Here is a 102,117-nt window from a genome sequence, read left to right on the forward strand (position 1 = left end):
ACGTCCCTAAACATGGCTGTCTTCAGATGTCTTATAAATGTCAGGTAGCTGTTTATCTCTTTGACATCTAATGGGAGGACATTCCACAGGGCAGGCGCCACTATCGAAAAGGCCCTCTGCCTGGTTCCCTGTAGCTTTGCTCCTCGCAGTGAGGGAACCGCCAGAAGCCCCTTGGTGCTCAACATCAGTGTCTGGGCAGAACGATGGGGGTGGAGACGCTCCCTCAGGTCTACTGGGCCAAGTCCGTTTAGGGCTTTCAAGGTCAGCACCAACACTTTGAATTGTGCTTGGAAACGTACTGGGAGCCAATGTAGGTCTTTCAGGACATGTATTATATGGTCTCGGTGTCCACTCCTAGTCACCAGACTAGCTGCCGCATTCTGGATTAGTTGTAGTTTCCAGGTCACCTTCAAAGGTACCCCACGTAGAGCACATTGCAGTAGTCCAAGCGGCAGATAACTAGAGCATGCACCACTCTGGTGAAAGAGTCTCTGGGCATGTAGGGTCTCAGCCTGCGTACTAGATGGAGCTGCTAGACAGCTGCCCTGGATACAGAATTGACCTGTGCTTCCATGGACAGCTGTGAGTCCAAAATAACTCCCAGGCTGCGCACCTGGTCCTTCAGGGGCACAGTTACCCCATTCAGGACCAGGGAGTCCTTCACAACAGCCCACTCCCTGTCCCCCAAGAACAGAACTTCCATATTGTCAGGATTCAAACTCAATCCATTAGCTGCCATCCATCCTCCAACCGCCTCCAAGCACTCACACAGGACCTTCACCGCCTTCGCTGGTTCTGAGTTGAAAGAGAGGTAGAGCTGGGTATCATCCGCATATTGATGGACACCAAGCCCAAACCCCTGATGATCTCTCCCAGCTGCTTCGTGTAGATGTTAAAAAGCATGGAGGGGAGGACGGAACCCCGAGGCACCCCACAAGTAAGTCTGAACACTCATCCCCCACCACCACTTTCTGGACACAGCCCAGGAGGAAGGAGCAGAACCACTGTATAACAGTGCCCTCAGCTCCCAGCTCCTTTAGACGGTCCAGAAGGATGTTATGATCGATTGTATCAAAAGCCCCTGAGAGATCCAGCAGAACTAGGAAACAGCTCTCACCTTTGTCTCTAGGCCGCCGGGGATCAGCAACCACCCGCTCAATCACCTTGCCCAAGAATGGAAGATTTGAGACTGGGCGATAGTTGGCCCTACTGGCCGGGTCTAAAGATGTTTTTTTAAGAAGCGTTTTAATGACCACCTCTTTCAGCAGGTCTGGGAATGCCCCCTCACAGAGGGAAGCATTCACCACCCCACAGAGCCCATCGCCCAGCCCTTCCCAGCTTGCTTTTATTAGCCAGGATGGGCAAGGATCAAGGAGACAGGTGGTTGGTTTCACGTGTCCAAGCAGCCTGTCCACATCCTCGGGGGTAACGGATTGAAATTGATTCCATGCAACTTGACCAGACAGGGCTCTAGTACTCTCCCGCCCCAGCCCTGCTCCCACGGTGGTGTCTACCTCCTTCCGAATATGAGCAACTTAATCTACAAAAAAAATTGCAAAAGCATTGCAGGAGATCTTGGGGTCTTTACAAGGCCCCAGTGGTACAGGTGGTTCCGTTAAATTGCAAACCACCTGAAAGAGTCTCCTGCTACTATTTTCTACAGGTGCAATAGAGGCAGTGAAGAAAGTCTTCTTCGCTGTCGCTATCGCCACTTGGTAGGCTCGACGTTGAGCTCTAATCTGTGTCCAGTCAGATTCGGGGTGAGTTTTCTGCCACCGACACTCTAGCCGTCTCAGCGATTGTTTCATTGCCCTCAGCTCTGAAGAAAACCACGGGGCTGTCCGGGCTCCATGAGAGGGCGCTTCGGAGCCAGATAGTCGATAGCCCTGGTTAACTCCACATTGCAGCGGGCCACCAGGGAATCGGCTGAAAGGCCATCAACATGCATCCCCTGCCACTCTCTGGAAATCATTTGGATCCATTAAGTGGCGGGGGCGGACCATCTGAATTGGCCCCACCTCCTTGCAGATGGGAAGGGTCACGGAGAAGTCCAGTCACACCAGGAAGTGAGCTGACTTCTTTTGTTTCACTTTTACTTAGTGTTAGATCACCCACGTCACTAGAGGTGAACACCAGGTCTAAGGCACGTCTGTGACTATGAGTTGGGCCAAACCTATTCAGGGACAGCCCCATGGAGGCCATGCTTTCCATGAAGTCCCAAGCAGCCCTTGTAAGGTCGTGTTGGCATGGATGTTAAAATCCCCTAGGACAACCAAACTAGGTGTCTCCAGGAGAACATCCACCATGATCTGAAGCAGCTCGGCCAGGGAATCCTTGGTGCAGCGGGGAGGTCAGTACACCATAAGGAATCCTGTACTGCCCCTATTGCCCAACTTCCAGAACATGCACTCGGAAAACTGGGTCTTTCCAGTAGGACGCCTGGTGTAAGCTAGTGACTTCCTAAAAATCACTGCAACCCCCCCTCCCCGCCCACATGACCTGGGTTGCTGTGTGCAAGAGAAACCGGGTGGACAAGCAGCAGCTAGGACAGGACCATCTGCTTCATCCAACCAAGTCTCTTACACATGCAAGGTCAAGTCCTCCATCCACGATCAAGTCATGGATGGCAGTGGTCTTATGAATCATTGACCTAGCATTGCACAGCAGCACCTTCAGGTCATGTGGGTTTCCCTTGTTGAGCGCAAATATAACATTGAATCACAATGGTACAAAATAACTCAGCAAGCTGACATTATCAAGAGTTAAAACAAAAGTTAGTGTACTAAATATTATTTCCAATTCTAGGTAATTTGCTATTGGAGAAATGCCATATATGATTATGAAAATTTAAAGTAAGAATTGACTTTGGGGAGCCCCAATGTGAAAAGAGTGAGGATCCATGAGGATCCGTGCTTTGAAACCACGTTTTTGGGCCATTGAGTAGCCAGATAACCGTGGATCCGTGATTTTTGTGGTGCAGGTTGTGCTGGCTATGACGCATGATGTGACAGTGAGTTTGGGGTGGCCCAATGCAAAAAGCGTGAGGATCCATGAGGATCTGTGCTTCGAAACCATGTTTTTGGGCCACGGTATGGCAAGGAAGCCATGGATCCGAGTTTTTTGTGGGGCAGGCGGTGCCCCTGGCTATGATGTGTGATTTGACGGTGACTTTGGACTGATCTAGTGCAAAAAACATGAGGATCCGTGCTTCAAAACCACGTTTTTGGGCTATGGAGTTGCCAGGAAGCCGTGGATCTGTGATTTTTGTGTTGCATGCTGTGCCGCTGGCCATGATGTTTGATCTGATGGTGACTTTGGCCTGATCAAGTGCAAAAATCATGAGGATCCGTTCTTCAAAAAGACGTTTTTGGGACACAGGGTCGCCAGGAAGCTGTGGATCCGAGTTTTTTGTGGTGCAGCCTGTGCCCCTGGCTATGATGTGTGATTTGACAGTGACTTTGGGCTGATCTAATGCAAAAAGCATGAGGATCCGTGCTTCAAAACCATGTTTTTGGGCCATGGTATGGCCAGGCAGGCGTGGATCCAAGTTTTTTGTGGTGCAGGCTGTGCCCCTGGCCATGATGTGTAATTTCACGGTGAGTTTGGGCTGATCTAGTGCAAAAATCTTGAGGATCCGTGTTTTTTAACCATGTTTTGCGCCATTGCGGCACCACAAAAGAATGGATGCGTGATTTTTTTGGTTCTGCCTACAGACTAAGATGTGGTCTACAGTATCATGGTGTTTGTTTTTATTTTGTTTCAATATAAAAAGCATATGAATTCATGAGGATCCATGCCTCGGATCCATGTTTTTGTGGTGCTGCAACGCGGCAAAGTGTTGGATCCACGTTTTTTATAGTCCAGTTTGTAGGCGTGCCTTCCAGGTGTGATTTGACACTGCATTTGTTGGAGTTATTTATAAAAAAGTGGAGGATCCATGAGGATCCGTGTAGATCCGCCTTTTACCCAGACCCGATTGGTCTCAACTAGGGCCAGGGCCTTTTCAGTAGTGGCCCCGATCTGGTGGAACGCTCTGTCACAAGAGACCAGGGCCCTGCAGGACTTGACATCTTTCCGCAGGGCCTGCAAGAGGGAGCTGTTCCACCAGGCCTTTGGCCAAGGCCCCTTATGTTTTCCCTCCCCTTATGCTTTTGATCTATGACCCTGTTACGTTTTTACTGTAATTTTACTGGTATTAGCCACCCTGAGCCCGGCTCTGGCTGGGGAGGTGGGGTATAAATAAAATTTATTCTTATTGTTATTATTAAGGTGCAAGCTCGGAAGGTGATTGCTTCGGGGCATGCACAGAGTGCACACGACGTGCATGGATGGGTAAAATGAACCACAGACCGGCTTCACCATGTCCTTTCGGCTCCTGGCACACTCCTCACCCCGTTCCCAACCATATTTACGTCCCCACCAACGCAGAGCTTTTTCCCTTGCAAGACTTGACCTCACGCCACCCGTGACCCTGCAAGGAATATTCCCACAAACTCCACACCCAGAAAGGCTTCGTTTTAGTTGTGGCACAAAGGCAGGTGGAAACCAGTGTTCCATGTGCTTTATTACCCTGCGCCTTTCACACGGCAAATATCTAAACACCGTGCAGAAAGGAAAAGGTCAAATTGCTCTGACTTCTCCGGGGTTTCCTTTCTACGGAACAGCCTTAGGCGAAAGTATAAAGGTAGCAGAATTTGAGAGATGCTGTGAAACTACGTCGCTATAAAGACCCTGTTTAAACTTATTGCCTTAGAATATCGTTTTATAAGCAGACTCCAGTTTTATTTTTATTTTTTTTCCCTAACACAAGGTGTTTTTTTTAATAAATATTTATTAAAATTTTTAAGTTACAGTATAACAAACAGACAAAGTTGTAACATAACATAACATATTTTCTCATCTTCTTGTGACCTCCTCACATCCCCCGCTCCTACCTTCCATGTTAAGAAATTAATCCAGCAAATTATCACCTTACTTCCATCCTTACTGTCTGGTTATCAATTAAATTTAGCCAAATAGTTATCCAAAAGAAAAATTGTTTTTTCTTACATTTTAACTTATCTTCTTACTTTGCTTCATCTATTTTAATGGTGCCAAATTATTTATAATCAAGCATCCTGCTTAACATTCATACAGTTTACAATGTTTTTGCAAATAGATCTTAAATTTTTTCCAATCTTCTTCTATCGTCTCCTCTCCCAGATCTCGGATTCTGCCGGTCATCTCAGCCAGTTGCATATAGTCCATCAGTTGCATCTGCCATTCTTCCAGTGTGGGTAAATCTTGAGTTTTCCAATGCTTCGCGAGAAGTATCCTTGCTGCTGTTGTTGCGTACATAAAGAATGTTCGGTCCTTCTTTACCACCCCTTGGCCGACAATACCCAAAAGGAAGGCCTCTGGTTTCTTAGAGAAGGTATACTTAAATACCTTTTTCAGTTCATTATATATCATTTCCCAGAAAGCCTTCACTTTAGGGCAGGTCCACCAGAGGTGAAAGAATGTTCCTTCACTCTCTTTACATTTCCAACACTTATTATCAGACAAGTGGTATATTTTTGCAAGTTTGACTGGGGTCATGTACCATCTATATATCATTTTCATTACATTTTCTTTCAAAGCATTACATGCAGTGAAATTCAAACCAGTAGTCCACAACCTTTCCCAGTCCTCAAACATAATATTGTGCCCAATGTCTTGTGCCCACTTTATCATGGCCGATTTTACCGTTTCATCTTGTGTGTTCCATTTTAACAGCAAGTTGTACATTCTTGAAAGTACCTTAGTCTTAGGCTCTAACAATTCCGTTTCCAACTTTGATTTCTCCACCTGGAACCCTAACTTTTTGTCAAGTTTAAAAACTTCCTTAATCTGAGCGTAATGTAGCCAATCTCGCACTTTATCTCTCATTTTCTCCATACTCTGCAATTTCCAATTGTGCAGACTCCAGTTTTATGCCTTGACTTATATACTTTTGTGGACTCTCTGCATGCCAGTTAAGTAGATTGATTGATTGATTGATTGATTGATTGATTATTGGGAATGGTGTGTACAGACAGGGATGGGGGGAACAAAGACTCCTGCGTGTCTCCCCCCAACCACAACCTTGTGTCCCCTGATGCTGCTTTGGTCAAGTCTGGGTCCCTCTAGGTGATGAGGAGCTGCTGGGAGGCCGGGAGGCCGCAGGATTCTTTATGGGCGTCAAAGAGCTCCTTCAGGGCCTTGACGTAGAGAGCGTGGAAGCTGTTCACCTCATCCTCAGTGGGGTGCGGGCGGAGCGGGACCGGGATAGGCTTCCCCACTACAAGAGGGAGAAGAAGCATGAACATTTGGGGGGGGGCTGCTCTGCCCCTCCCCCCAGCAGCTTTGCACCCTGGCCTTGCGTTTCAGGGGTGGCTTAAGTGCAGGAATGGAGGGGACCCCAAGGGTCATCCAGTCCAACCCTCCAATGCAGGAATTTGTGATTAGTGGCCAACCAACCTTTGCTTAGAAACCTCCAAGGATGAGGAGAAGGAAGTGTGTGTGTGTGTGTGTGTGTGTGTGTGTGCAATCTCCGCTCCCTGCTGAGTACTTACCCACCACCGTGAGGGGGGCAGCCATGGGCAGGAGCCCCCAAGAGTGACTGGAGAAGAGGCCCCTCCCGCTGAAGAGGCAAGGGGCCAAGCGGGTCAGCTGCTTGAAACCGAGCTGGAAGCGGCGAGCGAAGCTGCCCTCGGGGAAGCGGATCTGTCGGTAAATGTCATTCTCCCCAAAGGTGTAAACGGGCACCAGGTCAGCCCTGCAAGGAGGAAGAGAAGGAAGAAGGTGTGAGGAGACCCAGAGCTTATAGGGTTAATAGCGTGGGAAGTTAAGTCCTATCACTAGGGGGGTGTTCAAATACGGGGTTTTACGCTTTGTTATGTGATCTGATTTACTTTCTGTTTTGAGAGAGGGAGAGACAGCATGTCACCGTGCTTTCCCGGGTCGTTGATTTATTTTGCTGCTGTACAATAATTCGCTTCTTAGATTAGAAGGAGCTGCGTACAAGGGTTTCTCCGCATGCCTCAGATTTCTACACTCACACACGCTATCTGTGATACTCTGCTGAAGCCAGTAGGAGCAGAGCAACGGAAGAGCATCGGAAGAGGCAGCCGCCCAGGCGATTTGACAGGCTCTTGAGAGGGTCCATCACAGAACCACAGCAGGAGCCAAAATCAATGTCGCCAGAAGTTTGTTTGAGCTGAGGCTACGTCCGGGAGACAGCATCAGAGAACATGTGACTAAATTGGTGGCTGTGTTTAACCGACTGAAACAGTTAAACGTGAATTTTCCAGAAGATTTGAAAGTTTACATTCTTCTGAGCTCACTAGACAAGAGTTATGACAATTTGTGCCTAAATCTAGAAGCCATGCCCCCTGCCAACCTAACATTGCAGTTTGTCTCGGGTCGCCTATGCGATGAGGAGGAACATCGGCGGGGGGGGGGCACGCTGGCCCAGGCAGTCCTGCTTGCAAGAGTGGGGGGGGCAGTGAAAGAGGACACCGTGAAGGCTTTTGCTACGAGACGTTATCGTTGTGGCTCAGAAACCCACCTGCGTAAACAGTCCCAAGGAAGCTGCACAGAATGCCTCCAAGGCCATTGCCCTGGGCAACCAGATTAGGGGAACGGCCTGGGTGGGAACGCAAGGAAAGGTCCCGGGGGAACTGACAGAGACGCAACGTCACATAATTTGGCGGTTTCCATGGCAACAGTGAAGGACAGCGACCAGAGCAATGTACAGCGCTGGGTGATCGACAGCGGAGCCAGTCATCATCTGCTGCCATCTGGTGGCCAAATGCGGAACTGCAGAGCTGTTTCCAAAGGAAAAACAGTCACTCTTGCCAATGGTTCCAAGAGACAGCTGACAACTGTTGGCTCTGTTTTTGTTCCTTTTTTGCAGGCTGAACTGGAAGCATTTGTGGTCCTAGGGATGAAATGCTGTCTATGATCTGTGTCTTCTCTAGTTAGAGATGGGTTTAAGGTTTGCTTTGAGAATAATGTATGCTCTAGTTCCAGGGGTGGGAACCAGTTGGTCAGTGTTGAATGTCAGAACAGGCTATTTGTTCTGGAAACGTCTCAAGCAGGTAGGGGTAACACTGGGTCAGCAAAGGCACAGTGTGCGAATGTTCCCACTCACTATATGTGTCATCATTTGTGGCACAGGAGGATGTCCCCCTGCAATTGGGGATATGTGAGAAAAATACCAGGGTGCACTGAGGGATGCAAAACGAAGTCATGTGCTAAATTCCTGGATTGCAGAGCATGCAAGAAGGCAAAGGTAAAAACGTGCAGTTATCCTAGGTCTGACAGGGTAACCAAGAAACCTTTTGAGTTGGTTCATGTAGATATTTGTGGCCCTATGCTCGTTGCCAAGTCTGGGCGGCGCTAAATATGTTTTAACCTTGACAGATGATTACTCCAGAAACAGCTGGGTGATACCTCTGAAGGACAAGGGTGAAGCTGCCACCATGCTGAGGGAGTGGGTCACTGCAGTGCAACTCCAATTCTCACTGAGGGTTTCCAGACCACGGTGGGGAGTTCCCTGGGTCTGCGTTGCAAAATTATTTTCGCCAGAAAAGGATACGTCACAGTTTGACGGTTCTGCACTCACCACAGGAAAATGGGGTGGCAGAAAGGCGGAACAGAACGCTCCAGGAAGCGGTGGAAGCGATGCTTTTTGACTCAGGCTTACCACACCGCTTCTGGGCAGAAGCTTGGGAAATGGCAAATTTCACTCTGAATCATTCCTACAACTGTTTCCTACACAAACACTATCTGTTATAGTCTGCTGAAGCCGGGAGGAGCAGAGTGGCACATCAGAAGAGTGCTGGATGCCAAAGCACTCAGCTGTTCACAGTCGAAACAGACATCCAGCAGAACAGGTTATGGCTCATAACTCACAGAAGGAATGTCAGGTCAGGGAGAGCACTTAATCCAACCAAGAACCTTGCAAGGTAGGCTAGGCTGTGGGAAGTCAGGGACCTTAGCATATGGAATTCATGGCCTGTTATACATTAAGAGAAAACTTAATTGGGAAAAAGCGAAGGTCCCAGCGAAGGAGGAGTGACTTTTGAAAGACGTGGACTAAGCAGAAATAGCAAAGCTCACAGCAAAATTAAGAGATCAGAGTAAAAACACTGTGTAGGTGGGAAGCCAACTTATGGAACAGTAGAATTATTTGTTATAAAGGTTACTGTGAAAATTATGAAAAATGTAATGAGAAATTATACAGCAAGGAAGGGCAGGGACCTTCTGTACTCGCAATTGCTTCATTGGGGCAAAATCCACCAGGAAGCACTGCCACGCTCACTAGGCCCAATACATTGCTGACCTACACCCAACACGCCCCCCCCGGACACCCCCTTTCCCCCTCGGTGCCCCTACCCGTGTTGCAGCGCTAGGCGCACGAAGCCCTTCCTCCCTTGAAGGCAGACACGATGCTCTCCGGGGGCGGTGTCCAGCATCTCGGACGCGCCCCCCACCACGATGGCCACCGCGTGCCCGGGGGGGCCACTTAGGAGGAAGTCCAGGGAACTTTTGTTGACTGGGACCATCCCTGGAAGTGGGAGAAAGCAAAGGTGCTTGTGGGTGTGAAACATCTCCAGGGGTTCCCTGCTTTGCAGAGGGTTGGACTAGAGGACCCTCGCGATTCTCCTCCAACTCTGAAATTCTGCGAGTCTATTCAAGGGCAAAAGGGTCACTGGCAAAGGATCAGCGTGTCTGGAAGTGGTTGGAGGAGAGACGGTGGCTAACATTGAGGTTGAATCCTGACAAGACAGAAGTATTGCTTTGGGGGGGAAAGGGGACGGGCAGGTGTGGGGGACTCCCTGGTCCTGAATGGGACAACTGTGCCCCAAAGGACCAGGTGCGCAGCCTGGGAGTCATTTTGGACTCACAGCTGTCCCTGGAGGCGCAGGTCAGTTCTGTGTCCAGGGCGGCTTTCTACCAGCTCCATGTGGTACACCGGCTGAGACCCTCCCTGCCCCTGGACTGTCTTGCCAGAGTGGTGCATGCTCTGGTTGTCTCCCGCTTGGACTACTGCAATGCGCTCTACGTGGGGCTACCTTTGAAGGTAACCTGGAAACTACAACTAATGGACTGTCTGGCCAGAGTGGTGCATGCTTTGGTTATCTCCCACCAGGACTACTGCAATGTGCTCTATGTGGGGCTACCTTTGAAAGTGACCTGGAAACTACAACTAATGCAGAATGCGGCAGCCAGACTGGTGACTGGGAGACCACATAAAACTGGTCCTGAAAGACCTACATTGGCTCCCAGTATTTTTCTGAGCACAATTCAAAGTGTTGGTGCTGACCTTGAAAGCCCTAAATGGCCTCAAATGCCCAGTAGACCTGAAGGAGCGTCTCCACCCCCATCGTTCAGCCTGGATACTGAGGTCCAGAGCCAAGGGCCTTCTGGCGGTTCCCTCCCTACGAGAAGTGAAGCTACAGGGCATAGGGCCTTCTCAGTAGTAGTGCCTGCCCTGTGGAACGACCTCCCATCAGATGTCAAAGAGAAAAACAATTAGCGTAGATTACGGCGTATTAGGCGACTGGGCAGCTGCCAATTTGGGGGGTTGACTTAATATGGCCAGTCTTATACGCGGCAACTTTGCTGGGCAGCAACAGTGGGCGGTGGGCTCCACTCCACACCAGGAGGAAGCCGCCCAGCAAAGCCAGTGTTAAAAAGTCGTCTTATATGCCAGAATCTACGGTATCTGACTTTTAGGAGACATCTGAAGGTTTAGGGAAGTTTTTAATGTTTGGTGTTTTATCATGTTTTTAATTTTCTGTTGGAAGCCACCCAGAGTGGCTGGGAAAACTCAGCCAGATGGGCGGGGTATAAATAATAATAATTATCATCATCATCATCATTTGCACAAACAAATGCCCCTTTTCTTTTGCACAGGAGCAAAGAATGGCAGGAAAAACAGGCATTCTTGCTGAGGAATTCTATTCCCAGGGGCGCTGGGAGGGCATTCCTGAGAGTGGGGTGGTTCCTCCATTGGATTGGCCAGGCAGGATTCTTGAAGATGGTCCTTAGGTGAGGGGCCACCCCACTTCTCCACCCCCCCAACCATTCCTCTCTCTGTTGGCCTCACCTGAGCTCATCATGTACTCCCGGTAGACGGGTATGCGGAACTGCCGTGCAAGGAGGGCCAGGCTTGGGCGGAGGCCAGGGAAGGTGCGGGAAAATCCCGTGGCCTCAGTACAGAAGACGGAAAAGGCCCCCGCGCAGATGATCCCGTGGGGGTGGGAGCCCAGGACGTAGTTCCGCGTCGGGGGCAGCTCGGCTGTCTTCACCAGCTGCAAGGCAAGAGGGGCGAGGCCTTTGGCATTTGGACCCCCACCCGAATGTCACATTCAGAGGCAGTGCGCAGATTCCATGGCCAGCAGCCTTTGATGGCCACCACCTCCTCCTTCTCCGTGATCTGGTCTCCGGGGGTTCCAGAGACCCTGCCAGCCCCCTCCTCATACCTTGATGGGGAAATAATCCCGGTGGAGCTCCCAGACTCTCCAGCGCCTCATCCAGTCACAGCGGCGCCCACCTGCGAAGACAAGGGTTCAGGCAGGGGACGGAGTCAGAGAACTGTGGGGTTGGAAGGGGACCCCCAGGGGTCATCCAGCCCAACCCCCTGCAATGCAGGAATCACAGCTGAGGAATCCCTGGCAGGTGACCACCCGACCTTTGCTTTAAATTAATTTATTTAATTATTACTTGCTGGTAATAATTTTAAATAAATAAATTTTAATAAATTTATTATTAAAGTAATAAATTTTAGTGTTTATTATTCGATTCTAATGGATTAGTGCATATTGCTTTACTTGGTATAAATTATTTTAACATTATTGTGACTGTTTATATAGGATCTGATTGTTACTGTTAATACTTGATGTTTTATTATTATTGTGTGTGTGTGTTGGAAGCCGCCCAGAGTGGCCGGGGCAGCCCAGCCAGATGGGCAGGGTATAAATAAAATTATAATCAATCAATAATGAGGAGCGAGATGATCCTTGGGGTCCCTTCCAACTCTGATTCTATCTTATATTTTGGGGAGGGTTCTTTTGATTCGTGTCAATTACAGGATTCCGTGTGTGTTTTTTATAGTAACATTTAATAATTATACATAAATAAATGCAGCTGATTTTTCTGTCCTCCATATACACAGAGAGAGATGTGGGAATGTTCAGGGGTGCAGGAGAGGATACATTGACTAATTATATCCTTATCCAACTTGTGCTAACAAGTTCCAAAAATATCAGCAGAGTAAAACATTCCCTTTTTAAGTTCGCAACGGTAACATGTGCTCAGGTTCGCTAGAACCTCTATAGCAATTACTCTGGTAATTTCCCCTTTGTTCCCTCTTAAAATACAAGACACGACACAGTCTTTCATAAAAGTATAAAAAGAGTTTACTCACATTCTGTTCACAATCACATCCAGAAGGCAGACAGGCTTAATAAAATAATATACATTTAGAATCTATCTTATAAGAAGATAGTCCCTTTCTCCTCTCTTGGCTGGGAACCAAGAGGGCATCTTTAGCAGATGTTACAAGAGCGATGGAAGAGAAGCAAGAGGGGCAAGAGAGAGATGGCTGGTCTGCCCTGTGCTTTTATCATTACCTGCACAGGTGAGGCCACACCCACCTCTGGTCACATGCGGAGGAAGTACATCCCAGGAAGTTTACCTGCTGGCTGGACAAACATCCCTCCCCATGCCTAAACATGTACACTCTAGGAATGTTGTAATTGACTGCTCCTGTGTTTTACATTCCACAAGAGAGAAAGAGAAAATGCTTCTGCCATTGTGTCTTTTATTGGGTATTTTTATTTGTTCATTTCTATATATAGGGTACCTACGATCAGCATCTGGGACGCGGGTGGCGCTGTGGGTTAAACCACAGAGCCTAGGACTTGCCGATCAGAAGGTCGGTGGTTTGAATCCCCGCGACGGGGTGAGCTCCCGTTGCTCGGTCTCTGCTCCTGCCAACCTAGCAGTTCGAAAGCACCTCAAAGTGCAAGTAGATAAATAGGTACCGCTCCAGTGGGAAGGTAAACGGCGCTTCCGTGCGCTGCTCTGGTTCGCCAGAAGCGGCTTAGTCATGCTATACACTGGGTCCCTTGGCCAATAAAGTGAGATGAGCACCACAACCCCAGAGTCAGCCACGACTGGACCTAATGGTCAGGGGTCCCTTGACCTTTACCTTACGATCTGCATGGACTGGTTGCATGGCTTGAGATACTTATGAGGTCCATCAATTACCATATAGCATATATTCAACACAAAAAACAGCAACAATTTGTTGTGGACAAAGGAGAGCTGGACATATAAAGGGCCCCATCACCTTCAGTAGCTTAGGGCCTCATCAAACCCCAATCCGGCCCTGGTTGGGGAGAATCGAACTCACCTCTCTGTGGCGTATCCCAGTCGTAGATCCACCAGGCGAAATACAAGACGCTGATAGGCCAGAAGGAGGTGAAGAGCAGGTAGACCAGGAGAACGGAGAAGAAGGCACCTAGGGGGGAGGAGGGAAGGAGATTCTGTGGAATCTTGTTTTTATGTTGTATGCTGGATATGTGATTGCCAAATTCTGATTTAAAAACCAAATAAATAAATTTATTTTTTTAAAAAACTAATATCACAATGTGGACTTCAAATCAGTTTTGGATGATATATCGATATATCGCCCAACTCTGAGCGCAAGAGCAGCACTCCCCCCTCACTGAGATTCAGAGGCCCTGCCTGGGACCACAACCCCAATTTCACGAGACCCCCGAGGATGTGATCTGAAGCCCCCCTAAACCCAGAAGAACATTTTAGGTTGGAAGGGGCACCCCAGGCTCATCTAGCCTAACCCCCTGTGGTGCTGACTCCCTAGTCCAGACTCACCTGGCCCAAATCTGCTTTGGAAAAAAGTAGGGGGTTTGGCTTTTAGGGGAGGGGGGTGAAATAAAAAAAAAAGGTCTTATATATATAATACATGTTCATAAATGTACCAAGCAAACACGTACATAGATATATAAACCACATGTCTGAAGCAGCACATGAAAACAGCCCGGAAACCATTTTGACCCCCAAACTGACCAAACAATTTCTCTGCAAGGTCGAAGGAAAATGGAAAAGCCTCCCCATTGTCTTTTCCTTCACAAATCCTGTCTTAAGGGTATGTCTGTGTGTGAATAGGGTGAGCCTGTGAGCTGGCTCAGGAACTACCGTATTTTTCGCTCTATAGGACGCACTTTTTCCCCTTCAAAAATGAAGGGGAAATGTGTGTGCGTCCTATGGAGCGAAGACACCATAGCCCCGCGACCCTCTCCCGGTTGGAGAGGTGACGCGCGGCTCAGGCAGGTGCCTCCATAACCGCGCGTCACCTCTCCAGCCGGGAGAGCTCGCGCGGAGCTAAAGCAGCCCCCCGCGACCCTCTCCCGGCTGGAGAGGTGACGCGCGGCTATGGCAGGAGCCTCCATAGCCGCGCAGAGCTAAAGCAGCCCCCCGCGACCCTCTCCCGGCTGGAGAGGTGACGCGCGGCTATGGCAGGAGCCTCAATAGCCGTGCGTCACCTCTCCAGCCGGGAGAGCGCGGACGGGGATAAAGAAGCCATAGCCCCGCGACCCTCTCCCAGCTGGAGAAGTGACGCGTGACTATGGCAGCAGCCTCTCAGCTGCGCCTTTCCGCTGCTCCCAGACCTGCTCTTTGGGGCTGGTGGTGGGCTTCCCCCCGCCAGCCCCAAAGAGCAGGTCGAAAGGAACCTGAAGCCAGGAGAGCGAGAGGGGTCGGTGCGCACTGACCCCTCTAGCTCTCCAGGCTTCCAAGGTAGCCACCTGAACGCACCTTAAATGGCAACTTGTTTTAGAGCGGGAAAACAAGAGGGGGAAAATTCTCCCACTCTCTGCGCAGCGCTTCCTGCCGCTTTGCTGAAGGGGCACTGGTCAGAGAGCGGAAGAATTTTTTTCCCTTGTTCTCCCCCCTCTAAAACAAGGTGCGTCCTATTGTCCGGTGCGTCCTATGGTGCGAAAAATACGGTAAGTGAGCGCTAACAGGTGACCTGCCAGACAGGAGGTAAACAAGGCACTCAGATTTCTGCTGTAGACCGCCCTTTCTGCGATGTAGGCATGATGTATCTGGGGGTGGTCTTGGACTCCAGGGCGGCCAATTAAAAATGTCTATATAAAGGTGGGCACACCTTGGTTCGGGGTCCTCCTCCTTTCCTGCATGAGAGGGGAGCACCCTGTTGCAACAGTTCAATATAGATCAGACTAGCTGCTTTCCTTCTCAATATTCTCTGCTTGGCCTCTGTTCTTTCCTCCGACTGATGGAGAACCTGCAAAGGACTCTCTAAGGGCTCTTGTGTCCCCCATAAGGGAATAAGGGCAGATTTCCTTTTATTACAGGGGCCTGGCCTGCCAGAGGACCTCCCAAGGCCCATGGCCCCAGGAAGAGGGGGAGGCCAAGCTGCCCCTCTTCCCTGAGCACCCCCTGCCCCTCCCTCCCACCCACCCAGATCCCAACTTACCAAAGAAGAGGAAGGTGAGGACCCACTGGAAGACGCTAAGAGCCTCCAGGTGCTTCTGCAGAGCCATCTTCTGACCCTGGGTCGCAGGAAGAGATCCGGGGGGGGGGGTCCACAGGGGGGTGGGGGGATGTGCAGCAGGACTCCAGCCAGGAGGGGCCCCTGCCTTGGCAGAAGGGAGAGCGTGAAGACGCAGGTGTGTTCAGCACAGGTGGCCTCTGACCTGCATCCCAAAGCCCAGCTGCTCCCCTTCAGCCGTGCCCTTAGGAAGGGGGCAGCATGTGGGGCAGGAGGAGGAGGAGGAGGAAAGAGGCTCACTTGTCCAGGAGAAGATGTTGTCTTGCCCGCGGCTGCAATGCACCCGTCTGTCTCTCTGCCACCTGCACTTTGGTCCCCAGGTGAGTTGGCAATAAGGATGCTCCTGTCACCCAGGTGAGGCAAAGGGGACCTGGCTGAGCTCTCCTCCTCCGAAAGGAGACAAGGTGTGTCATTTCATTCCTGACCTTAAAAAGGTCAAGCCCAGTGGCTCCCAAACTGGGCGTGCCCAGAGGACCTTCAGATCCGTTTCTTTTGACTCCCAGCCCTGCCTGGCACCTGCCTTGCTGGCCCTCGGCTCCCTCCCCTTGGCCCTCATCCCAGGGCCGCCCCGTCCTCTTGGCCCACAAGACAAAGGTTGGGTTGCCAGGATCCATGCCCCATCTGCCTGCCTCCCTTCTCCAAACCACGGAGGAAGCTGCACTTTAGGAGATCATCATCATCATCATCAAATTTTAATTATTTCCCACCCTCCCCGGCCAAAGCTGGGCTCAGAGCAGCATAAAATGCAATAAAAAGCAGGGAAGAGCCATTTTCAAAAGAACAGATGCATTTCAAAATCAGTGGGACTTATGGTGGAACCATAAAACGGTATAGTTGGAAGGGACCCTCAGGGGTCATCCAGCCCAACCCCTTGCAAGGCAGGAATCGCAGCTTTGGTGGCACTGTAGCTCTAGGGAAGAAAGAGTGCCTCTGAGCAGGTGAAGAGTGCTCTGAGGATCCGCAGCTGCCTCCCTTTCAAAGGGACCAAGCGCAGCTCCTCCTGATGGCCTTTAGGTGCCCCTGGAAGAAAGACAGGGTGAGGAGTCACCAGGGTTTCTGAAGTGGGTGGGGGTGTTCAAAGGTTGCCCCCTCCTCCTCCTCCTCCGTCTCCTGCCAGGCAGGGCAGTGAGGTCCAAGCTGACCTGACCCTGGAGGAGCAAAGGTAGAAATTATGCAAACCTTTCTTGGCAAGGACATTGCTTCCTGCCTCAGGGCACGGCAGCCTCTCTACAAATTAGCATTTATATATCCCAATACTTTCCTCCAGAAATCTGTAAGCATCAGACATTGCATAAGGAGACGCTTCAAAGAGGCGTATTCTCGTTTTGGCACCTCCAGCAACACGTCCTTGTAGATCATCCCTTTCTATACTGATGTATCGGAGCCCAATATTATTTTTCGTTGTATAAGACGTAGTTTATAATCTAATGGCACATTAGGAAGGTAAAACACTGGTTTACAAAAATATACAGTGGTGCCTCGCAAGACAAAATTAATTTGTTCTGCGAGTTTTTTCGTCTAGCGAATTTTTCGTCTTGCGAAGCACGAAATCCCATAGGAATGCATTGAAAATCAATTAATGCGTTCCTATGGTCAAAAAAAGTCCAAACAAAGCCAAATTTGGTACAAGAGTTTATTAAGTGCTCTTTAAAGTCACACATACTGTAAAGAGCCTTTCAAAAATTGAAGGAACAATAAATTAAGTTTCTAAACATGACAGAAAAACATTTAAAAATCAACAAAGTGTACAGTACATTTTCTAAGACTCTGGGGGACAACTCGAAGAAGGTTCCTCTTCCACTCTTTGCTTCTTGCTGAAGAACCTGTCCATGATCTGCTGCTTCATCCGCCTTTTCAGCACCTCCCTGAAAGGCGACATGACCCTCGTATCAAAAGTGTTCGCAAGGTCACGTGTCAGGTCCTTGTCAGGGTGGTGCCGCTGTGCAAAAGCCTGCACATCCTTCCACTTCATGCAAATGTCCCTCAGTTCTTTGGAGGATAGCCGTTCCTCAGTTGCTTCCTCCTCTTCCAGCGAGGCCTGCTCCTGTGCAGCCTCTGCCTGCAGTTCGACCAGCTCCTGGGTGGTCAGCTCGTGGTCGTGCTCCTCCACCAGCTTGCTGACGTCCTCCTCTGTGACCTCCGGTCCCATGGTCCTCCACAAGGCAACAATGTCCTGCACCACTGTTGACTCTGGTGCATCAGAGTCACTTGGTGCCACACAGTCCGGCCACAGGCTGCGCCAAGCGCAATTCAAATTTCTCTGGCTGATCCCGTTCCAGGCTGTGGTGATCATCTTCAAGCAGGTGACGATGTCGAAGTGGTCCTTCCAGAATTCCTGCAGGGTGATGGTGGTACAATCAGTCACCTCGAAGCATCGCCTGAAAAGCTCCTTGGTGTAGAGTTTTTTTTTTTAAATTGGCGATGACCTGCTGATTCATCGGCTGGAGCAGTGGTGTGGTGTTAGGCAGCAGGAACATGATACTGATGAAGCTGAACTCCTCCAACAAGTCCAACTCAAGGCCTTTAGGATGAGCAAGAGCATTGTCCATCAGAAGCAAAGCCTTCAGCGGCAGGTCGTTGTCCAGCAGGTACTGTTTGACAGCAGGGCCAAAAGCAAGATTGACCCAGTCCACAAAAAGCACACGTGTGACCCAAGCCTTACTGTTGGATCGCCACATGACACTCAGCTGCTCCTTGTCGACCTTGTGTTTCTTGAAGGCCCGTGGGTTCTCCGAGTGGTACACCAGCAGGGGCTTGATCTTCAGGTCGCCGCTTGCGTTGGCACAGAAGAGAAGGGTCAGACGGTCCTTCATGGGCTTGTGGCCAGGCAACTTGGCCTCCTCCTGTGTGATGAAAGTCCTTTTGGGCATCCTCTTCCAAAACAGCCCGGTCTCGTCGCAGTTGAAGACCTGCTGTGGAACGTAGCCATCCGTCTTCACAACCTCCATGAACTCGGCTGCAAAGTCTTCAGCCGCAGGAACATCAGAACTGGCAGCCTCTCCATGCCTGACCACGCTGTGGATTCCGGATCTTGTCTTGAGCCGGTCAAACCAACCTCTGCTTGCCTTGAAGACTTCTGGCTCGCCTGAGGTTCCTGGCTGTTCCCGGACGAGGTCTGCATGCAAGGCCTTGGCCTTCTCACAAATGACAGCCTCAGTCACTGTGTCCCCTGCACGCTTCTTCTCTTCTAACCAGATGAGCAGCAACTTCTCGACCTCCTCCAGAACAGCTTGGAGGAACTTCCGGGTTGGCGCCATAGCTGAATGGCGGATTCCCTCCGAGCTCCGGAGGGAATCTGCTAGACAGGTTTTGGGTCCTGCCGCGCCGGCGACGCGGGGACCCTCAAAAACCACGGGCGCGGAAGCCCGCGGACCTGGTGACTCGGCGGGCACCGTTTGCGCCCCCGACCTGCGAAGAAGCCTTTTTAAAGGCTGCGGAGCGGGGGACGGGGAGCGGCGCGGTGCTGTGAGTCTTCTGCTTCCCCTGCCAAGCGAAGCCGCATGCCATTCGACTGAGAGCGCTGACTTCTTCCATTGAAAATTTGGACTAAAATCTAAAGATAACAACCCGTGAGTAATTTTGAAATTGGACTAAAATTTTTCTTGGATTTGGTACGAGCGGGGGAGATGCAAAAAGGAAGTTCGTCTCCCCCCCCATTGTATACAATTTAAAGCAAGGATTTGACAACTAAGGTCGAAGAAGAACCTTTTCTTAATTGGAGAAAAGTTATTAATTGCACGGATTGATAGTATAAGTAATTGTGCTGGAGGATGAGAATTAATTTTTTGAATTAAAGTGCCACCCATCCCGGGACCGGGAGTGATCCGCGAGAGGACCCTGCTGAGGAGACATAAAAGATTTTGACAGGTGTCAAATTAGCTGTCAAAGTCGGAAAAAGTGGAGAACTTTGTTTCTGATGTTCCTGCTGGTTACAATAGATACAATATAGTTACAAATTGCTGAAAATAAAGAAGAACTGAAACAAATTAACTTGGCTTTTGGGTTGGAAGTGAAAGGAATACTGAATAACCGGAATCCCTCTAGTGGGGGTTCAGGGACATTACAAAAATGGAAATAGGTAAAAAAATACTAGCTGACCTGGAGGAGGTTATTTTTCTCGTGAGAAAGTTGCGTGAGTCGCAGGAGCAAGGTTTTGTTTTGTCTACAAGTGCCATAACTGTGAAGTCAACAGCAAAGGAATCTATATAAAACCCAGGCAGCTGAACAAGAAAAGAAACTTGAGAAAATTGAAGAAGTGGAGAAAGAGATATATGTTGAACAGGAGGAGCAGGAAGGAGGGGCTGCAATGCTGTAGAAGGCAAAGGAGAGCCGGAGGCCTGTCAAGATGGATATAAATGAAAATAAGAACTGGATAATAAGAACTGGGTTCGAACTGGAAAATGAGGAATGGAAAGATCTCCTTTTGTGGAGATCTGAAGATCTATGGTCTATAAATCTGATCAAGGTGGAAGTTGGAGCCTTTGGGCTATTTGGACTTAAAAGGATTGAGAAACAAGACTTGAGCTCCACCTTTAAATATGGAGGTCTGGCTGGAAGGAACATGGACATTATAGGGAAAGTGCCCCTCCGAGATTTGGTGTTTAACATAAAGGACTTTCAAAGAAACCGGCAGAGAGGGACTGAAAGAGATTTAAGGGCCTCAGACATGAGGCTGCCAGGCTGATAAAAGATGGACTAATGGACAATGGTTTGGGGATTCAAACCGGGGAAGGGAGGGTGGGGTTTGGAAATCCAAAGGATGTACAAAAATACTCTGATTTTTTCTATCTTTTTTTTCTTTTTGGGTTGCTACTAGTAGTAAAATGGGGAATTCGTGGAAGGGAAACTGGGACGATCTTAGAAATAGTCTTTAAGTATAATGATTGATGTATATAAGCTAAAAGTTGATATATAAATTGAATTTAACATAACAATAAATCAAGGTTAAAATTTAGGGATAAGAACTTGCTGAACAAACTTTTGGATATGGAATACAAGAAGGGGAGGTGAGGGGAAGTTGTGGAAAAAAGGTACTGAAAATATGGATTGTAAACGTTGAATTTTTCTTTTTTTTCTTTCTCTTTTTTGTTTTACTTTTTTATGTAGTACTTGAAACTCCAATAAATATCATTTTTTAAAAAAAAAACAGAACAGCTGGGCGGTTCTTCATGATCCTGGTGACTCCCTTGGCTGCATCAGAGGCAAGGATCATCTCCCTCATCTTCAGGATGGTCCCGATGGTCGAAGGATTCCTCCCGTACTCCCTGGCGAGGTCCGTCACACGCATTCCACTGTCGTGCTTCCGGATGATCTCCTTCTTCATTTCCAGCGTCACCTTCTCCTTCTTCCTCTCGCCGGCCTCTGCAGCAGCAGTCTTCTTGGGCCCCATGGCAACACAGCTCCTACCTTCGCAACCCCCCCCCAAAAAAATCAGTGCTTCACATCCAAAAAATTCAAAAGCACCCAGCCACCCACCACACAGAAATTCAAACCCAAAATCCAAACCCCCCCAAAAAAGTTTTAAAAGTTTAACTTACCAAATGGCTGCAAAATAAGTTTTGGAAAAGCTTCAAAAATCACCAAAGTCTTCAAAAACCTCAACTGTTCCCCCAGCCACCCACCACACAGAAATTGCAAACCCCTCCCCAACTGTTCCCCCAGCCACCCACCGCACAGAAATTCAAATCCAGAATTTTTTTAAACAACAGCAGAGTGGCCCAATGGTCACAGAAAATCATAAAACTGCAGGAAAAACCCACACAAGCTTCCAGATTCTTGCAAACCCCTCCCCAACACCAAGTCCTTGAATTCCAAACACCCCAACCCAAAATCCAAAACCCCCAAAAAAGTTTTAAAAGTTTAACTTACCAAATGGCTGCAAAAGAAGTTTTGGGAAAGCTTCAAAAATCACCAAAGTCTTCAAAAACCTCAAAAAAGGCTAGCACACCGCGTGCTATGAGTTGCTCCTCGAAGTCAAGTCGCAACTGCACCTCTTCAAGCAATGCACCCTGGGTATTAACTGTTTTACGAAAAAGGAAACAAACTTGCAAGACGTTTTCGTCTTGCGAAGCAAGCCCATAGGGAAATTCGTCTTGCGAAGCACCTCAAAAAACGAAAAACTCTTTCGTCTAGCAAGTTTTTCGTCTTGCGAGGCATTTGTCTTGCAGGGCACCAATGTATATCAAAAAATCAAAACAATCCAATAAAAACATGAACACCCACAATTAAAATTCACAAATAAACATTAGAAGCCTGGAGGGCCTTCGGAATTCTGGGACTGTCCCTGGAAAATCAGGACACTTGGAGGGTATGGCAGGAAACTCTTAATCTCAAGGTCGCGGGTTCGAGCCCATGCTGGGCCAAAGGTTCCTCTTTTTCATTTTCAATTTTACAAAGAATCAAAATACAAACATCATATTTCCTTTGACTCCCCCCCACCCTTTGTGGATCCTTAGGTTACAATTTTTGTCCTGCATCTCCTCCCCGACTCCAGTTATTATAAGTCTTTACTCCAATCCATGATTTGAATTTTTACTACACGTTTTCTGTCAAACCTACGAAGGATTGTTGTTTACAATAATTTTTTTCCAAATGCATTTTAAACTCTCCCCATTCTTTATTGAAATTTGATTCTTCCTGGCTCCCGATTCTTCCGACGAATCCTGCATTGTGTGTGGGGGGGGTGGACTAGATGACCCCCCAGGTTCCCTTCCAGCTCTGCAATCCTATCAGTGTTTTTAAGTTGCCCATATATACAATAATAGAATAGCAGAGCTGGAAGGGGAGGGTCACAAGTCTAACCCCCCCCCCCCGTGCAATGCAGGAATATTTGGCCCAGCGTGGGCTCAAACCCATAACCCAGGAATGGGGAGGTGGGTTGGCTGGGGGTGGGGAGAGAGAGGAAAGAGACCCAGCCAGGAAGAGCAGGGTTTTTAAGGAGGGGGGGGGGAGGAGAGGGGGAAGACTGAATTCCACTTACCGTATTTTTCGCTCCATAAGACGCACTTTTTTCTTCCAAAAAAGTAAGGGGAAATGTCTGTGCATCTTACGGAGCGAATGCGTGGTCCCTAGAGCCAAATTGCCCAGGGGATAAAGCAGATCATGCTTCTTTTTTTGAAAGACGGAAGGGGGTGTTAAAACAAAGCCGCTGATCGGTGGGATCGGGAGGGAGATAAGGGAGGCTAGATATAAAGGAGGCTGCCTGGGAGGGGGGGAGGTAAAAGCCCATGGATCCTCAGGATTTTAGCATTGGGTCACCCCAAATTCACCACCAGATCACATAGCATGTCCATGGCTACAGCCTGCACCCAAAAAATCACGCACCCACTGTTTTGTGGGGCCGCAATGGCGCAAAAACGTGGTTACAAAACACAGTTCCACATGGATCCTCAGGATTTTTGCATTGGGTTGCAGCCTTTGAGGCCTTTCCCACGGGTCGGGTGTGCATTGCTCCCATCAGCGAGCCAAGAAAGTTGCGAGAAGGCTGATCAGCTGGATGCGCTGCTGGCGGCTAGGTCATCTTTTCCTGAGAAGAGGAGAAAGCTTTGTTCCTTTCAGCTACTTTGTGTTATGCTTTGTGTTATACAGCAGAGCTAATGCATTTTAGGTTTGCATCCCCAAAGAAAGAATTTGGGAAGTCTTGAGGCCTAGTTGGGGTGACTACACACTAATTGGGGTGACCACACAGTCAGGATTTGGGTATCCTGTCCCTTCATTCCTCTTTTATTTTGGACAGCCTTCCAGCTCGTCCCAAGGAGGCACTGGCTGATATTCTCGGGCTAGTGCTATAGTCTGGGGCCAAACCATTCGTGACACCATTTTATGCATCATATTTTGCAAGCACTGCAATAAGCAAGGTACACATGTGCAGAAAAGAAGCAAAATTATCAATGGGCCTAGTGACATCATCAAAAGTCCTCTAGGTTTGGAAGCCAATCAGTCCACCAGGACATGTCCCATCCGTTCCAAGTAGGGACAGGGACATGGGCCACTTTTTCAATTTCTGCTGCCAAATTTCGAATAGCTTCGCCATGGTCAGAGATGTTAAAGCAACAGGCCCCTCCCTCCTGTCACATTTAACGCAACACAAAACCCGCCCTGTCGGGCCAGAACGTCCAGCCCTAAACGGAGCTGAAGGACTGCTGTGTGCGTCTCATCTAATTGGGTAGCGATTAACCGGAGGGCTGTGGCCGTGGCATTGGCGACAATCTCTACTACCGCTTGGAGTCTTATTATGCGGTTTAGATTATAAATTGGCCCCATTGCCCCTGTGATTTTCTCTCCCCGATTCCATGAGGCCGGGTCGTAATGGGCCACTATCCTTTCTGGAGGCCATTGATCCTTACCCCAATTTTGGGAGCTGCCTCCTGCAACTGCTACTAGGTCAACCGAGCGTCTCCTCCGACGGGGTGCAGTGGCAATCGGCTCATAAATCCACATGGGAGGAATTAAAGAGGCTGGGAAGCACACTCAATACCATCCCTTTGGCAGATTATAAGACAGTTTTCCACACACCCAATACACATCATGTCCTTGAGCAGAGACACCACCTCCCCCTTCTGAAGCCCTTGCCAAGTGCGTCAGGAATGTAGTTAGATTACAGCCAGAAAGAGTTCCTACTACGGACTCAGTCACGGTTGTCTTGGCTGGGAAGGTGTGATTACAACGCTTTTTTTAAAAAAGAAGTTACTCTTGAGGTCCTTGCTTAGAGCAGGGGGAGGGTAAACTTTGGCCTTCTGGGTTTATGTTGTTGGGCTGTAGCTCCTAATTAGCCCCAGGCAGTATGACCAGCAGTTCAGGATGATGACATAGCAGCCAAGAGATAAGCATGCAAAACTGATGTCCTACTACTTGCATGAACTGAGAAACAGTCTGTATTGGCGTTAGATCCAAGCCGTGCTGTGCTGTTGCTGCAACAGCCTTTAGCAAGAACAGATGAGAATGAATCATTTGGAGAAACCTTATTCCGTATGCTGAACAACCATTGTTGGATCAGGGCCGTAATCTTCCCACACAAAATTATCACTTGAGACAAAGTATTACCAACCATTCAGCAAAGGGTTATCCAGTTTCTGGGACAGTGGGGGTACACTGTGTTTGTTTGTTAACGAAGGGGAAAGCAGAGAAGAATCTGGAACCAGACCCCTTCGGCCGCTAGGCGTGGGATGGGATACTGTCTAGCAGCTATGGGATTAGCAGATGGTCATGGGGGTTATATTTCTAGCCATGCCCGGGGGGTTATCTTCAGCCCATAACTCAGGATTCATGAGGCGCCAGTGTTCCCTGTTGCAATGTTGACCTCATGGGAAGCTGATTTTGTTGGGCCCGGTCTATCCTAGCAAGTCTCTTCCTCCCCTCTCAGGGCCATTGCCCCATATGCTCCCGGCTGGTGAGGTGGGGTCCAGGCAGGTCCCCCGGGGGGTGGGGGTGTGCCATGGGTGCCGGTCACAAAATGGCTGCCATGGAGGGGGGGCGGTTGTAGGAGAGGCTGCCCCTTTTAGGATTTCAAGGTGAAGCTATTGTTGTAAGAATTCTAAGGTTCTTGTTGTTGTTGTTTAGTCATTTAGTCGTGTCCGACTCTTCGTGACCCCCTGGACCAGAGCACACCAGGCCCTCCTGTCTTCCACTGCCTCCCGCAGTTTGGTCAGACTCATGATGCCTTATGAGGAACGGCTAAGGGAGCTGGGCATGTTTAGCCTGGAGAAGAGGAGGTGAAGGGGTGATATGATAGCCATGTTCGAATATATAAAAGGATGTCACATAGAGGAGGGAGAAAGGTTGTTTTCTGCTGCTCCAGAGAAGCGGACACGGAGCAATGGATCCAAACTACAAGAAAGAAGATTCCACCTCAACATTAGGAAGAACTTCCTGACAGTAAGAGCTGTTTGACAGTGGAATTTGCTGCCAAGGAGTGTGATGGAGTCTCCTTCTTTGGAGGTCTTTAAGCAGAGGCTTGACAACCATATGTCAGGAGTGCTCTGATGGGGTTTCCTGCTTGGCAGGGGGTTGGACTTGATGGCCCTTGTGGTCTCTTCCAACTCTAGGATTCTAGGAATTCTATGTTTGTAGCTTTGAGAACACTGTCCCACCATCTTGTCCTCCGTCGTCCCCTTCTCCTTGTGCCATCCATCTTTCCCCACATCAGGGTCTTTTCCAGGGAGTCTTCTCTTCTCATGAGGGGGCCAAAGTCTTGGAGCCTCAGCTTCAGGATCTGTCCTTCCAGTGAGCACTCAGGGCTGATTTCAGGCAAAGACATACATCAGTATATAAACTACGTGTCTGAAATAGTACAGGAGAGCAATCCTGAAGCCATTTGGACTCTCTCAAATTGACCTCAAATATTCCTCGCAAGGAGGAAGGAAATGGGGAAAGCCCAAAGGGAATATCCTGTATGTGTGCTCTGTTTAACCAAAGTCAGCCAAACAGGCTTATTTTTCACATCCACTGACACCAACATGCTTTCTCTATTTTCTTCCTGCACCTTAGTAATATTACAGGAAAAATCCGAGGGCTCCCTTGGACAAAACAAAGACACCAACCAGGATAACTTGGAGCAAAACAGCAGCCTGTAGGCTTGGCCTTTATTGAACTGTTGCAACAGGGTATTCCCCTCACTTGCAGGAGAGAGGAAAGACCCAGAAGAATAGTGTGCAAGGTCTTATAAAAACTTTTGAAATTCCCCTCCTCTAGGTCTAGCCCACCCCCAGAAACATCATGCATACATTACAGAAAGGAGGGGTTGTGGGAGGAGTTGGTGGTAACCTGAGTGTCTTGTCACCTGGCTGGTTCCTCCTTCCCCCCCCATGGAGACAAAGGGGAGTTTGCAGTTTCCTGCCCCCAGAGGGAAGATCTGATCATTGTCCTTTGTTTCAGTCCATGCTGAATCCACTCCCATATGCAAGTTCTTTGTGATCTTGATTGTCTTCTGTCTGGGATCATCAGGGTTGGCATGGGCAGGGCTCCTGTGTATGTGCTGAGACAGTGAAGGGATTATGGCTGACCAGGACTAAGCCACCCCCCTTTGTTAGTTCCTGTCATATGGAGTAAAATAAAAATGGAACAGGGCAAATCCGATGTATGGTTGATTTTCTATGAATTTATAACAGACATGTGGCGTATGTAGTGTGTGAGTGTGAGTGTGTGTGAAGTTTGTACAAACTGAATGATTGGGGTGGGGGGGGGGTTCCTGCTACAGTAAAAAGAATGATACATCGAATAGCGACAGCTGTCTGGTTGTATTTCCTAAACATAAAAGAAACATTTCACTAATAAATGAAGTGGTCTGTTGTGAATTACTCATACCTTATAGCATCTAATATAGGAATTCAGTCAGTGGGCTCCCTTTATGGAGTTTTGCTGGCAAGCTCTGCATTTCGCTGGGGAAAGAGAAGGGTCCTGAGCAAAGTGCTCTCCGCATGTATTGAAAAGTTCTTAAAAGCAGAGTCCCTCTCAGCACGCCCAGAGGCCTTTGCCACACGCCCTGAGAGGAGCGAAGTCAGAGACCTAAAGCCTAACTGACAACATGTGATCCTTAACCCTTCCAGGTGTTGTGCAGCGGGGGAGCGGGATCTAACCCGCAGCATCCCCACGTGCATCTCGCCGCGCTCCTCTGCCCTGCTAGCTCTAGGGTCCAACAACCCTTTGAATGACAGCAGCGCCAAGAGGAAGGAAGGGGGGGGAGAAGCACAGTTGGTACATTCCACGTCCTCCTGTTCGACAAGGGACCCGAGTGCGCCTTCGCTATCTATGCCAGGCCTCTGAAGCCTGTCTGGGGGGCTACGACGGTTTCCTGAGGAAATCAAGGAATGGCGCGGTCTGGCCTGGTCTTCTCTCTCTCTCTCTCCCCCTCACACACCAGCAGCAATGGGACGGCCCGGAGCGGAGGCCTATAAGAAGCGGCCGGAAGCGGAAGGACGTCACTTTTATCCGCTCTCGGCGGTTGGGAGAGAGGCTGAGGGCCGAAAAGCGCGGGAAGAGCGGAGCGAACCAAGTGAGTCAGGCGGGGGGGGGAGATGGGGCTGATCTGTGAGGCGGGGAGGCGGGGAGCCGCAGGCCGAGGGGAGGCGCGGGCCTGGAGGGGGGGGGGCCAAGGGAGCCGGATTCCCACCGCCTCCGCCGGCTCGTCTCTCCCTCGGAAGAATCCCCCCCGCTCCGCGGAGATGGTATGTCCCGGCCTGAGGGGGGGGGGGAGAAGGCGCTTCCTCCGAAGGCCTCGGTGGGCGGGGGCTCCGCGCGGAGAAGCGCAGTAACGCCGAGGTCGGAGAAAGAGAGGAGCCCGGCGGGGAGAAGCCAAGGCCCCGCGGCGCGCCCCTGGAACGGAGCCAGGCGGGCGCAGGAGAGGCCCGTCCTCTCGCGAGAACGCGTGGCCTTAGTGGGGCCGCGGAGGCCGGCAATGGCGGCGTGGCCTCGCCAGGGGGCGCCGTTCGTTGGGCTGGACGGGGCAGGCAGGCGAGCAACGGGGAGCCGGGGTGCTTTGCAAAGGCGCACAGGGCGCAGGAGCTCTTCTCCCGTTGTTTTTCCCTAGAGAGGAAAGGGTGGAGGTCCTGTGATAGGAATTCTGGGGACTTAGATATATGTCCTAAACGGCCTCGGTCCAGTATATCTGAAGGAGCGTCTCCACCCCGGACACCTGGGTCCAGCGCCGAGGGCCTTCTGGCGGTTCCCTCCCTGCGAGGAGTGAAGTTACAGGGAACCAGGCAGAGGGCCTTCTCGGTGGTGGCGCCCGCCCTGTGGAACACCCTTCCAGCAGATGTCAAAGCGATAAACAACTACCTGACATTCAGAAGACATCTGAAGGCAGCCCTGTTCAGGGAAGTTTTTAATATGTGACATTTCAGTGTATCTTTCATCTTTGTTGGAAGCTGCCCAGATTGGCTGGGGAGACCCAGCCAGATGGGCAGGGTATTGTTGTTGTTGTTGTTCAATGTTCCTAAGTGTACCAACCAAGCACGTACTTTGATCAGCACAGGAAAACCGACCTGAAACCATTTTTATTCATCAAACTGACCAAACGATTTCTCTGCAAGGTCGAAGGAAAATGGAAAAGCCTCCCCATTGTCTTTTCCTTCACAAATCCTGTCTTAAGGGTATGTCTCTGTATGAATAGGGTGAGCCTGTGACCTGGCTCAGGAACTAAGTGAGCGTTAACAGGTGACCTGCCAGACAGGAGGTAAACAAGGCACTCAGATTTCTGCTGTAGATCGCCCTTTCTCCGATGTAGGTATGAAGTTTCTGGGGGTGGTCTTGGACTCCAGGGTGGCAATTTCAAAAGTCTATATAAGGCCTTGCGCACCATTGTTCTGGGTTCCTCCTCCCTCCTGCATGAGAGGGGAGCACCCTGTTGCAACAGATCAATAAAGAGGTGGCGGCATGTGATTAAGATGGCGTCGTTAGTGGTAGCTCTATTTTGTGCTCCGCGTTGATAATATAGATTTATCAGTATTTATCAGCACTTTTAAAGCTTTTTTTTTTCTTTTTCCTTTTTTTAACCGAGCTTAGCAGTTTTAAACTATCACTCTTTTTTTATTAACTGCCAAAGGCCTATTTTTATCCAAAAGAGGCTCAGCAAGCCGCCCTATCTTCACGAAGCTGGTAATTAGCAGACGGGGAGGCCAGCTACTCCTTTGGAAGGATGCCGAGCTTTTTATCTATAAAAAAAAGGAAGGAATTGAAGCAGCTATAACCCCAAGAAACACAAGGCAAGTTCAACCCGATAATTATTCCAAGGGACTTTTGTTTTGTTTTTTTTCTGCTTTGTTATACTGCCTAGCTACTTTACTGGTTACGTCGTGAGGCTGTTGAATGAGGGAGAAAGACCTAGTTGAATTTTAAACGAAACAAGGCACAGTATGAAAGCTTAAGACCAGTAATATTTTCTAACATTTTAAATGACTGATACCTCACAAGCCCCGATGTAAATTGCTGGAGAAACTAACAAGTTGGAGAGGTTGGAGAGGTTTAGGAGGCAACTTCCACAAATCGGCATTTCTGCTATTGTTTACTCCAGCTTAGAACAAAAGATAAGCCGCCGTTAAGCAAGCACCCCCTACCATATATCCATATATACCCATATACCCACTATGGTCCTCACCAGGAAAAAATACAAGGACCAAGGAATTTTGCCTAATTCACCACAGAGCCCGATGGAGCGCCGAAGGAGACAAAGTAAAATTACCAGCTACTTTCCTCAAAAAGACTCGAGCAAGAGAACTCAGAATGAGAGTATCCTAGATGTAGCTATGCCTTTGCCACTCACAGTGTTGGATTGGTCAACACAGCTAAAGGACTTGCAAACAAACAACAAGAGGACAAACCATCCAACAAATTTGGCCCAAGAACTTGCCATAGCAGAGAATGCTACAAAGGCTAATACAGCCAACACACCTGATGCCAATCCTCATTTGTCACCGCTGGAACTTGGAGGTAATCTTTCAACCCATTGGTTGAAAGCCAATGACTGCGGAACAGAAATGTGGGGTGATTATCTTCAGGAGCAGATATACCAGATTTCTAAGGATCTCCTTAACGTTAAAAATTTTTTAGCGATAACAAACGGGCTGCTCCTGACCCTAGTGGATAATTTCAAACAACATGTGAGCGCTTCAGACCAGAATACAAATCCCCTAGCCAGCCCGGATCCACCACTCCCCAGCAAACCCCGGAGGAAAAAAGCTGTGCCTAAGATGAAGAAAAGCAAAAATATGAAAAACCTAAGGCGGCTTAAGACAACTCACCGTACCTGTAAAAAATATTGGCAGAAGCTCTTTAACCTTCTTCCATCCCTTTCTACAAGTGGAACAAACAAATCTAACTCGAGTGCCATCAAAGAGACACGTAAAGTAGATACATCCATAAAAGAATCTAAACCAAGTTCTGAAGAATCAACACCGAGCTGGGACAAAGGAACTAATCCATCTACAGTTATACCGCCTCAGAGTCCTCTTATGGCCAGCACAGAATCTGTAGACAGAGGTGAGCTGGCGACCCAAACTATTGAGGGGAACCACTCCTCTCAAGCTCGACAGATGTTGTGTCCCAAAAGAGAATGGAGTTTAGTCCTAATCCCACAAAAGCTTGTCTTTGCTAATTACCCTAAACCGCCTAGATTTTATGCAGGGTTGGACCGTATAGACCACTTTTTGTCCATTATAAGTGGCATTTTACCGGGGGTAGTAAAAGCAACTGACATAGCCGCTATAGAGTATCTACATCAAGATGATTGCTCGGTACGAGCATTGATTACTTTTTTAGATCATAATCTGGCCAGTTTCATTTTTAGAGCTAAAAACCTATTCAAAAAAGAAAGAATAGTCCTATTAAGAATATTTGAAAATAGAGCACCTGCAACCTCTCTGATGGGGCCCAAGAGCATAGGAATGGAAGTTCACAAAAGGGAAAAAACCAACCACCAAAACCATCGAAATAGAAAGCATAAGTTCCAGCAGGATCATCTCCATCAAACAGTACCAAATGAAAAAAAGGAAGCCCCACATCCAACTGGCGTCTGGCCTCTCACGTGTGATAGTGAGGACTCCGCTTTGGAGGAAGAACTCTCGCTGATAAAGCGATTCTGGTCACTGCATTCTCCAGCTCAAACTGAGATCCTGAAAAGACTTGATTTACTTCGAAGCAGACTAGAAAAAAAGGATGATCAAGGTGAGACAATGAAGGACCCTTATGTGCAGCCCATATCTCCCAAATGTCTGGTGGATAAGAAGACAGTGGGAGGCACCTTTAAATGTGTAGACGTGGAATTACAATCTGAGCCCCCTGTGATGTACAATAAAGTAAGACCAAATCAAGGTGTGAAACCTCAAAGCTCCTGGCACAGCTATCTTAAATTGTCTCCGAATGAATTAGCTTCCCCCCCAACTCCAAAATCTAGCCCCAAATCACCAAGAAAAGAGGATCACTACACTCTCTCCAAGCAGTCATCCTCGAAAAGAGCCAACGGGTGTGTTTTTTTAGACACCAAAGAATTGCTGGACGTGGTGGTGACATAGATCCAGCTCCCCGAAGGGCCCGGGGCCTAAAAGTGCTGTCTTGGAATATCGCGGGTTGGCACGCCAAGAAAAATAATCAACAATTTTTGTGCTACCTTAAGCAATTTGACATCATCTTCTTTCAGGAGACATGGCAGAATGACCCTATATTTCTTAATGGGTATAACTGCCACTACCTGCCTGCCTCTCCATCTCTAAGGGGCGGCAGATCCAGTGGTGGCCTAGCTTGCTTCATCTCCACGGAGCTGGCGCATTCTCTAACAGCCCTACCCAGCTGCAATTCTTTAGCAACAGCCGCTCTACTTAGCTTCAAGAGAACTACTCTCTTGCTGGTCAATGTCTATATTCCCCCAGGCCAAAAAAACCCCGTTGTCAAGGCTACATGGGCTGAGCTAGAGGCGTTTTTAGAGCCTCTCGAATCTACTTACCCGTCTGCCCTGACTATTGTGTGTGGAGACTTCAACGCTCGTATAGGAACAGATGACAACAGTCTATACACTCATTTCAACCAATTTATGGACCCTGAAGAACAGACGGATATTGGTGCGACACGACTGTCCAAAGATAGTAGAAGTAATTTCCCAGGTCTCTGCTTAGTGCAGGCTGCCAGACGGAGGGAACTGCTGATATTAAACGGCAATATAGAGGGGGACCGCCCCGGGGAATATACCCATTTCTCCAAGGCTGGGGGAAGCGTTATAGATTATATCTTAATCTCAAGATTTGCTCACAGCTTTGTAAGGAAGTTCCAAGTGGGCCACAATACTCTGAGTGATCACCTACCTCTAATTTTAGATCTTGCAGGTCGGCCTTTTGACTATTCTATTGCCGAGCCACAATATATACCTTCTGTAAATTTGGATATACCTGCCCCCAAAAGACTCAAATGGTCCCCAATACTGAATGAAAATCTAACCCTCCTTCTTCAGTCAGTGGAGTTAAAGCTTATTCGCTCCGCTATTGTATCAGGCAATTCAGTAGATGCGATTATGGAACGCTTTAAATTACTTTTGGAAAGATTGAAACCCCATTTAACAACAGTGATACATAGCTCCGCTACAAAGAGGGCAAAGGACGGAGCTAGCTGGTTTGACCTGGAGTGCAGGCAAACAAGGAGACAAACAAGAACAGCCTACCAGAGATACAGGAAATCAGGGACTGCCCTCCTACTTAATGCTTATATTTATCTGAGACGGTCTTACAAACAATTACTAAGGAGAAAGAAACTGGAAGCTGAAAGAGCCGCATGGCACAGTTTGGTTAAGGCATCGCACGAGAAAGATACTACTTGCTTTTGGCGAACCATATCTGGTCTACTGGACCAGGAGCGTACTAATTCCATCTGTACAGTGGAACCAATGGAGTGGTTGCGCCATTTTCAATCTTTGTTCTATGACCAGGAAGCCCAACATTACAAACTATGCATTCAATTGGAGGACCTACCTCATTGGCCACCAGTAACTGCAAAGGAAGTTGAGAATTTAATCGCACAATTAAAGAACAACAAGGCCCCAGGGAATGATTACATCCCTGCCGAACTTCTGAAGTCCAACATTGGCTGGTGGGCCCCCCTGCTGGCGTCTTTATTTTCTTGGATCGACTCAACGGGTTTACTCCCAGATGGTTGGACTGAGGCAATAATTATCCCAATCTATAAAAAAGGACCCATGACAGACCCGGCGAGTTATAGACCAATCAGCCTTCTGCCTATACCCAGCAAACTATATGCCAAACATCTTTATATCAAGCTAACTAGCTGGCTGGAAACTGAAGCTATTCTAGCGGAAGAGCAAGCGGGTTTCAGGCAAGGCAGATCCACCATAGACCATTGCTTCACCCTAGCCTATTTAATTGACAAATATGCCAAAAAATCCCGTGGGGTGTTATATGCAGCCTTTATCGATCTAAAGGCTGCTTTCGATTCAATTCCACGTGTAAGACTCTGGGATAAATTGAGCACATCAAGTATAGACAAAAGACTATTATTTCTGATCAGCTGTTTATATAAAGACACGGTGCTGCATGTAAGAACTTCGTTAAATGGCCATCTTATAGGACCAGTTCCTGTCAGTAAGGGGGTCAAGCAAGGTTGCATCCTGGCCCCAGTTCTATTCAACATCTACATCAATGATATGGTTAACTGTTTGTCATCTCCGGACTTCCACGCCCCCAAACTGGCTGACAAATCAATATCAGTGCTTTTGTATGCTGATGATGCGATACTCCTATCTCGAACAAGAATAGGCTTAAATAGGCTCATAGGTGAATTTTCAGCATACTGTAGGAGAGAGCAACTGGCAATAAACTATCAGAAAACCAAAATTATGGTTTTTGCAAGGAAACACAGACAGTACAGCTGGAGGATGGATAACCAGACAATTGAACAGGTTAAAGCCTTCAAATATTTGGGTATCGTTTTCCAGTCGACCGGGTCCTGGGATGTCCATCAAAAATGTGCCAAAGAAAAAGCAGCTCAAAGTATCAAGATGCTGTCCCGCTTCTTTTACACGAAGGGGGGCAGATACATCCCAGCAGCCCTTGAAGTTTTTCAAGCAAAACCTCTGGCGCAGTTACTGTACGGGGCACAAATCTGGACGGGGAACCACTGCTCCAGTCTTCAAACTGTTCAGTCTAAATTTCTAAGGCAGATATTCGGCGTCCCCTCCTGTGTTCCAAACGCAGCATTACGACTCGAGGCCTGCCTTCCATCTGTAGAAACTCAGACCTGGCAGAGAACATTCAACTATTGGCTTCGTCTTAATCTAAATCCACCTGGTCTACTGCCTCTAGTAATGCAAGACCCTCACAAAAGCAAGTGGTTCAAAACTGTGCATCAAAAACTCCTTACATGCGGTCTGCATTCACAGTCCCTACTATCAATGGGCCTCATTAAAGCAAAGAGTCTAATAGGCCAGCGCCTGAAAGACATTGAACGACAAAACAACCTGATTATCTTAAAGAAACTGTGCCCATGGTATACCTACTTTCCCCCTTCTCATTTTGACTCTCCAGCTTCATATCTGTTTAAACTAACCATCCCAAAATACAGACGTGCCTTTACATTGGCTAGATGGGATGTTCTTCCCTCTGCTGTACTCGAAGGTCGTTACCAAAAGACTCCATTTGAAAAACGACTTTGCCCATGTGGAGATGGTAACACGGAAACAGTGTCCCACGTCCTTCTATCTTGCCCCCTTTACAAAGACCTAAGGAATGAGATTATTACTCCACTCATTCTCTCCAACCCCGGCCGTTCACCAGACATTACACTGTATTTTCTATTATCTGATACGGATAGTCAGATAACAGAGAAGGTCGCGAGGTACATCGAGAGAGCTGCGAAATTGAGGGCCACCATCTGAGTGACAGACTTGTTCATCTGACGGACCTCCTTTTGCTTGTTCTTTTCTTCCTTCTATCCCTATTTTCACTTTTAACTCTTGTATAGCTGTGGCCTGTTGGCTTTGCTAATAAAGTTTTGATTTGATTTGATCAATAAAGATCAAGCTTACTAGCTGCTTTGCTTGTCAATATTCTCTGGTTGGCTTTTGTTATTCTCTCCTACCAATAAGAAACCTATGTAAGGACACTATATGGGCTCTTGGATACCCCATAAGGGAAAACAGCGATTTTTGGTTACAACAGTAGAAGATGATAATAATAATAATAATAATAATAATAATAATAATAATAATAATAATAAATATTTGTTATTTATACCCCACCCATCTGGCTGAGTATCCCCAGCTACTCTGGGTGGCTCCCAATTGAGTGTTAAAAACAATACATCATTAAATATTAAAAACTTCCCTAAACAGGGCTGCCTTCAGATGTCTTTTAAAGATAAGGTAGTTGTTTATTTCCTTGGCATCTGATGGGGGGGTGCCACTACCAAGAAGGCCCTCGGCGCTGGACCTCAGTCTTTGGGCTGAACGATGGGGGTGGAGATGCTCCTTCAGGTATACAGGATGAGTTTTGTGAGACAGAAGCCATAGAGCAGGCACCCCCAAACCTGGCTCTCCAGATGTTTTGGTTCTACAACTCTCATGATCCCTAGCTAGCAGGACCAGTGGGAACTGTAGCCCCAAAACATCTGGAAGACTGAATTTGGGGGTGCCTGCTGCAGAGGAAAGAAAAGTGGAAGAGCAGTGCTATGAATGTGGGGGGGTAGGTAGGTGAAGGCTTAACAGTGGATTAATTTCGTCTTGCGAGGCACTACTGTATATTTCCAAACAGCCAGGCTTATTAAAATGCAGTATGCTGAGCTGCAGGAAATGCTAGTTCTTGTGCACATTTCCTCCTTCCCCTGCGCATAATGTATCCAGCTCCGTAATGTAGGTAAGCTGTGTGTACAGGCATGCAGGTGCAGGTCTTTCCCTGCTTGCTTGGTTCCGGTTCCTTTGTGTCATCTTGCCTTCAGTGTTGCCCGTTCATTTTGGTTGCGAATGAATGTGGTGTCAGAGAAGGCATAAATCAAATCCACCCACTTGCAGCGTTTTCCTATGCTAGGAATGGTCCCTAGTGGGTTTGCTGTATGTGGGACATCTCTAGGTTTGTCTGCCTGTGACTCCTTGGAAGTCCTTTGTGTAGTTTTGTTAGTGTTCATTTTAAGTTTTTTGAAAACTTGAAAGCTCCTTCCATGATTGTAGATTCAGGTAGGTAACCATGTTGGTCTGATGCAGTCGAAATAAAATAAAAAATTGTTCAGTAGCACCTTATACACCAACTAAGTTTGTTCTGGTATAAGCTTTCGTGTGCATGCATGGGATCTGAAGAAGTGTGCATGGACACGAAAACTTATACCAGAACAAACATAGTTGGTCTATAAGGTGCTACTGAACAATTTTTTCATTTTTTTTATTTTAAAAGCTCCTGTCTGGATGAAGACTTAATGCTTCAGCTTGACTGAAGGCCCTATTTTCACAATGTGGGTAACAAAGAGCAAAGGACCAAACAACATGATACAATTAACAATTGCCTGAATGTTTTTTAAAAAAGTAAATTGGCACAGACACCTGAGCAGTGGATAAGGGAGGGGCCCCCACAATGCAGTGGCATAATGTGTAGTTTCCTCCAAAGACTAATCTCATGCCAGTGCTTGGTTAAATCACCCTTTTTTCAAACTTCAAAATTAGTGGGTTGTTATCCCTGGCATATTCCATATGTTTACTCGGACACACTGTGTACCAGTACAGACAACACTTTCTCTGATTCAAGGAACGTGTGGGAAAGAACTGGTGTATATGCACTTCTCTAGCAGGTTCACTCTTCCTTGCAACCACATGGGTTGGTGAAAGTGTACTGCAGGGGTCCTCAAACTATGACTGTGGGCCAGATCTGGCCCACCAGGGTCCTGAACCCTGCCTGCCCAGCAACTGCAGAACCCACCGCTGTCTAACAGGTCTGTGGCGAAAGGAAGTACAGTGGTGCCCCGCAAGACGAATGCCTCGCAAGACGAAAAACCCGCAAGACGAAAGGGTTTTTCGGTTTTTGCGACGCTTTGCTAGACGGTTTTCCCTATGGGCTTGCTTCGCAAGACGAAAGCCCATAGGGAAATCTCCAGGGACCTCTTTTAAATGCTGGCGGTGGGGAGCAAAGCCTTTCCCCCCCCCCCTCCGGACTTCAGAAGAGGTCCAGGAAGGCCGGCGGGGGCGAAAGGCTTTGCTCCCCACCGCCAGTATTTTAAAAGCAGTCCGGGATAGCAGGGAAGCGCGTCCCGCTATCCCGGACGGCTTTTGAAGGCGGGGGGGGGAGCAAAGACTTTTGCCCCCCCCCGCCCGCCTTCAGAAGAGGTCCAGGACCTCTTCTGAAGGCGGGCGGCAAAAGTCTTTGTCCCCCCTGCCTGCCTTCCCGGGGGCTTTTAAATCGCCCCGGGACAGCGGAGAATTCCTCCGCTGTCCCGGGGCGATTTTAAAATGCTGGCGGGCGGCAGCGCTGCCGCCCGCCAGCATTTTAAGATCGCCCCGGACAGCGGAGAAGTCCTCCGCTGTCCCGGGGTTTTTAAAATGTTGGCGGGCGGCAGCGAAGGCGATCTTAAAATGCTGGCGGGCGGCAGTGAAGCGTTTGCTGCCGCCCGCCAGCATTTTAAGATCGCCCCGGGACAGCGGAAAAGTCTCCGCTGTCCCGGGAAGGCAGGCGGGGGGGAAGCAAAGACTTTCGCCCCCCCCCCCGCCCGCCTTCGGAAGAGGTCGGGGGACAGACTGTCCCCGGACCTGGTCTGAAGACGGTTTCCATAGGAACGCATTAATTGATTTTTAATGCATTCCTATGGGAAACCGTGCTTCGCAAGACGAAAAACTCGCAAGACGAAAAGACTTGCGGAACGAATTAATTTCGTCTTGCGAGGCACCACTGTATAGTGGTATTTCGGGTTACATACACTTCAGGTTACAGACTCCACTAACCCAGAAATATTACCTCGGGTTAAGAACTTTGCTTCAGGATGAGAACAGAAATTGTGCTCTGGCAGCACGGCGGCAGCTAGAGGCCCCATTATCTAAAGTGGTGCTTCAGGTTAAGAACAGTTTCAGGTTAAGAACAGACCTCCGGAACGAATTAAATACTTAACCCGAGGTACCACTGTATGGCGTCCCGTGCGCGACCTCTGCATCTGGTGTCTATTGATACCACAAGTGGTTGGTTGGTTGCGGGGAGGGGGGGCAGTGCACATGCAAGAGAGGGATGATGTGATCCTGTGCACATGCAGCAGGCAGGCCAGCACTTTTGCATTCTCTATAGTCCATGGCTGAGAGTTCCTTCAGCTGCACTGCACGAGGTGAGCAACTCAGGTGAGGCAGCTGTGTGGGGAAGGTTGGCCGCCCCCCACTTTCCCTTTTCAGCCACTATGCTCTTGAGGCGGGACAGGGAAGTGCCCATTTTGGGCCCAGGGAGCCTCATTCTGCCGCCCCTCAAGACTGAGACGGGCAGCTGCTGAGGCATCTCTCCTCCAGCCTCCTTGGTTGGGGGTCAGCCATGACTAGGTTTTGAAATGGGCTCCCACGTATTTAATGTGCATTATCACTAACATTGCAATATATATTTAGAAATAGATCCATCACGTTTAAAATAATGAAAATAAGGCATGAGCACTGACCATTTGCGTTATTGCTCAGTGCTGACATTTTTTATTTTAGTCATTACTCCTGTTACATTGTTTTTGTAGCTCTATTTATTGGTATTTTAGTAATAGCAATTTTCAATCCCTAGGAAATCATTATGTCAAAAAAGAAGAAGAATTGATTCTGAAATATTGAAACTGAAATATGGATTGACAACTCAGCAAAATACTTTTGTGAAGCAAGAGCAGCGAAATAAATCATTGCGAGCAAGTTTTCAAGTTGCCAAGCTCATAGCATGCACTGGCAGACCCTTCGTAGAGGGAGAATTTGTTAAAGAGTGCATTCTTTTTGCTTCCAAAGAGATGTATCCAGAGAAGACTGATTTATTTAGTACATTGAGTCTTTCAGGATGTACAGTTACACGTAGGATTGATGAAATGGGGGGAAATTTGCATCAACATTGGCACAACTCCTCAAAAAGACCTTTATTTTTCATTGGTACTTGACGAAAGCACTGGTGTTCATGATTCTGCACAACTAATTTTCATTTGTGGGACAAATGATAATTTTGAAGTCACAGAGGATCTTGCTGCATTGCAAAGCATCAAGGGAACAACAACAGGAGAGGATATCTTTGAAAAAATGTTTGCCAAACTGCGTGATTTGGATCTGGACTGGGCTAAACGTGCCAGTGTGGCAACTGATGGTGCTCCTAGCATGGTGGGGCCCAGGAAAAGAGTGGTTGCACGCATTAACCAAGAGATGAACAAACACAACCATTCACATCCAATAGCCATACACTGCCTCATCCACCAACCAGCACTGTGTTGTAAAAACAAAACAAAAAAAAATTCCTTCCAGTAGCACCTTAAAGACCAACTAAATTAGTTCTTGGTATGAGCTTTCGTGTGCATGCACACTTCTTCAGATACCTGTCTCTTTTCTCTCTTCTCAGGTATCTGAAGAAGTGTGCATGCACACGAAAGCTCATACCAAGAACTAACTTAGTTGGTCTTTAAGGTGCTACTGGAAGGAATTTTTTTGTTTGTTTTGACTATGGCAGACCAACACGGCTACCTATCTGTAACCGTATTGTAAAAAATCACTGAAGTTTGACTCTGTCATGAAAACTGTGGTGTCTTGTGTTAACTTCATTAGACCTTATGCACTAAACCACAGTTAGTTTCAGGAATTTCTGTCTCAGTTAAATGTTGATCATGAAGATATTCCGTACCACACAGAAGTCCTTTGGCTGAGTAAAGGGAGAGTTATGAAACGCTTTTATTACTTACTTCCGCATGTTTCTGATTTTATGCTTATGAAAAATAAAGACGTACTAGAGCTCCAAGATAATAATAATAATAAATTTTATGTATACCCTGTAGGTACATGGGTCCTAGGCTGCATAGGGCTTGAAAGGTCAAAACCAGCACCTTAAACCTGGCTGTACTCCACCAGGAGCCAGTGCAGCTGGTAAAGCACCGGGTGAATGTGATCCTGCGGCAAGGACCCTGTAAGGAGCCTCACTGTGGCATTCTGCACCGGCTGGAGTTTCTGGGTCAGTCTCAAGGGCAGCCCCACGTAGAGTGAGTTATAATAATCCAGTCTGGAGGTGACCATCGCATGGATCACAGTGGCTAGGTCAGGGCGAGAGAGGTAAGGAGCCAACTGCTTAGCTTGGCGGAGATGAAAAAATGCCGCCTTTGTTATAGCTGCAATCTGCGCCTCCATGGAAAGGGAGGCATTGAAGGTTACACCCAAGCTCTTGACAGAAGGCGCTGGCACTAATTGAGCCCCCACAAGAGATGGGATTTGGCCCCTCAACCCCAGGTCACCCCGACTCAGCCAGAGGACCTCTGTCTTTGAAGGATTTAACTTCAACCGGTTCCCATGCAACCATCCAGCCACAGCTTCCAAGCATCTGGTCAGTGTGTCTGGGGCCGAGTCAGGGCAGCTGTCCATCAACAGATAAAGCTGGGTGTCATCAGCATATTGATGACAACCCAGCCCAAAGCTCTGGGCAAGGGGGTGCATAAAGATATTAAAAAGCGTTGGGGAAAGGGTTGCGTCCTGCGGGACTCCACACACCAAGAAGTGCTGAGGCGCCAACTCCCTCCCTAGCGGCACCCTCTGTCCCCAACCCGAGAGAAAGGAGCGTAACCATTTTCGAACTGTGCCCTGAATCCCCATGTCGGCAGAACGGAAATGGCACCTTGCCTTTCTGACAGACATAATAGAGCTACTGAACAGTTTCCAATGTTCAGCTTCAAGGAAAGGGGAAGCTCATCTGTGATATGTTTTTACTTGTGAAAGCGTTTCAAGCAAAATTAGACCTCTTTAAACAAGTGAAGGAGGAAAATTTCTGCCATCTCCCCACGAAATGTGTGGATATACTGGAAATGTTGCAAAAGGAGTTTCAAACTTGATTTAAAGAGCTTCACATCCATGATCAGGGCATACAGCTTTCCCAGAACCCATTTTCATTGACTTTGAAACTGCTGATCCAATTTACGAAATGGAATTGATCGAACTACAGAATTGTGACTCTCTGAAAGACGCATTCAAATCAAGCAGGCTCACTAATTTCTGTGCATCTCGCCCCTCTGAGACATATCTGAATCTCAGGAATCATGCCCTCAAATTTGCAACCATCTTTGGCAGCACCTATGTCTGTGAACAGACTTTTCCCCAAAGGAAACATCTGAAATCTCCAACCAGATCGAACACTTGCATCACTTGCTACGACCAGCAGTGACAAAAATGGAACCGGACACTGACTATCTCATTAGCCAAAAGCAGGCCCATAATTTCCATTGAAATATAAGTTTATGTTGATTAAAATTGTTCTTCATTTTAAATTTTGTATTTTTCCTGTTTTTAGTGCACTACAAATAAGATGTGTGTATAGGAATTCGTTCATTTTAAAAAACTATAGTCTGGCCCCCAACAGTGTCTGAGGGACAGTGAAGTGGCCCCCTGTTTAAAAAGTTTGAGGATCCTTGCTCTACATTGTCTTTTCCTTACCTGTCTTAAGGGTGCATTTGTGTACAAATAGAGTGAGCCTGTGACCTGGTTTCAGGAACTGAAATTTCAAAAGGAAATGCAAATAGGCATCAAAACGCGAGATGCAGCCAGAGACATTGGGACTCAAAATGCCCTGATGGATAATTCGCAAACCATGCACTCAGATTTCTCCTTTTTCTATTACATTTCTCCCACTTTTTTTGATGAGGGTTTTCAACAACGGCTGGGGGGAAAGTGCGCTTTGTTTGGGATAATATAAGAAATTGAAGTCCCAACAAATAAATGCAGGAACATGTGCATTACCGCACGTCCACAAGCACCAAAACATGCCGCCCCCTTTAAAGTCTAAAAGGACCATATTATTTTTTTTGCAAGAGCGGCCCCTACAGGAGCTCCTGCTGCTACTGCAAGCCTTGCAAAATAGTGCTTGCTGACACCTTATCTGTCAGCCAGCAACCGGTCAATTATTACTCCATTTCCAGCTTGTGTCTAAATGAAGTGTTTGCTGAATCTAGAAGATCCTCTCTCCTGGGAGGCAGGAACTCCTGGATGGATCACCTGTCTGACAGGTGCTTGCCAAAAATAGAGCAGACTTGCAAAGCAGGAATGAATGGGGTGACAATAATCTCTGGGGTCACAGTACTTTTGCCATTCCTATAGGATGTACTAGGAAGGACCATTATCAAGGGTCCTAATGGACAGGTGGGAAGTCAGGCCCTCAAATTTTGCTGGCCAATTCTTCCTTCCTTGACATTTTGTTATGCTTTGGGGTGGCCTTTCTGCCAAATTGGGGGGATACTTTCTGAGGTTTTAAAAGGTGTTACACACCTTTGTGGGCGTCCCTCCTCACTTTGGTGGGGAGACACTGCTACCAGGCCAATAAAGATCAATAGTTTGTGTCCTTTTCAGGTTTATACATTTCCTTAATTTCACAATCATTTTAACATTTCATTGTAAATTATCTGTATTTGTATTTTAAACCAATAAAGATTTACCATGGGGGGGTTAAAACTTCCTTCCCCCTCTTTATGCGGATCCTTAAATATCTTCTGCATATGCAAATTCATTTCATTTGCTCACCTATTTTAAATATATACTCTTCTCAAACTGCAGGTTACTACAACAATCCTGCTAATGTTTTTATCTGTTTGCAATTTATCTGTAAATATTCGATAAACCATTTCCATTCTTCTATAAAAAGTTTCTTTTCTTGATTTCTTCTTCCATATTCCATAAGTTTTTGTATCCATTCTTCCTTTGTGGGGACTTCTATGTCTCTATATCTCTGACCTGGAGCAGACCTTGAGGGACGCTAATTACCTTGGATGGGGATACGGGCTGTAAAAGCCAGCCAGAATTTTCTTACAACAGGGGGTCTCTCTTCTCTTGTCGCTGGAAGTAGGAACCCTGTTGCGGCACCTGGGAGACTCCCCCCCCCCATGGGAAGAAGGCTCAGAGCCCCCCAGGGAGTGGGGTGGCGATGAGTGACCAGAGGGAAAAGACAGGGAAGAGGTGGTGTTGGAAGCAGAAGGGGTGACGGGGCTTAGTGAGCAGGGGGAGTCTATGGCAGATAATATTTATAATAATTTATTACTTATACCCCACCCATCTGGCCGGGCCTCCCCAGCCACCCTGGGCGGCTCCCAGCAGAATATAAAAAACACGTAAATCATCAAACATAAAAGACATCCCTAAAGAGGGCTGCCTTCAGATGTCTTCTAAAAGTCGGGTAGTGCTTTATCTCCTTGACATTTGATGGGAGGGTGTTCCACAGGGCAGGCGCCACCACCAAGGCGGCCCTCTGCCTGGTTCCCTCTAACCTCACTTCTCGCAGGGAGGGAACCACCAGAAGCTGAACGATGGGAGTGGAGATACACCTTCAGGGATACTGGGCCTTTGAGGCCATTTAGGGCTTTATAGGTCAGCACCAACACTTTGAATTGTGCTCAGAAACATACTGGGAGCCAATGTAGGTCTTTCAGAACCAGTGTTTTATGGTCTTGGCAGCTATTCCCAGTTCACCACTCTTGCTGCCGCATTCTGGATTAGTTGTAGTTTCCGAGTCACCTTCAATGGTAGCCCCACATATAGTGCATGGCAGTAGTCCAAGCGGGAGATAACCAGAGCATGCACCACTCTGGCCAGACAGTCCGAGGGCAGGGAGGGTCTCATCCTGCATACCATATGGAGCTGATAAACAGCTGCCCTTGACACAGAGTTGACCTGCGCCTCCATGGACAGCTGTGAGTCCAAAATGACTCCCAGGCTGCATACCTGGTCATTCAGGGGCACAGTTACCCCATTCAGGAGCTGGGAGTCTTCTAGAAGTGCAGAATCAGAGGCAGGAAAGGAGGGAGGCGAAGAGGCAGAGATAAGTCAGATGGTGAAAGGTCACAGGTGTCTCCTCCTGCTGCTGCAACAATCTCCCCTCTTTTCGGGGTCTCCCAGAACCAGGAGAGGCATGAAGAGGGCGTAGGAGAGGTGGGCTGTGTGCAGGCAGTGTCTCCGACTGCTTGCAAAAAGAAAGCCCTGGAGAGAAGGGGACTTAGGTGGCTGTGGAGAGGCAAGGATTTTTAGTTTTGGCAAGACCTACTGGGTTGAGGGGCTGTGCTCATGAGGCCTGACTCTCGACAAACTCGGTGCAGATCATGGCTCTGCTAATAAAGTGTTAACTCCATCTTTGACAGGTGTGATTTATTGCCTGGTCTTTGACCTCAGGCTTAGCATCCTCTTTGTGTTTACTTAACCTGGTGGCTGCCTCTGATCTTAATCTGACCCTTGAGGCAGCGTAAGTCTCTAGAGTGGGGCTGGGGCCATTTTTTCTGCACCCCATTCCGGGGAAAACAGCAGACAGAGCGTTTCATCACCAGCATCTGTTGGGTGGCTCTGAGGATGTGGAGGCAGATCTCTCTCTTTGCACAACTCTCTCCAATTCCGCCCTCCAGCGAGGAATCTTGGCAAAGGAAGAGGAATGTGTCCCCAATGAAGGTGGAAGAGTCTCTGCTGCTGCTCCATAACTCAACCGATCCAAATGACAAGAAAGGGGAATCCGACTAAATATCAGGAAAAACTTTCTAACAGCAACAGCCGTTCGATGGTGGACTCTCCTTCTCTGGAGGCTTTTAAACAGGGGCCAGATGGTCACTTGCCAGAGGGTTCCTTCACCTGCGATTCCGGCATTGCAGGGGGTTGGACTAGATGACCCTCGGGGTCCCTTCCACCTCTATAATTTGATGATTCTTGTTTGGTTCCACCGAGGGTTCTAAGCTGGGAGCTTTAAATCTCCTTTGACAACATTTAAATCATGGTGGGGAGGAATCTAGTGTATTAAATCCACATTTGCCCAGTTGAAGCTGGGGGCTAGGGAATTAAAACACTTCCCCGCCCCATTCCAACTTGCACCCTGAAAGGTATTTGCCAGCATCAAATAGCAAGGAGGAGGGAGGGTCTTCTCCCATCCCAAGCTGTTGGGCTTCACCCCTGAACCTATTTGACCACCTTTGCTCAGCGCATGCGATGCTTAGCCAAGGATGCCTCTGAGCATGCGCAGAGCAGCCTTCCTCCTCACCTGACAGAGTTGAAGAGCTGCACAGGGCAAGCGTTAAGCCGCCTGCAGGATGCCAGCTCTGGCTCGGCTCTCGTCTGCGATTCCTGCATTGCAGCGGGTTGGACTAGATGACCCCGGGGTCCCTTTCCAGCTCTACAGTTCCGTGACTCTTCATGCAGCCAGTAATCATCTGCTAGAGGCCTCTCCGCACCTCCCCAGCCAGCCAGCCCTTGGGCAAGAAAGGTTATTCTTAGCCTTAGAGGAGGCCGCCGCCGCCACTGCCTCTCCTGGGATCCATTTTCCGACACGGCCTTTGGAACAGCTGGATAGGTCAAGCGAGGCTCTGGAAGGGGGAGCAATGCCACCATCTGTCACAAAGCGCAGGAGGGGAAAGAGACAGAGGCAGGATGAGGCCAGGGGCCGATATGATGCCCCCAAAGAGAAGCCAGCAAGCAGGACTTGAGGGCACCAGTCTTCTGCAACTGTGGTTCCCCCGTTATCTGGTATTCACAGGTAGACTGTTCCTGGGCATGGAGGGTCAGCTGCAAGAAAAGGCCTCCATAAGAGGAGCCTGCTGAATCTGGCAAATGGCCCACCTAGCACAGCATCCTGCCCCCCCCAGTGGCGGAATCAGAAGGGACCTTAGTGGTCCTCTAGTCCAACCCCCTGCAAGGCAGGAATCTTTTGCCCAAGGCGGGGCTCAAACCCTCGACCCTGCGATTAGGAATACAGTGGTACCTCAGGTTACGAACACTTCAACTTACTTTTTTTGGGTTACGAACGATTGTAAGTTGTCCAAGCTCTCGGAGGCCTCGCCGCTGCCTGGAGGCAAACCTGGACATTGGCGGGGCCTACGGAGCTCTGTGAGGACTCTGCGAATGCAGGGAACCAAGCCGATTGTGATTGTGGAAGAGGACCCTAAGCCCCCTCCAAACAGTGAGTACACATAAGAAAAATACTGTCTTATTTATTTTATAGTACAGTACATTGATTATTGCCTTCATTTTATGGATCAATGGTCTTGTGAAACAGTAAAACTTGTGTTAAATTGCTGCTTTAGGGGGTGTTTTTCATTGTCTGGAACGGATCAATCCACTTTCCATTACTTTCAATGGGAAAGGCCGCTTCAGGTTAAGAACAGACTTCCGGAACCAATTAAGTACTTAACCTGAGGTACCACTGTATCGTGCTCGGCCAGCTGAGAAACCCACAAATCTCCACTCCTTGTGCTTCCCAGGCTCTGGAATTCAGACCAGAGCCCTCCTGGCTAGGAGCCATCGACAGCCTGAGGGAGTTCCGCAGTTTAACTCTGCGCTATGCAAATATTTCATCCTTGCCGCTTTCTTCATGCTGTATTTTTCGGGAGTGGATTGTGGGGGATGGGGAGCAGTAGGAGAAGGTGGTGGCACCCCATCTCTGAACCAGGTAAAGGGGGCAAGGAGCGCAGGCAACTTTCTGTCTTTTGCACAAACCCTGCACCACACATCATTTTGAAAAGACAGTTCTGCCCTTTATTACTTCTGCAGAAGGAGAACAAGGGGGGGGGCAACTGCTTAGAGGCTGAAGGAGCATTTCATACAAGGGGGGGGGCAACCCACACACCCCTTGGTTCAGGCAGGCACAGAACAGGGAACTACCCCCCAGGAGGCAAGTATACAGCTTTCATAAAAGCAGCCATTATCCAGCTTCCCCCCCATTTAAGTGCACATCACCCCCCTCCACCTCCTTCCCTGGAATCCTTCAAGGGTCAAAAATCAGGGTCCCCCACCCCTGAGACTGGGGGACCCCCCAGTATTGGAATGGTTCCTCATCCGTCTCCTTCGCCAGAAACCCCTTCATGCAGTCCAGGAAATAGGCTGTGACGCCCCTCCTCTCCCCACAGGGGATTTTCTTTCAGGGTGGGGGGGTGTCCGTGGGTTTCTCTCCCCCACCCTGCCCTACACGATTTCGAGGTGCCTGTCTTCAGGGAGGCCGTACGCAGCCTTGTTCTCCTCAAAGAGCTGGTTGAGCTTCTCCAGGTAAGTTTTGTGCAGTTCGTCGATGGCCTCGGATGACGGGTGGGGGGTCTTGGGCACGAGGATCGGGGCCCCCACTGTGGGTGGGAGACAGAGAGTGTGTTAGTGCTCGAACTCGGCACAAAGAAGTATTCCAGCTGCTTGCCTTGCCCCAGATTGCAGGGGGTTGGTCTGGATGACCCCTGGGGGTCCCTAGCAATTCAGTTCCATTTTTCTGACTCCTGGGGTTACCTCCCCCCACACTGATGGCTTCTTTTATAATAATAATAAAATTTTATTTATATCCCGCCCTCCCCAGCTGAAGCCGGGCTCAGAGCGGGTCACAACAAACTCCTCTGCTGGCTAAGTGGTTAGAGCAGGACTCAGCGGGCAAGGCCAGGATTCGGCCCTGAAGGATGCTAGTTGCACAGCCAAGTGCTTGACTGCCCCCCACCCATAAAATCCACATACACACCCACCTACCCCAGGCTTAGGGGGCTGCTGGGGCAAGGGATTCCTTCGCTACGACTCCAGCATTGTGAAAGGGGGCTGGACTAGAGGACCTTTAGGGGTCCCACCCAATGCTAGAGTTCTATCCCAAGGCAAACGCACCAGCTCCCCCCCCCCCATAGCATTTGGGTCGCAAATGTGGAAGGTTGCAGCAAAAAGTCTGGGCGGGGATTGGGAAAGGAAGGCGGCAGAGGGAGGGTTAGCCTTTCCCCGCCAAAGGGGGGGGGTGTCAAAGGGTCCGGTTTTTGGCTTCTGCAAAGAGAGACCCGCCCCCCTGGGAGTTGCAGCAAGCTGAGTCAGCCCGAAATCCCCCCCTTCTGCCAAGGCCGAAGTCCAAGGCGACAGCTCTGCTGCCAGGAAGGCCCCGAGGGGAGGGAGGGTTGCAAAAGGCAGAGACGGTACAGAAGTCAGCCTTGGGGGGGTGTATGTGTTGCATCAGCCCAGGAGCAAAGTGGGGCAGAGACGAGAGGGGGCAGAGAACCGTACGCGGGTTGGGTGGGACCGCCCAGAGGCCATCTAGCCCAACCCCGGCAGTGCAGAGATGGCGGCCAAAGAGTCCCAGGCAGGCGGAGTGTCAACTTTCCAAGGGAGTCCGCTCTGCCGGCAAACAGGTCAAGCCCACCTGGGAGACCCCCACACTGCCCCTCTGTGCTCTACCCACCGACAGTGTAGATGGGCCTCCGGAACGGCAGGAGCCCAACGTTGTACTGGAAGACCCCCCGGGCGTGGAAGAGGGGCAGCGCCAGCCCCATGGCCTTCTGAAGCCGCTCCTGCGCTGCCCGGATGAAGGAGCCCTGGGGGTTGGAGACCTGGTTGAAGAGCTCGTTCTCCCCGAAGGAGAAGACGGGGACAAGGCCAGCTCTGGAAGGGAGGGAGAGATGGGGGGCAGAGAGAGAGAATGAGCAATGGGGTGCAAGATTGGGGGCTGGCCAGCAGGCTGCACCTTAAGGACGCTGCTGGATCAGGCCAAGTGGGGGGCACCCAGTCCAGAAGCCTGTGGCCAAATACCCCTAAGAAATCTAGGAACCTGATAGACTGCTCTTGGAACAGGAGGTTCCATAAAAGGAGCCTTGCTGATATAATTCGTAATCAGTTACAGCTATGGGTCTTATTCCACTGCAATAATAATAATAATAATAATAATAATAATAATAATAATAATAATAATAAAAAATTTATTTATACCCTGCCCTCCCTGGCCAGAGCTGGGCTCAGGGCGGCCAACACCAATAAAATTCCAGTAAAAGCATAATAATAGGGGGGAAGCCAATTTAAAATACGGGTTAAAATGCGAATGCAGCCTCATTTTAAAAGTAGCCCATAGATATTTTTTTGGGGGGGGGGTACGCAGGGGTACGCATACGCCTAAATATTTTGTGAATCTTTGTATTTTTGTCCATTTACTTTATTTATTTTTCCTGGTTTGAACGATAAAATGGTGGTTTTCTTGAGTAAAAAATGCGAGCACTCCCTAAGCACTGTCTTTTTCTATAAACGCAGCAAAAAAAACTCATGAGGAATAAAGAATAAGGAGTGAATATTTCTTTCTAAATCTGGCAGTGAAGGTTGTGAGGTTGGGACTGGAGGAAGATGAAGACTGACACTTACAAGAAATAATAATTTTTGACTTTTGGGTGGGAAGGAATTAACCTGTGGTGCCTGGATTTAAAATTGGGAAAGCGTCAGCTAGCAGAGGGGGGAATATCTGGGCATTACTCGGGATTGAACGTCAGATTATTACGAGGAATTTTGCAGAAATAACTGATGGGCGGATACTTGCAAGTCATTTTTACAGGGGGGGGGGAATATTTGATTCCCTGCTAAATTCACCCGTTTGCCCTCTGACGAAGAAATGACCCGTCCATAATTTTAACGGTAGGTTAATTTTAGCTGTGAGAGACAGAAACCCAGAAGGCAAAAGTCAGAGATTGATGTGAGTTATAATGAGTGAAATAAGTATTTGTGAAGATACCAGGTAGTCCTGACTTCTGGCTGGTTGACAGGGGATCAAATACTTATTTCACTCATTTATAATGCACAGCAATCTCTGACTTTTGTCTTCTGGGTTTCTGGGGGGGTTTTCCTGTTGTTATTCTGTCTTTCACAGCTACGATAAACCTACCGTTAAAATGATGGACGGGTCATTTCTTCATCAGAAGGGCAAATTTAGCAGGGGATCAAATACTCCCCCCCCCCGCACTGTTACTTCTCCCTCCCTCCCTCTCTCCTGCTATTATTCCTTTCTCTCTTTCCTCTTGCTTTCCTCTTCATTCTCTTTCCGATATCTTTGTTTTGCTTCTGTTGTTCTTGTTTTTTTTTTAATTGCATGTTGAAAAGCCTTAAGAACATTATATTTAAAAAGCGCCCGGCTTGATCAGGGCTAGGGGATTTCGCTACGGACAAGTCGCGAGGAGCAACAGCAGAGGTCCCCCTGTGCCCCCAAACTCACCCGTGCTGCAGCGCCATCTTGATGAAGCCCTTGCGGTTGCGAAGCTGGAGGGTCAGAGCTCCGGGTCGGGCGTCAAGCGACTCGGGGGGCCCCCCAACAGCGATCACGGCCACCTGGCCCCCGCCTTCGTGGCCAAGGAGGTAGGCGGCGCTGCTCTTGTCCGAGGAAACCAGCCCTGCGGGGGGGAGAGAGAAAGAGAGAGCGCTCCCTTCCAACTCTACAATTCTAAAGACAACAAACTGGGGCAGGGAGTTCCACAGTCTGTGCTACAAGAAGGACTTTCCTTTCTGTGTCCAGAACCTTCCAACATTCAGATTCCCCCAAGTCCCAGGGCTTTGAGAAAGGGAGAAAAACTTTCCTCTGTGATGTTTTTATTTGCTGTTAAGACCCCACAGAGTGGGTGGGACAACCCAGTCAGGTGGGTGGCCTACAAACAATAAATAATAATAATAATAATAATAATAATAATAATAATAATAATAATTTATTTATATCCCGCCCTCCCCAGCCGAAGCCGGGCTCAGAGTGGCTGACAACAATAAAAGTAACACAACATTCTAAAATCAATTCATTTTAAAATCAATTCAATATTATTATTATTATTAATTATTATTATAATATCCACCTTCTCCATGCCACACATGATTTCATAGCCTCTTGCTTGTCTTTAAACTTAAAAGCCCCCCCTTTCCTCATAGGAGAGTCGCTCCATCATCTCCTCCTGAACCTCTCCCAGCTCTTTGATATCCTTTTCAAGGAGAGGCGACCAGAACCGTATGCAATATTCAGTTCATGCAATGGCACATGGAGGTTCCTCTTGCCCCACACCACCCACCCACCCACCCACCCACCCAAGCCCTGCAGCCCCCTGCCCGCGTCCCCCAAGCCTCTCACCGCCGCTCATGATGTAGTCTCGGAAGAAGGGCACCTTGAACCAGAAGGGCAGCATCAGCAGGTGTGGGGTGAGTCCCGGAAAGAGGGCAGAGAAGCCGGTGCCCTCCGTGCAGAAGTTCCCGAAGGCGCCAGCCACCAGCACTCCGTGGGGGTGGAAGCCGAAGAGGTAGTTGCGCAAGGGGTCCAGATCCACCGTCTTCACCAGCTGCCGTGGGGCGGGGGGAGAAAGAGGGGTGCAGGGTGAGGAAGCAGCCGGAAACATGGGGGGCAGGCAGCACAAGGGGGCATGAAGGGAGGCAGGGGAGATTCCTCACACACACACACCCCTCACTTTTCGGGCAGGGGAGGGCACCCGAAGGTGGTAGGGGGAGAGGGCTAGTTGGTGACCCCCGCAATGGATTACCCTAGAGGGATATGGGTGTTTCCCCCAGATGTTGTCACTGGGCTCCTGCACTGCAAAGGGTTGGGCTGGATGACCTTTGGGGGTCCCACACAACCCTACAATTCTGCGGCTCAAAGCCGTTCTCTGGTTCCCAGGGCCAGCCCCATTGGGGAGCCCCACTTCTGACCCCAGGTGGAAAGCTGCAGCACCCCTGTGGGGTTTTATTTATTGCACACACACAAATAAAAACCTGAGAGCAATTGGTGAATAATAAAAAAATAATAATAATGATAATAAGTTTTATTTATACCCCGCCCTCCCCAGCCAAGACCGGGCTCAGGGCAGCTGACACCAGGTATAAAAAACAATTGATTAAAATACAGCATAAAAACAGGATTAAAACACAACGTTAAAATGCAGCCTCGTTTCAGTAGAAACTCAAACCAAAAACTTTTTGGGGATGAAAACGTCAAATCTTCACCAAGGCCTACTAAACTGAAGAGAGTCAGTCAATAAAAGTATTGGTAAAAGCAACTCTTCAGAACAATTGAAGAATAAAGCCAGCAATCAACTAAAAACAGATCAAGACATTGGCTATCTAAACATCTGGACAGGCCTTGGAATAACAGCTGGAAGGGACCCGAGGATCATCTAGTCCAACCCCAGGAATAGGCAGCTGTGCCACACAGGGATCGAACCTGCAACCTTGGCGTTATCAGCACCGCGGTCTAAGTATCTGAGCTATCCTGAAGGTCTGTCTCTGAGCAGAAATGTTCTCAGCAAAAAGAGTCCTGCAAAAGCGCCTGACGGATATCAATAAGCAGGGAGTTCCAGAGTTTCCTTACAAATGCAAAGAGGGTATTAGGAGGCACCTGCAGCAGTGCCGGCTCCACACTGTGGAAGGAAAGGCACTCTGCGCATGCTCCGCAGACACTGACCCCCTCCCATGGGGCTGCAGAGCTTTTATGGGTCTGCGAAGGACTCCAGGGAAGTCCTCTCTATTCCACAGGACAGAAGGAATGTGGCTTTTCCTGAATGTTTGCTCCTGCTGTTCAAACAGAGGTGGAATTTGTGCCCGGGTCAAGTGGGGCAGAGAGGGAAGTCCGGCGAGGGCATGGGGAGGCGGGCAGTGCCCAAAGAAGGATATAGAGATTATATCTCTCTGCATATTAGATTTGCATCACTTTAACCAATTAATTCTCAATGTGTTACACATTTCTCTTATTTGACGTTACAGATAACAACTTTCTGTCTGCAAGAGGCATTCAACTGACCCAGAAGGCAGTGGGCTCCCCTTCCTCAGAGGGATTTTAGCAGAGGTTGGCCGGCCATCCGAATCAGGGATTCGTTAGCTGCAATTCATGCAATGCAAGCGGGTTGGGCTAGATGTCCTTTGGGGTCCCCCTTTGGCATCTCTCTGTCTCCTGGGGCGAAGTCTAACCGCTAGGTTTGCAGCACCGAAGTGCACAAGCCTGGGCAGTGTGTCTGGAGGTCCTGGGCTGCCCAGACGCCCAAGACCCCTTGGCCTCCAAAGGAAGGCAGAGCAAGACGTCTGGCCCCAGCCGGGCTGCAATTCTCTGCACGCCACCCTGCCAAGGAGGGCACAGGCCACGCCAGGCCCTGTTGCAGAAATTTATGCATGGGGGGGTTGCCTCTCCAGCAGATATCCTGCACATGCAGCCCACTACCAAAACCAGCACAATCACTTTTGTGACTTTTGTGATTTGTCCCCACAAAACACTTCGTCAGTTTCTTCCTATCTATTCAAAGGGCCTTTGCTGCACGATACCAAATGTAAGAATTCACTGATAAATGTATCTCTGTACTGGCTCACTGGGAAAACTTCAGAAATTCATCTAGACACGTGAGCTCAGCTCCTCAGCAGCCCCTCTGCCTGAGGGATAATCCCTGGCATCTTGATACCTGAGTGCCAGACAGGTAGCCATTCCAGAAATAACAAACCCAGATGAAGGCAAAAGGGTGGGATGAACTTGGCTGGGAAACAGGGAAATGTAAAGATCTCTTTTGTTCCACTTGATGGGTGTTTGGTGGAGGGCAAGGGGAACCATGGGGCAGGGTCCAGGATGCTCAGATTACTGCCACCTGACCTCCCCTTTCATGATGTAACCGTGATGTAGTTTGGGGGGATGTAACATGGGGATTAAAGGTAAAGGGACCCCTGACCATTAGGTCCAGTTACGGCCGACTCTAGGGTTGCGGTGCTCATCTCGCTTTACTGGCTGAGGGAGCCAGTGTACAGCTTCCGGGTCATGTGGCCAGCATGACTAAGCCACTTCTGGTGAACCAGAGCAGCGCACGGAAACGCCGTTTATGGGTGGCAGTGGTCCCTACTTGCACTTGACGTGCTTTCGAACTGCTAGGTTTGCAGGAGCAGGGACCGAGCAACGGGAGCTCACCCCGTCGTGGGGATTCGAACCACCGGCCTTCTGATTGGCAAGCCCTAGGCTCTGTGGTTTAACTCACAGTGCCACCCATGTCCCTCTTAACATGGGGATCAGCAGCTAATAAAAGTTTGGGTTCCCTTTTGTTCAGGGCTTCCATCATGTTCCACCTGGTGGCAGGTGGGAGTCCTGTCGCGACAGTCTTCAATCAAGCAGTGGCGTAGCGTGGGGGTGCAGGGGGGGCTGGCCGCCCCGGGCGCAACATCTGGGGGTTAGGGTTAGGGGGCGCAAATCCACGGGTTAGGGGGCGCAAATTACTTGCCTTGCCAAGTGTGCTGACAACCCATGCTAAGCCACTGATCAAAACCAAGCCTACTGGCTGCTGTTTTGCTCTGGGATTCCTGGCTGGGGTCCTTGTTTTTTCTCCAAGGGAGCCCTCAGATTTCACAGCCCAAAGACACACACACACAAACACATGCCCTGCTCACCGTCATGGGGAAATAGTCTCGGAAGTAGCGCCACACAGCCCAGTTGCGGACCCAGTTGGAGCGACGGCCCCCTCTGGCCGGGGTCTCCCAGTCCAGGTACAGCCAGGCGGCGTAGAGGACAGCCAGCACCCAGCCGTCTCCCAGGAGCAGGACAAGGAACAAGACCAGGCAGCATTGCGCTGGGGAGAGAGGCAAGCCTGGGTTAGGTTAGGTGCCCTCAAGAGGCTAGTCCTCAGCGTTCGCCCCCCACCCCCTGGAAAACCAACACACATTCAATGCCTGCACATCCCACACCACAAGCCCCTCCGAGAGGTTGGCTGCTGGGAAAGGGACCAGCCTCTGCTCCACCACAGCTGATTCCTGCCTCGAAGGGGGTTGGGCTGGATGACCCCTTGGGGTCCCATTCAAGGGAGGCTCAGCTTGCTCCTTCACAATACATTAAAATGTTTCTCTTGAACATGATGATGATAATTTTATTATTCATATCCCACCCTTCTGGCTAGGCTGCCCCGCAAAGGAAAGGCACTCTGTGCATGCTCCATGTCTCAGCTCAGCCTCTGCCTCTGGCTGGTTAACACCCAATACCTTTTGAAATATGTATTTCTTTGTCTTTGCTCTTCTTTATTATTTTATTATCTGTTTTGCGTTTTTTACGTGGCATTTTTAAGCTGCAAACCGCCCCAAGACGGAGGTCAGTATGCAAAGTTAAGCTATACGAAGCAGGAAAGTGGCGGTGACTGTCTGCTCAAACAGCCAGCAAAAGGGACCTCTCTCTGCCCATGCTCAGAGGCACTCTGCTTCGGCCGTGGCTCTGGAGCAGACGCTGATGGGGTGCTGCAGAAGAGACCCCTCTCCAAGCCGCCCCCCCTTCCCCAGCCTCCCACCCACCTGCGCAGCCGACCCAAAGCTCATTCCCTGCCTCCTCCAAATCGACACCCTCTTAGCAGGGCGGATTCTGCACGCTGCGTTCAGCCAAGCTGGCAGAGTCGCCCCCTTTCCTAGTGGGGAGCTAGGAGGAGGGACCCCCCCCCAGGGCAATGCACGTTCAGCCAAGCAAGGCAGCCCACAAACTCCTTGAAAGGCGCCTCAACTTTTTTTGTTAAAGAATCCCCGGAATTGCACAGCCCCCCCAAAAGCGAAAATCCTGCAGACCCCCTGAAATGGGCACGTGAAAGTCTCCTCTCCCCCCGCCCCGAAATGAATACCTGCCTCTTCGCCACACGCGGGCAGCGCCCCCCCAAACCAGCCCCTTCCCCACGTGCCCCCCTGGGTTCTTGCCCCATAGGAGGAGCCCCCCACCCCTTTCCAGAGCCCTCACCCAGCGCCAGGAAGGAAAAGACCCACTGCAGCACCGCGGCGGTTTGGAGGCGGCGGCGCAGCGGCAGGCGCAGCGGGGCGAACTGGACCAGCATCGCGAGCGCCGCGGGGCAGAGACCGGAGGCAGAAAACGCCGCCCGCGCCGGAGCCCGGGCTTATCAGGGGCAAAGTCCCGCCCCGCCTCGCCCCCCAGGCTCCCATTGGACGGGCAGCGGCCCCGCCCGCCTCCCAAATAGGCAGGCTTCACCTGGCAGGCCGTCATCCCACCGGGCAAAAGCTGCGCCGGTTGGATTTGCGCCTGTAGAAGCGCAGGAAGGAGGCTTGCAGGCTGTTTGGGGTGTGGCAAGGACGAGCCTGTGCGGGCTCGGAAGCTGAAACGCCGCTTTTACCCAGAGGGTAAGGAACCCTAGAATTGTGGGGCTGGGAGGGACCCCCAAAGGCCATCTAGTCCAGCCCCACTTCAATGCAGCTGCCGAATCCCTGGCAGGTGGCCTGGCCCTCCCGCCTCTCTCTTGGAAACCTCCGCCCCCTTCCCAGCAGGTTAAAGGGGACACAGACCGAAAAAGGAAGCCACCCCAGGCACAGCCTGGAGGGAATCACTTTGCACGTGCTCAGGGGCACTCCTTTGCCATGATTTCACATGACACCCCCTACCAGCCGGCCTGTGTCTCCACCTAGCTCTGCCCCAGAGGGAGGTGTGGTGTCTTGAATGTAGGAAGAGAGCAGCAGCAGCAGCAGGATCAGGCCCAAGATGCCCCCTGCCTCTTTCCCAGTGGCCAAGCAGGTGCCCCAGAATTCAGGACTCCCCTGCCCCTCCTCCCATCATTCCATCCCATAATGCCACCCTATTGGGTCAGTCCTTGCCTCTGCAAATATTTGGAATGGAGACACCCGAACCCGTTGGTACTTTATTATTATGCAAGTAGAAAGGTGCTTTAGCCCCCAAAACCGCCCCTTTCCCTTGAGAGGTTGGGCGCCCTGCTCTCTGTTGGCCTCAAGAAAAGCGCCAGGGCTCCATCCTGCACTCACAGGAGGAGGACCTGAGAGAGCAGCAACAACAGCAACTCTCCTCACTGCTGATTTCCACCAACTGGAATTATTTATTATTATTTCCGAAGCTGTTTATTATTATTATTATTAAAGTTTGAAAAACGGAAGAAAAAAAACATACAGAAATCAACATCTAATAGCAAGCACTATTTTTTACAACAACAACAAAAAGAGAGAAAATAAAGGAAAGGCAAAGACTTAAGGTTACCAGATTAAGGTTACCAGATTTTTTTCAATGATTCCAGGGACACTTTTCAACTTCAATGGATTTTGTATAGGGACTGATTTGTAAATCTGGGGACTGCCCCTGGGAAACGGGGACGTCTGGTAACCTTAATCTAACTATCAGCTTTAAAAACTGCAGACCTCTTACTCCATAACAACGTGCAAATTTCCTACTTTCCGTAAACCAAACTTTCCAGTCTTCTGAGCTCTTTTTCCTTTTTCGCACAGGAAGTCCGTAATGGGTTTCCAATCATTCATAAATCCAACAATGTTTTTTTCTCTAATTCAAAAAGTCCACTTGGCCTTCTCTGCCAAATCCCTTAATTTCAGCAACCGTTCTTCCACAGGATGTACATAATAATAATAAGTCATAGGTCATTGAATTGCGGCGTTAGAAGGGACCCTGAGGATCATCTAGTCCAGCCCCCTGCAGTGCAGGAATCTTCCGCCCCACCTGGGACTCGAACCCACCACCTGGAGATCAAGGGTCTCACGCTTGACTGACGGAGCTGTCTTTCCATCTCTGTGCATCTCTTGCCGCTGTGATCCCATATTGCAATAATTCGTTCGGGCATTATTCGGGGGCAGTTGGCTGGCAGCAGAGGGGGGAGCGTTTATAGTACGCCCCCCCTCTGGTTGTCTCAGGGCTCCTTACGACACCCCTGCAGAGCAGGCCGGCTCCAGCAACCTCCCCTTGCAGCCAGAAGGCCATCCACTCAGGGCCCTGATCCTGCAAGGGAGGTCGCTCGCTCCCACCTGAGAGAGGGAAGCAGAAGAGGAAGAGGCTGGGGGCAGGAGGGGGCTGGAGGCAGCCAAGGAAAGTGCCCCCCCAGTCGTCCGTTGCCCCCTCTCAGTGGCGCAGGATGGCATAGGTGCTCTCTTCGCTCCTTCCTCCCTCGGGCATCTTCTTCTTGCCTCTGCCTGCGGCCAAGTTCAAGTCGGCGTACAGGAGGCCGCCGGAGTCTTTGGGGGCAAGCGGCGGTGGGGCGCGAGGACGAGGCTGGGGGGAGGCGGGTGGGGGGGCTTTTGGACCTGGAAGAGGAGGAGGGAGGGGGGCAACGCAGGTTAGAAAGAGGAACAGAATGTCACCCTTCTCCTCCTCCTCCCTCCAGCGGCAGAGCAGCTCAGGCAGGCCCTGGGCAGAGGAGGAGACTGCTCAGAGGAAAAGCTCAGCACCCTGTCCTCACAGTGGCCAAATACCCCAAAGAACCTACGAACCAAGGTAGACTGCCTCTGGGCATGGAGGTTCCACAAGAACATCAGAACAGCCTGGCTACCTGCATCAGGCCACAAGAGACCAGCCCATCTAGTCCAGCATCCCAAGGGAACCCTGCAAGCGGGGCCTGGCTACAAGAGCAACTCACCCCTCCTGTGGCAGGGAGTTCCGTAGTTTAACTTCACGCTGCACAAAGGTGCAACTTCCTTTTATCTGCCCTGAATTTTCTGCTTCACGGTATGCCCAGAGTTACAGCATTATGAGATTCAGGTAGGTAGCTGTGCTAGTCTGATGCAGTCGAAATAAATTAAAGAATTAAACAACGTCCAGTAGCACCTTAAAGGTAAAGGGGCCCCTGACTGTTAGGTCCAGTCGTGGCCGACTGGGGTTGCGGTGCTCATCCCGCTTTTTTGGCCAAGAGAGCCGGCATACAGCTTCCGGGTCATGTAGCCGGCAGGACTAAGCCGCTTCTGGCGAACCAGAGCAGCGCACGGAAACGCCGTTTACCTTCCTGCTGGAGCGGTACCTATTTATCTACTTCTCCAGAAGCGGCTCAGTCCTGCTGGCCACATGACCCAGAAGCTGTATGCTGGCTCCCTCAGCCAGTAAAGCGAGATGAGCGCCGCAACCCCAGAGTCAGTCATGACTGGACCTGATGGTCAGGGGTCCCTTTACCCTTTATCTGCTTTTCCACCCCAGCTCACCTTGGATGGGAAACTCCTCGTATTCTCTCTCCTCTGGCGTCTCCTTGCTCTGGGGTGAAGCTCTCCTGCAAGAAAAGCCCTGTGTGGTCACATGGGTGCCCCCCCTCGAAGCACCCTGGGGCTGTAGGGGGTGCCTTGCAAGAAGGACTGAATTCAAAAGACTAACTGATGTAAAAGGAAAAAGGCAGATTTTCACCACCAGGCTTAAAACGGTTGTTTATGCCTGTAACTACAGCAGCTAGAATTCCTTATACCCAGAAATGGAAAGATGAAGAAATTCCCACCGAAGAAGAATGAATAATTGGTAAAGGGATGATGGGCAGCCTTGAATCAGAAAACATAACTTAAAATAAGAGAACCAAATGACGATTGTTGGGGGGGGGGAGATGCCCCTCCAGCAGATATCCTGCACATGCAGCCCACTACCAAAACCAACACAATCACTTTTGGGACTTTGGGGACTTGTCCCCACAAAACACTTCCATCACAGTTTCTTCCTGCCTATTCAAAGGGCCTTTGCTGCACGATACCAAATGGAAGAATTCACTGATCAATGGATCTATGTACTGGCTCACTGGGGAAACTTCAGGAATTCATATAGACCTGTGAGCTCAGCTCCTCAGCAGCCCCTCTGCCTGAGTGATAATCCCTGGCCTCCTGATACCTGAGTGCTAGACAGGTAGCCATGCCAGAAATAACAAACCCAGATGGAGACAAAAGGGTGGGATTAACTTGGCTGGGAAAAAGGGAAATGTAAATATCTCTTTTGTTCCACTTGATGGGTGTTTGTTGGAGGGCAAGGGGAACCATGGGGCAGGGTCCAGGATGCTCAGATTACGGCCACCTGACCTCCCCTTTCATGATGTAACCGTGATGTATTAGTGATGTAGTTTGGGGGGTGTAACATGGGGATGTAAAGGTAAAGGTAAAGGTACCCCTGCCCGTAGGGGCCAGTCTTGACAGACTCTGGGGTTGTGCGCCCATCTCACTCAAGAGGCCAGGGGCCAGCGCTGTCCAGAGACACTTCCGGGTCACGTGGCCAGCGTGACATCGCTGCTCTGGCGAGCCAGAGCCGCACACGGAAACGCCGTTTACCTTCCCGCTGGTAAGCGGTCCCTATTTATCTACTTGCACCCGGAGGTGCTTTCGAACTGCTAGGTTGGCAGGCGCTGGGACCGAGCAGCGGGAGCGCACCCGCCGCAGGGATTCGAACCGCCGACCTTTCGATCGGCAAGTCCTAGACGCTGAGGCTTTAACCCACAGCGCCACCTGCGTCCCAGGGGACGAGCAGCTAATAAAAGTTTGGGTTCTCTTTTGTTTGGGGCTTCCATCTTGTTCCACCTGGTGGCAGGTGGGAGTCTTCAATCAAGACCAAGCCGACTGGCTGCTGTTTTGCTCTTCGTATTCCTGGCTGGAGTCCTTGTTTTCTGTCTAGGGAGCCCTCAGATTTCTCCATTAACAGGATGTCCTGCCCACAGGTCACCAGCCACGGCAGAGCCAATCTAGGGCCACGGTCAGCTCCCCCCCCCCCCCGCAGTTAGGAAGGAGACCAGCAGGAGGCAGGAAAGGCACTCACCTCCTTGGGGCACACTTTCGGCAGCAACCTGGGGAGGAACAGAGAGGAGAAAATGGCCTTCAGAGAGAGCAGCTCTTGGGGGGGGGGGAGCCCTGGAGAATGGGGTGGGGGCAGCGGTTTGGTTCAGGCTGAGCCTCACAGGGCAGCAGGGCTGGGGTGCCCAGTGCCTCCGCAGGTGAGATGTAGGAGCCATCACCACACTGGGAAGAAGCCACACCTGGAGTGCCAGGTCGGAGGGAGAGCCGGCCCCTGGCACAGCCACAGCCCTCTCTCTGCCCCCCCCAACAGCCCCCGTACCTTTTCTCCAGGCGACGAATGCCAGCAGGCCCAGAGCAGCAGCGGCAGCAGCGGCTGCCCCTCCGGTCGCCAGACCCACGAGGTTGAAGCTGGGGGGGTCTGGCACTGGAGGACCTGGTTGTGGGGGGAGAGAAAGCAGGGGTTGAGGCAAAAGCAGGGGGCACCCACAAGCCCCCTCCCCACTGCAGTGGCCAGGCACAAGGGCGTTTCTTCTGAGGAGGGGGGCCCACACCTAGCAGCCCCCAGGTGGAGACAGTTCCCTGTGCCCTGAGTTGGGCGTCAGCGTTAGGCCGAGAGAGGCAGACGCCCGAGAAGAGGCAACATCTTGCAGAAACAGAGAATCGTACGGTTGGAGGGGACCCCCAAAGGTCATCCAGACCAACCCGCTGCAGTGAAGGACTCGCAGCCCAAGGCCCTTTGACATGTGCTCATCTGACTTCAGTTTAAAAACCTCAAAGGAAGGTAGGGCTGAGGGCTCCTTTCTAGCAGATGGAAACCTTTAAGCACTGTACACCAACCGGATTGGGTGAAAGGCGGGATGTCCAAAGCTTTGGGAATGAAAGCTGATCATATTTTGCCTACGGTAGTAACTGGTTAAGGGATGCGGGTGGCGCTGTGGGTTAAACTACAGAGCCTAGGACTTGCCGATCAGAAGGTCGGCGGTTCGAACCCCCACAACGGAGTGAGCTCCCGTTGCTCGGTCCCTGCTCCTGCCAACCTAGCAGTTCGAAAGCACGTCAGAGTGCAATTAGATAAATAGGTACCACTCTGGCGGGAAGGTAAACGGCATTTCCGTGCGCTGCTCTGGTTTGCCAGAAGTGGCTTAGTCCTGCTGGCCACATGACCCGGAAGTTGTACGCCGGCTCACTCGACCTATAGAGCGAGATGAGCACCGCAACCCCAGAGTCGGCCACAACTGGACCTCATGGTCAGAGGTCCCTTTACCTTTAGTAACTGGTTGTGGGAGAGCATAATGTTAAGAGATCCGCTTGCAGTTTTTCTCACTCTGGCACAGCTACTGGATTAGAAACTTGCTTTTGGCTCTCATCTAACTGGCATGGAAGTACAGCAACTATAATCCATAGTCCTGGCGATGAAGTGTGGAGAGTCGTATAGAGAATGGGTACTACCGATTACCTTCTCTGGATAGACAAGAGGGAGTTGAAGAAGGTATTTACATCCAGACTCAAGAAGGGAAAATACTTAAGAGTCCTAGCTTCCAAATGACAGACCATGTCCTAGGCCTTGCTTCCCCAAAGTATAAAAAGGTCATTTCTATGGGTGCAAAGCAGAATGGTTTGCCAGTGGACTACCAGAAGAAATTAGACTCTATACAGACGAATGACCATGCAGGACCCGTGCCAGGTTTTGATGAAATTGAAGCTGCCCTTGGCGAAAACGAGATAACAAAATAATAAAGAAACATTTTAGAATAATAATAATAATAATAATAATAATAATAATAATAATAATAATAATAGACACGGGTGGCGCTGTGGGTTAAACGACAGAGCCTAGGACTTGCCGATCAGAAGGTCGGTGGTTCAAATCCCCGTGACGGGGTCAGCTCCCATTGCTCTGTCCCTGCTCCTGCCAACCTAGCAGTTCGAAAGCACGTCAAAGTGCAAGTAGATAGATAGGTACCACTCCGGCAGGAAGGTAAACGGCTTTTCCATGCGCTGCTCTGGTTTGCCAGAAGTGGCTTAGTCCTGCTGGCCACATGACCCGGAAGCTGTACACCGGCTCCCTCAGCCAATAAAGCAAGATGAGTGCTGCAACCCCAGAGTTGGCCATGACTGGACCTAACGGTCAGGGGTCCCTTTACCTTTAATAATAGAAAACCTCCAAGGAACGGAACGAGAGGTCTCATGAGTGAGTCTCTTCCACTGTCAAACTGCTCTTACTCTCAGGAAGTTCTTCCTCATGTTTACTCCTGGATCGGGCCCTGTCCTCCGGAGCGGCACCAGGGAGCAGGCTGGCTCCACTTTCCACAGGGCAACCCTTCAGATGTTTGAAGGCGGCTATGCTCTCAACCTAGGGACGCGGGTGGCGCTGTGGGTAAAACCTCAGCGCCTAGGACTTGCTGATTGTATGGTCAGTGGTTCGAATCCCCGCGACGGGTGAGCTCCCGTCTTTCGGTTCAAGCTTCTGCCCACCTAGCAGTTTGAAAGCACCCTTAAGTGCGAGTAGATAAATAGGTACCGCTTTATAGCGGGAAGGTAAACGGCGTTTCCGTGTGCTGCGCTGGTGCCAGTTCGCCAGAGCAGCTTCGTCATGCTGGCCATGTGACCCGGAAGTGTCTTCAGATGGCGCCGGCTCCTGGCCTCTTGAGCGAGATGAGCGTGCAACCCTAGAGTCGGTCACGACTGGCCCGGACGGGCAGGGGTACCTTTACCTTTACTATGCTCTCAACCTCTTGTGTTATTTCTGCAGCCTGGGAGGAGCATCACTTGCGGAACTCCCTGCCACAGGTGCTGAAATACCTTTGGGTACCCTGCGGCCCCTCGGCTGGGGGAGGGTGGAGACCCATTTTCTGCTCTGCCTCAGGCACCACGGCCACACACACACCCCATACTCCTTTGAACCAAGCAGAAAGGAGGGCCAGCCCTGGGGAGAAGGGGGGTGCTGCGGAGAAAGGTGTGGGGCAGAAGGCCAAGAAAGATTGAGGCACAGAGGGGTCCTCCTGAGGATGGGGCAGCTCACCTGTGACCGTGAGATTTGTCCCCTCGATGTTTCGCCAACGCTGCACACCTTCATGAACTGTCTCTACCAAGACGCTGCAGAAATATAGATTGGAGTCCGACTCCTGCAGATTCTCAATCTGGATTGACGCATCAAGCCCCTTTGACAGGTCCCCGACCAGAGACACCCGCCCTGTGTAGTTCGGGTGGGTGTCCCAATGGGTGGGGTTGTGGGTGTAGTTGAAGAGGAACTCTCCATGAAAGTTTCCTAAGCGCCAATACACCTGAGCGGTCTCTTTAGCCTCCCAGGTGTAGTTGAAGGTGCAGGGCAGGGTGACGGACTCCCTTGGCCTGGCCGTGAGATGGCAAGGTTGCCAGATGTGGTATTTCTGGTAGCAAGTGGTACAATCTGCCAAGGAAGCAGAACGGAGAGAGAAAGAAAGAAAAACAGAAGAAAGGACTGTTTATTTTAGTACTGGGGTTAACGGATAAAAGGAAATTTTTCTGATAAGCTAGAAAGATACTATGCAATCCACGCTTGCCTAACTTGGAGCTTTGTGGTGTGTGAACCCACATGTCAGAACCAAAAATTCTCATGTGTTTGATGTAAGGTTTCTTGCCAAACATCTTCTCATAGGGGGTACAACCAATCGCTGAAGATAACCTGCGATTATAACTGTAAACAAAACAGGCCAAAGATTCCGCCCAATAACTCTCTGGAAGATTGGCATCATGCAGCAAGGTTTTCATACCCTGAAGCAATGCCTGATTCGCCCTCTCGCAAAGTCCATTCTGCCATGGTGAGCGAGGACTAGACAAATCGTGTTGAATTCCTTTCTCAGTCAGAAAAGCTTCAAACTGCTGAGAAGTGAATTCCCCCCCGCGATCAGTGAAAAAGGTCTTTATCTTCTTACCATGCACATTTTCCAACCAAGCACAGAATTCCTTGAACCTTGGAAAAGCCTCTGATTTCTGCTCGAGATTGTACACATAAATATACCTGGAAAATGCATCAATGAGAACCATGAAGTACCTGTTTCCACCCAAAGAGGGTGATAGTGGACCAACCAAATCAGCATGAACAACCTGGTATGGTTCTGTAGCTTGCCTACTAGACACCTTACCTTTTGCAGCCATTTTCACCTTGTTTGCTGCGCATGCCTTGCACTTCATGTGGTACTTGCAGGGTTTAATAGTCATACCTTCAACTAAGGAAGGCATTTTAGATACTGCCTCAAAATGCAAATGACCAAATTTCCTGTGAAAATCATGAATACATCCTGCATGCAAACCTTTGTTAGAACCTGCAATGCAACAAGTTTCATCCTGCACATCATCATCAAAATACAAAACAAACAAACGATCAACATATTCAGCATGCAATACATAATCGTTTTCCTTTGTGATGGTGCACTTCTTGTTCTTGAAGGAAACGTCAATGTTCCGTTCATTTAGCTGCGCAACGCTGAGTAGATTGTGTGCAGCATCTGGAACGTAGAGCACATTGTGTATCGACAAGTCCAAACTGTGAAGAACAACGGTTCCGTAGCCTTGACTGGGGATCGTGTGGTCATCCGCCTGGTGAATCGCACCTTCCTGCGGTGTAAAAGACACGAACAGTCGCTTATCGTTGCATAAATGTCTCGTGGCTCCTGAATCAATCACGAAGAAAGATCTAGACGTCTTCTGGACCTTTGCAACCTTTGGAGTGAAGCGTGAGACCATTGCCTTGTGTTGCGTTATCCTGGACACCGGACCTTTGCCTTTTCCACGCGATAAGCTTTCGCTGCGCTGCTCTGTCTTGGCCCTGGGAAATCTGCATTCCCTCTTCATGTGGCCTAGACGTCCACACAAGTAGCATTTCACTGCCTTCAAAGCTTTGGCACCATCTGGTGGTTCCACTGCATTCTGGGATGACGTCTGTGAAGACTCCCCCTTACCCATGCAGCTAGCACCTCGCCTGCCCGCTTCATTCAGAACAACGGCAGTAACATGGGCTACCGTGAGCTGAGCAGTTGGCTGAACAGCAATCTGAGTGGCAATGGACTCCCAACTTGAACCCAAAGAATGTGGTATCATGAAGGAGTACACAGCCTCTGGAAAGGTGAGTCCTCTCTGTTGCAGCTCATGTCTCAGATTCTGCATCTCCATCAGATGTGTACTGACATCTGCACCTTCAGCAAGTGCCATATCATGCAGCTTGGCATAGTAGAACAAAGAAGCACCAGCTTCTGTCCTCAAATGAGCATCTCTTAAAGTGTCCCAAATCTCTCTGGCTGAGGTCTTATCACGCAACAGACAGAGCTCTTCTGGGGAGACTATCAATGTAAGAGTTCCCCTTGCTTTGGAATCCTTAGCTGCCCATTCATCTGTTATTGGAGCTGGGGGGGGTCTGTAATAACAGTAAACAGACCCTCTTTTCGCAGAAGAGCCTCTGCGTACAGCACCCATTCCACGTAATTCTTTTTATTGAGCTTTGGAATCCCAAAAGCATCCTGAAGGGCCGCCATGACTCTGGCATTAGCCTTCTGCGTCATTAATCAAGCTGCGTCTAGCAGGCTGCATCTGTGTACAGCAGCTGCATCCAAAAGCCCTTTTAAAAGTACTTTCGGTTTTCCAGCCTCCCCAGCCTTTGAGCCTGTGCCACGGCAAACGGCTTTAAAAGTTCAAAGTCCAGCCTTAAAGCCATTAATTAGGAGCTGGAAGGCTGCCCGGAGCAATGAGCACATACCTCTCATCAATCTTCTTGACGCGCAGGCAGATATCGTCCAATCCGTCCCTCTGCCTCTGCCGGCTTCCGATCCTCTGTTTCTTTGTTCCTTTGCCAGCAGCCATTCTTCAGTCCGATTGCATTTTTCTGGGCCCATAACCAAAAATGTGAGATTTTGACCAGCTTCGGCCCATCTGAAGCTGAAGCTGATACAGGCTCGTCTTATCTTGAGCCCAAGCAGAGCGTCGTCACACACAGCGGAAGGATAAGCAGTATGTGCTACATTCTTAACTTTATTTACACTCTATGCTGAGAGAATACAAACATGCATCTTGCCTCTGCGAGAGCAGAGAAGCAACTCCTCTCGGAAACAAAGAACACCGAGAGAACAGGAAAAACAGGAAACCAGTGTACGTCACATCCAGTCTCCCATTCCCGTGGGAATCCAACAGTAACTCTGTGGAAAGCAAAACAATGTCTTGTGACTGCAGTTGCTGCTCAGTGAGGGAAATAGAAACCAACAGTGGGTGTGGTTGAAGAGGAACTCTCCATGAAAGTTTCCTAAGCGCCAATACACCTGGGCCGTCTCTTTAGCCTCCCAGGTGTAGTTGAAGGTGCAGGGCAGGTGATGGACTCCCTTGGCCTGGCCGTGAGATGGCAAGGTTGCCAGATGTGGTATTTCGGGAAGCAAGTGGTACAATCTGCCAAGGAAGCAGAACGGAGAGAGAAAGAAAGAAAAACAGAAGAAAGGACTGTTTATTTTAGTATTGGGGTTAACGGATAAAAGGAAATTTTTCTGGAGGCATAAATCCAAGTTTGGGAGCAAGTACTTTTTGATGAGAGAGCCCCAGCAGAAATTTAACATCACAAAACAGGCGGCAGCCGAATATAGGTTGTTTTACCTTTAAAACATCCCCTTCTAAGTCTCTTCCAAAAGTTTCCCACCTCCCTTAGCATAAAAAGAGACCACCTGTTTGGTAAGTTAAAAATAGTTTACTTACAAAGTCTTTAACGGTCATTTTCATGTGTTTTCCCATACAGCAGCAAGAGAACACAGGCAGTGCAACTTACTTGCAAAAAGGGTCATAGTTTCAGAATTATTTGTACAGAAACACAATGGTAAAAAGGATAAAGGTAAAGGACCCCTGGATGGTTAAGTCCAGTTAAAGGTGCTCATCTCTGCTTTCAGGCCAAGGGAGCCAGCTCCTGCAGGGAGCTTCTTGGCTTCTTATGGTTCCTAAAGGGAGCCTCCACGGGCATAGCTAGTCTATCTTAAAACACTGGAGAATAAGAGTGGGAGAAAGTTTTGCTCTCCCCTACTGCCCGGGGCTTTCCTATGTTCTTATGCTCCTTCCCAATGAGTTCTTGTGGGATAAATCCAGCCTTATATAACCAACCTGATTAATTGAAATTGAAATACTTGATTGTCACTTGTACAACTTGTATACAGTGAGATTACATGAGCACCCCCCACTCAGCTCTCTTAGTCTTAATTCCCCTCGTTTACTGATGCACACCCACCAAACCCGAAAGTCTGTTGCCCTGTTGTTATCTTTTCATTCAGCAGCCTAACAGCCCACAGATAGAAGCTGTTCTTTACCCTGTTGGTGTGACTAATCCTGCTTCTATATATCTTCTGCCCGAGGGTGCTGGCCTGGGGGTGAATAATCATCCCTGAGAATTTTCCTCACTCTCCTGAAGCAACGTTCTTCAGTAATGTCATCCAGTGGATTCATGGGACAGCCCATAATATCTAGTGCTGTATTCACCACCCTCTGTAGGCACTTCCTATCAGATGATGTCAAACCAGCGTCCCACACCGTGATTAACCACCTGGGTTGTATTTATTTTCCAAGTAAGGTCTTCACTGAGATAAACTCCTAAGAATTCAAAGGAAGAGGCTCTCTCCACACAGCAGGGCTAGTTCTCCTCTCTTCCTCCAAAAGTCCAACACCATCTCCTTTGTCTTGCTGATATTAAGGTGCAAGTTGTTCCCTAGGCACCATGTAGATATTTTTTGGACCTCCCCTCTATACGCTGATCCGTCTCAACCTGTTAAAGGTAAAGGTAAAGGTACCCCTGCCCGTACGGGCCAGTCTTGCCAGACTCTGGGGTTGTGCGCCCATCTCACTCTAGAGGCCAGGGGCCAGCGCTGTCCGAAGACACTTCCGGGTCACGTGGCCAGCGTGACATCGCTGCTCTGGCGAGCCAGAGCTGCACACGGAAACGCCGTTTACCTTCCCGCTAGAAAGCGGTCCCTATTTATCTACTTGCACCCGAGGGTGCTTTCGAACTGCTAGGTTGGCAGCTCAACCTGTTATTAAACCCATTATGGTGGTGTCATCTGCAAACTTAATAATTGCAGTAGGCGGGTCAGATGATGATCGTATGTATACAATGAATACAGGTAGGGACTTAGCACACATCCCTGTGGGGTGGCAGTGCTGATTTTTAAGGAATTAGATGTTACATGTCCAACCCTCACTGTTTGTGTCCAATCTATCAGAAAGTCTTTAATCCATTTTTAACTCTACTGCATGAAGAGGTTAAGATCATAGAGTAAGCTGTCCTGACAGGTTACCTAGGTCACATGCCCTCAACTTGGGAGGAAGAGCTATCAAACTCTTGGTTCTTTCTCTCTCTTCTTTTCACCATGTGAACGTCCCAGTAAGGATGTTTGAGCTAGATGCCATGAGCTCAGACCTTGTGGAGTTAGCCATCCACCTTTGTGTTTCTAGGGACGTTGATTCCTTTGGCTTGGAATCAATTTGATTCCCTTCCCCACTTTCCTTTTTCCTTCTGTGATGGAACTCCTATTTGGGGTCTTCCCTGGCTTTTTTCTGGCCCATGTAGGACCAGTCTGGAAGGGACATGGGTGGCACTGTGGGTTAAATCACTGAGCCTAGGACTTGCCGATCAGAAGGTCAGCGGTTCGAATCCCCGTGACGGGGTGAGCTCCCATTGCTCGGTCCCGGCTCCTGCCAACCTAGCAGTTCAAAAGCACATCAAAGTGCACGTAGATAAATAGGTACTGCTCCGGCGGGAAGGTAAACGGCGTTTCCGTGCGCTGCTCTGGTTCGCCAGAAGCGGCTTAGTCATGCTGTTCACATGACCCGGAAGCTGTATGCCGGCTCTCTCAGCCAATAAAGCGAGATGAGCGCCGCAACCCCAGAGTTGGTCACGAATGGACCTAATGGTCAGGGGTCCCTTTACCTTTACTTTTGGTGATAGAGCCACAGCAGAGATTTAAAATCACAAAACAGGCAATATATGCTGTTTTACCTTTAACAATTCCGTTCCACCTCGAAGGGTCGGGTTCCAAGAGCTTGCATCTCTGAAACGCCCCATTGCTATCGCCAGCTGCCGCCCCTTGCGGCGTTCTGGATGAGTCCGTACTCCCTGTTGCAGGAAAATAATAATAATAATAATTCAAGAGGTGAAGCCACGGGTTCGAGTCCTGCCCTCCAGGAGCAGGAGAAAACAAGGCTGCTCCCTCTTCCATGGGGAGATCTTGGGAGATGGCCAATATCTCAGCCTCCTCTTTTCCCAGGCTAAACAGACCCAAAAAGGCAGAAGTTTGTGGGTTTCTGCTTTGAAAAGGAAGTAGCAAAAGCTCTTGGTGGTTTCAGGGAGAAGGAAATGGCATCACACGTCAGCTCTGAGGGACACAACCAAAAGTGTCCTGTGACGGCAAATCAGGGGACTAATTTATCATTCAAGAACATAGACCAAGAGCCCTGCAGGCGTAGACCAGGGGCCCATGTGGTCCAGCCTCCTCTCCTCACAGGGACCAAGCCAGGCAGAGGCAAACCCGGCCCTCCAGATGTTTGGGGACTACAATTCCCATCATCCCTGACCACTGGTCCTGTTAGCTAGGGATGATGGGAGTTGTAGTCCCAAAACATCTGGAGGGCCAAGTTTGCCTATGCCTGGGCCAAGTAGATGCCCCAAAGGGAAACCCACAAGCAGGATTTGAACACAAGAGCCGCTCTCCCCTCCTGCAGTTTCCACCAACTGGCATTCAGGAGCATCGCTGCCTCTGACAAATGGAGGCAGACCAGGGCTATGGATATGTCTCATCTTCCTTTGAAGCCATCCAAGTCAGTGGCCATCCCTGCCTCTGGTGGGAGGGAGTTCCACAGTCTAACTACCCGTATTTTTCGCTCTATAAGACGCACCTTTTTCTTCCTAAAAAGTAAGGGGAAATGTCTGTGCGTCTTACGGAGCGAATGCGTGGTCCCTGGAGCCGAATTGCCCAGGGGCAAAAAGCAGATCATGCTTCTTTTATTGAAAGAGGGAAGGGGGTGTTGAAACAAAGCCGCTGATCGGCAAGCGATCGGGAGGGAGATAAGGGAGGCTAGAGATAAAGGAGGCTGCCTGGGAGGGGGGAGGTAAAAGCCCATGGATCCTCAGGATTTTTACATTGGGTCACCCCAAATTCACCATCAGGTCACATAGCATGTCCATGGCTACAGCCTGCACAAAAAAAACCACACGCCCACTGTTTTGTGGGGCCGCAATGGCGCAAAAACGTGGTTACAAAGCACAGTTCCACATGGATCCTCAGGATTTTTGCATTGGGCTACCCCAAAATCACTGTCCAATCACATGTCTGTGGCCACAGCATGAGCCACAGAAATCATACATCCACTGTTTCGTTCAGAATATATTTTCCCCTTGTTTTCCTCCTCTAAAAACAGGTGCGCCTTATGGAGCAAAAAATATGGTATGTGCTGTGTGAAGAAGGACTGGATGGAGCTCAAAGGTCTAGACTCGGTCTAGGGGAGCGTCCTGCTTTCCTAGGAGCCAGCATGGCCAATAGTCAGGGATAATGATGATGATGATGATGGGAATTGGAAGAGCAACAAGATTTGGACTAGGACTTGAGACTCCCTCCCATGAACATTGTAAAATTAATGAATGCTAAAATGACGTCGGATTGAAATGAAACGGCTCTAGCAACAAGGTTAAAAGAATATGTAAAAATGGATTGATAATCAGATGAAAATATGAAGTTTTAATACGTTAAGATATAGAATTAAGATAAAAACAAAGAGGAAAAGGATTTGCTGAATTAACCATGTGAACTGGAATACAAAAAAGGGAGGTGCGAGGAGGTCAGGGAAATAAGTAAATGAAATATAAGACATGAAAAGATCGATCTGTTTTTAATTGTTTGTATTTTTTATCTATTTTCATGCATTTTGTATTTTTCATTTGTATTTTTGTACCTTTTTTATTTTTTATTTTTTTATTTTATTCTGTAACTTTTTTCTGTCTATAAAACTTTAATAAATATCTTTTTTTAAAAAAAGAGAGAGACTCCCTCCCATGAAGCCAGCTTTGGAAGTATGCGCCCCGAAAACATTGGGACTGAAGAGTTGGGAGGGGTCTCCAAGGGCCAAGCAGGACAGCTGGGGGCCACAGGAGGGGAGAGTCACTCTCCTGCTCTAATCCTGTGAAATAAAAAATGTAAGGCCTTATGCATATAATAAATGTTCATAAAATGTACCAAGCAAACATGTACATATATATATATACCACATGCCTGAAGCAGCACAGGAAAACAGCCACGAAGCCATTTTGGCTGACCAAATGTTTTCTCTGCAAAGTGAAAGTCAAATGGAAAAGCCTCCCCATTGCCTTTCCCTTCACAAATCCTGTCTTAAGGGTATGTCTCTGTATGAATAGGGTGAGCCTGTGACCTGGCTCAGGAACTGAGTATTTGTCATTACAAAAGACTGGCCAGGCTCCCCAGGGTATCCAATCAAGTGAGCATTAACAGGTATCCTGCCAGACAGGAGGTAAACAAGGCACTCAGATTTCCTGTGATGTAGGTATGATGTATATGGAGGTGGTCTTGGACGCCAGGGCGGCCAATTTAAAATGTCTATATAAGGGGGGGCCTCCTCCTCCTCCTGCGTGTGAAGGGGGCACCCTGTTGCAACAGTTCAATAAAGATCAGACTAGCTGCTTTGCTTCTCAATATTCTCTGCTTGGCCTCTGTTCTTTTCTCCGACCGATGGAGAACCTGCAAAGGACTCTAGAAGGGCTCTTGTGTCCCCCATAAGGGCAGATTTTTGTTTATTACACCTGCTTCCTTCAGCCACCGTGAGAACAGGATTCTGGATTAGGTGGGCCGCTTTGGCCTGATCCAGGAGGGCTCCCCTTCTATCCCCCCCCCCCGAGCTTCCTTCCTTCCTTCCTCTGCCTCTCCCTTTCACTCACCTCCACCCAGGACCAGCAGGAGCAGCAGCAGTCCCTGGCAGATCATATCCTTTGCTGGGGGGTGTTTCTCTGGTGGCTTCAGGGAGCAGGATCCAGACCACCCTGGAAGCCCAGCTGCAGTCGCAGGAGCCACACACGGCCAAATCCAGCAAGCCTCTTCTCCCTTGAGCGCTGGAGATTCGGGTGGCAGATTGCGCAACAGCAGAGCCCATCTGACAGGGAAGTCCTGTTGCCACAGCCAGCGGAGGAGGAGGAGGAAGTGGGGTGTCGCTCGCCTGAAAATCTGGGAGGCCTCTGAGCAAAGGGACCCAGCCCAGCAATGGATGAGGCCCCCACCTTCCTGGCTGCCCCACCAGGCGGGCTCCTACCTCCTTGGCCAAGGACATCCTCATTGGAGATATTTAAGCAGACGTCGGATGGCCTCCTGCCTGGAATGCTTTCGCTGAGATTCCTGCATGGTGGGGGTTCAGCTAGATGACCACTGGGGGTCCCTTTCGACTCTCTCGTTCTACGGTGCCCTGCAGAGCTGGCTCTCACATCACAACACTGACTGATGTTGTTGCCCAGTGAAGGTGCCCCCTTTGCCCTGAGTCTGCGCGTGTGGGCATTTGGATTTCCGCAGCTTCATTTGAAACCGGATATTTCATTTTTCTTCTTCTTCTTGGGATTATTCCTTCATTTTTCTCTTAAAAGGTAAAGGTAAAGGGACCCCTGACCATCAGGTCCAGTTGTGGCCGACTCTGGGGTTGCGGCGCTCATCTCGCTTTACTGGCCGAGGGAGCCGGTGTACAGCTTCCGGGTCATGTGGCCAGCAGGACTAAGCCGCTTCTGGCGAACCAGAGCAGCGCACGGAAACACCGTTTACCTTCCTGCCGGAGTGGTACCTATTTATCTACTTGCACTTTGACGTGCTTTTGAACTGCTAGGTTGGCAGGAGCAGGGACCGAGGAACGGGAGCTCACTCCGACGTGGGGATTCGAACCGCCGACCTTCTGATCGGCAAGCCCAAGAGGCTCTGTGGTTTAACCCCCAGCGCCACACACTTAGGCTGTTTTTATTTCTGTCCTGCAGGGAAAAGATCAGATTCTCAGGAGCGCTTTCAGTCAAGAAAGAGATCGCCCCTTCTTGCAAGAAACAGGCACCTGCCGGACCCCCTGCGAGGCAAGAAGGGGATTCAGGGACACAGAACGGCACAGCTGGAAGGGAACCCCAAAAGCCATCTAGTCCAGCCCTCTGCAATGCCAGAACCACAGCTCAAGAATCCCTCTTTGGCCTGATCCTGCCACAATGAGCCAACCCACGACCCCCCCCCGCCCCGTATCCTCCAGATATTGTTCTCAGGATCCCTTGCAATGCTTGCTGATGCCATCAAAATGCCCATCAGCTTTTAAGCATTTGCAATGCTACAGATGATGTTTCCGCTTCCTCCTTTGCAGTGACACAAGCAAAGTGCCGGGGGGGGGGGCAAGGAGGGGGCAGTCGAGGTGCCCCCAGTCGCCTGACTCACTGCCACAGAACCAGCCTCCTTCCTTCCTCTGAAGCAATGGTGCAACTGGACTAGAGCCCAGGGGGAGGAAAGGGGGAAGTTGAAGAGGGGTGGGGAGGGAGGCCTCCCAGCTGGTGGGGGAGGGGGGTAGACTGGAATTACGAAACCTTGCCTGGCACCTTGTGCCATAACAGTGGAACCTGCGGACGTTGAACGAAGCTAGGTCTTGGAGGACTCAGGGCAAATGAAACAAAACCCTTCACACAGTGCAGACTGTGGAACTCCCTTCCACCGGAAGCAGCAGTGGCCACCAGCTCAGATGGCTTTGAAAGAGGACTGGGCCAATTCATGGATCACATCCACCAACTGCTATACCAGCTGCACTGGCTCCCGGTGGAGTACTGGTTTTGACCTTCAAAGTCCTATGCGGCCTAGGACCCTCATACCTACGGGACCGCCTCTCCTGCTATGTCCCACGGAGGACCTTACAGTCTTCAAATAAAAACATCTTGGAGGTCCCGGGCCACAGGGAGGTTAGACTGGCCTCAACCAGAGCCAGGGCCTTTTCGGCCGTGGCCCCGATCTGGTGGAACGCTCTGTCACAAGAGACTAGGGCCCTGTAGGACGTGACATCTTTCCGCAGGGCCTGCAAGACAGAGCTATTCCACCAGGCCTTTGGCCAAGGCGCAGCTTGACCCCCTCCTTTGGTAATCCTCACAGAACTCTAGCCCAATGGTTACCATTAATCTGATTTGAATTGATTTTAGAATGAATTGATTTTAGAATGCTGCGTTACTTTTTATTGGTGTTAGCCGCTCTGAGCCCGGCTTCAGCTGGGGAGGGCGGGATATAAATAAAAAATTATTATTACAAATACAAGATGGGTGACACCTGGCTTGAGAGCAGTACATGTGAAAAGGATCTAGGAGTCTGGGTTGACCACAAACTTGACATGAGCCAACAGTGTGACGCGGCAGCTAAAAAAGCCAATGCAATTCTGGGCTGCATCAATAGGAGTATAGCATCTAGATCAAGGGAAGTAATAGTGCCACTGTATTCTGCTCTGGTCAGACCTCACCTGGAGTACTGTCTCCAGTTCTGGGCACCACAGTTCAAGAAGGACACTGACAAACTGGAACGTGTCCAGAGGAGGGCAACCAAAATGGTCAAAGGCCTGGAAATGATGCCTTATGAGGAACGGCTAAGGGAGCTGGGCATGTTTAGCCTGGAGAAGAGGAGGTTAAGGGGTGATATGATAGCCACGTTCAAATATAGAAAAGGATGTCACATAGAGAAGGGAGAAAGGTTGTTTTCTGCTGCTCCAGAGAAGCGGACCCGGGGCAATGGATCCAAACTACAAGAAAGAAGATTCCACCTAAACATTAGGAAGAACTTCCTGACAGTAAGAGCTGTTTGACAGTGGAATTTGCTGCCCAGGAGTGTGGTGGATTCTCCTTCTTTGGAGGTCTTTAAGCAGAGGCTTGACAACCAGATGTCAGGAGTGCTCTGATGGGGTTTCCTGCTTGGCAGGGGGTTGGACTCCATGGCCCTTGTGGTCTCTTCCAACTCTAGGATTCTATGATTCTATGAACTGCCAATCTTCTGATCGGCAAGTCCTAGGCTCTGTGGTTTAACCCACAGCGCTACCCTTCTAATCCCTCTTAAAAAGAATAAACACAAGAATCTGACTAATGTTAACATAAAAGTAGTGTACTCACAGATTCATTCAGGTTCACAGGCATATCCCTGAAGGCAGGCTTAGGTTACATAAGAACTAGAACTATTCCATAAAGAAGTCAGTCCCAAGTGACTACGACTAAGCAGCCACTTCTCCAAACACACAGCAACATCCAAAATGGAGAAGACACACTGGTCCGAACATGGAGGCCGTGGGCTCCTCCATGCTAGAACAACAGACCACACCCTCTTCAAGTCTGTCCCAGCTCAAGAGGAAACTGGAAGTCTTCTCCTGAGTTGGACAAAACATCCCCTGACACGTCCACTGTAGGAATGTTGTGCTTGACTGCAGTTTTGTACCCCACACTCCCTGCACCCCGTTGCGCCGCTCAAGCCTGTGTCTGCCTACTTGAAAAGCAGAACGGGCGCAACATGGGAGCGTGTCCCTGCCACAGATGAGCCTCCGTCTCCGGCGTTGTTTGTGACTTGTTCCTCCATAATTCGGACAATTGGCATGAATCAAGAGGCGCTCCTGGACCGACATATGCTAATGGCCTGCAATCAGTCAGCTGCCGAAAGGACTGGGCTTGGCTCTTTGAAGGTATCTGAATATTTTTTCCCCTGAAGCTTGAGAATCCCGACAACAGCCGGGAAAGGAAGGGGAGGACAAGGGGCTTGGTGCTTTCTTATGGGTTTCAAATTGTCTCTTTTCTTCTTGTCCTCCCCTGCAAAATGAAAGAGACATGTGCAGCCGCTGTTGTGCTATTCTGTTTGTTACTTCGGAAAAGGGGGAGAGACTTTTGATTTATGCTCAGCAAGGAACTTAAGAAGTATTTATTATGCCCTCCCCCCCCAACCGAGGCTGAATGGACTTTATTTAAATTTATTCCTGGACTGGAGTAGCAATGTGAATGGAGCAACACAGTGAAAAAGGAATGAACTGCTGCCGAACAGATCTGGCAAAGAGGCTGAATTTGAGAAAAAATATTGTGTGCTGAGGAAGAACTCCAGAGCGGAATTTTTATGGCAGAGACTGGAGATGCACTCTGTGAGTTATTTATGGCTGCAGCTCATACGCTAGTCTGTAAACAGCGGATGGAACAGAATGTGACTTTGTACCATCCAGGTAAACACTGCAAAGAACTGAATAATGGAAGATAGTACAGTGGTACCTCGGATTGAGTACTTAATTCGTTCCGGAGGTCCATTCTTAACCTGAAACTGTTCTTAACCTGAAGACCACTTTAGCTAATGGGGCCTCCCGCTGCTGCCGCGCCGCCGGAGCACGATTTCTGTTCTCATCCTGAAGCAAAGTTCTTAACCTGAAGCACTATTTCTGGGTTAGCGGCGTCTGTAACCTGAAGCGTATGCAACCTGAAGCATCTGTAACCTGAAGCATATATAACCCAAGGTACCACTGTAATGAACTCTCCCAGCACACCAGGTCTGGAACAACAATGTACATGAAGGAATACATGTGTGAAACGGATTACTTATTTTAAAGACGTAACGGAGGTGCTGTTTGTAAGGTGGAAAAAGCGGCCAGCTGGAAGAATGTCTAACGGCAAGTGAACGACGTCAACTGGACTCTAAATAAGAAATGATGCGGCGATGCGAGGAAACGATGATGATCCTATGCTTGGAACCGGAGCGGGAAACCAGATTTTAAGAAATTGTGTTAAATTAATTCAATTTGATTTGTAATAATTTGGAAAACTAATAAAAATCATTGAGGGGGGGTGGTGGATTGCATCCTCTTGTCCTTGAACATTTAAAGAAACTGTGATCCCCTTGCTCAACAGCGACCTTGTCTGTCAAACAGCAGGCAGTGAAGTGGAGACAAGGGCTAAGTCCTGTTTTGTGAATGGAAACAGTTTAATGAATGGAATAGCTTATTTGTGAATGGAACTCAAACCAAAAACCTCATGCACAGAGTGAACCGGAGTGGTTCTCTGAGCAACAGCAAGTGTCCTGGAATTTCGAAAGCCACCCCAGTAAAATAAATATCAGGCTTACTAGCTGCCCTGCTTTCTATATACCTGGCTGCAGTTTATTGCTTTCCTCCTGACCCACAAGTGGACCTTGCAGGACTGCAAGTCCCTCGAGTGAACCATGGGCTGCAGCGGCGACCCCTATTTTTCTTTAACCCTTGGCCATCAGGAGACAGCTATTATTAATAATAATAAAATATGTTTGATTCATTAATAAATGTATTTATTTGTTATTGTTAATTAAATTTATATAGAGCCCACTATGAAAAGACCTTGTAGGCACCTTGTGGTTATCCAAGAGATCGATTTCTGAGACATTTATTCACACACGCCGGCAGAAATGGGTCGGTCAAGAGAGCGACAATCATGGCTTTGTGACAGACGGAGAAGCTCTCTTGGCACAGGCTGGGAAAAACAACAACAGGAAAAGAATGAGTCAGATAAAATTGCTATACGGTAAATTGTTTTGATGATTTGGAGGTCTAATCTTAAATCAAGATAGATTTTGGTGTAGGGATGTGTAGAGATGCGAGGAGAGGATTGTAAATATCCCACAGTACGTCTGTTGCTGTATCTGGCATCGTCTCTCTCTCTTAACTCATGGATGTTGGAAAATCTTAAAAAGGCGAAATATTGTTAGAATTGGAGCTGTCGGAGATGCACAAGGGAAACTGCATTTTAATGATCAGGAACTCTGCAAAGTCAAGTTTTTATATTGTGGATTTTAAGATTATGGGTGGATGTTCTGTATAATTTTATTAATGCTCTTGCCGAATACAAATTTGACATGGCCTTTGGCTAGAACACTAAACCAGGGGTCAGAAACCTTTTTCAGCCGTGGGCTGGTCCACCGTCCCTCAGACCATGTGGTGGGCCAGACTATATTTTGAAAAAATAATAATGAACGAATTCAAGCCTGGCTGGCAGGGGAGCTCCCAGGGCTTGGACCGGGTGACCCAACACTAAGAGATCGTAGAATTGTAATGTTGGGATTGTAGGGATGGTGAATAGATGCTGAGAGAGCATTGGAGATTCTCCTTCCTTCCTTGCGAGTTCAGCAGAGAGCATCCCTTTGCAACTTAGAGAGGCACGTTTTAGGCCAGGGGTCAGCGAACCTTTTCAGCCGTGGGCCGGTCCACTGTCCCTCAGACCTTGTGGGGGGCCAGACTATATTTTGGAAAAAAAAAAATGAACAAATTCCTCCCCCCCCCCAATAATTTATTATTATTTCCTTTAAACATACAGTTGTAATACACATATATCACATAATTACCTTACCTCTGCTGAGCTTATGACTTCCCTCCACCCCTTCAACGAGTATCTTATATTTCCTTATATCGCATATTGTATTTACTGTATTTAACTTTATATCTGCCATATGTTGTAAGTGTTATTCCAGTCCTGCCAGTGTTTTTAAGGTTTTACAATTATCTTTTATGTACACCATAAGTTTACTCCAACTTCCTTGAAACTTCTGTTCATCCTGGTCTCAAATTCTTCCCGTCAATCTGGCTAGTTCTGTGTTACGCAGAATAATGAACAAATTCCTTTGCCCCACAAATAACACAGAGATGCATTTTAAATAAAAGGACACCTTCTACTCATGTAAAAACATGCTGATTCCCGGACCATCCACAGGCCGGATTGAGAAGGCGATTGGGCCTGTTATGTACTGAAGTTCTCACCCTGGGCCAGCAGGGGGATACTGTAGATAGTTATGCAAATGAAGGGTTGAAAGTGACGTTCAGTGATTGGATAGTTTTAGAAAGTTGCTACAGTAATGTTGTACTGGAGCTCTATATAAGCAGGCTGACTGAGCTCTTCAGTTCAGTTCTGTTTTGTCTCTTGTTACAGCTAAAATCTGGGTGCGGGGCTACACTGCCACCCAGCTCGTCGGACTAAGTGTCCGCGGGTCCCTGCGGAAGAAAATGAGCTCAGCCGGACAGGAGCAAAATGCGGAGATCCAAGGTTTATTGCGCAACAGGTTCAAGACGAGATTGAACAGCGAGAAAGGGGTGACATGAACTTTTGAAACTCCCTCCATGTCCCAGAATACAGTGCAAAATACATCCCAGTTACATCATGAATACATTAAGGAAAGGTTGGGTTACACAGATTACATCACGAATACATTAAGGAGAGGTTGGGTTACACCGGATTAACATAAGGAGGAGGGAGGGGGAATATGCAGAGCTGGAGATATGCGCAGATAAGCGCTTCCTGAGTGCCAGTGATGGGAAGACAATGGTCCATGTATGCATAATTTGTCACCTGGCATTGCCTGGAGGAAAGGTTTGGCAGAGTGATTTTGACAGGATTAGGGTCTCGACACCTTACTTGAGGGATTATGGAAGACAGGGGAGGGGTGATGGAGTCCTAGAGAAATTGAGCAAATTGGCACGTTGATTTTCTATGGATTTTATAGATTTTAGTCCCTTTTGACATTGACAATTGGGAATAAATGGATATATTGTAGCGAAGAAGGTGAAGAAGACATGCCCCCCCCTTCCGTAACACTCTGAATAAACAAGAGCTGTTTGAAGAATCGCTGTGTCGTCTGATATGTTCACCCACAACTTAACAGGGCTGGATCCAGCCCCTGGGCCTTAGGTTGCCTACCCCTGCACTAAACTTATGAACTGAATGTTGAAATACAATTCTCCTCACCCCCACCTCCCTCCACTCATCTTCCTCTGCCTCCCCTCTCCTCCCCAAGCCAACATCTGCTGCTGGGAGCTTTTTCCTTTGGCCATAGAATCACAGTTGTAGAGTTGGAAGGGACCCCCAAAGGACATCCAGTCTGGCCCCCTGCCTTACAGGAATCTCAGCTGAAGAATCCCTGACAGAGGGTCACCGACCTCTGCTTAAAAACCTCCAAGGAAGGTCCCGTGCCTTTGATGTTTCACTGAGCAACCTGAAGCCGTCAGGGCTGGCATCTCACAGCCTGGTGGCCCTCCAGATGTTTTGGGCTGCCGATCCTATCAGCGCTAACCAGCACATCTGTTACACTGTGGAACTCCCTGCTGCGGGAGGCAGTGATGCCAACTGTTAACAGAGAAATCCGAGGGCTCCCTTGGACAAAAAACAAGGACGCAAGCCAGGAAGACCAGAGCAAAACAGTCGGCTTGGTCTTGATTGAAGACTGTCGCGACAGGACTCCCACCTGCCACCAGGTGGAACAAGATGGAAGCCCCAAACAAAAGAGAACCCAAACTTTTATTAGCTGCTCATCCCCATGCTTCACCCCCCCCAAACTACATCACTCATGAAAGGGGAGGTCTGGTGGCCGTAATCTGAGCATCCTGGACCCTGCCCCATGGTTCCCCTTGCCCTCCACCAAACACCCATCAAGTGGAACAGAAGAGATATTCACATTTCCCTGTTTCCCAGCCAAGTTAATCCCACCCTTTTATCTTCATCTGGGTTTGTTATTTCTGGCATAGCTACCTGTCTGGCACTCAGGTATCAGGAGGCCAGGGATTATCCCTCAGGCAGAGGGGCTGCTGAGGAGCTGAGCTCACAGGTCTAGGTGAATTTCTGAAGTTTTCCCAGTGAGCCAGTACATAGAGACATTGATCAGTGAATTCTTACATTTGGTATCGTGCAGCAAAGGCCCTTTGAACAGATAGGAAGAAACTGTGATGAAGTGTTTTGTGGGGACAAGTCACAAAAGTGATTGTGCTGATTTTGATAGTGGGCTGCATGTGCAGGATATCTGTTGGAGGGGCAACACCCCCCTATACATAAATTCCTGCAACACCACCATCCTAGATGGCTTGGAAAGAGGAGAGGACAAACCAGACCAGGCTGAGCTCAAAGGCTGCCCCCCCCGCCCTCTCCTGGCTGGTCCTCAGGGGGCAGAAGGGCTGGCACAGAAATGCAGGAGGGGCTTCCCAACTGCCGCCTCTGGAGGGCCAGGTTGGAGGGAGAGACGGACCCTAGCGCAGTAACTGCCCCTCCCTCCCTGCCCCACAACAGCCCCCCTACCTTTTCTCCAGACAAGGAACACCAGCAGCCCCAGAGGGATGGCAGCTACGAGGGTTCCCCTAATCACCAGACCTACAAGGCCGAAGTTGAAGCTGGGGGGGTCTGGCAGTGGAGGACCTGGGGGGTAGGAAGAAAGCAAGACTTAGGCTGAGGCACAAGGCAGAGGCTGAGGACGGGTACACACTGCAGTGGCCTGGCACAAGGGCATTTCTTTCAAGGCTGTGGGGGCACCCACAGGAGCCCACAAGCCATTTCATGCACCCTGATCTGGGCGCCTGCCATTTGCAATTGCACCTCCTCAGCATTGGGGAGAGAGCGGCGCCTCGTTGAAACATAAAATTGCATGTTTGGAAGGGACCTTCAAGGTCATCCAGCCCAACCCCCTGCCATGCAGGAATCATAGCTGAAGACCCATTGACAGGTGGCCATCCAAGGAAAAGGCTCCAAGGAAGGAGAGGGCACCACCTTACGGGGAGGCCATTCCTCTGTGTTGTTGTTTTTTGTTTGTTTTTTGAGACCGTTCCTCTGTTGAACCAGCTCTTACCCTGATAAAATTCTTCCTGATGTTTAGTCAAAATCTCCTTTCTTGCAATGTGGATCTGTTGGTTCAGGTCCTGCCCTCTGGAGCAGCAGGGAGCAAGCTGGCTCCATCTTCTCTCTGGGAAGATGCATCTAATGTGTTTTCTGTGGTGTGGTATTTTTGCTATCTAGGGTGGTGGTGGTGGGGAGGCACTTGTGGGTCTACCTGCCTCGGGTGGTCACTTGGGGTCCTCCGCAGCCCTTTGGGCAGACCTCACTGCCCAGCACCAATGGCTCACCACATTGCTGATTTGTTTAAGAGCAATGAGCTGCTTTGTATTTTGCAGTGTTTATTATGTAACTAGGCTAAGGCTAAAAGGGACGCGGATGGCGCTGTGGGTTAAACCACAGAGCCTATGACTTGCCAATCAGAAGATTGGCGGTTCGAATCCCCGCGACAGGGTGAGCTCCCGTTGCTCGGTCCCTGCTCCTGCCAACCTAGCAGTTTGAAAGCATGTCAAAGTGCAAGTAGATAAAAAGGTATTGCTCCGGCGGGAAGGTAAATGGTGTTTCCGTGTGCTGCTGTGGTTCGCCAGAAGCGGCTTAGTCCTGCTGGCCACATGACCCGGAAGCTGTACACCGGCTCCCTCAGCCAATAAAGTGAGATGAGCGCCGCAACCCCAGAGTTGGCCACAACTGGACCTAATGGTCAGGGGTCCCTTTACTGTTACCTTTATACAATGAGTTAAAGAAAATCTTTAAATTTACCTTCCCCAAGAAACGGGAAGCATTTCTTCTAGGTATACTTGGGAATGAATTACCAAAGAAAATCCACAACCTATTTTTATATGCGACAAGGATAGAATATGCAAGAGAGTAGAAACCAAGAGAATACCTAGGGGTATATTTGCAAAAAAAAAGGACCTTGTTATGGCAAAAATCTGGGTGCGAGGCTGCTCTGCCACCCAGCTCATCGGACTCAGTCCGCGGGTCCCTGCGGAGGAAAATGAGCTCAGCCGGAGACAGGAGCAAACTGCAGAAGATCCAAGTTTATTGGCCAACAGGTTCAAGACGAGATTGAACCGTGAGAAAGGGGTGACATGAGTTTTTGAAAACTCCCTCCATGTCCCAGAATACAGTGCAAAACACGTCATGAATACATTAAAGAGAGGTTTGGTTACACAGATTACATCATGAATATATTAAAGGGAGGTTGGGTTACACAGATTAACATATGGAGGAGGGAGGGGGAATATGCAGAGCTACACTGGATTAACATAAGGAGGAGGGAGGGGGGAATATGCAGAGCTGGAGATATGCACAGATAAACACTTCCTGGGGATGAGAAAAGAATAGTCCCAAATATGCATAGTCTGGCACCTGACATTGCCTGGAGGAAAGGCTGATCAGAGCAATTTGAAAGGATTAAGGTCTTGACACCTTGCTGGAGTCCTAGAGTAATTGAGCAAACTGGCACGCTGATTTCCTATGAATCTTATAGATTTTAGTCCCTTTTGACATTGACAATTTGGAAATAAATTGATATATTGTAGCGAAGAAGAAGGTGAAGAAGACATGCCCCCCCCTTTCCGTAACAGTCCCCCATTCGGAGATAGATTTGCATTAAAGTTCTGTAAGAACTTGCAAATCCTTTCTCCGCACCCTAAATCTCGGTGAAGGTAGGGTAGGGGTGCCGTGTGAGTGGGAATAGGCCCTAGTGGAAAAGGAGGTGGGTTGAGCAGGGCAGCAAAGGAGGGAGCAACACGGATCAATACAATGTATGTTTATGTTATATAGGTATGCACTAAATAATAACTTTGTATCTATCGTACTAGATGTGTGGGTTTGTGCAAACCTGAAAGGGGACTTGCAAATCATGCCTCTTAAGGCCATTTGCAAGTATAGTAGTGCAGATAGCTGGATATAGAATATCGCATAAAGGACACCTGTTGTATTTTGTTCAATAGTGGTCTATGCTTTACATTTAGCAGGAAGGTCCACTACTGACTGAAAAAAAATGCAGTTTGCTTTGTCCCCCGCCATTTTTGTGTTCTCAGGTGTCAAGGTAGCTTTTCTGTGGTCTCACAGTAGTGGCAATCCCTGGTGAATCCACTTAGGGCTTTCATATTAACCATGTTGCCTGGCACTCACCACAGCTGCCACAGGTTTGGACACGTCCTGAGGGAAATATCCTTGCCTTGGCTTCCTATGGGGGTTTTATTATTGGTTTTGCAGTCATGGGAAGTTGCGCACTTGCACTTTAAGGACCAAAAGCTAATTGCAGCCTGGATACACATGCCCAATTCAAACTGAGTCCAATTTGAATTTATCTTTCCCCATGGTTCTCAACTCTTCAAACTAATCTGTTAAAAGAAAACCATTCTTAAAAGGGGCACTCGTCCAAATAAGTCAATTTAACTTATAAGGGATCATTCCTGCTAAATCAAGGCATATACACCTTCCTGAAGCTTCTCCTTGGTAAAGCGAGTTTTAACACATTTTAAAATGGGTAGGGAAGGTTGGCCGTGTGCCAGGTGGGACAGCGAAATGTGGTTATCTAAACATTGAACTACACAATAGCCTGATCCATTAGAAAGCATAAAATGTATGAAAATCCTCCATTGGGGTATAAGGAATAAGACAGTATACATTAAACATAAGACAATTACACACACACACACACAAAATCCTCCCTTTGTGGAAATAACACTGTCAAACACATTTCAACATTCTTACATAATAACACATAATACACAACAAACTAATTAAATATCAGTTGAATATAAAGGTCAAAAAATGTCCTTGCAATTCAACTCCTCCCCTCTTTGTCAGCCCCACTCCTCCGTCAGTCTATATACTTTGAAAGAGATAGCTGGGGGCATTTTGAAAACTGTTGTTGCAGGTCTTGTGATGGCGAAGAACTGAGTTGAGGGGTTGTTGCTGCTTTTTTCATCATTGCACATCTGTAGGAGTGATATCCTGTAAGGGGGCAGGGTTTTGGGGGGACTTAAAAGACAAAAGGAAGGATCAAAAGCCCCCTCCCCAAGTAAATCTCCTTGAGTTATCTTAGCACGTTAAGCATTTTACTTATTTTAATATTATTATCACATTTTCATATAATTACTGTTATTATCTGCTAAGTTTGTTTGCTTTCCTTCATTTAGGTTTTTTTTTTTTCATATTAAGTAAAAAAAAAATTACTCCACATGTAGAGAAAGAGAACTATAAACAATACAAGAAAGGCATCAGATTCAGAAAACATATTAAGTAAAAAAAAAAAAGTACTCCACATGTAGAGAAAGAGAACTATAAACAATACAAGAAAGGCATCAGATTCAGAAAAGAATTGTTATTAAATAATACAAAGATATTATCAAAACAACACAGATTACTACTGGACTAAAAAATGGAAAAACAATGGAAAAAGGCTTAATATTCAGCATGTGCTATCTGATAAGTAGAACTTGATGAAAATGACTTTCAACATGTGATGGACATGTCCCCAAAGTCACACACACAATGACCTATGAGGAACCAAAAATAAATAAATGCTAAGACACACAATTTTAAGAAACCTGAAGTAGCCTGTTTTGGCATTCTAACGTCCCAAATGAAAATAAAAGAGTGTTTCCACAAACACTGTTAGGTTGTGCTTCGCTTAATTTCGTAGACATCATGGAAAACTGATTAAATAAATGAAAAGAGATTATTTGTAACTTAAAGCGTCAAAGGCACGAAGAGATGGAAGTCACAAATACAGCAGGGATTCAGACATGTTTCACAGAACAGGAAAGAAAGTTGCTGTGGGAGAAAAGAAGGGACAAAAACCTTTGTTATTGGGGTTCACATATCCTGTTAAAAGGGAAAAATTATTTCATGTGAGAAGCCTGTCAGGAAATGCTGTTCCTAAAATGCACACAAAGGGAAAAATTATTTCATGTGAGAAGCCTGTCCGAAACTTGGCACACCTTTTGTCTTGCGAAGCCCCTGGAGCAAAGGACACATTAAGGGTGATTTCCCTCAGTGGCTCCAAGTTTTACATAAGGAAATTAGGATAAATTTCCCCCTTCAGCCAAAGCTCCTCTCACTCCCTACAGTTCCCCCCTCCTTCCTCTCTCTCTCTTTTTTAACTGATCTAGCCTTTGTGCATGTGCAGAGTTCATGTCTCAGCAAACCTTTTATACTATTGAAAATATTGCATCCTTTGGCTAAATTACCTTTTGAATAAGGGAAGGGAAGGGTATGGAGTAGATTTTAAAAATAGGATTAGATTTTAAAACAAAAAAGAGAAACTCAGTGATTCAAGTATTCACCAAAGCTAGCAATTTATTTACAGGATTGGTCAAGGCTGATTCTGCTTGATTATGAATTTGTATGTGCTTAAACGTCGAGTAGACTTTTAAGTCTGATTTTTGTTAATAATAGACAAAATGATAAACACTGTGATCACTCAAATGCCTGACCTCACCAGTTCTGCTTCAAAGCATCACGGCTTTCACCTCTTACCCTTAAAAAAAACAAAGAACAAATCTGGGCTGAATTTCAACTCATCACATGCTTGTAGACGCATGGCCCTCCACACAACCGCAAATTGGGAAAGTTGAAAGGGACCCTGGGGTCATCTAGTCCAACCCTAAAATACAGGGTTCATAGCAAGATTTGTACTACCAGAGAGAGACACACATACTTATGTACACAGGCACAACTGGGGAAGAGACCATAATCAATGCTCCTATCATGTACTAAGGAAGAGGAAAATAAAAGTACCCAACTTTATACAGAGCCCCTTTAGCAGATCTTGAAGCTAGTTTGAGTGAGAGTTTGAAATGATATTTAAAGGAAGATTGAAGTGAACAGTTTTCATAAGATAGGGAGAGGATCTCTTATCAAGCATAGTTAAAACAGCCCTAGACTTGATTTTAAGGGGAATACACAAGTGTTGCCCCCCTCCCCTCTTTGCAGTTTCCTTTAAAGGAAGCTTACTTGGGAGTAAATTTACCTGGCACAGAAGTAAGAAGGGAGAAAACAACTGAGGGAGGCAGAGTGAAACAAAGGGGGGGGGGCATTTTCTAACAAAAGAGGCCAGGAAGTCTTATAGAGACTGATATCAGGAGCCTTACAATAACTCTTCTGTCCAACCAAATCAAAGTTAAAACTGGACTCACATATTTTCTTAGAATGAACACCATACTTTCATAGGCATATGCTTAATGAAATACATGCACTGCATTTTAGCTTGAGAGAGCAGTTGGCTCAACTAGGCTTTTGCAGCAGAAACATTTGGTTAGCTTCACCTTCCAAAATAGACTGGAACACAGGTGTACTCACAAACTCAAAAGTTACAACAAAACACCATTTACCATTAGACTTAAACCACCCTCCTCACTTAACTAGAGGAAGGAGGTGGGGTAATCCTCCTTCCAGAACACAAGTAGCACATATACAGGATTTTACCACTTGGGAGGAAAACTCTCTTTTGGAGCCTCTCTCAAATAACAAACATTTGCACACTCCATTCTCCATTTTTTTGTTTTGTTTTAAGATTGAACTCTCTTTTGGAGCCTCTCTCAAATAACAAACATTTGCACACTCCATTCTCCATTTTTTTTTTGTTTTAAGATTGATAAGGCCCAACATGGCTTCCTTAGATTTAAAATTTTGAAGCAAGCTTGCAGTTTAAACTATGCACACTTAAGAAAGGCAGTCTGCCAGAGACAGAAGGAACAGACAACACACATAACAGACAACATGTAAACATACATATGCTCATATATGTATTAACAGACAACACACATAACAGACAACATGTAAACATATATATTCTCATCCTTTAGTTGGTTATTGCAAGGAGTTGGGCCGCTTCCTTTAGCTTCATTAAGTGAAATTAGTAGGAAGGTCCCACATGGTTTTAAGAGCCTCCTTGCCTCTTCAAACACCACCAGTTAACCAAACTGGCAGGGCTCACAATGCTTAGTTGACTGGGTACCCCTTTATATATGCATGCGTTGTTGTTGTTGCTTTTTGTTGTTGTTTTCTTTTTTGGGGGGATAGAGAAGGGAGAAAGAGAGGGGTTGATTAGGATTTGGGTAACTTGTACAGGGGCTATAGTAAAGAGGGGTCTTTCGTCGCTTGGCGACTTCCTTAGTGGGTTTTTAAAGAGCTCTAGCTATCCGGTTCCTTATATTTCCTTCCTATTTCCTTAGTCAATAACCTGGGGTCCTTTTCCACTCTGCCGATCCTGCCCAATTCCTCATGGGCTATCCCTCCTGGCAACCTCCTACCTATCGCCACAAACTCAGGAAAAGGGGCCCTACTGAACGCCCGCGCCGTGCGGTGCCAGATCGGGTGATCCCTGGATAGAGTTTCGAACCGAAAATCCCCCTTCTGGGATTGGATAGAAAGCCAGACCCCTTCCTGCCCCCTAGAAAGGACGCTCGGGAAGTTCGGAAGAAGAACTCCAACCCCTTGCTTTCAACTGGGACGTCCGTTGCGGAGAGTCGGCTGTTTTTCAAGTCAGGTCTCTCCGTCTTACTTTCGGACTCTCAGTTGGTGCAGCTGACTGGAGGGTTTGAGAGGAGAAAGAGATAGAGCTCAGAACCCCCTTTTTGGGTCGAGCAGCAGTCCACGGTCTCTCTCACCAATTGGACCAAGAGACAGGCGAGAAGGAGCGATAGAGAGGAGGGCAGAGAATTCAGTTGCCAGGAGATTTCCACCCCTTTCCCACCAGTGCACTGGATTTTCCTTTTCCTCACTCATACTCACACGTCTTCTATGATGATCCCAGGATGAATAAGCCGGCTGGATCCCTCTTTGCTCCCCGGCTGAACTCCTGGGGCTTTCGATTACCGCCCGGAAGATGGCCGGGGGTCCAAAGGATCTTCCCAGGCAAAATGGCCTGGTGCCGGCTGAAGATTTCGGGGCCCCCGGTCAGCAACGCGGGAGAACCGCATGCCCCACGTTGGGCAGCCAACTGTTATGGCAAAAATCTGGGTGCGAGGCTGCTCTGCCACCCAGTTCGTCGGACTAAGTCCGCGGGTCCCTGCGGAGGAAAATGAGCTCAGCCGGAGACAGGAGCAAACTGCAGAAGATCCAAGTTTATTGGCCAACAGGTTCAAGACGAGATTGAACCGTGAGAAAGGGGTGACATGAGTTTTTGAAAACTCCCTCCATGTCCCAGAATACAGTGCAAAACACGTCATGAATACATTAAAGAGAGGTTTGGTTACACAGATTACATCATGAATATATTAAAGGGAGGTTGGGTTACACAGATTAACATATGGAGGAGGGAGGGGGAATATGCAGAGCTACACTGGATTAACATAAGGAGGAGGGAGGGGGGAATATGCAGAGCTGGAGATATGCACAGATAAACACTTCCTGGGGATGAGAAAAGAATAGTCCCAAATATGCATAGTCTGGCACCTGACATTGCCTGGAGGAAAGGCTGATCAGAGCAATTTGAAAGGATTAAGGTCTTGACACCTTGCTGGAGTCCTAGAGTAATTGAGCAAACTGGCACGCTGATTTCCTATGAATCTTATAGATTTTAGTCCCTTTTGACATTGACAATTTGGAAATAAATTGATATATTGTAGCGAAGAAGAAGGTGAAGAAGACATGCCCCCCCCTTTCCGTAACAACCTCAAATATAAATTCCCTGTAGGGGGTACTTTGTGACCAACAGTTGTTACTATGAAAGATACGGGAGTGTGGAAAATAGGGCAAAGGAATAATGAATGTATTTGCAGCTAAGCAAGATGTAAAAAGAACAGTCATGGAACGCTGGGTGGGAAGTCAAACAGTGTTACCAAAAAGGACCAATGCAGCAGCAAACAAATGCTTTAGCAGCTTCGTCAGCTGCTGGTGGCTGGAAAGCCAGACAGGATGTTTATGACTGTTGCCATGGGAGAAAGAGGCAGTCCATTCTGTACTGAGCACCATTTGTTAGCTCATTGTGTGTCATATGACCCGTACTGGAAGTACGTGGGTGGAGATTATTCTCTCTGCTGTTGATGTAAAGAGAGTGCAGACATGTTTCTCTGTACTGCTGTAAGAGACAGAAATAAAGGCATGTAGATACATTTCTGTCTGTTTCTTTCCCCTCCCTGGGGATACCAAAGGGGAGAGAGAAGGAACGGTGTGTTCTTCTCACATAACTGGGAAGGATCGCTGATAACAGACCTCGCTTGTTTTCCTGCCGGGAGTCGCAGGGGGAGGTCTACAAGGAATTCAGCCGGTGCCTATGGCGTGGCAGATTCCTCTGACCGAGGCAGAATTCCAACAAACAGAACTATTGTATAAGAAGGGGATGAAAGTGGAATTGTAAAACTCAAAAATAAGCATCATTTTTAAAAATGTGCCAGCTCACCTGTGACCGTGAGGTTTGTCCCCTCGATGTTTCGCCAATACTTCACACCTTCATGAAGTGTCTGTACGGAGACGCCACAGAAATATAGATTGGAGTCCGACTCCTGCAGATTCTCAATCTGGATTGACCCATCAAGCCCCTTTGACAGGTCCCCGACCAGAGACACCCGCCCTGTGTAGTTCTGGTGGGTGTCCCAGTGGGTGGGGTTGTGGGTGTAGTTGAAGAGGAACTCTCCATGAATGTTTCCTAAGCGCCAATACACCTGGGCCGTCTCTTTAGCCTCCCAGGTGTAGTTGAAGGTGCAGGGCAGGTGATGGACTCCCTTGGCCTGGTGGTGAGATGGCAAGGTTGCCAGATGTGGTATTTCTGGTAGCAAGTGGTACAATCTGCCAAGGAAGCAGAACGGAGAGAGAGAGAAAGAAAAACAGAAGAAAAGACTGGTTATTTTAGTACTGGGGTTAACGGATAAATGGAAATTTTTCTGGAGGCATAAATCCAAGTTTGGGAGAAAGCGCTTTTGGTGATAGAGCCACAACAGAGATTGAAAATCACAAAACAGGCAATATACCCTGTTTTACCTTTAAAATATCTCCTTTTAAGTCACTTCCAAAAGTTTCCCACCTCCCATGGCATAAAAGAGACCGCATGATTGGTAAGTTAAAATGGTTTACTTACAAAGTATTTCATGTGCTTTTCCATACAGCAGCAAGAGTACACAGAGAGTATAACTTAGTTTCAAAAAGGGTAACAGTTTCAAACATTATTTGTATTAAAACACAGTGATGGCTTGATAACTCCACAAGGTCTACAGGGCGGGAGCCACCACCGAGAATCCCCTCTGACTGATTCCCTGTAACCTCACTTCTCGCAGTGAGGGAACCGCCAGAAGGCCGTCGGAGCTGGACCTCAGTGTCCGGGCAGAACGATGGGGGTGGAGATGCTCCTTCAGGTCTACTGGGCCTTTGAGGCCGTTTAGGGCTTTCAAAGTCAGCACCAACACTTGGAATTGTGCTCGGAAACGTACTGGGAACCATGAAGATCTTTCAGGTCTCCCAGTCCTGTTATGTGGTCTCCCAGTCACCAGTCTGGCTGCCGCATTCTGGATTAATTGCAGTTTCCGGGTCCCCTTCAAAGGTAGCCCCACGTAGAGCGCATTGCAGTAGTCCAAGCAGGAGATAACCAGAGCATGCACCACTCTGGCCAGACAGTCCGTGGGCAGATAGGGTCTCATCCTGCGTCCCAGATGGAGCTGGTAAACAGCAGCCCTGGACACAGAATGGACCTGCGCCTCCATGGACAGCGGTGAGTCCAGAATGACTCCCAGGCTGCGCACCTGGTCTTTCAGGGACACAGGGAATCCCCCACACCTGCCCAAGCACTACCCCCAAGAACAGTACTTCTGTCTTGTCAGGATTCAACCTCAATCTGTTAGCCGCCATCCATCCTTCAGCCAACTCCAGACACTCACACAGGACCATCACCGCCTTCACTGGTTCTGATTTGAAAGAGAGGTAGAGCTGGGTATCATCCGCATATGGATGAACACCCAGCCCAAACCCCACCCCCACCCCAGATGATCCCTCCCAGCGGCTGCATGTGGATGTTGAAAAGCATGGGGGAGAGGACGGAACCCTGAGGCACCCCACAAGTGAGAGCCCAAGGGTCCGAACACTCATCCCCCAACACCACTTTTTGGTTGGCCCCTGGGGGGAAGAGGATGCTGGGCCAGGTGGCCCTCCACTGGCCTAATCCAGCCGGGCTGCTTTCTGGTCCTAGGAGGAAGGTCCTGGTCCCCCTCTGCCCTGGGGGGTGAGAGTGCCCTGGGGGGTTTCGGTGCCCCCTTCCAACCTTGCATTCCTCCGATCCTCTTCAAAGGGTCGGGTTCCAAGCGCTTGCATCTCTGAAACGCCCCATTGCTCTCGCCAGCTGCCTCCCCGTGCGGCGTTCTGGATGAGTCCGTACTCCCTGTTGTGGATAAATAAGAATAAGAATAATTCAAGAGGTGAAGCCACGGGTTCGAGTCCTGCCCTCCAGGAGCAGGAGAAAAGAAGGCTGCTCCCTCTTCCATGGGGAGATCTTGGGAGATGGCCAATAGCTCAGTCTCCTCTTTCCCAGACCCAAAAAGGCAGAAGTTTGTGGGTTTCTGCTTTGAAAAGGAAGTAGCAAAAGCTCTTGGTGGTTTTAGGGAGAAGGAAATGTCATCACACGTCAGCGGGGGCGGCTCTGAGGGACACAACCGCAAGTGTCCTGTGACGGCAAATCAGGGGACTAATTTATCATTCAAGAACATAGACCAAGAGCCCTGCAGGCGTAGACCAGGGGCCCATGTGGTCCAGCCTCCTCTCCTCACAGGGACCAAGCCAGGCAGAGGCAAACCCAGCCCTCCAGATGTTTGGGGACTACAATTCCCATCATCCCTGGCCACTGGTCCTGTTAGCTAGGGATGATGGGAGTTGTAGTCCCAAAACATCCAGAGGGCTGAGTTTGGAGGTGCCTGTGAGGACAGGAGGCTGGCCTAGATGGGCCCCTGGTCTGAGCCTGCAGGGCTCTTGGGATTTGGGTGGAGCCCAAATTCACCTTTCTTTAAGGGTCAAAATGGCGTTGGAATGAGGAGAGGAGGTTAAAGTATGGATTTTCTATGAATTTTAAAGATGTGGCCGCCCCCATGTCATTTCCGTAACACCATCTTTTTATTATTTATACCCCACCCATCACTGACGGGGTTGCATTATGGAACCTCCAGGGCTGGAGGAAGTCTACCTAGCTTCCTAGGTTCTGAGGGGGATTTGGCCACCGTGAGAACAGGATTCTGGACTAGGCGGATGTCTTTGGCCTGATCCAGGAGGGCTCTCCTTCCGTTCCCCACCAGAGCGTCCTTCCTTCCTTCCTTCCTTCCTTCCTTCCTTCCTTCCTTCCTTCCTTCCTTCCTTCCTTCCTTCCTCTGCCTCGCCCTTTCACTCACCTCCACCCAGGACCATCAGGAGCAGCAGCAGCCCCTGGCGGATCATATCTTCTGCTGCTGGGGGGACTCTGGTGGCTTCAGGGATCAGAGCAAAGCCCGGCTGCAGCCACAAAAACCACACAAGTCCAGGAAGCCTCTCTCCCCTGAGGGCTGGAGATTCGGGTGGAAGATTGAGCAATGGCGAAGCACATACAGCCACAGAAAGGAGGAGGAAGTGAGGCGTCGGTCGTGTGAAAATTGTGCTGGCCTCTGAGCACAGGCACACTGAGAACCCCCACCCCACCCCAGCCATGGAAGAGGTGTCACCGGAAATCACCCCCCCCACACATTTATCACGTATATTACACAAGCACCACACTCACACGTACATGCATCTCCCCTCCCCAGCCCTGGAGATGTCCCTTTAGAGGGTCACCTCCCCAAAAGCCTTCCACCAGAACTCCTAAATAATGTTTCCCCTTCCTTATGGGGAACCGAATCAACCTCAGTGGGACTCTTAAAATCTGCGACCCCAGTTAAAGTAAACTACAGGCACGATTTACCCTTCCCTTGCACTAAACAATACCCGCTTCCCCCAGAGGCGATAGACGGACTTGCCCCGATGATCGCCGAATTTTTGAGGATGGGGGTTCTAGTCCCATGTGCCTCTCCCTGCAATACCCCTCTACTGCCGGTCAAGAAACCTAATACCAACCCAGTAAAATGGCGTTTGGTGCAGGATCTTCGACTCATTAATTCCTTCGTTATCCCGAGACATGCTGTTGTTGCCAACCCCCACCACCTCCTAAGCACCATTCCGGAGGGAACTGTGGTGTACTCGGTCATAGATCTATGCTCTGCCTTCTTCAGCATCCCGGTAGACCCTGAAAGTCAATTCCTTTTTGCCTTCACGTGGCAGACAGGACAACTAGCGTGGACCTGGTTACCCCAAGGATATGTAGAATCCCCAGCAATCTTCTCATCAATCCTGCACCAAGATTTGGCAGATGTGACCTTGCCGGGAGGCTCCGCCTTGAGGCTTTACATAGATGACATTTTACTCTGTGCCCAGGACCCAGAATCTTGTAAAAACGATACAATAACCCTTCTGAACATACTAGCAAACAAAGGACATAAGGTGTCTCCAAAAAAGATACAATATTGCAAAAAGGAGGTCAAGTACCTTGGTCACATACTAGGAGAGGGCACCCGTGCTTTAACTACGGATCGGATCGAGACAATAACAAAACTACCCCTACCTAAGACTAAGAGGCAACTCCGAGGATTCATAGGGATGAGCGGATTCTGCAGAGCGTGGATCCCCCGCTATGGAGAATTCACCCGCCCCCTTACAGCAATGACACATGATGATTCCCCAGACCAACTGCAATGGTCCGCTGAGGCACTCGAAGCCTTTGAATCTATTAAAAGAGAACTAAGATCCTCGCCTGCCCTCGGACTCCCTGACTATAGACTTCCCTTCTCTCTGTATGTACATGAGAACAAAGGAGTAGCTTCTGGTGTCCTTACCCAACCATTCCAGGGGAGGAACAGGCCTGTGGCTTATTACAGCCTTCAACTTGACACCACGGTACTGGGAAACGTAGGCTGCCTGAGAGCTGTAGCAGCGGCAGCCCTACTTTTAGAAAAGGCGCAAGAAACAGTCCTCGGACACGACTTAACTGTGAATGTTCCCCACGCTGTCGCTACCCTACTTAGCCTGCAGGGGTGTCAACGATTCACTATTCAACGCCTGAATAAATACGAAGCTATTCTCCTCAGCCCATCAAATGTCACCATAAAAAGAGTGAACTCCCTGAACCCCGCGACCCTCCTTCCCCTCCCGGATGACGGCACCCCACATCATGACTGCTCCGAAATAGTTCGTCACCTAGAAAAACCCAGAGAGGACCTCGACTATCTCCCTTTAACCAACCCTGACCTCGTCCTGTATACTGATGGGAGCTCCAAAGTTGTGGGAGGGGAACGGAAAAGTGGATACGCCGTAGTTGCTGATAACGAGACCCTAGAGGCACGACCCATCAATGCAAGATACAGCGCACAGGCCGCTGAACTCATTGCACTAATCAGGGCTTGCGAATTGGGGGCAGGGCAGAGAATCACAATCTACACGGACTCAAAGTATTGTTTTGGGTTAGTACATGCCACCGGCCAGATCTGGTTACAGAGGGGTTTCTTGACTGCGGCGGGTACTCAAATTGCACATGCCCCCCTAGTGCAACGTCTCATGGACTCCATACACCTACCCGAAGCCATTGCAGTAGTCCATTGCAAGGCACATACCAAAGGGAAGGACCCCATCTCAATAGGGAATAGATGTGCTGACCGCGCAGCGCAGGAAGCAGCACTTCAACCCTTTTCCGCCGATAATGAGTTCCAGGGACCCCAAATTCCATCAGATGTGAACTTCGCCGAAATGTATCAAACAGCAACCCCAGAGGAGATCAAGGGATGGGAGGAACAAGGCGCCTATTTAGATCAAGGTGTTTGGTACTTCCTGGACAAAAGACTCATAATGCCCAGATTATGGGTACCTAAACATTTGAGAGTTCTGCACCAAAGTACCCACTGGGGAAGAGAAAAACTTATTGACACAATGCAACGCTGCTGGTATGCTCCAGGCCTAGCTCTTGCCGCCAAGGCTGCTGTAAAGAATTGTCATACATGCCAAAGTTTTAATCCAAAGCATACCGCCAGATGTCCACCAGGAGCCAGACCATGGGCTTTTGTTCCATTCGAAAGCCTTCAAATAGATTTCATAGATCTACCCCCTTGCCAAGGCTACAAACATGCTCTTGTAATCATTGACCAGTTGACAGGGTGGATAGAATGTTTTCCCACTCGCAGAACAACTGCACACATTGTCGCAAAGATTCTAATTCAAGAAATTATACCCCGTTTTGGAGTGCCCAGGCACATAGACAGCGACAGGGCTTCACATTTCACTTCAGATATAATCCGACAAGTTGCCAGTGCGTTAGGAGTCAAATGGAAACTACATACCCCATACCATCCTCCTTCCTCCGGACAAGTCGAAAGAATGAACCAGCAGCTTAAATTACAATTGGGAAAACTTTGCAAAGAATCTGGCATCAAATGGGTAAATGCCCTTCCACTAGTTTTGCATAATTTACGAGCATGCCCCCGCAGGAACCTAAAACTATCCCCCTACGAATTATTATTCGGCCGACCATCCCCAGTATACAACACCCAGTTTCCAACATCAGAACTAGAGGTGGGCGAGTCAGAATTAACTAAATATGTAATGCAACTCCAAAAGCAACTCATAACTCTCCACAAGTACGCAGCCTCAAGCCAAAACATCCCTCTGGATGTAAACATCCACCCATACCAACCAGGCGATTGGATATTAGCAAAAACTTACCATAAGGTACCCCTACAGCCGACTTGGGAGGGCCCCTACCAAATACTTTTAACCACTCCAACTTCTGTTAAGGTAGCAGAAAAGACAGCCTGGTTGCACCACACCCGCTGCAAACCCGCATCTCCACCCAAGCCCACAGTGGATGACTCGCCCTATGACACGCCAGCCCAACCAGCAGACGACGACACCAGCATCGAGGAGGACCAACAGACCGGACCAGATCGGGGCACGAATCGAGCCCAACAGACCGGACCAGATCGGGGCACGAATCGAGCCCAACAGACCGGACCAGATCGGGGCACGAATCGAGCCCAACAGACCGGACCAGATCGGGGCACGAACCGGGCCCAACAGACCGGACCTGACACTTCAGCCCATTGGACCTCCGAAATCATCACAGCAGCCGAGCAAAACGACCAACCCCCAATTCGGCTCAAACTCCGTAAAACACACGCCCGCAGTTTGACAGCTCCGTTTGACAGCTCCGCATGACAGCTCCGCAGTTTGACAGCGCCGTTTGACAGCTCTGCCGTTTGACAGCTCCGCCGTTTGACAGCTCTGCAGTTTGACAGCTCCGCAGTTTGACAGCCCCGTTTGACAGCCGCCATACGTAATGGCAATTACCATACCCACCCTGCTCATCCTTTCTATCGCCTCTGCCCTCTCACAACACACCATAACCACCCACGGCTCATGCCCAGGATTGCAAGTGGAATACAAATATCTGGACTTCGGAATTGTTGATATGGTGAAAAGAGGAACACCGGACCGCCTAGGGGATTTTGATTTCTGCTTACCCGAAACCCGTGTTCTCCTAAGACACACCATATTACCGACCCTTGCCACTCACCAAACTTGGGAACTTTTTATTCGCTCGCCCTCTTACACGCCACTTGGAAAACTCATCCTCACCAAAGATGACTCTTGGAACCGAGCCCACTGCCTCAATGGTTCCTATGTACTCTTTTCTGATGGTACCCCTCAACAAGCCCTGAACTGGACACTTCTTGACAATGGTGGTGGTGAGTCAGTTTATACTGACAGAAATCACCCCATAGACCATCTAATTCATGGATTTTACTGCCAACGAGTGGACTCCGCTCCCCGCCAAACCATCCTGCAAGGAGTTTGCCTCCGAAGGTACTGCTGCGTCTGGGACATCGGACTCGCCTCCGGTTGGGACGGGAAAGCGTACCTCGAAGGCTGGCACCACTCAGTTACACCTCCAGCAGAATGGGACACTACCGGACCCCAAAGATGTGGAGGTCTCACCACAAACCTCACCTACCTACTCCGCCAAGATCCCCTTCACCCCGCGGGTACCGCACCTCGACAAAGGGGGGAACTGTCAGTATCCGAGAATCCCAACAATAATGACCTTTTGTCCACTTGGCATTCCAACACCTATGTGAAATTAATCTCTCAAATTGCAAAACAGACAACAATCAAGGAGTGCTGGATCTGTGCCAATGCTCCTGCACACCTTCACAGTGGCATACCATTCCTAGGAGTACCTCTCACCCTTCAACAACATCTCTCCGCTGACGTGCAGTCCTGGAACCTGACTGCCGTGAAGTTGACCCACCAATACATCTACCTAACCGGACCCACAACAGGTGACCTTTGCCGGAAATTCAGCGGAAATGACAGAGTCATCGGCGAGAGCACCTGTAAGTACACCATTGACATTGCTTTAAATGGCAGAATTACCCTATGGCACCAAGGCAACCCCTCTATCCACCCCACCTTAACGTCTGCATGGAAACGCGTTATGACCTTGCCCGACTCCTGGAGCCCCTCCCCGGTTTCCCAGTGCTTCTTCCGCACCTTCCTCACCGGCCGCATAGACTCGTGCCTACAAGGGTTGTTCTGGGTTTGTGGCCACCGCGGCTATGTATGGGCCAGTCCCCACTCCCGCGGCACTTGTTACCTTGGCCTAATCTTACCTGGAGTCCGCGTCACTCAAAACCTACCCCCCGGGAGGAAACGGAACAAGAGGGCAAAGGACTTGTCACAACTCTCTGACGTAGCCGCCAATAGCGAGACTTATGGCCGGGCTCTTTTCCCTGCGTACGGAGCCGGCTCCAACCACGTCGATATCCTTAAATTAACAGATATCTTACTAAATTTCATGGAAGAATCCAATGCGGCCACTCAATCTATCCTGACGGAATTAACGGAAGTCAGACAGACCGCGATACAGAACCGCCTTGCTTTGGACTACGTTCTTGCCTCGACAGGAGGCGTTTGTGCCCTTGTCGGAACCGAGTGCTGCACCCACGTGTCCGACCAAACCCTTAATATTACCGGACACCTCAACAACATCCATAGATTAACAGACGAGCTTAAAGACATCCAACACGAAGGGCTGTCGGACACCCAGTTGTGGAGCTGGCTGCCTGGGACAGGCTGGATAAAACAACTTCTAGGGAACGGACTCCTCATCCTCATTACTGTAACCATTTGCGTTGCTGTCTTCTGCTGCACAATCCACTGTTTCCCGGTGTGCTGTCAAACTTGCGGCTCTTGCCTTCCAACCCATCGCCCGCGATTAGCAACCACCTATGGACCATCAGCACCCGGAACCCGGTCGAACCTCATCGAAATGGGACCCCTGAAGGACTTCCGCAGCCCAGACCCTAGGTATGACATGTCAGACTTTTATTGATTTGTGCGGAGAGAAGGATTGCGCGGTTTTCCTACCTTCGCAATCTTATCTCCGAAGGGGGGAACTGTCACCGGAAATCACCCCCCCACACACATGTACCACGTGTATTACACAAGCACCACACTCACACGTACACGCATCTCCCCCCCCCAGCCCTGGAGATGTCCCTTTAGAGGGTCACCTCCCCAAAAGCCTTCCGTAAATAAGGAAGCGCTAGCCTGACGGCTTTCCACTCTAGCGCTCCGCATCGTCCTATTCTTAACATGGGTAGACCGGGCGACCGAACTCTGGGTCACTCGACAGCCGCTTCAACCAATGAGCATTAGCGGACAGCGCCCCTGGTGGCGACTGCGCTGGTACTGCAGCCGCCATTCGCTGTGTCCCTGTTTGACAGCTCACTGATACAACGTTTCCGAATTCACTCAACCGTGACTGATCCAATCAAGAGCTTGCTACATTGTTTCCTGAACTTGGGGTTGGTTTGAACTTCAAAGTATTCGCCGTTTTATATTCGTTAAAAATCAACCGTACGACGGATTTTCATCGGACCACTTTTATTTTACTGCATATCTAGAGGACTACCAAAGGGGGGGTGACATGACGCTGGGCAACCATAATCTCCTGACCGAGCAGTCACGTACACAGCGATTCCCCTTGGCTAGCGCGACTACCTTGATAGCCATCGTGATGGGTCCAGACAGAAGACTATCAAGGACACAATAAAGCTGCACCTTTTAGTGTATTCCACCCAGACTTATACAAAGGACACTGACTGGATTCCCCTCAGGGGGCAGGAAACTTCGCCCTTCTCCCTTTGTTCTTAAAATTGACTCATGTGGGGAGGGGGCAGGAGGCTCCGGCCAGGTGTCAGGTCACTCGGATTACCTGTGTAGCCCCTCCTCGACTCCTCCTAATTTTAATGTAATCATGATGTAGATGTGATGTAATTCTGGGGGTGTAGTTTGGGGGATTAGCAACTAATAAAAGTTGGGGTCTTCTTTTGTTCGGGGCTTCCATCTTGCTTCACCTCGTGGGCGGTGGGAGTCCTGTCGCGACAGTCTTTCTATTATAATAATGTTTTTATTTGCTTTTTTCCAAGGTCAGATACATCGTCAGTTATTCAACAAAGGCAGTTTTACAGAAAGAAAGGGAAAAAGGTTATAAGCAAAAAAGAGATCTTACTTTACAAAACAATTTTTCATGATCTACTGGACTTCCCCACATCTTCCATCCCCTGCATCTTTTTCAATAAAATAAAGTTACAGCAAATTAATACCTTGTTTCCTGTGTTTTGTACTTTCCTCAATTGTATATTAGGTTTAGGGGAAATATTGTTAGTTCACAATTCCAACAGTCCTCAATATAGAAACTTTACCCTAGACTTTAGTCATTTCATCATCAGAACTTAAATTCAGCAATATCAAAAATTTGAAATCTGAAGCTTGTTGTCTAAAAACTTAACAAATTCTCAACATTCACATAACTTATAATGTTTTTGTAAATAGTCCTTAAATTTTTTCCAGTCCTCTTCCACTGCCTCTTCTCCCAGGTCTCGGATTCTGCCAGTCATTTCGGCCAGTTCCATATAGTCCATCAGCTGCGTATGCCACTCTTCCAGCGTGGGTAGCTCCTGTACCTTCCAATATTTAGCCAATAGAATTCTTGCTGCTGTAGTTGCATATAAAAAGAAAGTTCTATCCTTCTTTGTCACTCTCTGGCCCACAATGCCCAGGAGAAAGGCCTCTGGTTTCTTAGTAAAGGTATACTTAAATACCTTTTTCAACTCATTATAAACCATTTCCCAGAATGCCTTCACCTTCGGGCATGTCCACCAGAGGTGAAAGAACGTTCCTTCAGCTTCCTTACACTTCCAACACCTTTTATCAGAAAAATGGTAAATCTTTGCAAGTTTGACTGGGGTCATGTACCACCTATATATCATTTTCATAATGTTTTCTTTCAAGGCACTACATGCCGTGAATTTCATATCGGTGTTCCATAACCTTTCCCAGTCTTCAAACATGATGTTGTAACCAATGTCTTGAGCCCATTTAATCATAGCTGATTTAACTAACTCATCTTGTGTATTCCATTTAAGCAGCAAGTTATACATTCTTGAGAGCACTTTCGTCTTAGGTTCAAGTAGTTCTGTCTCTAATTTTGATTTTTCCACCTGGAAACCAATCTTTTTATCTTTTTTAAACATCTCTTGAATTTGGGCATAGAGAAACCAGTCTCGCACCTTGTCCTTTATTTCTTCTAAACTCTGCAGCCTCCAATTATCTCCAACTTTTTCTATTATCTCACAATATTTAGCCCAACCACTCTCCATGTTAAGTACTTTGGTGGTCTTCGCCTCCGTTGGTGACAACCACCTCGGTGTCTTATTTTCAAATAAGTCCTTGTATCTAGTCCAGACATTAAACAAAGCTTTCCTGACAATATGGCTCTTGAACAATTTATGTACCTTTACCTTGTCGTACCACAAATATGCATGCCATCCAAAAGCATTGTTAAACCCTTCCAGATCTAGGACATCAGTGTTTTCTAGTAGAAACCAATCCTTCAGCCAGCAGAAGGATGCTGCCTCATAGTATAACCTTAAGTCCGGCAGGGCAAACCCCCCTCTTTCTTTAGCATCTGTTAGTATTTTAAGTTTTATCCGGGGCCTTTTGCCCTGCCAGACAAATTTCGTAATGTCCCTCTGCCAC

General features: G+C 48.8%; 3 protein-coding genes, 1 long non-coding RNA gene and 1 pseudogene across 7 annotated transcripts; 2 read left to right on the plus strand and 3 right to left on the minus strand.

The window, feature by feature from the left end:
* Positions 1–6,012: 6,012 nt before the first annotated feature.
* On the minus strand, positions 6,013–15,654 carry LOC309355810 (2-acylglycerol O-acyltransferase 3-like). The gene is made up of 7 exons (XM_081886984.1): positions 15,533–15,654; positions 13,427–13,534; positions 11,493–11,563; positions 11,117–11,321; positions 9,400–9,571; positions 6,573–6,775; positions 6,013–6,298 (listed from the first exon to the last, which is right to left on the minus strand). Exons 1-7 carry the CDS (start codon positions 15,597–15,599, stop codon positions 6,144–6,146), a joined length of 981 nt encoding a protein of 326 aa, XP_081743110.1. The 5' UTR covers positions 15,600–15,654; the 3' UTR covers positions 6,013–6,143.
* A 12,146-nt stretch (positions 15,655–27,800) lies between these two features.
* Positions 27,801–38,904, plus strand: LOC309355916. Its single transcript, XR_014162621.1, has 2 exons — positions 27,801–27,862; positions 38,815–38,904. It is a non-coding gene; the product is annotated as an uncharacterized lncRNA (long non-coding RNA).
* A 7,821-nt stretch (positions 38,905–46,725) lies between these two features.
* Positions 46,726–55,829, minus strand: LOC309355805 (2-acylglycerol O-acyltransferase 2-like). Its single transcript, XM_081886979.1, has 6 exons — positions 55,675–55,829; positions 54,357–54,535; positions 51,085–51,289; positions 50,191–50,365; positions 48,403–48,602; positions 46,726–47,329 (listed from the first exon to the last, which is right to left on the minus strand). The coding sequence occupies exons 1-6, from the start codon at positions 55,766–55,768 to the stop codon at positions 47,175–47,177; spliced, it is 1,008 nt and encodes a 335-aa protein (XP_081743105.1). The 5' UTR covers positions 55,769–55,829; the 3' UTR covers positions 46,726–47,174.
* Positions 55,830–56,884: 1,055 nt separating this feature from the next.
* Positions 56,885–93,537, minus strand: LOC309355771 (paired immunoglobulin-like type 2 receptor alpha). Of its 3 annotated transcripts, XM_081886894.1 has the most exons (9): positions 93,354–93,494; positions 92,240–92,356; positions 90,392–90,777; positions 69,415–69,531; positions 63,445–63,831; positions 60,742–60,855; positions 60,445–60,472; positions 58,869–58,933; positions 56,885–57,980 (listed from the first exon to the last, which is right to left on the minus strand). In XM_081886894.1, the coding sequence occupies exons 2-9, from the start codon at positions 92,287–92,289 to the stop codon at positions 57,799–57,801; spliced, it is 1,329 nt and encodes a 442-aa protein (XP_081743020.1). In that variant the 5' UTR covers positions 92,290–92,356; positions 93,354–93,494; the 3' UTR covers positions 56,885–57,798. The 3 variants fall into 3 exon arrangements, with proteins under 3 accessions (XP_081743020.1, XP_081743022.1, XP_081743021.1); XM_081886896.1 differs by lacking the exons at positions 69,415–69,531; positions 90,392–90,777 and having other exon boundaries at positions 93,354–93,537; XM_081886895.1 differs by lacking the exons at positions 90,392–90,777; positions 92,240–92,356; positions 93,354–93,494 and adding an exon at positions 72,361–72,586.
* LOC309355901 (gamma-glutamylcyclotransferase-like) lies at positions 60,868–62,169 on the plus strand (annotated as a pseudogene). The gene is made up of 2 exons: positions 60,868–61,344; positions 61,709–62,169. The product of its transcript is annotated as a gamma-glutamylcyclotransferase-like (transcript).
* Positions 93,538–102,117: the final 8,580 nt, after the last annotated feature.

This window comes from Podarcis melisellensis, assembly GCF_964234715.1.
Source record: "Podarcis melisellensis genome assembly, chromosome: 13".
NCBI lineage: Eukaryota > Metazoa > Chordata > Lepidosauria > Squamata > Lacertidae > Podarcis > Podarcis melisellensis.

Bases quoted from the DNA above. Each gene is read 5' to 3' on its own strand.
- LOC309355810 (XM_081886984.1), bottom strand. From the start codon at position 15,599: ATGGCTCTGCAGAAGCACCTGGAGGCTCTTAGCGTCTTCCAGTGGGTC. The intron at 9,572-11,116 runs GTGAGGCCAACA...TCCCACTTCCAG, and splicing joins GGAGTACATGATGAGCTCAG to GGATGGTCCCAGTCAACAAA. The intron at 6,776-9,399 runs GTAGGGGCACCG...TCCTCCTTGCAG, and splicing joins CGCCTAGCGCTGCAACACGG to GGCTGACCTGGTGCCCGTTT.
- LOC309355805 (XM_081886979.1), bottom strand. From the start codon at position 55,768: ATGCTGGTCCAGTTCGCCCCGCTGCGCCTGCCGCTGCGCCGCCGCCTC. The intron at 50,366-51,084 runs GTGAGAGGCTTG...TCCCCCCCGCAG, and splicing joins AGACTACATCATGAGCGGCG to GGCTGGTTTCCTCGGACAAG. The intron at 47,330-48,402 runs GTGGGTAGAGCA...TCCCACCCACAG, and splicing joins GAGGCCCATCTACACTGTCG to TGGGGGCCCCGATCCTCGTG.
- LOC309355771 (XM_081886894.1), bottom strand. From the start codon at position 92,289: ATGCAAGCGCTTGGAACCCGACCCTTTGAAGAGGATCGGAGGAATGCA. The intron at 60,473-60,741 runs GTACGGGGGCTG...GTTCCTCCCCAG, and splicing joins ATTCGTCGCCTGGAGAAAAG to GTTGCTGCCGAAAGTGTGCC. The intron at 57,981-58,868 runs GTGAGCTGGGGT...CTCCTCTTCCAG, and splicing joins CGAGGAGTTTCCCATCCAAG to GTCCAAAAGCCCCCCCACCC.